This window comes from Harmonia axyridis, chromosome 3, assembly GCF_914767665.1.
Source record: "Harmonia axyridis chromosome 3, icHarAxyr1.1, whole genome shotgun sequence".
NCBI classification, from domain to species: Eukaryota; Metazoa; Arthropoda; class Insecta; order Coleoptera; family Coccinellidae; genus Harmonia; species Harmonia axyridis.
This window is the reverse complement of record NC_059503.1, coordinates 31,887,645-31,988,923: the sequence shown is the minus strand read 5'-3', so window position 1 is coordinate 31,988,923 and position 101,279 is coordinate 31,887,645. Positions and strand designations below refer to the sequence as shown.

Below are 101,279 nucleotides of genomic sequence, written 5' to 3'. Positions count from 1 at the left end.
AGCAAATGGAAACTGAATTCGAAATTTTTCAATTAATTTTATCTATTTCAAACTCTCTCTGCAAACTCCACCGTAGTACCGACGAAAGTGCGGAGGTTTTTGAATATATTAGTCTAAGATCCCGATATAAAACGACCTTCACCGAGATGCTTATTTGATAAGACGTATTTTATATTTAATTTAACATGTCAATAAATATATCACATATGGGTTGCCTAACAAATTTTAGTCCAGAGTAGGTTTAATTAATAATTAAAAAAAATTTTTTTTTCGAACATTGCACCGGTTTGCTTATTAGATAAATTCCATACCAATCGAAAGTATGAAGCCCATAGAATGTGCAAACGTTAGGTTACCTATTTTTTTCCGGTCACAACTCTCGGGTTGCCAGTTATAAACAGGTCAATCTATACTAGCATTTTGCAACGGTCTGACTATTTAATCAAAATCAATAAAATTAAAGATTATTTCATTATGAACACAGTGGTATAGGGTTGCCTGCGAAAAATCAGTCCAGAATCCCGGTTGTCTAATTTTAAAAAGTTAAATATTGCTGCGAGAGAGGACACAGCATAGCAGCTGTTTGAAGTCCGTCCAGTGAAAGAAAGAGAGTGCGCATGCTATTTGTTCTTGGAAATGAATAGGATAGCGATAGACTCGTATACAGTGTTACCAGATTTAGTAGAAATCTACTTTTTTAGTAGATTTTTCGCATTTTCATGGAGTTTTTAGTAGGAAGAAATCCTTTGGTAGATTTTAGTAGATTTTGGTAGTTTTAAAAAATATAACCGAGACGATTGGGAATATGAAAATTCGGATGTCTAGACTGTTTCTATGAATCAATTCATTGTTCATTCTCATTGAGGTTCTACGTTCTACGTGTTTCTAGAAGAACGTACCTACTTAAACATAATAAAATCATAAAACTTCTGTCGGCTGAGAATAAATACGAAGAATGATAGAATATCCGAAGGGTGCCTCATTGAAAACAGATGGTGTGTAAACTTCCGTTGAAAATATACCATTATCTCACATTTGGCAATTTTATTGATTTTGATTAAAAAGTCAGACCGTTGCAAAATGCTAGTATAGATTCACCTGTTTATACCTGGCAACCCGAGAGTTGTGACCGGAAAAAATAGGCAACCTAACGTTTGCACATTTTATGGGCTTCATACTTTCGATTGGTATAGAATTTATAATAAGCAAACCGGTGCAATGTTCGAAAAAATTTTTTTTTGATTATTAATTAAACCTACTCTGGACTAAAATTTGTTAGGCAACCCATAATGATATATTTATTGACATGTTAAATTAAATATAAAATACGTTTTATCAAATAAGCATCTCGGTGAAGGTCGTTTTATATCGGGATCCTATACTATATGTAAAGAATTAATGAAGATGGAGAATATTGGATCACCGGTGAAAGAAACCGTAAGGATTTTGGAACGATCAATACATTTTCCATTTGTATTTTTCTGGATCCCCGTTTCAATGGTTACGCTTTCAAAAATAACGATGCTGTAGAAAGGGTGAAAAAAATTTCATATTTGCTTTAAGTGAAATTATCGAAAAAAAGATGCAAGTACAGGTAAAGAGGACAATAATCGGCCCCATTATGTAACTTGAATAGAAATGAACGAATCGGATCGTAATCTGAAAAATCGAAATGGTTCACTTCTATCGCGTCCAAATTTGGTATTTTGTATCCAATTCTTCTTCTATCGCCAAATGTAATTCGTGATTGATATCCGTACTAATTTAACTTGAGTTATATTATAGAATAAGAATTCGAAACAATTCCAGTGCATTTCTATTCGATCCATACCATCTCTATTCGATTCATACCATCTCTATTCGATCCATACCATCTCTATTCGATTCATACCATCTCTATTCGATTTGAAGTTACAGAATAGAGCTGATTCTTTCAACTTCCGCATCCGTGACTTGAAAGGAAAGGTACTGAAATACCAAAACGGAAAAAATTTTCCGTATGGAAGACAGTTGATGATGTTATCAATGGCGAGGGCAAAAAAAGTTAGAAAAACTGTCAGCTCTGGAGCAATTGTATAGAGTTTCAAAGATATTCAGAGGATGATACCTTGGATAGGCATAAAGATCCTCTGCTTTGGTGGCGAGAAAATCAATTTATTTACCCTCACTTGAGTGCCTTGGTGAAGCAAACATGTTGTGCAGTTGCAACAACGTCTGTGCCTTGCGAGAGTTTATTCTCCAAGTCTGGCAACATTTTGACAGGTGCAAAAAAGTTCCATCAGCTGCTGTTTTCAAATTACAATAGTAAATTATTGTAGTAATTTAAATTTGTTTCTGTAATTTTATTATGTGGTATATAATTAAATAATTTATATTTTAGATTTGTATTTCAGGTGATATTTTCTTTATATAAAGCATGTAATAATTTTTGTTTTCGAATGTTATAACCAATTCTGTTCCGGTAATTTTTTTGAGATTTTTCTGTTCATATATTCCAAACATGAAACATTCTTTGTGATATTATCTATTTATTTTTTCATTCATATACATATATTTTTTTGTTTCAAGCCAATGTTTCAAAATTATACGTATTTCACCTATTTTTGATCTTTTGTGATTGTGTTCCTGACTTTTACTCTCATAAGAACAATAAAATTATCAATAGAAATTTCAACAGAAAACGAACACAAAAAAATATATTTTGAAATTATTTATATCCGAAAAAATGTTTAATTAACGTCCAAATGTATACGGACGCGACATCCCCTAGGAACCCCGAGTGAAATACTTGGGAGTCAGCTTGGACAAGAATCTCTCATTTAACCAGCACCCGGACTACGCCCTCCAAAAGGGTAAAATAGAGCAAGCCAAATTGTCTCCGCTGCTCTCTCGTCGCAGCAGCATATCCATTCAAAACAAGCTTATCTTGTACAAGACCACTGTCCGTCCCAGTGTAACTTATTTTTCAAAGTGTTGGGCCTTCACACACTGCGCGTCGAAATTCAGTAAGTTACAAGTTTTCCAAAATAAATTTATCAGGACCGCCTTCAATTCGCCCTGGTTTGTTCGCAATACCCAACTCCATCGCGAGGCGAACCTACCGCCGTTGAAGAAATTTCTTCATGAAATCGCCCTCAAAACTCTTGGGAATTCGATAAAACAACAGATCAGTCAAAGATCGTTTTAAGGATGAAATCGTTAAAAAATGGCCTCATTTGAAGAAAAAAAAGGTGATGTTTCATCAAGACAATGCGACGTGTCACGAATCAACTAAAACTCTTGGGAAGTCGATAAAACACCCCAACAGATCAGTCAAAGATCGTTTTAAGGATGAAATCGTTAAAAAATGGCCCCATTTGAAGAAAAAAAGCTGATGTTTCATCAAGACAATGCGACGTGTCACGAATCAACTAAAACTCTTGGGAAGTCGATAAAACACCCCAACAGATCAGTCAAAGATTCTCTGGATTACGACGAATCTTCCACCAGATACAAGCGTCCAAAGCTTGTTTTTCAAATTGAGTCTTTCGAAGACCGTAAGTGAATGGTGCACTGTATCACTTAATCTCCCCCCATGAATCCTCTCTAAAACTGGCTCGAAAGGTGACAGGCAATCCCAATTCCAGCCATATAACCCACTCAGCATGACCATTTCAACCTGTACAAAAGGATAAAAGAGATAACTGCAATAAAGCATAATTCAACATACGGAAAATCGACTCACTATTCGCCGATTCGTAGACAATTTGAAAGTGGTACCGAATAGTAATTACGGTTAAGTACTTGGTACTGGTACTTATATTGTGTTAAAAAAATTACTCTCAAATTTGCCTGCATTAATTCTTCTTGGATTTATGTCAATATTAGACCAATTGAAAAGTCCCCGGTCTGATGCACAGATGGCGGTGATAGTATTAAATCCACATGATTTTTAGTTAGTACCAACCTTCAAACGATACGTGTCGAAATTTTACAGCAGTCCAACCATTAGTTTGTGAAATATTTCGTTGTGAGTGTTGCTACTTTTGTTATTTGAAAAAATAATGGAAAAAACCAATTTCGTGTGCTGATAAAATATTGCTCTTTGAAGGGAAAAAGTACAGTTGAAGCAGAATCTTGACTTGAGGAAGAGTTTCCGGGTCTGCACCAGGAAAATCAACATCCATTGATTGGTATGCCAAGTTTAAACGTGGTGAAACCGAAGACTTCGAACGCAGTGGACGTCCAAAAGAGGCTGTCACCGACGAAAAAATCAAAAATGTTCACAAAATAATTTTGAATGACCGTAAAGTGAAGTTGACCGAGATAGCAGACATTGTGAAGATATCATCTGAACGTGTACATCATATCATTCCCGAATATTTGTATATGAGAAAGCTGTGTGCAAAATGGGTGCCGCGCGAGATAACAATCGATCAAAAGCATCAATGTATTAATGATTGTGAGCAGTGTTTGAAGCTGTTTAAGTCCAATAAACATGAATTTTTGCGTCGATATGTGACAATGGATGAAACATGGCTCCATCATTTCACTCCGGACTCCAATCGACATTATTATATAGCGTTATTGGATCGTTGAAATCGTTAAAAAAAAAGGCCCCATTTGAAGGAAAAAATGTGATGTTTCATCGAGACAATGCGACGTGTCACGAATCAACTAAAACAATGGCAAAATTGCATGAATTGGGCTTCGAATTGCTTCTGCATCCACCGTATTTGCCAGATCTGGCCCCCAGCGACTTTTTTCTGTTCTCAGACCTCAAAAGAATGCTCGCTGGAAAGAAATTTAGCGCCAATAAAAAAGTAATCGCCGAAACTGAGTCCTATTTTGAAACGAAAGACAAATCGTACTACAAAAATGGTATCGAAAAGTTGGAAGATCGCTAAAATCGTTGTATCGTCCTATATTGAATAATATATCGTCCTATATTGAATAATAAAATTGAATTTTGCCAATTTTGGCCTGTTATGTATTCATAAATGAACACCGATTTTGAAAAAACAATTTAACAATTTGTGAACGTTGAAACTTGTATCTTTCCATGATTAAAGTAAAAGGCATAACCTACTAAATTCAAATGACGCAAGAAACGTCAAAAAATAATACACAGTGTTTCAATTGTATCATTTCTATTTAAAAACTGTTATATCTTCGGTTATGCAAATTTGAGGAAATGAAGCTAATGATTAGACATTTCGGATTGACACTACTTTATTGCCTTACATTAAACAAAATGTAATCAGTGAACACACCAGTATCAACGCTAATATCAATCGTACTATGAATTATGATTTTATATTTATACCATAAACATCAACAAGTTACAAGATCTAACCTCTTCTTAACCTTGAACTACTTATGTCTACTGTCATTTTTTGTTAACAAGGTACATATAAAAGATAAAAAAATTTATCATTTGAGCTAAACTGAACTATATATATGCAAAGATCACATTCACTCAAGTAAATTATTGTATAATACTGAAATTAGTACTACTTTCATAAAAAAAACTCTTATGGTTATAGAAAAGTATTTATATAAGAAAATTAGTTCAATGATAAGAAACTTTATAAAATTCCATTTATTATGACGTATGACATTGCATTATATCTTCTCTGAATCTCTGTGTACTTTCATTAGTTAAAGTTATTGTTGGTTATAATTTGGAATCATGTCGGAAAACAATGATAATGATAAATCAATTTTAGATTGTTCTAAAAATGGGTTGGGTGAGAAAATTACCAGTCCTCCACAAAGTAAAAGGTGAGTTGTTAAACTGATAGATTTTTTGAATGAAGTATCTTTTTGTGGTTGTTGTCAGTTCATGATTCATATTGGGTTTTCATTTTGTATTTCCGGTGAAATATGGAACGATTGGTAAATCTATAACGCTATACATCTTGCCGGTTTGCTGGACCCTTTTGGGTGAGCGAAACGAAATCTGAATTGGTATCAGTTTCATTAAGTTGATCAGGATCGGTTTTTAAAATGTTCATTTTCATAGTTACCCTTCTTGCAAATATACATAGAAGTAATTTATTTTTACAATTTAAAGGCTATATCCTCTATACATTCCAAATTTTGAATAACATGATTACTTTCAGTTCCAAAAGAAAAAACAAATCAAAAAAACAAGAGAATCACAAAGCAGAAAATAATCTGGATGAGAATGGAATACAAGAGGATGTTAAAATGAATAAGAAGGACACTAATAAAATTAAGAAAGAAGTAAAAGCTGAAGATTTGAAGAATCTAACTGGAAATGATAATACAATCTCTATCAAGGACTTGAGAGCTGCTATGGAAGCTCTCACGATGGCACAGAAACCTGCTAAAACCACTGAAGAGGCTTTGACAAAACAATTTCAGTTTTGGAAAACGCAGCCTGTACCACAACTAGGTGAGATTTTTATTTTCCATTCATATTTTCCTTGAAAATATCATTTAAATTAGACATTCCTTCTAAAGATATACATTACTCTCCTTTTTTAGATGAAGAAGTCACTGTAAGTGAAGCTATTGAATCAGATAAGGACCCTTCTGAAATAAGGAAAGAACCATATAGTTTACCAGATGGTTTCCAATGGGATACATTGAATCTTCAGGATCCTCTAGTATTAAAGGAACTTTATAATTTATTAAATGAGAATTATGTGGAAGATGATGATGCCATGTTCAGATTCGATTACCAGCCAGAATTTTTACAATGGTAGGTGGTTATAATTCTCTCCATCTTATTTCTCTTTTGAAATAGACATAGATATAATTTACATTCATTTTTTTCAATAGTTTGGAATCATTCAATGAAAAAATATCTCTCCTGAATCTGCAAACTTTTTTCAAATGAATTGAGGTAATCTGAACAAAATAATGAACATATAGTGTGAAATGAGCAGTTTTTGAGTGTTTATTCTCCAAAGAGAGCCTGGATCCTACTAAGTTATTATCGATTGATATGTTAATAGTCAATTGATAATAAATTAGTAGCATCCATGCTCAGATTGTCCTATCATACAAAATTGAATAAATATATTCTTATACAAATATATACAGTTTTGTGTTCTCAAAGGATTCAATTGGTGCATGAATTAACAAGCGCTCTAAAGTTCCTGACTTAACGGTACTGCTTTCATCATTTCCTATTGAGGAACCTATAAAATGCATTATTAAATGAAAGAGTATTTTGATTAATTTTGATGAAAAGTATTTGCAAATTTTTTTTTGTTTAGTGGAATAGTAAGAATGGATAAATTCTATTATAAAGAATGGCTTGTTCTCAATATATTGCTACGTAATGTTTTCATCTGAATTTCAGGGCACTTCAACCCCCTGGTTGGAAAAAAGAGTGGTTATGTGGTGTTAGGGTAGTAAAGAGTGGCAGACTGGTTGGATTCATTTCTGCAGTACCAGCAACGCTGCATATCAAAGAATCGTAAGTTGAAGAGTGAAGACATCTGGTCGATATATAATATTAAGAATACCTTGTGATGTTTTTGCAGTGCAAAGCCAATGGTGGAAATAAATTTCCTTTGTGTACACAAGAAGCTGCGATCAAAACGTGTAGCGCCTGTGCTAATTCGTGAAATCACTAGAAGAGTCCATCTTCAAGGCCTCTTTCAAGCAGTCTACACTGCAGGAATAATTCTGCCTAAACCAGTTACTTCATGTCGTTACTGGCACCGATCACTCAATCCCAAGAAGCTGATTGATGTAAAGTTTTCCCATCTTTCACGCAACATGACCCTGCAGAGGACTCTAAAACTGTACAAGCTGCCTGATACACCAAGAACTCCTGGTTTCAGAAAGATGACCAAAAAAGATCTTGTTCCAGCTCATAAATTGCTTAGTGAGGTGAGAAAATGAAAAGACAGATTTTACAAAACAAAATTTTACTTCAAATTAGTTTATTATAAAAACTATCTAATGCCTACCAATAATATTATGTGGTTTCTATCAAGAGTAATTCAATAGTCTAAAAAAAATCCTTTTGTAATATCGTAAAAGTTCAAAAATCATGCGTAATCCTACAAACTTTGATTTTATTAATTTTCCATTGTTATTCAGCTCTTTGGGGAATGCAATGACTAAGTAATATCTTGACACACACAATAATGGTTCAAGGCAAAATTTCGTCAAAGAGGCTTTGTATAAACCACATTTTTCCTTTTTTCACACCTCGATTTCTCAAATTCACCTTAGAGGGTCTAGTGGATTACATAAAGGTGTATGTGAAAAGTCATCCCCACCAGATAGTTGGTTGAGAAGACAAGCTTTTCAATAGATTATTAATGTGTCTGATTCAAAAATAATTAGACTAGTAAAGTAAAACAATTACTAGATCTAGTACATAAGTGATGGATCGAAACAAAATCAGTAATAATCGATTTCAGTACTTTGTCTAATGTTAATATTGAATTAAATCAAAATAAATGCTATCCTAGCAAAATCTTGCCGTGAAATTAAACAAAGTTATTTCCAAAAAATATCTGCCTGAAAGTGAAACGATAAAAAAAGTTATCCAATACCCTACAGCAATAAATATCCTTTATTTGATTCAATTTACCAAACTACTGCTATAGAATTTAAGTTATATGATTGATTGTATTTGACTCAACTATTAAATTTCTTCATGTTGTAGTATCTAAGAAAATTCAGCTTGGCTCCTGAATTCTCCCTAGAAGAATTCACCCATTTCTTCTTACCACGCCCCAACATCGTTGACAGCTTTGTGGTAGAAAGAGAAGGAAAAATCACAGACTTTGTGAGTTACTACACCCTACCATCCACTATTATGCACCATGCAGTTCACAAGTTCTTGAAAGCGGCTTACTCCTTCTACAATGTGTCCACTGTAACTCCTTGGGTAGAACTGATGAATGACGCTCTCATTTCTGCAAAATCCCTTGGCTTCGATGTCTTCAATGCCTTGGACTTAATGGACAACAAGGAGTTTCTTGAGCCCCTCAAGTTTGGTATAGGTGATGGCAACTTACAGTACTATTTGTATAATTGGAAATGCCCGAACCTGAAACCTCAAGAGTTGGGACTGGTTTTGCACTGAGAGTTTGGTGATGATACCCTGCGTGGTATCAAAGATACTCCATTTTAAGTGAATTCAAATTCGAATGTTTTTCGAAGTATAATTTTGAGTTTATATAATTAGTGTAAAGAATTTTGAGTGCAATTGAGCGTTTAAAACATGATATTAAGAGATAAAAATAAGAAAGAACAAAGATTGGGTAATATAATATATGCACTTTGTTCTTTGTTAGACACATTTTTGACATCAGGTTTGATTCATGTAATAAAATGGAAATAAAATAACTGGAATTTGTTTATTTATTCAGTCCCAGAAAGAATATTCATTTAATTCATTTTAAAGGGAAAAAAGAGAATAGAATATGCAGCTATTATGATACTTCGAATATTTTTTAATGCTACATCCCAAGCAATACAAAGAATCTACTGAATAAATGGGTTGGGATTTAAATGTTTTTCAATGCATTGGATGAAAGATGAACTCAATACTAAGTAATGCCACCTCCAGCCCAATTGGTTTGGCGTGATCTGAATAAGAGCCCGTTCACATGACGAGCGGTCTACGCGCGTTTGAATGAGCGGTGGATAATTGGATACCGTTCACATGGAACGCGGTTGCCAAGCGGTTAACGCTCGTTGCCGTAACGGCCCGTATTCAGTTTGAATTCTACATTTTGGTTTGAATCTGGATTCAGTATCAGATTTAGGTGAGAATTAAACGTTTTTAAGTTTTGATAGGTAATTATAGATCGAATAGTTTCTATTATTTATTCATCAATTAAAACTGATCCTACTTAAATCATCTTCGTTTTGCCGATGACATCGTCCTAATAAGTAGCAACATGCAGGAATTGAGCGAGATGTTAAAACAACTTATTGATGCTCTGAAAAAAGTCGTTTTGAAAATTAATGTTTCGAAGACCAAACTTATCAACAACACCACAGAACACATAAACATTGACGGCACAAAACTTGAAAATGTAGAAGAATATATATATTTAAGACACTCAATAAGAATCGGCAAAGAAAATCAAACAGCAGAGATAAAAAGAAGAATCAGGCTAACTTGGATGGCTTTTGGAAAGATGAAATATATATTCAGGAATAACGACATCCCAATAAACCTTAAAAGGAAAGTTTTCGATGCTTGCATATTACCGGTAGCGACATATGGCCTGGAAACTATGGCAATAACTAAGAAGACCGCAAACCAGCTGAGGGTGATGCAGAGAGCGATGGAAAGAACTATGCTCAATGTCAGTCTTAGAGACAGAAAAAGGAATGAAGAAATCCGACAAAGAACTAGAGTCGTAGATATTATAGCGCGTGTTGCAGAATTGAAGTGGCAGTGGGCAGGACACGTGGCTCGACAGGAAAAAAAAAGTAAATTAAATTCAACACAAACATCAGCTAGAATACAGTTGTTTAAAGTTTTTCAATAGACTGCCTAATGAAATCAAAGAAATAAATAATTATAAATCATTTAAGAATATAATATTTAATTTATTGTTGAATAATTATAATTAGAACCATTTACTTAGTATAGTAGATTTCTGCTGTTAAGTGGTAGGTGAATGTTATTTTGATACTATTTCTCTTCATTTGTATTTGTTCTACGCGTATCTCATGATTTCTAAATAAAATCATTTTTATGTGGTCACATAATAAATATTTTTTCTTCATTAGCATCTCCTTCACAGGATATGATGACGAGTTCTTTCCAAGCCCGTCTCCTTGAGTTTTTATCTGAATATACACTACTTGTCATGTCGCATATTACAGGAAAATTCTCAATTTCATCTTTGAATAATTTAGGAGCGTCCGGTTCCATTTTGAAATATTTCTGACCGAACGGATCGAAGGAAAATACGTAAATACGTCTCTGGCATCTATCAGCTCGTGCAAGCGCGGTCATCTGAACTGTTAAATTAGAAAGCTATGATCTCAAACCGCGAGCCAACGCGCGGTTACTACGGGCAAGCTCTAGAACCGCGCTCTACGCGCGGTCCATAAAAACGCGCGGAGGCATGTGTACGCTTCGAAGAAAATTCATGTATGTACTTGTAAATGCGCGGTTTCAAACCGCTCGTCATGTGAACGGTCTCTTAACCTGTGTATATAAATTCTGCTCTTCAATTGACATTTTGAAATTGTTACTGATCTGTCAGGAAATTATTAAGGGTTCATATTCTTCTTTAAAACTAGACTCAGAAATATTCTATTGGGTTTAAGCCCTCACTAGTTGTAGGTTAATTCAAAACTTGGAACTCAATTTCCTCAAGGTAACCGTATACTATCATAGGAATGTGCATTGAGGTGAATTATATCCCAATAAATGGAATATTTGGTAGGGTGTTCTCGTAAAATACCCCTTATTTTCCTTTCGGCAATAAATGATCATCTAGCTTTCCGATCCCTGCGATAGATATCTCCAAAATTAACCTTATATTGCATCACTAGGCTGTAATATGTCTATCTGAGGTGTAAAAACCAAATCTCGATTGATCCTTAACAAACAGAGGAGCAACATTTTTTCTGGAGACATTCATCATTTTATCTCAGTGATATGAGTTTCTACCTGGGAGGTCCAGATTCACTAACCTTTTTACTAGACTGGATGGCTGATATTTTTTATCTCGATTTTTGAGAAAATACCGATAGAATACATCAAGTACATGTATTAAGCATTTTAAGTTAGAGGTGATCTCTTGAGATTGATCGGTCAGGGCTTCTTATCTGGTCAAGTGCAAGTAAGCACTTTCCCTTTCACAGCAGCAGCAGGGTTCCACAGGGATATGATTTAGGCCCCTGCTTTTCATTACATATTTAAGCGACTTATACCATGGGATTGAGACTAACAGTGCATCGTTTGCAGATTATAGTAACTTTACTGCAACCCACTATAACACCATAAAGATCTGTTAAAAGACTCAAATGGAAAAGACAGCCAAAATAATTAAAAATATTGCTATTTCCTACAACACGCAAGGTTCGAAACTGTTTGTAATGACAAACAGTTTCAACAGAAGGACTTTGGAAACACGATCACTTGAGATCTGTGAGAGAACTCGAATCTCCAACATTACAAAAAAGGCCAATACTAAGATATATCTTATTTGAAGCAGTTTTGAAAATCACTCGATAAAAATGATGCTCAAACTGCATAAATCATATGTACGACCAAAGCTTGAGTATGTATAGGAGTTCTTTTTATATAAATGATATTGAACAACTTGAACGCACCGCCGAATTACTTAACTTCCACCTGAATTGAAAAATTTATTTTAAGAAACCAGGATATATCGGTTAAATCTCACCACATTGAAGAACCTCTTTCATTCAAAACTCTTCTTATACAAAACACAAAACCTTAAAAAGAAATTAATAATTTTTTATCTTTCAATATCTATTTTGTTGGTTATTGGTAAACATCATGGTACTTCATAATTTACCAGTTAGTTTTTGTTAAAACATGAGAAATTTCTTCAACAATTTATTAATCAATTCTTACAAAAAAATAATAATTATTATTTCAATAATTCAAGAGATATTCTCTATTCACTTTGGACTCTATATTTGTTTTACATTTTTCACACAATATATGGGTTGAATAAATAATTTGTCTGTCTAAAGCCATTTCCAAATCATTCCATAACATTTTCAAGATTTTAACACAATGGAGCACCTAGAACAAATAAGAATTCTTAATTCTAGTTGTTGGTCAAGATCTACATCAATAGAAAACACATTCCCCGATTTGACCACATGAAATTCTCCAATTTATAACTGATACTTTGATCTACTCACCGAATTGAAATTGTATTCGTTCTTTTTATCATTTAGAATAACCACCATTTTCTCAACCTCTTCAACAAAATCACAATGTGATTTGATAACTGAATCAAGATCATTCGATTTCTCAAAATCCAACTCGAACTGTTTCAAACATTTCATCAGACAGAAACAAAGAATGTAGTTGTGTATAAAATTCAACAATTGTAGCAATCTAAATCTAAGTACATATAATTTCCTCATGATAGTCTTCACACGATTACTACAATTTTTGGAAACGCCTCCAAAAATATCTGAAATAATTATATACTCAATATACAGATATTGAAGATTTGAGTAAAATAACAAGGAAAATAATACATTTACACATAAATGCCAAAACATATGAATTTTACATATTCTTATGTATTTTTCAACCACCTATGGTAACTTATTAAAAGACATAACATCGACTGAGTACAAATCAATGTAAAAACTGAAACAACACTTAAAAAGTGCTAGGGATGAAATTGATTCTCTTTCCAAGGATCGTACAGGATTAACTGAATATACAGGGTGTTCTGATTTGTTTCCGACAAATTGAAACGGGTGATAGATCACATCATTTTAAGCAAAAAAGTTCCTATGAACATGGGTCCGGAAATACTTCGTTTCCGAGATACAGGGTGTTAAAGTTGAAAAAATAATTCGCGTTTTCTTAAATATCTTTCGACTGATTCCAAATAATTGCATGAAAGTTGGTACATAGGGTTTTTTGAGGTGAGAAATTCAAATTTGTGGTCGATTTGGTTGTATTTTCTAGAGGGCGCCACTGGCAATCATTTCGTCTCCTTTAAACCATAGCAACTTTTCTGTGCTACCCTGTACGTCATTCTGGACTGAAAAAATGGATTCCCCTGACTTTTCTTGTTAAAAAAGGTATAACTCATTTAAGTTGCTAGGGGCAACCGTTTCAGAGAAAAACGCATTTAAAGCCAAATCCATATTTTTGTAATCTCTAAAACATGTAGAAACAAATTTGTAATAATTTTAAATTAAATATTTTTTAGAAGTAACAATTTAGAACAAAACAAAATAACATAATAATTTTTAAAGAAGGTGTTCGAAATGTCCACCGTTCTGTTGAATGCACAAATGACATCTTCGAACGATTGATTGTTTTACATTCAACAATTGTTGCGGCAATAGATTTAAAATGGCTATACACAATGACAGATTTGAAGTGTGTTAGGTTCAGATGTCATTAATTATAATTATAGTTAACTAAGTTAATAGCTTATCAACAAATACAGGAAAATGGTATTGGTTACCAAAGGCCCGAACGAAGCATACAAAGAAGAAATCATCTACAGAGAAATTGGATTTTACAGACCTTCAAAGAAAATAAAAACTCAGTATTCGTAAAGCATCCCAACAACGCAATATTCCAGGAAACAGAATATTCAGAACACTTAAAAACAACAATTACATAGCATACCGGCCACTTCTACTTATTAGTGGGCAATAGAAAATCCGCATGCATTCCGCCTTAGAAATTTTCAAAATGAATTTAAATTTAATATTTGAATAGGAATAATTTCATGAAAGGATTTCGAAGCAGTCAAAACATATTAAAAAAAACGCGAACTTTAACACCCTGTATCTCGGAAACGAAGCATTTCCGGACCCATGTTCATAGGAACTTTTTTGCTTAAAATGATGTGATCTATCACCCGTTTCAGTTTGTCGGAAACAAATCAGAACACCCTGTACATATAACTCACAGCAGAGAAGCCCTGTTAGCGCGTGTTTCACTTTTGGTTCAGTTAATGCTAGTGCAAAATGTCACACAAGGAGAAGATAATCAGGTACCTACTTTGGATACCTGATCACTCTGGGATTCTCGGTAACGAAATGGTAGAAGTGACGCAACTCCATTTATTGGATCAGAGCTTTCTGCAGTTTCTGCGCCAGCCATCAGTCGATGGTAATTAAGGAATGAGAAGAAAAGAGAAAGCTTGTGTTGTTGCAAACTATCAGTGGACAAAGGCAGGCCAAGTTATTCCTCTCCAATTTGTAGGGCTGGACTAGAAAGGTCCTTTCACTCAGTACACATACTTTTTCTCTCATCCAACGCAGAATGTATTGCTCTTTAACTTTTGTATGGCCAACTTTATTGATAAATGGCATAGTTTAGATGATATTACCGAAAACTAACTTTTTCATATACAGGGTGACCACGGGAAGTATTTACATTTTTGATGCGACTGTACTCGGCCTTGGCAAATTAGGGGGGTTGGGCGGGCGGTCATTTACCTCCTTAGCAGTGGCCATTTAGGTATTCCAGTCGCAATGGAGCCGTGGACAGTTCAACATCGCGTGTTTCCGTACGATTCTTATGTAAGAAACAATGATTCAGTGGTAGCGGCTCAGCGTGATTTTCGCATTCATTTTAACGTAGGACGGCGTGGAGCTGTACCTACCCGACCAACGATTACGGACCACAGGCAACATTATGGCGAAAAAACCACCAGGCGCTACACGAACAGTGAGGACTCCAGAGAACATTGAAAGAGTGAGAACAGCAATGATTACGAGTCCTGGTCGTTCAGCTCGACGGCACGATTTTTTTTTTGTGGGGACATTTGAAGGAGAAAGTTTTTCAACGCAAACCTCGTAATTTGGAAGATTTGAAGGAGGCAATTCGTGAAGAGGTGGCACTAATCACCGAGGAGACACTACAGCTAGTATGGCAGAGCTTCCTCAACAGAATTGAAAACTCCATCAGAGAAGACGGCCGTCACCTTCCTGACATTATTTTTGCAAGTTAAATTGAATGGCATATCCTAACAAACATGTCAGAAAAGTAAATAAATTTTTTGTTTAAAAAATCAACACCGTTTTGCTGTTTTCAAAATGTAAATACTTCCCGTGGTCACCCTGTATATGGAAAAATGTTCCAATTTGCAATAGTATGGAAATGTGTGGATCAATAAATGTTTGTTAGTCGCATTAAGCACATCAAAACTTTTATGATGATATATTTTCGATATTGTGATTCTCAAGGAGATTTAAGCATTAAACCACAAAATTACCTATTTCGGAGGTATATTTTTACATTTTGCAAAACTTGGGATAATCAAATTGGGATATAAATGAAGAGCTAAAGAGCAATCCCTTTGTAGTTCTTAAATCTCGGGCCAACAAGCACATAAGTGATTCAGTGAGTTTTTACTCATGTTAGCAAACCCAAGAAATTTGTCCTCCTCAAAGGTACAGTTTACATCTTTTGGCATTACTATGTGAATACATCGTTTTCTTGTTATTTGACTAGTATTTGGCTGAATAATTCCCGAATGATGTCGATAAAACCTCCAGATTCATAAAAATTATCACCTTTAAGGGCGAGTCCATTCAAGGTATGCAAGGCCCATTTCAGCTTGATGAGGAAATGAAATATTGAATTATATACTTTTATCTCTTCCTCAGCTACAACCACACTTAGAGGCCATTTCAACGACACCATTATGTTCAAATGGTTGCAAATATCCAATGGGTCTTCACACAGTTCACTTGATGATTGTAATGTAACTTCGCAATTAGATGATATCAAAGGATACTTTTCAGATATCAAGTCTTTTAGATTCGATGATAGCCTCATGTATCGCCAAGGATTTTTGGAAAGATATTCCATCTAAAAAGAGGTTAACTCATAGTTATAAAGTGTAGTTGGGAGTTAGAATCTTTTATACAGAATAATGGTAAATTTATATAAGGAAAAGCAACATACTGAAAAAGAAATTTAAATTTTTGTACATAATAAAATTGTCACCTCTTTGAAGAACTGCTGAAAAAATGGAAAAATAGAGCCGTCACTGAATAGAAACAGGGCTCTCAAAAACTCAAACAGCTTATCAAGATGATGATCCTCTACAAGTGTATTCTTCACCATCAAGCCACATACACTGTATCTTTCTTTTAGTATATCCAAAAAAATCTTTTCTATTGTATTTCTCAAAGGGAAAAGTCCCTTGGTTATTTTACTTATTCTGCAAAATTCAAATTCAAAACTGCGAAAATATTTCAATATTTGAGCCTTGCCTTTCAAATAGAGTCATGATCTTTGGTTTACATTCAACATTCTCTTTATTGACGAAAAAGAAGTCTTTAAAAGCTTTCATTAAAAAACCATTATTTGTATCAACTAGATTTTCAAGTTTGTCCATGTCTGTAACTGTTTTACATTTATTGGCGCTGATTATTGGATGTTTCAGTGTCAACATCCTTGGACCTTGGGTTTCATCATTTCCTGATAGATTCTTCAGAATATCATTGTCTTTGTATTTGAAGAACTTACAAAGTTCTATCAGGAATCTTCTTATCAATTCTTGATGGAGGGTCTCTGAAAATTTTAAGGATAAACTATATTTTAACTCAGAAGTAAAATATAAAAGGAATATACCTGTATACCTGTTGTAAAAATCAAATTTTCTCAAATGAAACAAAAGTCTGATATTGTTAGCGATATGCAACACCTTACTACAGATTATTTTGATTATGCCATCTTTCTTGAATTCTTCATTTATTGGTTCATTTATCTCATATATAATTCTGGCACTAAGGAAATAGTAAGCAAGTAAGGTTTCAGTTGAAGAATAAAGTGAATATTTTACTTACCTCAGCAAGGGACTAGTTCTATATTCCAATGTTTGGGTGGAACTAGTTCTAAAATGAAAAACTGATAATGATTATAATTGCTTCATCATATCTGTAGTAGATTTTTCAGGAAAATGAAATAATGTGATAATAATGAACACCTTTCGTATTAATGAAATACCTCTATTCGTACAATTGAAATAGTGATTTATCAAATACACAAAACTCGCTTTTTTTCACTTTTAAAACAACAACAAACGTCAGTTAATTTTCATTATCTCGATACAGATTAAACTATGTATATCAGTTTCAAATGTTGACAAGTATCTTTCGAAGCTAGGTACTAACAAGAAAAAAAGTGATATGGCACTTGTGGTGCCAGCTGTGCGCTAGGCCCGTGTTATGTAATATATATGTGGAAAATATTTCCGAGTGTGCACGATGTCCATTACTGATGCAGGTGATTCAGACATTATCAAATCATTGCCCACCGGAGAAGGAGGAGCTCAGTAATACCTAAGTTGTACAGTTAATTAAATAAATTCAGTGAGGAATAAATCTCAAATATTTAATTTATAATTTTCAGTGTTATTATTTTATTCAGATGACCTTAACTATCATTAATGCATAACAAACTACACTGATCAACATTTGCTAGGGATCACTTATGAACTCTTCATTTGTATTTTTTTCAAGTTATCTCGTGAATATCTGTACATTATATGTTCTCTAAGGAAAAAGTAAGATGTTTTGAGTTGATTATATCAAAGTCTTCCTCACTTCATCGGCTCTTGTTCACAAAATCGATTATTATCTGTAGGCTGTTACAGGTGGAGTGAAAAGCAATGTGGTATTTGTTATTAAATCTGTTTTTTTCTCTCGTTCAAACACATAAGGTGACAATAATTGAAGAAATGAGAACAATATCAGCTTATCAGTCATGCAGAGAAGACGTTTGGCTCCTGTGCAACTGGACCAAATCATACGGTGGATACAGGAAGGTTTGTCCCAGCGAGAAGTGTCCCGGCGGTTGAATGTTTCGCAAAGTGTCGTGAGTCGGGCTTGGAATAGGTTCATCCAAAACGACTCAGTAGCTTATGTTCATGGGGGAGGTCGGCAGCGCAGTACAACAGCTGCCCAAGATCGTCTTTTGATCCTCAATGCTAGGAGAAATCCCACTTACCCGGCGTCGCGGCTCAATAGATCACTGAGAGTTGCAACAGGAGTTCTAATTTCGAACCAGACTGTAAGACGACGACTACATGTTCGTGGTTTGAGAGCACGTAGGAGGGTACAACATCCCCGTTTGAATATGGAACACCGGGTTCATCGACGGCAATGGGCTGAGGAGCACCGCAATTGGACACTTGAAGATTGGAGCCGATGTTTTTTTACGGATGAGTCTAGATTTCGTTTGGTCAACTCCGATGGACGTATTCTTGCTTGGAGGGAAAGAGGTCGAAGGTATGCAGAACAGTTTATGGTACCCACAACAGCTTTTGGCGGAGTTTCTATATGTGTATGGGGAGGCATTTGTTTGAACCAACGCACAGAGTTGGTTGTTCTGCAGAACACCACCATGACCAGCTAGAGATATCACAATATGATTATTGAACCCATAATTGTTCCGTTTGCGGCTGTGGGCCGTGGGCGAGAATTTCATTCTAATTGACGATAATGCCCGTCCACACCGTAGTCGTCTGGTTAATGAAGCGCTAGAAACTCATGCTATTGATAGGATGGACTGGCCAGCTCGCTCTCCAGACATGAATTGCATCGAACATGTCTGGTCTGAGATGTCTAGACAATTGTCAACCTTAGAACAACCGATCAATAACCTGGAGGACCTTTCTAACGCTTTACGGGATATTTGGACGAATTTGCCCCAAAATTTTATAAATCGTTTGATCGAAAGTATGCCTCGTAGGGTAGAATGCTTGAGACGAGCTCGTGGGGGACCAACTAGGTACTAGCTTAACCGAAACTTCAGCCTTCTTGTGGTTTCATCATAACATTTTTATGTTATTCAAACACAGAATTTTGAGTGTTCCTAATAAAGTCTTTTTTTCCAACTTTTCATTTTTTCATTTTTTTCTCAAGTGAACCATATTATCAACTGAAAATACTCTGATATCTGACTAAATTTATAATCTTGGAGCGAATATTTCAAAAATAAATTAAGAACAAGTAAGTGATCCTTATCAATTGTTGAGCAGTGTATATTCACTTACTGTATCAAAATAAATTCTCCATCGCTATCAAAAAAATCATTCTTACACAACCATGAGTCGATAAGAGTGAAATACTTATAGAGACTCTCTAGATACATGGTTAGTTTAATATCATTTTCCAACTTTGATGAAGACTGTCTCAGACTAGAATGCAAGTTGCAGAGCAAGCTTGTGGAGTAATACAGAGCTGAATGCAATTCCATTGGTAGTATTATTTGATCATGTAGACTTTTCAAGGTTACAAGTGGTTTGAATATTGGAGATAGTTCATTTGCAAGTTTTAGTAGAGTGTAAGTTTCATCTAAAAATATTAATTTCAAGATAATATGCAAATATCACTGTTCAGTTTGCAACTTGTTTGAGCATGTTTTCAACTGTTTACCTTGTTTCCTAACAATATCTTCTATGTCAATTAATTTCTTATAAATAGGGTCAAGAATATTTTTCCTAATGGCTACACCATAACAAACATATGTTTGGCATGAATCTTTTGTGGAACTTATGAAGTTTCTGAAGAATTCAAGGAGTTCTATATATTCCAGAAATTGTTTGAGAAATGAGTTGAAGGTAACCTAGAAGAGAGATAATTAAGAATGATAAAATAAACTTTTAATTACACTTACATTTCGCGCACTACCTATAGATATATTATTTCTAATGTTCAATTCATTTCCTTTGAAGTAAAATACAAAGGAATTATGTGTTCCAAACATTTGCCATAATACTTCTCTTATAACCTTGTATTCAGAAATAAAACTTATTTTATCTAATCCAAGGAGTCCATGTGTTTCTTTTTCCAAATATTCCTCCCTTAAAATTTTTGAAGGAAAAATAAGTGAATACTACACTATATAATGCATATTAATTGAATATAGTATTGAAAAGTTGAACAGAAAGAAGAATATTTGTTCACTGTTTTGTATATGAAGATTTTGTTGTCTAGTATCAATTTAGATTTTTTTCCCAGAAGCCAGTTTAGTTTGCTGAATCTAAGATCAACTTGTTTCCATGTTTTAATAGGTATTGTTTCGAATTTAGTTTTTCGTCTAGATATAGGTCCATTGATAACATTTGCTGCATAGATTCATTATTGATTTTGATGCAGTATACTCCCCTTTTCTCATTGTGAATGTTACCTGGGTTGATTTGGGCTCATCAACCTTCATGTTCCATTGTTCAAACCATTTTTGTTGATTTTTTCTAAGGCTTCTCAAATGGCCAGTCTTGGAAAATACCCTTTCTGAAGGTACAGATGTCTCAGGAATAGGTATTTCAGGGCTAACTCATTCAATTCTGATCGAGCTGAATTTTTTTCATCCAAAACTCAATGAGGTCTTTATCTCTTTTTAGCATAGGTATTTCTGAGTATTGCTTCAATTAAACAATACTCGAATAGGTGAAACAGGTTTGTTCCTCAGAGGATTTTTAAATGTAATAATTCCAAATTTTCATCTTTTTTCTGGATTATCTTTTAGTGTAATTGGTTGAGATGAAACAATTTTATCTGAATTGGTTTTTTTTTTACAAGCGAAAATCAATTCTATAGAAACCCATTCCTCTATGCAGCATATCCATTCACAAGCATCAAATAACAATCAGGCGACTCTGTATAAGTTAGCTTTTGTACCCACCATCAAACATGTGAATTTGAAGCATGAAATTTTCAAAGCTAAAAATTTTTGCTCTTACTTCTAGTATCCCCTTTGTTCTCATCATTCGCTGCGATTTCACAAAGAGTATCATATATTTCTCTCCATTGATACCTTAGCAGAGTCATAGCGTTAATTATTCTTTCCCATCTAGTGGTACTACGACCTTTAAGAGTTAGTGGAAAATTGTTTTCAATACCCCCACCATTTAGTTGAACTTGAGAAAAATACGAAAAGTTCTTGAACAATAGAGGAAAAATTTGATTCTTCACCAGACTTACAAGCTGCATCGTTAATTACTAAATTCCACGAATTACAAAAACAAGGAACGAAGAAAGCTTCCTGGTTTTCATTAAGAATAATAATAATACTTGACGTGCCTGCTTTTGCAGAAAAGTCAAATCCAATAAAACAAAATGTATGTCTATATCTCTATTTACTTTATGTTTTTTACGCTGTAGATACTTTGATTTATTCCTGGATTTCTTCGACGCCGATGAACAATGCGTAAGTAATATATCTGATTTTCACATTTACAAGACGATCGATGAAAGATTACCTAACACAAGATACAGAGGGCGGTGGTTCATGCAAAGCTTCGAAAACTGATTGGGAATAAAAACATGTGTTCCACAGAAAACATTTGGCATTTTACAGAAACTAGTTCTGAATGCAAAATGGTAGGAATTTTCCATGTCTTGAATGTGTAAACAACTTCCACATAATTCGAAAGCAAAGATACAGTTTTTTTTGTCTTTGTGAAATACATTTCATCCTTTTTAATTAGGGTAATAGGCAATGCTGTTTATATTGGTTGGGTTGCCAAGTGTTATTTATTAAACAGGCGACTTAGTAAAGACGGTTTGGAAATTTCTATTGCAGGGAATATTGATAAACGCAGAGGACCGGACCAACCTCATGTTGTTTTTAAGAATCGAGTCTATATTTTATTTAGAAATATGAAAAGCCGGCCACAAACGGGTCTAATTTGCCGCCCCTCGAAAAGAGGCGCCTGAAACAGTTGCTTCACTGTTTTACCCCTAACGCCCACCCTGGTTAGAGCAGTGTGAGGGCATTCAGTCCAATTCAATTAAATACCCACTACTACTTCAGTTGATAGAGTGCAACTTCTCTAAAGATCACTCAACCCAAATATCCTTTTCCATAATTTGACAGTATATTTGTTACAATTCCTCTTCAAAATGTTATAGATTTTTCTGAATATTATGTCTCCTCACCACAAAATTCCTATGTTAGCTTCTTCTCTTTTACTAGCTGGTTTTTCTGTGTAATACTCATTATTATACCAGGTATGCTGTATAGTAGACATAAGCTCTTGATTTACATCATAATTCATTCTTAATACACCATTAGAAGTTGATTCTAAAATGGGTTCAAATTCTACAATTTGAGCCTCGCTGAGATCTTCTTCTGGAGTTTCAAACTCACTTGAAACCTCCTAAAACGAAAGATTGAAAACTAATTGTAATAAAAGCTGGAATAAATTTATTAACTCACACTTGAGTCATCAAATTGCTCTGGAGTATATAATTCTATACCTTCAAGAAGATATTCTCCCCAATTCATAACTTCTTTTTCATCTTCTTCTTGAACGATGCAGTAATCTTCTGGATTTTCCATGAATTTAGTTGTTGGACTTTCAGACATGTACAAGAGAAATCGAAGAGTGTTCAGAGCTGAATGAAGGTCCTGTTTAGATATCTTACTCATGTACTTATTATATATTTTCCTTAAATATTCGGCTTGTGGTGCAAAACCATGGAATTCATACTTTTCAGCCATTTTTTCTATTGCTAAATCCATTTCTCTTTTGTTCACAAAAGACATAGTGTCTCCTCTTTTCAGTCTTGAAATCATGTGCTTTTCTTTGGTATTTATTATTTCAAGATTATCCTAAAATTTTCTAATTTATACAAGGACAAAACACTGTAACCATCAAAAATGAGATTTTTATATTCAGACTTGCCTTGCCCCCTAAAATATGTCCTATCAAATTCCTTACTTCTTTATTTATTGCTGTATTCATTTTAGCTAATGATCAATAATCTAAAAATCCAATAAAATGTAATCAACCTGATTGTTTTTTATTTAAATGTTTCAATAAATAGATCAAAATTTGAACTGCCTGATCATAGAAAAGAACTTGATTTAGTAGATCTACCAGCACATCAGTGGCGTAACAATTAGTGAGTATACACAACTGTTTTTGAGCGCTCGTCACCAGAACAGAATGCTGCAGGCTGTAGCATTTCGTCACAATGTCTATAATTTTAAAATTTTAACCAGATATGTACTCAAAAGGTATTCAACTAAATGATGACTAACCTAACCTAACCCGATATGATGACGAATCCGTTGTAAAATTCAGTTCTAAGTTCATTTAGGAGTAACATTCGACTAGGGCATCACATCTCATACATACCTATAACCTAAGTCTTCAGTTATGAGGTATCCAAGGGCGCAATAGTCCTGAGAATCAACAAGCGCTCAAAAGCTCCTGACGTCGCGTCGAGCCGGTGCTTTCCTTGATTTTTTTTCTATAAAAAATTGAGGAAAGCACCGGCTCGACGTCATCTTACCGATGATTCCATCAGTACTCCTGGATTGGAACATCGCAATCCTCTGAGATTGGACACCTTTGAAATTGGCTGCGCATGCCTTGCCAAATTATGATATAATGAAAATACTTTTCAAGAATATAATGAATAACTACAATATTAATACATGTGTTTCACAATATTGAACAAATTTTGTTCGTAATCGAAAATATTAATTGATTAATATTACGGAGTTACGAATAAATGTTGCCTCTTGTGATTGTGTTGTAGGATGAAAAGATTATCATGAATATTTTAATTTTGAAATTCTTCATACCGAGCGTGAATATTAATAATACGAATGATCAATATCAATATTTTAAACTCAAAATAGCACAATAACCTAATAATGTGAATCAATTTATTATTATTTAAATAATCATTATGCTGCTGTTGAGCTCATCCATGTCGACGCCTATGTGAAACTAAATGAACTACGACGACAACAATTCTTGAATTGTCTGTTGTCACTGTAGTTCAAATGGTAATGAGAATGCGTTGTTAAGAAGACAAATAGTAACGAGATTACGTTAAAAACTTCAACAGGTGTTTGTGTGTTGTTTTTGTTGAATTTTTTAATGAATGAGTGGAATATTGTGAATTCAAACACTGCCTTTCAACTGCCATAATGATGCTACTTTTCATATAAAAACTTACATTCGGTTCGAAGTGGTACAAACGACATATAGTTTTCTTGAAAATTTTGAGGTTGGAATCAATTTTTCGTTGATTCTCCATTTCTCTTGTTTTTCACGTCAATTGGAATAAATTTGGACTTCTTGTATATCAAAGTATGAAGAATATATCCAGGCAAGAGAGGGCCAAATCTGGAAGTTTTGTAAGTAGTGGGAAATGTAAATTGTTATCTTTTGCAAAGGAAGTTGCTTCAGAGAAGGTTCTCCTTAAATGATTAGATTTGAGTGCATCAAGACGTGATGAATATATTTTGTAAACAAAAGTTTTCACTTATAATGGAATGAGTTTATTCATAAAAAATATTTTGGGATGTACTCATTCTAAATAAATTTCATTCATGCTAAAATTCATCATGAGTAAAGTTTAATTGACTTTGAGGAATATTTAACAATTATGATTGAAGTATTATCGAATAATTTTGGTTCTAGCCATTTATTGTCTTTAAATATACGTAAAGTCAGGGTAGGTGATATTGATTTAATACATTTTTGTTATCGTTAGGAAAACATTTTGATATTATATTTCATTCACGTACCTTTGAAATCGTGCGAGAAAAATTCAGACTTAAAAGGTTGACAAAATTGAAGAAATCTTTGATTCAATATTTGATCTGATTGTCGTCCGGAATACCTCAACGTGGACCGGTGTTACTTCTATTTTATCTCGCAATGTTAGCCCTTGAGGTCGAGTAGAAGCTCCGCCGCTGATTTCCTTATTATCGTTTACCTAATCCGCCCAAGGAATTGATATCCTCGCCAAGTCGACAATCGACTCTAATTTTTCCGCGTCGGGTCTCTTTATCTGGCTCATTTTACAAGTTCTTTATCTTATCGGAATATTCGTCATGTATTATTGAGTTCCAATTTCAATTCCAGGTGAAGCGATACCTTCTAAACTAGTAGTCCGATTTAACTGCTGCAAAGATCGACTCATAATCATTCGGAAAAATCCAACGGTTGAAATTTTCGCCAAGTGACCACTGTGTTTTTGGACATTCTGAAACATGGATTTCAAACGTGGGAAAACAGAAAGACGCACCAGGAGACTGACGAAGACTAGTGTGAGTCTCACGTTGCGTTGTGTTTTGTAATTGTCTATTTTGTGTTATATGAACTTTGAACGGCGTTAAAGGGTTCTAGTTATGACAGGTGTGTCATTGGATTACTTCAGATTTTTTAATGACACAGTTTGAGACCGTAAAAGAATCAAAACAGTGGAAAGGGTTGGGTTTAGATGAAAGGTTCTCCACTCTAAAGTGCGGTTCTTGATATATAAGGTGTTATATCAAATGAAGCGGAATTGATAATTTGAAAAGTTCGCTCAAAATTGTGGAAATATTTGGACTGAAAGTATGTAGGTATTTGGACAATCCACTATACTCACGTGGTGTTGAGTGGCAACTGTTAGTCAGTATACAATGATCCATTTTGTCAGTTTATCTCAAGTTTGTTTTATTATTTTAAAATGCATAACGATAGCAATATTTTTAAATTTTGCATTTCCATATGGAATTTCTTGAGTTCTAATGAGGCTTATGATGAATCAAGTTGATCTCAAACGAGTGATGCAGTACCTATATTGAAAAGCGGCCGAGATTGGTTTTCGTCTGAACTCAAGGCTGAAAGAAAGCAGAATTTATGTGTTTCATGAATCAATCGTTACCATTTTGAACGAATGTCACTCAAATAGTGGCGTTGTAAAGGTAGGAATGTTGAAAATAGTCAATTCCGACCACACTTTCAAACGTATTGTATTTTGTGATGACTCAATGCTTACGAGCACTTAACAAATTTCAGAATAACGTCTTCCAAGTAAACCAAAACCCAAGGCCGTGACTAGAAACATTTTTCGAGAGGGGTTTGTGGGTTGTCAGTAGCTAGCAGAGCCATTTCAGAATTTTAGATTTTTGATTACCAAGAGGAATATTTTGAAAATTATAACGAAGCCAGTTGCAGCCTTGGGAAAGGACCAATAGTGTCCGAAACGTTGGCAAAGTTGTAAATGATTTAACATCAAGATACACTTCAATTTATTCCAAATTCCTGTTATCATTTATTGAATATGTATATCAATTGCGTTAGCGTACATTGAAAATTAAGTAATGTGAATGTGAGCATCCCAAGCTTTCATTTATAGTCGTAAAAGTTTTCATTTTTTATTATTAATTTTTTGTCATTCTGAACAAATTGTTTTCCAATTATCAATTGAGAACGTTTTCAATTCAACAAAAAGAATAGTTTTCGATAACATTCTGATTCGAAAGAATTTGGCGAAGTTCTCTGAAATTTATGGAATTTTACCATTCATGGAGTTTCTCATAACTTTAAGAACACAGATTGATTTTGAAAAAATGTAAATCAAGGAATTTGGCAAGGAATTGGTTCAACGTGAGCCTGAAATGAGGCTAAAATTATGGCGCAATCAGAGTTTTCATGTTCATTCGATTAGCTTTTGGTTTTGCCAGTTTTGGGTGAATCTAGAAGAACCCATGATAACTCGTTAAACTGAAGAACAAAAAATTTCGTAATGAGTTAATGAATTAGCCTGAATAGAGTTTAAAATTACTGTGAAAGCAAAGTTTCATTATGGTTGGCTTTTGCTAGCTTAAGTAGGGGAAAGCTAGAAGAACCCTGGATTTTTTTTAAAAACGTAAATCCAGAAATTTGGCACTGGGTTCAAACGTAGCCTAAGCTAGTTAAACCCGCGATTTCTCCCACAATCAAGAGGTAAGATTTTTCCAATATGGAAATGAATTAGCCTTAAATTATGCCCAGAAAAAGATCGAAAATTCCCAAGTGGTTCTGCTTGTTTTACGGGGGTGAGTCATGATGCAAGACAGTGAAACTCATCACTTGTCTGCGATGATAAATGAATTTTCTCCCCATTTGCCGAACGTATTTATTTATTTAGCGTATGCCACCCTATTTCAACAATTCAATACACGCCAATGTTATCGCGCTTCAAAATATGCTGGATGTTATAAAAAATCATCCTGAACATATGTCATTGCTATTTGTGGAGGTGTTAGTATAGAATCGTATCTCATCCATCTGAAAAAGCAGTTGATAGTTCCAATAACCAGTCAAATACAAATATGTAGATTATTACGAGAAGTCCTGTAGAAATTGAACAGGATAATTTCCTCATAGCAAATTCTGTCATTTGCAAATCGATCATGTCTGAGAAATGATGATATATCGCTCTATAGATAGTGCAATAAAGATGCCTAAAATATGCACATCTCCTGTTTTACAAATTTTACTAGACGACATTCAAAAATTCTTACTGACTGGTCATGGAAAAATACAAGTTCTTCGTCTAATTTTTATAAGAGAACCTACTAGTATATCCCCCAAATTGCAGAAATCAAACTTTCTTGAAGAATGTATTATCGAGAATGTAGTGAAAGACCCCAGCATAAATACCTTAACAATTCCCTTATTTTTGGGTAATATCCTCCAATCTAGCAACGATCTATGTAGATCACGTTTTGAACGAATGCTTCTCGAGCAGTTGTGGAAATTTTTTTCATTTATAATGTAGTCGTTCGTGAATGGTCAGAAAATTTGTAGCTATTCTTATAGCTGCTTTCTCAACACTTTGATCAACTGACTCATTGATTGTAATTTGAATTCAATGGTAGATCCACTAAATAACTAGAATTGAACACAAAATTCATAAAAAGCATTTACCTGGCACTTGAATCTATTGAGCGCTCGTTCGTTGATGCTTCTGTTTCTTATTGTGCTCTCAAATACTACAGAACTATAGACTGATTTTTAAGAATGGAACGCCTCAATTATCTCGGAAATGGATCGCACAATTTTTATAGAATTTGGTGTAGTATTCATATTGTTGTCAGATCTCTTCTTTTTCCGGAATAATAATGAACTTCCTTATTTCAAATGGATCACCCTGTACATTTTTTGCTTCTTTAAATCTTTAAGGAATATTGAAAATTTTGCATGTACCCTATACCTAAATTCAATGACTCCGAAGTTATAGCTACATTTAAATAACTTCGCCTAATTTGAAACAATGTAGATGCCATGACTTCTACAATAACGTCAATAACAACTTTGAAATTTCAATAAATGAATATTGCATAGTTTTAAAAATCGTATGGCTTGTATTGGTATCGAAGTAAACGGACAACATTTTGCGAATCTGCTGTAATCGACTTCATTGTATGTTAAAATCTATAAAAATCGTGCGATTCATTCCCCAGATGAATGAGTCCTTTCAAACTTAAAGCTCTGTTTATAAAAAGGTTATTTTCTTTGTTGATTAATTTTATTTAGTATTAATAAGAAAAAGAAATAAGAATAAGACACTTGACTATACGTTCCACAATATAATTATAAATGTGAATATTTCTTTTCTTTATTAATAAACGAGAAATCAATTTCGATTATTTCATTTAAATTAGTTGTTCTGATGATACGATCCTTTCAAATTTCGTCCTATATTCGGATCAGTTGTTTTTGGAATAATGGACTTTTTTCCTATATTCTGCTGCTTACATTTTTTCTAGTTCTAATGACGGGATCAATACGGAGCTTGAAATTATTATTTTGTGTTCAATTGCAAAATCTAAACTCTGTCGTATCTGAAATCAGGAAAATATTGAAATGATATTGTATACTTTTCGAAGAAAATTATTATTGGTTAATACCTCAGAGTAATGAACATAGATAGAGGGAGCATATGTCATTTTCAGTAAGCAAATTTTGTCCCTAACATGAACTATCAAATCAGAACGCATTTCTTTCTCAGAAATTCAGAAAAAAAACTTCAAGCGCGCCAAAAGACGTGAAATAACCGATGTCAGTAGAAGAGCAAAAGTTGTCAAACCTAGGATTTCAGCAGGTAGATACAGAAAATAATAAATATTCTGCTTATTATAAATTCCAAAATTAGGAAAAATATCGGATTCCAAATATTCAAATTGGCATATTCAATCGGGAATCACTCAAATAAATATAATTCGTTCAATATAATATACATTCATAACGATATAGTAAAATTGTGGATTTGAAAATATATCACAATCCGACAACGTAATCTAACCATGTTGGAGACATGTAAAAATTTGGTATACTTCCTCTATCTATGTTTATTACTCTATGGTTAATACGATACGAATTATTTTTGAAACCTTCTTTAATAATTTCATTCATTTTTCTCGATTTAAATGGTAAATTGGAACTTTAGTGTTTACTATGAGGAGATATTATTTTATAGTGATCACATAAGTACCTATGACAGATTGGTCCGAATAAAACTGAACCGATGTTTTCGAAAACATCGATGATACTCGTCATTTTTACACCGCTTATCATTATTCAATCCAAACGACTCATAATTGCCATCAATTAGATCCGTCACGTTATCTAAAGTACCGTACTTTTCTAAATTCGTAAAGGAAAACGCGACCAATTAAAATAATGAGATCATCAGCAGCAGGAAAGATCATCGTTTGTTTGTTTTCGTAAAAATATATGCAAGACAAAAAAATGACTGCTACATAGACCTTCTGTCTGCAGATGCTGTTACAGTGACATCATCTCGCTATTCTCTCATTCACTTTTAATGTTGAGGTCGGTCCCTGGATCTATAAACCGGAATTTATGTGGAATTCTTAGCTGATTGTTGATGATGGTTTTCTTGTCCATATAAAGCCGGTCAGAAAATGATCTAGTGTTTCAATGTCTTATTAGTCATTCGACGAACTATGAGGTCGTGAGGCTCATTTCAACTGTTTCGTTACTTGCTTATGGATATACAGGATGGTCTTAGTTATTCACGGTTGATTTACTCTGGAAAATTGATTTAACTTCTTCATGAATATTTTTCAATATTTTCAGTATATTTTTTTATTTATTCGAAATCATCATTATTTATTGAAGATAGTCATACAAATAGGTGTTCCAATCCATAAACAGTACAAGTGAAACAGATATCCAACTTACAATAATTTCAAATCAACCATAGTGCAAAATCAAAAAAAATTATTACATATACATACAGGACTCACTGCGATAGCCTATCAGACGTTTATGGAAAACTAATCATAATTTTGTGCTGAAAATTTGCATGTTGGGGTTTGAAACAATGATCTTTCCCCCTAAAATATTTTCAGATTTCTACAACTTCCGGTTATACCGGAAACAGAGTACTACTTCCTTATTTAAAATGGCACACCCAGTACATTAATGCATCATTAGATAGCTTTTTGATGAAAATTTCAGCATATATATGCCATACCTTGGGTACAAACTCAATGGTTCATGAGTTATTGGGATTCTTATAGAAAAAATGGTGGCGACGAGCACTCACTTGAATATTAACAAAGTTTTTTTCGAAAAACTTTTATCATTTTTGATTCTGCAAATACGTAGTATTATAAACCTCTTCGCAGTTTGGACGAAAAATAGTAATCAGAAAAGCTATCTAATGATGCGATACTATACTGGGTGCGCCATTTGAAATAAGGAAGTATTATTCTGTTTCCGGTATAACCGGAAGTTGTAGGGATTTGAAAATATTTGAGGGAGAAATATCATTGTCTCAAACCCCAACATGCAAATTTTCAGCACAAAATTGTGATCAGTTTTCCATAAACTCCTAATAGGCCATAGCGGTGAATCACTCTGTAGATATTACATAATGAAAAAACACTCATACTAACTTGTGACAGCTTTTATTCAATTTTTTTTTAATCGAGAAAGGGACATACAAAAGAGATCAGTATCACTGATTTTTGAGTCAAACGTAGCCAAAAATCTACAAATATGCGAATTCTGAGTAAAAACAACGGAAAGATACAGGCAGTTCCAAATTCGATACTCACTGAATGCATCTTGTGAATTATAAGACAGAGAAAAAATTTTCAAGGATCCCGATCTCATTTTTGGAAATAATAATATATCAGAAAGCCGATCATAAGATATCTTGATTAGTTCTCGAGTAACAGGGTGTTCTTAAAAATTACTGTTTCAAATAATTCGCAATATCTTGGTTTCTGTTCGAGATATTCCACAAATTTTGAAACGGTTTTTCAGTAATTTTTATGGTTGATATGATACTCATAACCGATCATAGAAATAAATTAACGTTTTAGTGGAGATTTGGTGTTTTTTAACGCAGATTTTTAGCCGCAGATCTGTCGATCGTTTTAAAGATATTGAGTTTTTCGACTCAAGTTTTTTTGATGGGACACCTAATTGAGATTTTGCATGTACATATAAATCAGATATAATGGCCCATATTCAAAGAGGATAAAATCGAATTCTTATTCAAGCGTGCGTTTTTTTATGTTTTTCCGTTTCCTCAATAAAATTTCTTAAGCAAGCGCAAATGTGATTTCCAAGGGCATCCAATGTATTTTTTAATAAAAGTATCATTTGAATCTTCCATCTGAAGGAGTCCTAGCAAGTTCAATATTACTGAAGCAATATTGGTAGATGGAGGTAATATTGCAATACTTACTTTGTTAGAATATGCGATAAACGGAAACTCTGGCAACGCCAAATTATAAATCGAATGAACAACGAAAGCGAAAAGAGCTTAAAATTAACACCTGTACGTAACGATTATTTCGTTTCAATGAAGATATCTATCGTTCAAGCGTTCAATTGATTTGAACTGTTATTCACTAGAGAAAACGATAGTAGGTCCTCTGACAGTGAAATATGATAAAAACTCGACCAGCTTTTGATCGCAGTTATTGGAGTGTAAAGATGGACACACACCGTTCAGATTTAAATTTTTTTTTTGAAATTTTTTTTTTATAGTACATAATTACCTTGCTGTAAAAAAAATTATATTTACCCTAATCATTCTTTAATCTCGTTAATTTTTACTGGTTTATAATATCGACATTAATTTATTATGCATCAGGTGACCCAAATTCGTTGTCTAGTGAGGGGATCTCAGAATCCCTGTTTTCAAGCTTTAAGAGAAAATTGGATAATGGCCTGAAATGAAAATTTCATTTATTATTGAATATATAAATATGAAACAAAAACATTCTACATCATTTGTAAATTTTGGGCTAAGAAAATTTTTCAAATTTTGACGAAATCGACAGCACTCAGTGCATAAGCTTGAATTATTTTGGATTGTACAGGTTGGGTAATCTTATCCCTTTGAAATAGTATTCGTGAAGAGTATGCTGCCAGTCCCAATACAAAACATGAAATGCGAAGCATTTTGAAAAAAAAAATTTTAGGCACATCATGTCTTGACAAAAAGGCTATATAGGCTATACAAAAAAAGGCGAAAAAAATTAAAGCATGCCATTTGAAAAAATGGACTCATTGACATTTTTCAAAGATCATTTTTAAAAAATTGCAGAGACTTCCGGATTACCTGTAGAGTAATCCGTAAATTTGCAGAAGACTTAAGAACTTTTCGGGAATTTAATGAAAAATAAATCGTACAATTAAATCGAATGATTTTCAAGATATGATCTTTAGTTTAAACCATGATAACAATGAAATTTTTTGAAAAAAGTGGCTTACGCCATAAAGTACCCCAGATAAATTATGACAAACGCGTCCAAATGCAAATTTTCATCGATCAAATATGCAGTTTAGTAACTAATAGGACAAACCTTTTCGAACGGCCATATTTAAGGAATCCCTAGACAAATTTTGGTCATTAACGAACTTAACCGCGGTTGAGAATGCTGAAAATTTTAAGTTTATAGTTTGGGACCCTTTCCGGTTTAAAATTCGAAAATTACAGGCATCGCGACAAAATGGTAGAGTGATCTGTTCATGGAACAAGCGTTTAAAAAAATATCGTATCGGATAAGGTTGTCGAAATCTACTGCAAAAGATATTGTAAAATGAATCAATTGAGCCTAACGAACGATGCAGGAAAAAGTCTTAAAAAAAAAATAGATGAAACGAGATCTATTAGTCTATGAGATTGTATAGCTGCGTCTTCAGTATTGAAACCGATCGTGATGTATGCCCCCCTTTACCGTCAATACCTAGCATACTTTCGTGGTAATTCAACGTCACCAAGACGAGATAGGACGATGATGTAAGATGTTGAGAGTAAGTCACACACAGATCTCATCGGCTATTTCAGTCGTGCATAAGTGTCCCGCCTGCCATTTTCGACCTTGGGGATCACCCCCACCCCCAACAAGTGTCCAAACAAAAATCAACAACCTGTCAGTTCGGTTGTTAACGGTATAGCACGTGCAAGAAAATAATAGATGTGCTGGTTTTATAAGTATCGATGAACGTTTGTTTTCGTCGACTTGGGTATTTTGAAAAAGAAAAATATTATGGAAGTTTGTGCATGAACTTTGGAGTAAAGTGTGTAATCTGTGCATTTCGATCTGTTTATGCTGAATATTCCGATTGTATTGAAGAATGTATGGATATGTATGTATTTTTTCAAATCCCACTTAGGCATTTCAAAGAAAGGACAGAAATATTTCCTTTTTTCGGCTATTTTTACAAGATTAAAAGGATAAATGGAAACGAATTTATTCGACAGTGAAATGCTATCAATCACTTTGTCCGAGAGCGAAAAATTCAAGAAATGCACTGGCAGAATTTAGGAGCTACTGTGTCCTTGTCAATCTGCCCATTCACACTCAAAATCTACTGAATTAAATGCTTCTTGATTTTTATGATTCATCACCACCATCTCCTTAACTATCGGATGAAGAGAAGTGATTTTTCCACGAAATTCGCTTAGATATATTTGCTTCGATATACTCAAGTATACTATGTTCGAAACACAAAAGACCTGTCACCTGAATGTTATTGTTCAAATATTAGTATTGTTTTTTGTTGACCTTCATGCCCTTTATGTGGAAAGCTGATCAGAAGACTCTGGTCAACGCTGGTTCACAAGAAATAGGGTATTTAAATTAGATATAAAATAGTATAAATAAAAACAAATGTAATATTATCATGATTTTTGAACCAGAAAACACGTTGAATAGTTTTTTCACTATTTGCAACTGAAAAGACTATTGTTCAATGTTGTTTTTTAATTTTTATGGGCAATTATGGTTTTTACTTATGAGTTAAAAGACTAGACGGAAAATGGAACTTTATTCAATTTAAAATAATACTTTGGTTTTTTTATGATTTTTTTTTGGCTTCGACTGCTAAGGTCATTAGCTATTACAGAAAAACAGGTAGAACCATAAAAGGCAAACAGAACAATATCAATATAAATGAAATCATAGTATAGATAAAATCATAAGATGTATAGATGAAACCGGGGCAACTATTATTAAAATAACTAACGTGATAGAATATAAACATATATAAACAAAAATATGTATAAAATACCGATAAATAGTAATATACATAACTAAAGAATAAAAAATAAATAAATAGACAAATAATAAACAAACAAATGGACACAAGAAATAAATTAATATGGAAAAATTACGCGAAACTTAGTATGTACAAGATTCAATATAGTTCAATACTCATTTTGGGGATAAGTGAATTAAATTCTTTTCAATGAATATATTTGTTCAAGAAATTTTAGTACCTACCCTTCCTTCAACAACACCTTGTTTATAAAACTATTATTAAACTTGTTCTGAAAAATTACTTTGAAACTACGTTTTCTTTTTAAAATTGTATGAAGAAATTTGTAGCAAAACTTGATGAAAGAAGGACATTTTATTGAAATGTATCGAGGACCAGGCACTTTTGAATGTATGAAAAATGGTTACCGGTTAATTTCATGTGTTAGCAGTATCTTTTATGGACCTTTATGCACTTAATAAAAAAAGTTGATCAAAATACTCTGCTGGCTCCCAAATTTTTGATTTTTTCAAAAAAGCTCATTATTTTTTAAAAATCGTTTAAAGTTTCATTTTTCTCTAGGCAATTCTCTTTTCCTTGTCATTTCAGAAATATCATGGTTCTCATAAACAAGTAAGACAGATATTTGATCAGTAATGACCAAGTTACCCTTTTTTTCTGCTCGCCCGTCTTGTTGAAAATAAACTTTGTCCATATCAATATCTTCCAATTCCGGCCATAAAAAATCATCAATTATAGCTAGCTAGCGCAATATCAACGAGGTATCGACAAACCTCATCATTACGGGCTACAGTACTAATATTCTCAGTTGTTCTCGGGCGACGCACATGGTTTCGATTATTTACATCACTAACCAGTCTCAATATTGCCGGCCAAGAAGGTTCCCCCACAACGACCCAAAAGTCCTTTAGTTCAGCGAACTGTGACTGCAAAATTTTGACCATTTTTGTAGCGAATTTTAACAATTTCAGTGTTGTTGAAGGGTGTATAGTTCCATTTTTAGTAATGACATAGTTTCAATTATCAATTGTCAACAGATTACAGCTTCAAAAGTGACAGCTGCCCAGATAGTGGGCATGAAACCCCTTATTGGAAAACCCTACATAATTTGTTAATTTTTTATTTATAGTAGAGTTCATGCTGTAACCTTTGAGGAATCCCACGTGTCTCTTGATTTCTTTATTTCATTTATGCACCATCATTAGCTTCAGTCGTCGGCAGAATTGAAAAATTTTAAATAAATTAATGATTTTGGTCTTTCACTTTCAACAGATCGCTCCATATGAACCATAAAATAAAGACGGATGTCTGATTACCGGCGTGAACTTGGCAGCCACTTTTCAGCAGCCGAATTCATTCCTGCAGCCAAACGACCAGTGGCGTCGGTAGAAATTGAAACTAACGAATCGATCTGTTTTTGGGGTGCAACGCAAGAATTTGATTTTTGTGTAAACTTGAACGACTTCAATCAAGTAATTATGACATTTCAATTCACAAAATAATATTATAGATGAACGTGAATCATGCTGATCAATAAAACGACGAGGTACATACAAGTATTTTCACGAATGAAACATTGAAAAATGTTTAGCCAAGTTAATATTTGGTATACTTACTTTTCAATAGCCACATAATAACATATCCGAAGCACATTGATTTGTAGGCCGTCTAAGGGGTAGTTTACACTTGTTAATTTTTCGAAATATCCGAAGCACATTGATTTACAGGCCGTCTAAGTGGTAGTTTACACTTATGAATTTTTCAAAATTCTTAGGAATGACCCTGTCAAAAATGTTTAGCCGAGTTGATATTTGGTATAGTTACTCTTGAATAGCTACAGAATAACATATCCGAAGCGCATTGATTTGCAGGCCGTCTAAGGGGTAGTTTACACTTGTGAATTTTTCGAAATTTCCACGAATGACCCTGTCAAAAATGATAAGCTGAGTTGATATTTGGTATAGTTACTCTTAAATAGCTACAGAATAACATATCCGAAGCACATTGATTTGCAGGCCGTGTAAGGGGTAGTTTACGCTTGTGAATTTTTCGAAATTTTTGGGAATCGCCCTGTCAAAAATGTTTAGGCAAGTTCATATTTGGTATAGTTAGTTACTCTTAAATTGCTAGAGAATAACATATCTGAAGCACATTGATTTGGAGGACGTCTAAAGGGTATCAGGCCGTCTAAAGGGTATTTTACACTTGTGAATTATTCGAAATTTCACGAATAACCCTGTTAAAAATTTTTAGCCATGATAATATTTGGTTGTGATACCTTTATGTTAATCTCATATGGAATATAGATTCAAGTTACATAAACCCAAAAAAGACTTTCAAAGTTGTACAACAATGAGCCACAATAGCCCGCAATTATGCGGTGGGAAGACTGTCCACAATCCACGAATGCAAACTACCCCTTAGACGGCCTGCAATTCAATGTTTCATTCGTGAAAATACTTGTATGTACCTCGTCGTTTCATTGATCAGCATGATTCAAGTTCATCTATAATATTATTTTGTGGATTGAAATGTCATAATTACTTGATTGAAGTCGTTCAAGTGTACTCAAAAATCAAATTCTTGCGTTGCACCCCAAAAACAGATCGATTCGTTAGTTTCAATTTCTACCGACGCCACTGGTCGTTTGGCTGCTGGAATGAATTCGGCTGCTGAAAAGTGGCTGCCAAGTTCACGCCGGTATCAGATTACAGCTTCATAAGTGACAGCTGCCCAGATAGCGGGCATGAAACCCCTTGGAAAACCCTACATAATTAGTTAATTTTTTATTTATATCAGAGTCTATTGATTTCAGATTCCTTTGAGGAATACCACGTGTCTCTTGATTTCTTTATTTCATTAATGCACTATTATTTGCTTCATTCGTCGGAAGAATGGCAAAATTCAAAATGAATTAATGATGTTGGTTTTTGAAAAGAACGCTCCATATGAACTAAAAAATAAAAACAGATTTCTGATCAATTTCTTTTTGAGCACGTATTGCAGTTTGAGGACAAGGTACGGAAAATGTTCGGCACGTTTTATTGCAAGTGAATATTTATGATGTCTTTCCGGTGTTGGTGGAAGAATATTAAAAAAATCATTAGGGATTTTTGAGCAGACTGGCTTTGTCTGTTTCAATTTATATTATGATTGTATATTTTTAGTTTTATTACACACAAGTTGTTGAAGGCAATGAACAAGACTGATCGGCTATAGTCCGTTCAATTTAACTATAAGACGGAGCAATATAAACAAAGTAAATCGTATGCTTTGCGCATAGAGCAACTGTTATTGGTCCAACGGTCATAAATTCTGTCTCTTCTTCGTCTCTAACAGACGGCCTGGATCGTATTCGTAACGGAATGTGGATATCAATTTTAAATTCCATTTCACAGAAGAATAAGAAAAAAAATAAGTCTATTGGTGCTGAGGAATGCTGGAAAACTCGTCGTGGAGAAGGTTGTGCAAATATCTATTCTACGATTATATGAGATTCGAGGTGTAGTGAAAAGAAATTCATTATTTTTACATAAAAACCAGGCTTTAATTACCATAGTTAGAATCCGATTTAAGTCCAATATGCGTCATTTTGTTCGATAACTTATTGTAATTTCGAAGGTGATATCATTATGCCTCTTCCATGTAAGCTCTCGTCCTTCGCAAAAAATGGAGACATTAGATTTTCACAAGCCTCTGTTGAAGCGAATTATTCACGAGCAAAATTCGTTGAAATGGTTGAACAATAAAATCCAGACTATAAGGTGGATGCATAAGAACCTCCCAACCAAGCTCCCGGAGCTTCTGGCGAATCACTATAATAATAATAATAATAATAAACATTTTATTCATCAAAAATCATCACATTCAAATACAATAAAATTGGGAAACGTCAAAAGAAAAACCAAAATACAAATTAAATAAATCAATTCAATCCTGAGAGGAACTCTGTAATGTTATAAGGTTCTTGATGAAGCAATAACCTGTAGATCTCTTTCCGAAACAATTTGAAGTCACCTATTTCTCTTATGTGTACTGGTAGTGAATTAAATAGATTAATACACATATATGTTGGAGATTTTTCAGTGGATACCAGATAATGCCGGGGATAAAATAAAAAATTATGTCTTGTGTTGTGGCAACTTGTCTTGTTGAACTTCCTGAAATATTGCGGTTGCTTAAATATGAATTGTAAACACTTGTAGATGTACAAAGCTGGTAAAGTGAGAATGTTATTTTCTCTGAAGATGCCTCGACAAGTTTCTCGAAATTTCAAGTTGAAAATACACCTCATGGCGAGTTTTTGAATTCGGAACACACAATTAGCTTCTTGACTACTGCCCCAGATCAACAGTCCATAACTCATGAGAGCCTGAAAGTTTGAGTAATAAATTGTTTTCAAAAAATCTACTTTAAATTCAGACTTGAGGACACGCAAGGTATATAAAACTTTATTTAGTGATTTGCAAAGTTGTTGAATATGTTCAAACCAATTAAGATGTTGATCCACAGTAACTCCCAAAAATTTGGTACAATATTTTAGTTGTATCTCTTCGTCCAAAAATTGTAAGCTCTCAGGTACCTCAGTTTTACGAAGCTTATGTGAGAAAAGTATGAACTCAGTTTTCTCGGTATTCAATTTCAAATTGTGTGACTCACACCAAAGGCTCATTGATGTAGCAGCTGTATCAAGAATGTTTTGAAGGTCCCTATGACCTGTCGCACGAAGAAGGATGTTAGTATCATCGGCGTAATTCACGAAATTCTCCCTGATCGATGGCATGATGTTTGGCATTTCGTTAGTATAGATCAAAAACAGTATGGGTCCGAGGTGGCTGCCTTGGGGAACACCCTCAATGATCTTAGATATTTTCGACATATATTCTTGACCTTCGACTATTATTGAAACATATTGAGCACGTTCATATAAATAGCTTCTGAAAAGCTGCAATTGGGTTCCTCTGATGCCATATGTTTCAAGTTTTTCGATCAGAAGAACGTGGTTAACCGAGTCAAAGGCCTTCGAGAAGTCCAAGAAGAAACCCAAAAGCATGTCATTATCCTCCAAACCCTCGTATATCATCTGCATCAGTGTATAGAGAGCCGTTTCCGTACTCTTCCCCTCTGTAAATCCATGCTGTTGTTCACTGAATATTTTGAACTTCTTGAAAAAACTTAAAAGTCGATTACACATAATCTTCTCAAAGATCTTCGCAAAATTGTTTAACAAACTGATTGGTCGATAGTTGGTAATATCAGATGGATCATTTTTTTTATATATTGGTTTTATAACCGCGATCTTTAACATTTTTGGGAAAATTCCGTATTTGAAGCTGTTATCAATGATGTGAACTAATGGCTTGATTATGAAATTGATAGATTGTTTTATCACCTTCATTGGAATTTCGTCTTGACCACAACACTTTTTATTGGCTAATCTCTTAACCACCTGAAGAACCTCCTCTTCAGTTACATCGAACATATAGAAAGACTTCTCGATTCGCATACTTTTATTGGAAACTGGAGATGACACAATGGGCTGAGGTATTTGTGAGCCCCTAAAATGAATATTAAAATCATTCACCACCGTCTGAGGGGAACCTATCACTCCTAATCTCGATTTTTTGGCTTGTTTTCCAGTTCTTTCTCTTATTATATTCCAAATATCTCTTTAGATTTGTTATCGGAATGGATATATCTGGTATAGTAATACTCCTGTTGATGTGTGTGGCCTGGCACTGTCCTAATGGAACACAATTCCTTTCCTGTTGGCCAAAGCTAGCCGCTCCTAGGCGATTGCTTCCTTCAGACGCAGACGGTTCAATTGTTGACATTACAGTTCAGAGTTAACAGTTGTGCCGTAGAGGAGCAGCTTGAAGTAGATAATTCCCTGCTAATCTCACTTAACACACAGCAAAACCTTTCTGGCCTTTAATCCTAGCTTGGCTGCCGTTTCCACCAGCTCACCGCCTTTCTATCACGACCGTTTTCGCTTGACGTTGTCGTAAGTGATCCACTTTTCATCGGCAGTCATCAACTGCTTCAAAAATGGGTCAATTTTATTGCGATTCAGCAGCGATTCGCAGATGGAAATTCGGTCATGACGTCATCGCGCTTCTTCTTGAGACCAGCCTTATGCAAATGGTTCCAAACGTTTTTTTTTTGTGCAATCTTTAGTTCAAGGCTAATCGAAACAGTGCTAACATGACGGTCGGACTCGACAATGTCCAGGATTTTATCGACATTTTCGACAATTTGCCTTCTAGTGTGTGGTGACATCGAAATTACGTGAACGGAATCGATGAAACCAAAATTGCCTGTTATTGGCTATTACAGTATCAGGGCCATAAACACTATTATCATTTCCAGCCGATTGGCTTGAATTTTCGCCTTTATCCAAGAAAAACTGAATAATATAGGGTATTTTCTCTTTGCTAGTGTCTATTTTCGACTCACGCTCAAACTAAACTCACTCAACTGATCACAAAACTGTCACAAAAGTTTTTGTAGTACGAAATATCATCTTTTTAACGCCATCTAACGCCGATCGGACTTATAAAATGTAAGATACACATAACTAAAGTCATCTATTGGAAAAATAATGGAGTTCCTTTCACTACACCTAATATTTTAAAAATAAAAAACGGAAATACTAAGTGTATGGATTATATGAGTTATCCTCAATTTGACCATAGACGGAGAGTATCTCTTCTTATTCGAAGATACTCCTATTTATGCGCGAACTTGTTTATATTGTTCCGTCTTATGTTTGAACAAACTATGGTGATAGTACAGTTACTTTCAAAATAAGAAAGACAATAGAGAAGTGTAGAGTTGTGAAGTGAAGGAATAGTTAAAGATAGTGCCAAAGGGACCCGTAGATCTTTTGCGCCCAGGACCTGAAATGACAAATGGCACTGACAAAAAGCGACAATCCTTTTTAACGCTGTTTCCAAATGATCTTTTTTTTTATACTTCTTTTTTCTTCTTTAACTTATCCTTTATTGAAAATTTTATTGTTTGGTTAAATAGATTCACATTTTTTAGATTAGCAAAGAGTTTTCAAAAAAACTTAACTCTACTTCATTCAGGAAATAATGATGGGTTATTACCGATATATGTCTAATGCTAAGATGTTAACTATAATAATATTTCTTAGGTTTAGCAGATGGTTTGTTGTCGTGTTCAATGAAATAAAAGTAATCCTAAGCACTCGCAAAAATCATAACATCGTTAATCATTTCTCATAACCCACTATTAACCGACTTCAATATGTTTTTTGCAGCTGGAATCATGGTTCAAGGGTGGCAGCAACAAAAATTCGACGTCGGGTAGCAGACCCACTTCTCTGGCTGTTTCCAGTCTGACCTCGGATCAGGATTGCGGAGAGCCTGATGAATCTATACGGGAGTACGAGAAATTGATCAACAGCATGAGCGAAAAGGAGGTGAACGCTAAGTTTGAGGAGATGCTGGTAAGGAGAACATACAGAAAGAAAATTTGAGCTTTATTTCGTGTTGATGCACTTCATCTTAATTTTTTAAGTTGCAAGTAAGATATCTAAAATAATGTGTTGCACTGATTCTTCTATAGGTTGCGCTTTTTGATAAAATTGCCATATTTTTGTGAAAACGACAGCCAAAATGTCTATATCTCCTAAGAAGGCGCTAAATAATGAAATATTCATATTTCCATGGAAATGACATCGGTATATGATGTGAACAACGTAGGAAACAATGCAAAAACCTAGGGAGTACCGGCGAGTTACCTAAAATCCAACTTTTTCAAGAATTATTGGCCGCACCAGTATTTCTAGACACTTAATTCTGAGCTTAATAGTTTGGTGGAATTCCGTGTATTTTCGCTGTTTGTCTTTGTCACCTTTTGTGTTCATTTATCTTATAGAGCGTGTACCAAAAAGTAACGCAACAACATAATTCTTGTATATATCGGGTGTACCAAATTCGTTGTCAAGTGAAGGGATCTTTGAATCCCTTTGAGCTGAAAAAAAAATGAATGGCACATTTGCGGGCTCAATTTTTGAGAGAATTAATTTGCTGAAAACAGCAACAACATAAATTCAACAGTTTTCATGCTATAAGAGAAAATTGGAAAATGGCGGGAAATGAAAAGTTATCATAACTCCTTTATTATTGATGCTTTTAACATGAAACAAGAACATCCTGCAGACACCTTAGAATCCATTCGTGTAATAATTTATTTTTTATTTTTCGATTTTTCCTTTGGTCAAAATCAATTCGAAAATGTTGAAATGTTGAAAAATCTAACGGTGTTAAATCCGGAGACCTTGGAGGCTACCGAATATATTAATTATCTGAAGTTCACAGTTTATTATATATAGGCACTTGGTTGAATTGTCGTGCGAAATTGAAATTTTTGATGATTTTTATAGTGTGATAGGGAATTTGTATATCATGTTATACAGAGTGGCCACTTTTTCAATGGGATTGTATTGGTAACTTTTAAACCATAAGAGTCAGAAGGTCGGTCAAATGGAGAAAAAGTTGCATTCATAGCAGCATTTTCTAGCAGTTCAAACAAATCGAGATTATCAGGGCCGGTTATTGAGATATCATAAGAAAAGTAAATTATGTCATTTTAATTTCTCTTTTTTTCCCACTTTATTTCAAATATTATCAAAAAATGTTACTGGCATTTTTTAGTCGACAGTAAACTATCCTCAATTTGACGTAGTCAGATTTCGTATCCAACGTTCCGTACTCTCTGGGTCACCCTCAGCCTAATTTTTTTCAATACGGACCTGCATATTTTATGACACTTTTCGGAATAACTTTTAATGCTGAATTCAATGATATATCATACAATGTCATTCAAAGTTGGTTTTCAGGTGATTTTAACCCTTATCTAAATTTCTTTGTGTCGGATCTGTATTACATTTACCTTTAGTGTAATTAGAAACATGCAATACATTTCGATAAGAAAATCAACTTACTCATCTAAAACTGGGAACTCAACAGAATCAAAGCAAGAGACAAGTAATAATTATTTACAAATTTCAAGAAATGATAAACCTAATTAATAATAATTTAACGAAACTATCATTTAATGAAATACTAATTAAATGATTATTTGAAAGTAAATGAAGTAAGTGTTCGAAATGTCCACCACTCAGCGGTTGTGGAACCCATACTTCTTATACATTTGTTTATTTCGTCTCTTTGATTACCTTCCAATACATTCTCAATCTGCTCGCGGAGAATCTCTATTGTCGGGTTCGTAGAATAATAAATTTTATTTTTGAGATATCCTCACAAATAAAAATCCAGATTTCTGGCAGACCATGCTACTGGACCTCTTGTTCCAATCCATCAATCCATGAATCGGGAAAAGTTCGATATAGAGTCTGTGACTATTCTTGAGTTGTGTGGACTAGGGCTGGGACTTTTTCGCCTTTTTGTATTCGAATATTCATCCATAAATTTAGTCGATTATTCGAATAATTCATTCAAACAACTATTCATGCTTGATTATTCATGACTTAGTAGTCATGAATATTCAACTATTCGTTGATTATTCAATGATTATTCAATGATTATTCAGTGATTATTCAATGATTATTCAGTGATTATTCACTCAATATTCAGTGATTGAACTCATGTTTTAATGAACCAATAAAATCCGAGCGTTTTGATGAGTGAATATACCTTTTGCGACGTGGTATAATCGTTTTGGTGTTTTGCCTCTTGCCATATACGCTCTATTAGTGTGACGTCACACACCACCATTTTTGGTTCTCGTGTTTGGAATCCAAACAAATAAATTGTCATTCAAATTAGTACGGTCTCGTTGAAGGAATTGGCTTATTTTCATAAATAAGAGTATTTGAGGAACGATTTCAGTATTAACTGATAGACCGAAGGAACGAGGTTAATACCAGTAACTTTGAATCCTGTATCATTCCCCAGATTTTGTAAAAAGCCGTGTTTATTAGTTGAACCTCAAGTTCGAACTCACGACATTGATCTCGTTTCTTTTGTCTATCAATTAATAGTAAAATCGTTCCTCAAATAATCTTATTTATCAAAATTAGCCAATTTCTTCAACGACAACGTACTAATTTGAATGACAATTTGTTTGTTTGGATTCCGAACACTGACAGGAGTTTATTTATAATTTTAATTCAATTGTATCTATAAATTTCAATATTATGTAATTTCCAGTAATTTTAATATTAATAAAACGATTTGTCCGTAGTGAATCACAAAACCTTGTTTTAATCATTCCTGAATAGTGAGTCAAGTGATCATTCAAACTTTCATTCGTAACTTCATAAATATCCAACTACTCACTGAATAGAAAACTATTCACTGAATAATCAGTGAATACTCAACTATTCACTGATTATTCATGAATAGAAAAGTAGTCATTGATTATTCAACTATTCAGTGAATACTCGACTATTCACTGATTATTCATGAATAGAAAAGTAGTCATTGATTATTCAACTATTCAGTGAATATTCATGATTATTCGAATAATGCAAAATGCAATTATTCGAATAATTATTCAATGATTATTCGAATATTCAAATCATTCATTCAAGATTCCCAGCCCTAGTGTGGACCACATCCGTCTTGTTGAAACCATGGACTATTACGCCGATAACGTATTGTAATACAGATCACCCCCAAAGAAATTTGGATAAGGGTCAAAATCACCTAAAAACCAACTTTGAATGACATTGTATGATATGTCGTTGAATTCAGCGTTAAAAGTTATTTCTAAAAGTGTCATAAAATATGCAGGTCCGTATTGATGATTTATTATGTCACTACACCCTTACGAGGGTTAGATTAAGAGAGAGATTGATGAAAATGAGGATGAGGGTAGCCCAGAACGTACGAAACTTTGGATACGAAATCTGATTACGTCAAATTGAGGATAATTTACTGTCGAATAAAGAACTCTTGTGAATTTTTTTGATAATATTCGAAATAAAGTGGGAAAAAAAGAAAAATCAGAATGACAGAATTTACTTTTCTTATGATATCTCAATAACCGGCCCTGATAATCTCCATTTGTTTGAACTGCTTGATAATGCGTCTATGAATGCAACTTTTTCACCATTTGACCGACCTTCTAACTCTTATGGTCTAAAAGTTACCAATACAATCCCATTAAAAAAGTGGCCACTCTGTATCATTTTGAAAAGGAAAAAATGAGTGATTTTATTTGTTATAGAAATTGTTATGTTTCACATTTGAAAAACACAAGTTTGTATTATAACTTCAAAACTGATGGAAATAAAAAATAAATTTTGCACCAATGGATTCTACTAAAAAAAAGTGCCTGTATGTAGTTTTTGTTTCATGTTAATAGCACAAATAATGAATGTTATGAGAATATTTAATTTCGCGCCATTTTCCAATTGTCTCTTATAGCTTGAAAACAGTTGAATTGATGAGTATGCTATTTTCACCAAATTAATTCTCTCGGAAATCGAGCCCAAAAAAGTGCCATTCATTTTTTCTAGCTTAGAGGGATTCTGAGATTCTCTCACTAGACAGCGAAATGTGGACACCCTTTACATGAAATAATTATGGAAAATCCACTCATCCGCATATTTTTATTTTCAAAAAGAAGTTATCCTATACATATGCATTTTTCAATTTGATATTTCTCAGCCGCACTCTCTACCCCCTCACAACTTTTTTTTTCAAATGGGAATGTATGGATTGAGATATATCAAAAGGAGGGCTATTCCATTCAGAGGTTTGACTGAAAGGAAAATAGTTATGCCGTTTTGGTAATTATATGTTTTTGTTCTTGAGTTATCGTGTTAACAGCCAGACGGACACCCGTTATCGAATTTGAGCTTAGATTTGTCATCAATGAGTCTAACCTTATCGTTTAAGACCATTCCCGTCTCAAAATTCGAAAATTACAAAAATTGTTACGAAATGATAGAGTTCGGGGAACGGCCGCTGTGTAGTGAGATAAGAAGCAAATAATTTCTTTTCTTATACAGGGTGTCCGAGAAAATGTAGGAAATCTCTCGGATTCTGATAAAACATAAAAAATAAGATGACAAGTTCCTACAATTTTTTCCTAGCGGCCCTCCCTACATTTTCAACACCCTGTATGATAAGGAGTAGAAAAAAACAAATTTGGATAGCTTGAACATTAACTTTTTTGTTTCTTGGATAATTTTGGTATTACACTTTGTTGCCGACGAAAAAAAATTGAATTTAAGGTTCTTTTTGATAGAAGTAAAAAAAAATAATTCCTTTGTTATTTTGTTTTTCGAAATCGTTTCATTTTATCGACGATAAACAAGAGTACGTTTTTTTAGCTTAATGTTCAAGCTATCCAAATTTGTTTTTTTTTCTACTACTTATCATATAGATTGTTGAAAATGTGAGCATCTAAATGTTTTTCACCATAATTTGACCCCCCCCTTTAACTTTGTTACTAAAAGAGGTACAAAAAAATGTTTTCTACGAAAGTTTCACGGAATCGACTAGTGTTTCTTAAAATGATTTTACAAAACGAAATATATACAGAGTGGGCAACATATTGATTGCAACTTCATTTTTTCAAATGGAACACCCTGTATATTTTTCTATATTTAACTAGCTCTTTTCCCCTGATTTCGAATATATAACATATGTTTGGCCTATCTATCTTATTCTGAGTACCACAGAGTTTCAAATTTCAAGAACCACCTGGCATGCTCAGTAATTTGTTTTCAAGTGTTAGGCTGCGATAACTCAAAATGCCCTTTTTTGAGTTATCTCGTTGGCAACGATATGACATATAGTCAAATTGCTAACGAGTTTACTCATAAAAGGGCATTTTGAGTTATCGCAGCCTACCACTTGAAAACTGATTACTGAGCTTGCCAGGTGGTTCTTGAAATTTGAAACTCTGTGGTACTCAGAATAAGAGAGATAGGCCAAATATATGTTATATATTCGAAATCAGGGGAAAAGAGCTAGTTAAATATAGAAAAATATACAGGGTGTTCCATTTGAAAAAATGAAGTTGCAATCAATATGTTGCCCACTCTGTATATATTTCGTTTTGTGAAATCATTTCAAAAAACACTAGTCGATATTATGAAACTTTTGAAGAAAACATTTTTTTGTACCTCTTTTAGTAACAAAGTTAAAGGGGGGGTCAAATTATGGTGAAAAACCCGGTACAACCTTGTCCGCCCCTGGTAAACTAAAAGAGCTAATTTAAATTTAAGGGAAGTATTTTAAGAGCTTCTTACTACTATTATTACTATTCATCATATCAAATATTCTTTAAATTATATCAAGTAGTTTGAAATGTATTCCAGTAAAATGGATTTCCAGTGACGTCATTTAGGAGGCCGTATCTCCGTAGGGAGGGACGATAGGAAAAAAATGATGGGAACTTGTCATCTTATTGTTTTATGTTTTATCTGAATCCGAGTGATTTCCCACATTTTCCCAGACACCCTGTATAAGCACATGGATCAATGAAAGATGTGATAAAAAGGGACGAGGAAATCTTGGGGCACACGCTTGGGTTAATAGAGAACTGTTTATTATGTCCTATGAGAAAAAAATGTCAGAACGTACGATCAGAAACCTCTGGTCTGGACTAATATGAACTTTAACATCAACTCTCAAATTCATAGGCAACAAAAAAAAACTCAGCTCTCATCTTCAATGTGAAGTGTAAAACCACAATAAACAAAACCAACAATAAACTATCGGATATAATACATTTTTAGAAGTCTATCTAAAATACATCAATAGTAACAGAATCTAATATAGTTATTAATCTTTCACTTATGCTTATTATTCGTTTTTTGATGAAGCCTGATCATTCCCAAATATTTAAATCATAAACGATTGTTGAGCTGGATATACTTATGTGATGATTCTTTCCAAAATCCTCGAAAACTTTTGATATTTATAATGGTATAATTCGATTTTGTAGAATATTTCAAACTTAATGTTTTTCTTGACAACCTGGAAGATTGATTGAATCGATATGTCAGAATTTATATGGATGGTTAAAAATTGGACAGTTTCCATATCATTCAACCCAGTAATTTGACATTATTCCAAAACTCATCCGAAAATAATAAACGTTCCTAGAAAGCAATAAAAAGATGATGATCTAAAAAGATTCGTTGGATCTCATGTGCGATGTTCAGTTTTTCAAAATGTTCGTAACATCGTTTATTGGCGATGAACTTCCATTTTGTAAGCACCGACTAAAACCAACACCAAACTTGTAAAATTAAGACAAATCTTAATGACAGAACAAATAATATAAAAGGCTTATCATTATGTGGCGCCTTCATCCCGATCTAATCATGTCTTCGATCTCGGATACCTTTCTTATGTTAGGGGTTTGCTTCATATTTTTCAGAATATCATTAGTAGAGATTTTGAAGTTTTTAAATGTTCGGTTCATTCCTTTGCTATCAGATATGAATTTTTGTGTTACTTTTTGGACTTTGTAGTATTAAAGTTTATTGGACATTTATGATAGTGAATATTGTGACCTTTACACTTTTTGGATGAAACAGTTTTTTGAGGAACAACTCACTTCTCGATCCCTGAAGATGGCTATGATAGTAATAGCCGGAAGCTTGGATTCATGAAATAGAGTTTTTGATTGATCTTACCACCTTTTAAACACTTTGTAAATCGATATTAGAGACATTATCATATAGGATGGATTTCTACGAAGACGTGTTTGAAACACTTTTATCCATTTTTCTGGGTTATACCCCCTTAGATGGAGGAACTTGATTTCTTTTTTTACGCCTTTGTTGGTCGAGTTAGCTATGTTCTCGCTCCCACAGCAGCGCTGGAGGTCATACTGGACTTGCCTCCCTTACATTCACATGTGAGGAAATGTAGCCTGCTGGAAGCAATAAGAATTTCCCTTAATGAAAAGCTCCTTCCTGGAAACTGGGTTGGACATATGAGGATATTGAATCAATTAGATTCAAACCTCTTGGCAAAACCATCGGATGTTATGCCAACCACTTTCAATTATGAAACGCCCTTTGAAACGGTTATAAATGACCGTCCTAGTGCAATAAGTTTCGTAAACCGTTTGGACGAAAAGTCATCCATATGGTTCACCGATGGATCAAAATCAGGGAGAGGTACTGGCATTGGGATATATGGACCTAAACTGAGGATCTCTAAAGCCCTGGGAAGTGAGCCCTCGATTCTACAGACTGAGATACTGGCTGTTTATATATGCGCTCAGGAGTGTCTGAAAATGAACCTCAAGGGGGCGCATATCTACATCACCACGGAAAGCCAAATCACGCTGATATCCCTGGAATCGTGTTGCCAGGGGTCTCTGCTGACTTGGGAGTGCCGTAACACCATAAAGCAACTGGCCAGATGCAATAAAGTGACTCTACTATGGGTACCAGGGCACTGTGGGGTTGAAGGAAATGAAAAAGCTGATGAACTTGCAAAAAGTGCATAAAGGTTAACACCGGTTGGACCTGAGCCTTTCTGTGGGATAGGAATAGACCAATATAAAGCTGCGGTCCAGCTATGGGAGTTGAACAGCAGGACAATCCACTGGACTGACACTCCTAGACTTGTTCAGGCATTCAGAAATTCGTGAAGATTTCACCTACCTACGCCAAAAAGATCTTGAAGCTGTCACGAGCCGAGCTTCGGGTGATGGTGGGACTGCTGACGGGGCACAGTCGGTACAAACATCATTTGTACCGTATGGGAAAGTCAGCAGATGAGATTTGCAGGCTCTGTGGATCAGAAGCAGAAACAGCCGAACACATGGTATGCAAGTTTCCGGAGCTGGCTGGCTTAAGAACCATCCATATGGGTAAGCCGGTCCTGGATACCAGAGAGGTAACGGCCAAGGCCCCTAAGGAGGTTGTCAGTTTTATTAACGTCATTGACGACCTCCTTGGGTTTCCATGAATGAGTAGAGTAGAGAACAAATGATCTACATGGTCGCAGTTCCCGGAAGGCTTACCGAAAAACGACCCCAGTTCAAATAATAATAATAGCTATGTTCTCCCTCTTCTTTTAGCTCTAATTTCGGACGATTCATTTTTGATGGGTTTTCTGGCTCATAGTTTGATTGGTGTGGTTCGCAAACTTTTCCAACAGTTTCTTGTCTGATTTGTTTTGTAACGGTGTCTATTTTAAGATCTTGTCTGAGGTCGCTGTTTCGGATGAACCAAGGAGCGTCTGTGATCTTGCTAAGAGTTTTCCCCTGGATTATTTCAAGGAAAGCGTTGGTGAGATCGACGAAACACACGAATGCAGGTTGTCATAATCTATGAATTTTTCGATGATCTATCTGACTATAAAGATAGATTGGTCGATATGTTCTTCTTGAAACTCCATTGTTCCTTCGATATGGTCACATCATCAATTAGCGTTGATTTTAGGATTTTCGCGATAAGTTTAATAGTTGAGCTTAATAGCGACTGTTGTTATCTGGATGGTTTCCTATTGTCAAACTTGAATAGTGTATGGTATACAATATAATGATATTAGTTTTCCTTTTCCATAAATATTTCACCTTGATAAGGCGAGACCAAAGAAATCACTGCACATTTTTATGGGTATATTTGGTGATGCATGTACTTACTAGTCTTTATACCTCATCTTGTTGAATATTAGTTGAAGTTGGTGTAATAATTTCTTGTTTGAACATTTGATTTTTAAATCTGTTCTTTGCCTTTGCAGAGTGACATGAACCTGAACGATGACAAGAAAAAGCCGCTTCGAAGTATGGACCTCAAGCAGAAAAAGAAGATGCTTCTGATGAAATGCAAAGGCTCCATGCAGGGTCCCGATCACAAGTTCGACAAGCCGCAGGAATACCATGCCTACCTCGACCAATACTCGAAATCCGAGTACCAGTCGCTCGGTAAGTTGCTCAACTGTGTTGAGTCGCTCAGGATATCGCTGACCAACAACACTCTGGGATGGGTCAACGACTTCGGCTCCGAGGGTCTCAACAAGATACTCAAGGTGCTGGAGATAGCACTGAAAAAGTGAGTACTATAACAACAAATACAAGAATTAACTTATTAGGCCAATTGAAAAGTCCCCGGTCTGATGCACAAATGGCGGTGCTAGTATTAAATCCATATGATCTTTAGTTAGTACCAACCTTCAAACGATAAATGTCAAAATTTGACAGCAGTCCGACCATTAGTTTGTGATATATTGTGTTGTGAGTGTAGCTACTTTCGTTATTTGAAAAAAGATAAAAAAAATGAATTTTGTGTACTGTTAAAATATTGCTTTTTGAAGGAAAAAAATACAGTTGAAGCAAAATCTTGGCTTGATGAAGAGTTTCCGGGGTCTGCACTAGGAAAATCAACCATCATTGATTGGTTAGTTAAGTTTAAACGTGGTGAAACCGAAGACGGCGAACGCAGTCTACGACCAAAAGAGGCTGTTACCGACGAAAAAATTGAAAAAGTTTACAAAATAATTTCGAATGACCGTAAAGTGAAGTTGATCGAAATAGCAGGCATTGTGAAGATATCATCTGAACGTGTACATCATATCATTCACGAATTATTGTACATGAGAAAGCTGTGCGCAAAGTGGGTGCCGCTCAAGCTCACAATCGATCAAAAGATACAACGTGTTAATGATTCGGAGCAGTGTTTGAAGCTGTTTAAGTGCAATAAACCTGAATTTTTGCATCGATATGTGATAATGGATGAAATATGGCTTCATCATTTCACTCCGGAGTCCAATCGACAGTCAGCTGAGTGGACTGCACACGATGAACCTAATCCAAAGCGAGGAAAAACACAACAGTCAGCTGGCAAGGTTATGGCTTCAGTATTCTGGGATGCGCGGCTATAACATTCATAGATTACCTCCAAAAGGACCAGACCATCAACAGCGATCATTATATAACGTTATTGGATCGTTTAAAGGTGCTGTTCCATCAAGACAATGCGGGTCGTGTCACAAATCAATGAAAACAATGGCAAAATTGCATGAATTGGACCTCAAATTGCTTCTACATTCACCGTATTCGCCAGATCTGGCCCCCAGCGACTTTTTTCTGTTCTCAGACCTCAAAAGAAGGCTCGCTGGAAAGAAATTCAGCGTCCATGAAGAAGTAATCGAGAGGCCTATTTTGAAGCGAAAGACATATCGTACTACAAAAATGATCTCGAAAAGTTGGAAAATCGCTATAATCACTGTATCGCCCTCGGAGGCAACTAAGTTGAATCATAAAATTGAATTTTACAAAAAAAAATATATTTTACTATGGTAGACCGGGGACTTGTCAATTGGCCTGTTAGGTTAGGAAAGTTGGAAACCATCCTATGAATATTGTTTCCCTAGAAAATTAGCATCTTGCTTCCGAGTATATCGAAGGTAGTGGAAGCGTTGTGATCATTTTTCGGATGAAAAAATGTTTGGTCTCGGATTCAAAGATTTCCGCTCTCCTGACCAACTTTAGTTTTGTGTTTGTCGGTCTGTGTGTACGCACATCCTTGAAACAGCTTCAAATTCTACAATTCTTATGGGTATTAAGTTTGGGCTGTAGGTGTTTTCATTTCAAAATTAGCTTTTCCATCTAAAAGATAAGCATTGAGCATGAGCAAATGTGAATTGACCGGGAATTCCATATGTCATGTTGAGTGAGCTAGTGGTATTGAACCATTTTTACTCAATTACAGACTGACAATAAAACCATTGTATCTACATTAATGAATATATAATAATTTTAGAATTCTCCTAAATGAATATACTGAATGAAACCCACATTGGTAGATCAGTTGATGTATCGAAAAAAGTAGAGCTGATAGAGAAAAACGGATTCCATGTACAGATTTAGCGTCCCAAATATAGTTGAAATCAACTCTAAAATCCCAGTCACCAAAAAAAAAATTTGTGTTGCCCTGTGTAATTGATAATAATGTTACTGTACCGAAAATAACGTAGGTACTGTAGAATTCTGACTTTTTAGAATAGTAGAACGATGAAGCAGTTTTAGTTTTTCCTTTCAGAAAACAGATAAATGAATTTATGTCGATCCATACTATACGAGATCATTATAAAACATTCTATTTCTCACTAACTTTTATTGAAATAGTGGGTTCGTTTGATGCTAACGAAATTGTTATACGGCCTCCCTATCGCCTTATCTCTGATTCTAACGGTAAGTTAATCATTTCATGTAGAGTAGATATGATTGCACGCATTGCTGACATGAGTATGACGGGTTCGAATGGACAGTACATGTGAATGCGCCTTGCGACAGTTGATACGTAAAATGAGCAGTATTAAGTTATGTTTTAATTGTGATGTTCTTTTGCTAAATTTGTACTGAATGCCAAACTGACATCTAATATAAATGTGCTTCTATCAGTATCTATGTAATAGTATATTGTATATTACTCACAGTCACAATCTATCACATTAATAATCTGGTTTGATAATAATTATTACTTGCATTGATTTTCATTATGATATTACAAATTATTTGTATTTGAGGTATCAACTGTGTAACTAGAGCCCTCTATGTGAGTCAGATATAAACTCATGCCATGTGTCAGCTTGCAACATTATAATATATTCATTAAAAATTTCATATGTAAATATTTCTTTTGGCTCCCTGTATCTTTAATAAGGGTGGCGTAACTAAATTTTTTTACTGAAATTCAGCATGAACATTCGAATGATTATTTTATAGGTACAAACTAAATTACTGTTGTTATTACGAAAATATTGGCTATATTTTTTCAATATACTGCTCGAATTGATGATTACGTAATACTACTCAGGGCCGCCGCGACTACCGACAAACCGGACATTTTGTCGGGGCGCCAAATTGTAGGGGCGCAAGGTCAGTAGTAGTAAAATAATAAAATTTCTAAAAACCAATGTTTTTTAAAACAAAAAGGCGCTCACAACTAGAGTTATGAAATACAAATATATACTGAAATACAAGAACTACGTCGTCTTTTTACTATAAACTTATAGATCGCCGTACTTTGAAACAATTCACGACGTTTTTTGATGAAATCGGCAAAACGTCCTTTGATAAATTTGACAAGGTGATTTTGAGTTACGATTTTATATGAAATTGAAAAGATGCCTGAGAGGAATAAAAGAGGCTCCTTCAAAGAAAATTCAGATAACTAAGACAAAGCAGGGCGGCGTAATTTTATTTTGCCAGGGCGCCAACATGTCTGGCGGCGGCCCTGTTACTACTATGTATAACTATTTACTCCCACTGACATTAAAACAATTATATATCCTGTCTGTGTTTGTGTTATTATTTTAATATTTCTAACAGTTTTCAAGTACCGACTATTGTCATTCAAAGGAGGTTTATTTTCACTTCAAAGGAGGATTATTTTCGTAAATACTCAAATACGTGACAAACCCTCAATTATCTCAAGGAGTCTGAAAATTGTTTGAATATTTCGCTGACTGCCCACTGTAAACGAACAGCTTAAAATACATCATTTTTGGTTTTTGCATAAATCATTTCGACAAGTGTATTTCGAAACCTGACTAAAATATACTTAACCTTGATAACTGTAGTATGGATTGTAAACCATTCTAGAAGGCCCATATTTTAACATTCTCCTCCCCTGTTCCGCAAACTCTAATCTTAATCGTTATATTGGAGGTGTTTATTGTGGTTTTGTCTTTGATCTAATATATTGTTCATTGGCGTAGATAGCGACTGAGAATCTCGCAGTGGTTACACTTATTAAGGCACTGCATATTTTCGAGGGAACAGAGCTCTATATCATTTCGTCACCATATCCGGATTGACAACAACCATTTTCCACAGAAATCCTCCACAGCCCACATATTGTCCAGAAGTGAAGAAGCTTCTTAGAGACAATTCTATCCAAGACCTTGGATACTGAGGAATTAAGTCTCATGAATCGATAAATATTGCGCGAGAGATTATCTCCCTTTTTAATATAGGTGTAATCGAAGCCCTTAAGCAATGCTTAACACCAACACCATAGGGTTTGATGATGTTATAAAACACCTGAAAAATGGAATGGGTATTGATGACATAAGGGTAAAAAAAATATAAATTGAAAGGTCTTTCATAATCGGTCCTCTTGACCATGGATAAAGGTGAATTTCCTCACGCGTTTGAAATCGCGTTAATTAAACCGATATTATAAAATTGAGACACACAATTAGCGACGAATTATTGTTCATTCAATGATTTCTGTGCTCGGCAGAGTGTTTGAGAATATTCTGAAATAGAGGATGGATGACTTTATTTTCATCGGATGGACCCAGATGTAATAAGTCAACAGAGGATGCCATGGCTCTCCCGATTAGTAAGATATATTAAGCCTTGGATAATGGCATTCAAGCTACATGTATATTTATAGATTTAAAAAACACCTTCCAGACTGTGTTCGATATATTGTAGATTAAAGCATTTCGTGGGAAAGCATATGAATTAATGAAAAATTATCTAGAAAGTAGGGAGCATGTTGTGGATGGCACCATGAGTACGAGAAGGTCGTAGTCTCTGGTGTCCCCCAGGGAAATGTTTTGGGGTCCTTTTTTTATTTATATTAATACAGCTCAACTCGTGCATGTGGTGAAGTCTGCCGAAGTTCAATATTATCAACATTGTGGGGACATATCATAAGGTGTCCATAGGAAGGGCTGTGTGAGAAGTCACCTTCAGATTTTTATTAATTATGGAATAATAGTATGGGGAGGAGTTGGAAAAGTTTACCTGAATAAATTAGAAACATTACAAGAACGCTTCATCGAATTAATAATTGGCAGACAAATGACGTATTACAGATAAACTTAAAAGAGTGTTCATTCTTGGATTTAAAATAGCTGATTGCGGTTCAGTTGTTGCATCAATTCAGTAACAAGAATCTTTCTTTACATGGTTATGAAACAAGGTCAGGCTCAAGAGACTATATGTATAGTATGTACTTAAAATGAGAAAATCAATAGAACAACGATCCTTACTTTTTTCGGGACAGGGAACATCTAATTTATAACCGGCTATTCTCAAAAATATAATGACTAAGGATGTTTTAAAGACAATATTAAAGAACGGATTCGGTCAAAATCTAGAGACCTTTTGAATAGTCAGTGAGCTAAGACTGTTTTTCTTCTTTCCAGAATATTTGTATTTTGTAAAAAATTAAATTTATCATTCTCTTACAGCTTTTATGAGACATTTCTTGTATTGACCATTTTTTAATTATATGTGATGGGATCGCTGGAGGGATTAAATAGCTCGCTAGATTTCGCCTCAGCAGTGTTATTGTGATCTGTTTAATAAACATTATATTATTATTGAATGGATATCAACTCCTTCGTGATTTATATATCGGAAAAGCATATCTATTCTCCGTTTTTCCTTCGCAGCAACGACACTAAACTACAATGGGAATGCCTCCGTTGTACAGAAAAATATATGAACAACACCATAGGACTGAAATCTTTCCTCAACAACACAAAGGGGCACAACATTGTAGCAAGATGTCTCAACCACGAGAAACCTCAAGTTATGATCCAGGCACTTAGGGTAAGTTAATTGCACCGAAGAATTCAATCCGAGATTCTTTTTTGAATCGAGTTAAATCTTCCATTTCTGTTGCACCGCATATTAAATTCACTACTATCGGATTAAACTAATCCCCCAAAATAGATGGATTATTTGCCGCTCAAAATATAATTATAATTCTTATTTTATAACTAACTAGCTGCTTGCCCCGGCTGCGCACGTTTTGTTAGGCAACCCAAAATACATCTTTCAAACTGTCAAATTATACTCGGTGAGTGTTTTCTCCTTCGAAGGAAAAAGGAATGTTTTTTTTCTTTTCGAAAATATTCTGTTGTATAAACCTTCTCATAACAGTCATAACAGTAATGAACACAACAAAAAAAGAATTATCCAATTTGGTGCACTCGTTTGAACATAATATTCACGTTTTTACATAATATCCATAGGATATAGATAAATATATTGCTCTATTGTCCAATGGACTTGAAGTTCTAATTTTTTTTTTAAAGTTCTCAGTCATTTTCATTTTCAATTTAAAAGCAATCACCACAATTATCACAGGTTATTTTAAGGTTATGTCGCAGTATACAGATATACTATGTATATTAGATCTTATTTTTCACATGAATGCTAACAAGCAAGTTATAATCGGGTATTCACTAATTTTCCATTTGAAAGGCTCGGTTCACACAGAATAAAATTAATCCCAAAATAATATTTAACCTGGTATTAGTAAGCAAGTAACACGGCTGTTAGATCTGAAAAAAATGTCTTTGCGGTTGGGCTTGAAGTCAGACATTTGACAGAGGTTTTAAACTATTAACTGACAGTTCAGCTTTTTAACCAATGGACCAGACGACGACTGCATAAGCGGAATATTAAGATTGTAACCAACAACTTTTTGAATGTTTTTGTGCTTCGTTAATCCTCAGTAATTATGAACGAAATAATCTCAAAGTGGTTCTGTTCAAGATACAAAAAAGTGTCATTTTTTTCACAGATATTGGCGCCTTTGTGTTTGGTACCAGGTACAGATGGGATGAACACTGGACTGGAGAAGACCCTGAGTGCAGTAACGAAGGTGGCTGAAGATAAGAAGATCGAAAGATTTGCACCTATAGTAAACGGTATAACAAAATCGAACAATGCCGACTTGCAAGTAAGTCTTTATAATAACTATATCGTTTCTGTCTGAGAGTGCCCTGAAATTATGCGCAAAAATAATATTTTATTTTTCAAATAATTCTGCGTAATATTATGTTAAGTGATCGAGTTGTTCAGATGAGTCACCATTATATCAGACTCTGTTCTGTCAGAAAATCAGATTTCGTTTCGGTGGAAAATCGGTTTCGAAAATATGATAAATATGTAATCATCCAAATTAAATTCTATTTCTATAGTTGTTTCTATTTCTTCTTTTTTTAATTAAATTTGAATAAATTCTTATTCGAACATCCGATATATGAGAGTTTTATGTCATCAACAAACCACATTTAATATTTTCTTAGTGACCTATTTCATAAATCGTAATTGTATCGAGTGTCCCAAATTCGTTGTCTAGTGAGGGGTCTCAGAACCCCTTTGAGCTAGAAACAAATGAATGGCACATTTTCGGGCTTGACTAATGAAAGGATTGAGTTGGTGAAAACAGCAACCTCATAGATTCAACTGTTTTCAAGCTATAAGGGAAAATTGGAAAATGGCATGAAATGACAAGTTCTCATAACTTTTTAATATTGGTGTTCATGTTTCACCAATATAAAAAAGTTATGAGAACTTGTCATTTCATGCCATTTTCCAATTTCCAATTGGTTTTGTGTCCAGCATGTAATATAGTTCAGAAGTTATTCGCAAACAAAAAACACTAGTTTGTTAGATACATTTTAGTACCCGCTACATAACGTGAAAAGGTTTTTATGATCTGTTATAGAAATCCGATAGATAGATAAACATCGACAATCACAAAACACCTTGTATAGTGATAAAACCAGGTTTTTATTACCAATGAGAAATATTTCTTTCAAACAACAAAATCTAATCATTCGTCTAACTAAATTTAATTGATGAACATTAAGGATAGATACATTTTTATATCTTCCACGCCACTGTCCTTATCGACTTTGGATATGATACTTAATGACTGTTTACGCACAATTGGCCGCTGAAGGGACTTTGAAAGTGGGGGTTAATTTCACTTTTCTCTAAAATCGTATTTAGTCTTCTAGTCAACACAAGAAGAGGTAGTGGGCATCGTTTAAATTACGCGTTTTTTTTTAATATTTGTTGTTATTTCGTGGAGAAAACTGAATTAACTTTGCTTTGAACTGATGTGTGATTTTTTTATTTGTTGTTATTTTGCGAAGGAATCCGAATCAATACTTCGAACTGAGGTGTAATTTTTGGATATTGTGGAATGTGAATGAGTTACTTAATTCAAATTTGTGTTCGAGTTCGTCATCGGTTATTTGTTTTTGAGTTTTTTTCAATATGAGGATAAAAAATTTATTGAAGAAACACCAGAATGTATTCATGAAGCATGTGGTAAGTAGATTCATATTTATTCCTGAATATCATTTTATCCTATTAGTACTATTTACTTTTCATGTTGTTATATTTCATTTTATACAGATAGAAGCAGTCTTATTTTCATTTCATACATTGGTTACTTTGTATATTAAAATCTTTCTTCAAAATCTAGTGGCAATTCCCATTTCTTCATATTCATTTTTCTCCTTCAGAAATGATGTATGTTTTTTATTTATTCTTTGTATTCTTTTCTTGTTGAAAAGCATTTGATTATCCTTTGTCGGGAATGTTCATTCATTCTAATTTCAATAACATGTTTTCGTTAGTAGTTTTTCAGTATCATGTTATTTTCTTCATTGTTCTTCATTCTTTCACTTGCTTTTCGCAGAATATCATAAGAGTACTGTTGGATTTCTTGTTTTTGAAAGAAACGGCGTTATTATGTTGACACAAAAATTCAATCTTTAATAACTTACTAAAGTAAAAAAGGTGTCGCACTTTTTTTTTACATATTTTTGCGTATTGTTCGCGTAATATTTTTTGTTATAATTGCAACTTAGCTTACCAATTTTTTTAATCGTTGTAAACATAACCTCAATATGCAACTAACAAAAGATCCAAGGTACACTTCGGTTCTGCCTAATATTGTTATTAGTAGCAACAGTTATAATACTCGCCTTAACTTTATATTCCAAATATTCCTCCTCGAATGTTGAAAATCTCCCTCATAGAAAGAAATACTTTTCAGGTACATGCACAAAAATTTGCTGTGAAGGCCCTAGATATTCTGCATATAGACTGCGGTCTGTTGACTATTATAAAGGAAACTAGAAAAGACATAGGAGAACTCACTAGTGGGCACAACATGGATAATGGCAAAGAGTTGATATTATATAAATCAACTCCTTATGATAACATCGTCAATTGGTTGGACGTTTTGGCTGTCAAAATTAAAACCCAAAAAGTCAGCAGCGAATATAAGGTAGAATCAGTCGATCCAAGTATAAAGAGACAAAATAAAATTTTTCATATTCAATAACATCAAATAGAAAAATATAAAGGTTGAATAAATTACAAAACTCATTAAACAGCTTGAAGGATTTATTAAAGGGCTAGAATTATTCTTATAAAATATTCTCAAAGAACCCTGCAATAAACTTCAAGGCTATACAACCCCCCTCGTGAATCTAATTTAAAACATTTCTCTATTCTAAAAAAAAGGCCCCGATTCGAGGACTTTGCATGAATTTTGAATGAATCCACTGCATTAATAATTTCTCGGTCTGTAGTACGTCAATGATATTAGAGAAAAGCTCTGTCCGAAGTCAGGTTAGGTCATGTACTTGATAAACAGAAATATTTTTGAGTTTGACTCATCTGTTTACTATTATATTTCTATCTGATGTTGTTATGATAATGGATAGTGTTTCAACTTGAATGTTACTTAGTATTCAATCTCTGTAGTTGAAGTTACATAAATAAATATTATATACAGTTTTTATTACACTAATATTAGTTATTATCTACTTTGTTATAATATGATAATAACTTACTTTAACTTCTACTATAATCTTTGATATTCAAAGGTTTAAAATTATAAACAATTTCCAATGGTTTCATGTGGAATTTTGGAATAACCACAAAAATGGGAAATATATGCTTTCATGTTTATATTAGTTCTCTAATCATGTGGGCTGTGGCTGATGCGTTTATTCTGCCATATCTTGTAGAACAAAATCGGATTCAACATATTTCATGGTTAAATTTTATTATTATTTGTGGAAGAATATCAATGCCTTCTGCACTTATAAATAATTATAAGTATTATTGCATTATAAGTATTTGATAAGTAATTTGACTATAATTTACTTTAGTACCTATTTGCAATTCATATTATAATATAAAAAATAATTGTCCCATCCTTATATACTTAAATGATAAATATTAAAAAGAATATCGTTACTTAAACGGTACCCTGGTGGTTAATTTACTAATTATTTGTGAAATCATTCCACAAGACGAAAATATTATGTGGTCATGGAAAATTATGTACCGGGTTTTTCACCATAATTTGAATCCCCTTCAACTTTGTTACTGAAAGAGGTACAAAAAAATGTTTTCTACAAAAGTTTCACGAAATCGACTATTGTTTGATATCTCAAAATGAAATTTATACAGAGTGGGCAACATATTGGTTGCAACTTCATTTTTTCAAATGGAACACCCTGTAAATTTTTCTATATTTGACTAGCTCTTTTTCCTCTGATTTCGAATATATAACATATGTTTGGCCTATCTCTCTTATTCTGAGTACCACAGAGTTTCAAATTTTAAGAACCACCTGGCAAGCTAAGAAATCCGTTTTCAATTCAATTCAAAATGCCTTTTTTTGAGTTATCTCGTGAGCAACGATATATAACATTCGTTTGTCATATTCATATTCATCGAATATTCACTACACAGAAGCGGAAAAATTTGAAATATTTATGTGAAGAACAATAAAAATAAGAAAGCTACAAAGAGAGAATATAATATATTCTTTCCATATTATGGAAATGCATCCCAATCATCCAATTCTAATTTATAGTGAAAAACGTATGTTATATCGTTGCTTACGAGATAACTCAAAAAAAGGCATTTTGTATTATCGCAGCCTTCCACTTGAAAATTGATTTATTAGCTTGCCAGGTGGTTCTTAAAATTTGAAACTCGGTGGTTCTCACAATAAAAGAGTTAGACCAAACATATGTTATATATTCGAAGTCAGGGGAAAAAGAGCTAGTCAAATATAGAAAAATATACAGGGTGTTCCATTTGAAAAAATGAAGTTGCAACCAATATGTTGCCCACTCTGTATAAATTTCATTTTGTGATATCAAACAATAGTCGATTTCGTGAAACTTTTTTAGAAAACATTTTTTTGTACCTCTTTCAGTAACAAAGTTGAAGGGGATTCAAACTATATGTTGCTCACCCGGTATATATTTCATTTTGTGAAATCATCTTAAAAAACACTAGTCGATTTCGTGAAAATTTTGTAGAAAACATTTTTTGTACCTCTTTTAGTAACAAAGTTAAAGGAGGGGGGGTCAAATAATGTTGAAAAACCCGGTACTTATATACTTCATGAAGAACTCATAAAATGATAGTTTAGATTGTAGATTTTTCACTTGAATATTTAATATGGGTAGTGATATGCTATGAAAATGTAATTCATCTCTTTTTTGGACCAATTTTCTTGCATCGATTTTACCCTTTCGATGTATGCCATTATAATATTGAATACAGGCATCAAATAATAGAGTAAGGCAATTTGTTGTGTCGTCCATTAATAATACCCATCTGTGTATTTTTCAAATCCCTTCCTAACTCCGAAACCATCTTAATTTTGATCATCAATGATCTTGACCAAGACCCTGAAAATTTCAAGTTCCTATTACATTCCGTTCAAGAGTTATCGTGTACAAGGGGGACAGACAGACAGAGTTTGATTTAACTCCGAATTCTTCATCAGTGAGTCGAGCACAATCGTTTGAGACCACTCTTGGCTCGAGATTCGAAATTTACCGACTGTTTTCCTGAAATAAGCGCTCAAAAATATAGAGGCATATGCCATTCGATAACTGAATGAAATGAAATTAATCACAATATCCCTGAATTGAGACTTGATCCATATTCGCCATGTGAGAGTAGAAGGAAAAATAATCATACATATTATTTGTCATCCTATTTTTACTTAGATATACCAATTAGTCGAGGTGTGGAAGTTGTTGAAGTATTTATTTTTGAATACTTACCTTTTATGAATTATGAGTGGAGTTATTATTTGCAATTTTACTTCTGTGTTGGTATACACAAAAATTTCCGAAATATCAAAGGTTAAAGGTTCATAAGTCAAAAACCGCCTATCCCAAAATCTCTCAATATTCAGTACGCTCAATAGTTTTAAATTATTCTCAAATTTGTAATGTTTGAGGCCTAGCAGAAGTTCAGAGTGTAGTAATCAGCATCTGATCACTTCAGGTTTTGTGACCTTTGCAATACGATGAAAATTGGGCATTTTCAGACATCGAAAATTTTCCTATTTTCATATTTCGAGAAACTAAAGATATATTATTTTTGCAGAGCATGTGTTTTCAATTCATTAATGCGATGTTATCACAAACCGATGACTTTGAATTTCGCATGCACCTTAGGAACGAAATCGTCAGGAATGGACTGTATGACTACTTGGGTAAGTTCCACTTATTTTGCTTTACTTCATCTTCAATGATAATATATTAGGTATATAAGAGAAATACCTGAAAAATATACACGGTGACCTATCTTGAAAGTTTCACTGAAATAACTCCTAAGAAGGAGCCTGTATCAAAATATGTTTCGAATGAAAGTTTTTTAGTCTTCAGGGTGACATAGAATGCAGACATTCAATGTGATCTTGAAGTTTGATTGCAAGGTCAAGTAGATTTTTCTTTGAATAATTTCATTCTTCGTAAAAACTAGCTCTTTCTCTTTTGTTTTTTCGTTAAAATGAATTGTGGGGTTATGAAGTGTTTTATGCTTAGAATGGTGAAATTAATGAAAATCGTATACCCTAAAACAAATTGAAACATATTTGAAAAAATGGGTACTCATAGAGAGAACAGAGAAAAATAAATAATAAATCAAAAAAGAATTTTTCAATTCAAAGATGCAAACAAAAATTGAATTATATAGCACATTACACCAAATTAAATATTCAAAAGTGTCCCCATGATGCAGTTCTATCCTTTTTTCAAAGCTTCTGACGATTGATAAAAGTATTATTCAACCTTTTTGAGAAATTGAATTTGTATAGGCTGCATCCATAAGTAACTATAAAAAAGAAAGAAACGATAATACCAAAACAAAACTAAATCAGATAATAGCTTAACTGAATTACTCATTTCTGCTATAAAAGTATCTCTCAACTAGGAGTGATTTCACATGTTTTCTGAAACTGCTGTATTCCAACATTTTCAGCCTAATCATTCATCAACAAGAATAGGGAGGAATAAAAGAATAAGAAAAAAATAATACTAGAGAAATTTATCTGGAATTACGCACAATCTAAAATTCACAATTATCTACTAATGCATCTGTTTGAAGTGGTATCAATTCCAAAATTCGGCATATGGAGGAGTTATTTCAGTGAATAGTTATTTCACTAAGCATGAAATTTTTTGCATGTAGTATTGTCACCGTTAATATTTAAAGAAACAGCGTAGTTTCCGGAAAATGTTCCTTCTTGACCACTTCTGATTTAATTTTGTCAATTCATTGAAAACAGTTTCCGTTTTTCAAGATTTAACTATTCTAGCCGACCTAAAGAACGAGACGAATCCTCTTGTAAAGACGCAGTTCGACATATTCGAGGCTGAGAAAGAAGCAGATGCCGACGAGCTCCACGAGCGTTTCGACAAAAACAGACTGGACATGGACGACATACAAGATTGCTTCGAGGTGCTCAAAAATACAACACTGGAGACTCCAGCCGAGCCTTACTTTCTCAGCATCCTACAGCATTTGTTATTCGTCAAGGATGACGTACATATTAGGTGAGTGAAGGGTTGTATTCTTCGTATAAAATTTAAACTATTACAATATGCACACATCGGAAAATTCTAAGGATATTCTTTGAGATAGAATCAATAAGGAGGAATTAAGGCGAGAAATAAGTGAAAAACAGAAAATTATCAAAAATGTTTTATTCATAGCTCATTATCGTCAACTCATAAACAGAATTATAACCAACTAACCCTATCAATATCATGAAATCGGTATGTGGATATGACCACCTCATAGACTAATCATATAATAAAATTTTTCTATGTTGTCTTGGATTTAGTGGGTACAGTCGGTTCTTAAAAGCTCACTAAATGAAAAAGTTTTGTGAATGTTGTTCACACGAACATTTATTTTCTTTGAAAAATGTTTTCATACAACATAATCAAACGGATTCAGTTCTGGAGATAGCGCTTGCCATGGCAATACTGCATTATCTTTGTTCTTTATCTATTTTCGAAAGTATTCAGTATAGAGTTTTGAGAATATACAATTATGTGAGACAAATGCGGAAGGTATGACTTTTCGCAAAGCTATTGAATATTTTTTCTCTGATAATGCACAGTCCTGCTGTACAACTATCGAGCCTTGAAGTTGTTTCTTTCGGAAATTATTGTTTACTGTCGGCCGTTTCATTTCATGTATTCTTTCAGAAAAGTCTTCAGTGATAATGAAAGGTTTTCAGTATTGTAGTTTTTTTGCAATATATTATAGTTTTCTAAACATAAATCTGAAAACTTTCTGACCTGTCTTAGTTTTCGAAATAAGTGTCCCTACAATTTCTATATCAACAATCTTCAAAGAATACTCAATTAATCTCCAAAGGACATGAGATGAAGTCATAAATTACTCGATTATATCCTCATTTAAACTTTTTTTTTTTTTGAACAATTTCCTTGGGGAAACGAAAAAGCATCTGAAAATGCATTATTGCACTTTGAAGGTTCGATTTTTCCCCATTTTGATATAAGACGTCATATATTGGCACCAAAACATTCTGCGATGAAATTTGTATTAATTCGTTCTTCTTACTAAAAAGTAACACATTTCTTAGAAATAAATGAAAAAGCTTCTTGCCATGTACGCGATACTTCACAAAAATTTCTTACTTTTTAAGTATGCAAGTATCTACTTGCATCTTGGATTAATTCGACCCTCCGTGTAAATAAATAAAAAAATATTAAGAATAAATCGTTCAATAAGACAGTTCTTCAAATATACAGGGTGTTTCCTAAACATGCGGCAAAAATTCAGGGGGTTGTTCCTTGGACTATTTTAAGCATGTTTTGTCCTTGGATGATTTTTGAAAAACCTCTTTGTTTCGAAGATACAGGGCGAACAACATTTTTCATATTTTTAAAATTAATAATAGTTTAAATAAAAATGCGTACCGCACTGTGTTTACTAAGTAGGTACAATTTATTTTTAAATTTGTTTAACAACATTCCAATTACTAAAAACGGCCAGTTTTTTGACTAAAAATTGATAAGTGCAGATGGTAAAGGAATACAGATTAAACACGGTTTTCATTTTAATTCGTTTTGTGATGTATTAGCAATTTTTAGTCAAAAAACTGGCCGTTTTTAGTAATTGGAATGTTGTTAAACAAATTTAAAAATAAATTGTACCTACTTAGTAAACACAGTGCGGTACGCATTTTTATTTAAACTATTATTAATTTTAAAAATATGAAACATGTTGTTCGCCCTGTATCTTCGAAACAAAGAGGTTTTTCAAAAATCATCCAAGGACAAAACATGCTTAAAATAGTCCAAGGAACAACCCCCTGAATTTTTGCCGCATGTTTAGGAAACACCCTGTATATTGTTAATTGGTTAATCAGATGAGAAAAACCTATTTATTTTTTTTTTCGCGTGAAAGCTACAGACAGTAGCTACCTACTTTTCGATAACTCACATAATAAATGAACTTATATGAAACAGAATTTCAGTTACATCAAAGATATCGAAATCGTATAATTTTTTTTTTTAGTAAATCTAATGATTCGATCCTCATGAAATTTTGCATGAACATTCCTTTCACAATTTTGCAGCTGATTTCTAAATTTCAGACATTTGAGCAAAATGATAGCCCGCACCTACCCTGGAACAAAAATCTAGTCATAGTACCATTGACTCATAATATTGGAAAAACGGAATCAGAGAAAATTTTGAAGTATGAAAACCTGGCAATTGAACTAAACAACATGTGACATCTATCGTAAGTCACTATCATACCACCTGCTTAAAAGGAGTACTATCCAAAACATTCAAGAAATATATTACAAATACACCAAAACACCGCGGGCTGTCACTATGTGAGGTAATTTCTGAAAACGTGAGAGGAATTGAATTGTTTTTTTCATTTAATCAAAAAAATAATACCAGAGAAAGCCGAGAACTGAATATAAATAATTATAAAGTTCTCTTTTTTCCATAATTATTTTTTTACGATTTGATTGAAATATATACCTACTATTGTATAGAAAAAAAAAACAAGAGTTCTAATTTGGTTCACCCTCTACATTGATACCTAGATTTTTCCGATGTGTAATATGTATAGCGGTTCCTTGTGTCATTCGAATAATTTGTATTCATTTCAGGCCCGCCTATTTTAAGATAATCGAAGAATGTGTGTCACAACTAGTACTACACAAGTCTGGTCTAGATCCAGACTTCACGAAAAAACACTTCGATTTGGATCTACAGCCACTTCTTGACGAACTAAAAGGTGAGTTCAGGCGATAATTTAACTGGGGTTATCAAAGACTATTAACTAGGTTGCTTAATTAACGCGATGACATTCTTAAACGTTTACAATAAAAGGTATGGAGTCGATAGACTAGCGGGTTCTAATGGAACTCTGCGAGTACCATCCTGTCAATCTTTTAAAAAATAGCTTTACAATCTGTTTTATCGATCATTAGTAGTCTACGATAACTCCTATTGTAAAATCCTTGTTATAACTTCCAACAATATATCGTTTCTTATTTTCTTTCTTCAGAGAGACCCATAGAGAACGACAATGCCAAAGTTGAGGAGATGAAGAAACAGCTGGAAGAGGCGCTGGCCGCTAAGTCCGAAGCCGAAGCTAAACTTGATCTACTGATTGGCAAAGGGGAGGGTGCGGCAGAAAGCGGTAAACTCGATCCCGCGAAAGTGGCGAACATCGGCAAGGTGCTAGGGCCCCCACCACCCCCAATGCCAGGAATGGGTGGTCCTCCCGCCCCACCACCTCCTCCTATGCCGGGTATGATGGGAGGGGGCGGACCTCCTCCCCCACCTATGCCTGGAATGGGCGGACCGCCTCCACCTCCAATGCCAGGTAAATTTTCAAATTTAGTGTTTATTTTGTGGTCATATTATAGGGAATGTGAAATGTAAGTTCTAAGCAAATTTGAGTTGTCATTTATGTTAATTTCATCTTGAGTGACTCAGTATCTACACATGTTTGTATGTTGACAGGAATGGGAGGACCTCCTCCTCCTCCAATGCCCGTAATGGGACCTCCCCCTCCCAAAATGCCCGGCATTGGTATTCCACCACCCATACCACCTCCTGGTATGTTGGCACCACTAGGAAGTGCTCCAGGAACATACACTCTTCCGCATGGTCTCAAACCAAAGAAAAAATGGGAAACAAGTGGACCGCTCAAGAAAGCAAACTGGAAAACGGTATGAAAGGATTAACATTGATATTATTGCGTATTTTTTTAATTTCATCGAAAATTTTACGGTTTTCAAAAATTCTCCAAATGGGATTGTATTCATACTGAATTGTACTTCATTTCCACAGATTACGCCACAAAAAATGACGAAAAAAGCATTCTGGTTGAAAGTTGAAGAAGAATCATTGGCATCTTCAAATATCTTAGATGAGTTGGCCCAAAAATTTTCATCAAAACCAGCAAAACAGTCAGCAGATGTGGCAGATAAGTAAGTTTCAACAATTCACTGCTACATACAAAATTATCAGACAATATTGTAATCAAATATTTTCATTTAAAAGCAATTATTACAAATAATTGAACAGTATAGTCAACCTTTCCGCACTTCTTATTGTTGCATCATCAGGGCTCTGAGAAGAGATGTGTATCAGAAAAATAATAATTTGAAAATAATTATGATTAACCCGAATTCGAATGAGAGGTCATTCTTAACTACGTAACTATAAGGTGTGGGACTATGCTGTGAAAAATATTGTGTTCAGTATCATCTTAGCAATGGTGTTTTAAATTCCATAATCATTCCATAATTATTCCATAATTGATCAATACAAAGTACCTACTATAGGGCTGATTTCTGAATTAATTTTTAACAAGTTTTTATGTACTGTTGAAATTGCAGGGGCTATAGTACTGGCACACTGAAGAAAGTAAAACAACTGAAAGTCTTAGATAGTAAAGTAGCACAAAATATCAGTATTCTTCTTGGTGGCTCCCTTAAGCATATGGCATATGATGAGATCAAAAGATGCTTGCTCAAATGCGATGATGAAATTTTAACAGCAAATGTGATTGAGCAACTCATACAGGTAATGATATAAACTTTTTATTATTGTCGATGTTAATGATTTTTTTTCAAGGCTAATAGTTCAATATATTTTCAGTACTTACCTCCTGCGGACCAACTTAATAAACTTCAACAGTTCAAAGATTCATACAAAGACCTTACAGAAGCCGAACAGTTTTGTCTCAAGATCTCTGAAATTAAGCGCTTGCTTCCTAGATTGAAGTCGCTTAGTTTTAAACATCACTATCAAGAGATGGTGCAAGATGCTAAACCTGTAAGTTGATCTTTATTCTTTATTCAATATCAATGGAAAAGATAATTCTCAAAAGTAATTTGGTATTCAATTTCTCCTAGTCGAATTCAACCATTAATGGACTCGTTTTTGGACCTTCATATCACATTTTATAGGTTTTGTTAAATAAACTCGCTGGCTTGGTGCAAGACTATCCAAGTCCAATTCTTGTTGAAATTGAAATATTCAGGGAAAACAATCGAAGACAATGGTTTTCACAGTAAAATAACCTTAAATCCGTATTTCTCATTCCAAGTCCGTCAAGCGAAAAAAATTCAAACTATCCTAACTTTAACCCAATCTTTTCTACAGTAGTGAAAATATTTTTTGTTAGGATTGCATGCATTTTAAAATTTTCCGAATATATGAACTTGACCAAAATAAAAGGAGTATGAACCTTTGACGGCGATTATCTCGACTTCTTGCGAAATCGATAGTCTTGCACCAAGCCAGCGATCTTATGTGCATGTAGACAATACGTCACAGCTTTAAATCAGAGCAATCCATTTTTTAGTTTGGTTTTTGTTTTTGGTATTCATATTTTTTAAATTATTTGGGAGTCTGTTAAAAAGTTTTATTGGAGTTACGAGTAGGTATATGACTACTTTTACCACTGACACTCTTTTTCCCTTTAGGTAATTGCGTAATACTACTACTTAAGTATTACTAGTCAAGGTTAAAAACATAGGCCTAAGAGTATCATAATTATAATGCAATACTTCTAGTTCATATAACTGCATAGTGCTCAAGGGGTGTTTATTCACTATGGAGTTATTTTTGTCGATTATTCTTTGTTGACCGCTGACCTCACATGAGAAAGGCACTTAGGAGGAGGAGGATTCTAAGGTTCTTTTTTTGTATATTTCTATTAAATTTAGACCAGAGGAATATGCCCATTCACAAGTAATTATTCCATAAGTAATGATACCAACTGTTAAATTGTTCTAGATAATTGAAAATTCTTATTCCTGGCCTGTTTATAAAATAAAAAATCAAGTATTTGGTGTCATCAGTAAAATATTCCATCTGTTTATCCCATATCATAGTTTGATCAAATGTACAACTATTCACTTTTCGATCTTCTATTTTCCAATTGCAGTACAAAGTCAAGGGGTACACTATCTGAGTAGTTTTCAAAAGTCATATAGGTAGTTTTTTCCAAAGCTGAGGATAACCTATTCAGTACAGCAGATATCAAGCTCCAATTTATATTCATTTTACTTTCAACATCATTTCATGTATTATCCTTGACAATTATTGCTGTATCTTCTGCATATGATATTATATTATTCTTCAATATGTGTCGCTAACAGAAAAGGTCCAAGAAGCACTGGAGAACATCTGTATTAATTATCATATTTTCGCTACAACTTCTCCAACTCTAATTCTGTAAGTTATTGTATACCACTAGCACTCTAGCACTTCATGCTTGGGATATTCACTTATTTTTTGTTTGCAAGACTGACCCCAAAGTTTTTAGTATTATTACATTTTTGATCTTGCTGTCTTTCATGCAACAATTTGGCGTCTTATGATTAGTTTGTTTATTCATATTGTTCAGACTCTTACTTGTACTTTTAGTTGTAGGGGCACTGTTCATAAAGTTTCTGTATATTTCCTATTAATAATTCTTCAGCAGAGTTTGAGTCAAGCACTCATTCCCATTAATTCTTAGTGCTAGTCTTTGTAGTTTATGTGATCTATTGAAGTGATTTTTTCATCGAAATTACTTTGTTTGAATTTTTTAATGGTAAGAAACATGGGTAATGGTCAGTAATTGTTTCTATAACTTAAGAGTCCGTTCACGCGGCGCAAATTCAGGCGTTTTCTTAACTAATTCGGTCTTGATTTTCTCAGAAACGGTAAACGCTATCGAGATGATTCAAAACAATATTGGAAGGTCTTTATCCCTTGTATGATCGTTAGGTAATAATTTCACTTAAAGTTGCAAATTAATTGTATTATTGACGTAGAAAGAACGATTTTCAATACCAATTTTAATTAATTTATTGTCGCTTCAGTTGACCTAAATTCGAAAATCTAATACAAAATGGTCATAGCCTAATTTTTCTTCTTTCCAATGATACCAATAAGAAATATATTACATCATAGTTACTCAAAATTCTATGTGACGTTGTAAATCTGTTTCAAGTGCCAGAATTGTGAACTAAAAATCGTTGCTCCTCCCTGGGGGGCGTGGCTTGTAGCTATCAGGACCGTCTTTTAGGAAATATATTCTTGAAAACCTGAATTATTTGTTAAGAACAAAAAAAAATTTTGTCGCTTAAATCTGCAAGTTCCTATTCCAGCATTGGTTATCTTTAAAGCCATATGTCTAATTTTCATGTTACTTTCTCGAATGAAAAAATGTATTCCTCATGGAAGGTTTCGGATTGGATGCAATAGTCAATTAATTACTTCGGACCGAAGGTTCGTAAGTTTGAGAAAAAGTAGATATCTGTTATTGAAAAAATCGATTCGGATGTAATGATGGCTGGCAAATTACCTTGTTTTTAACATATTTCATATAATACAAAATTTGGGTAGTTCAGAACCTATCTAAGATTCGGTATTGTGCTACTGCTTGAGAATAATACTTTAAAAGTTAACAAGAAGTGATTTCGTGTAAATTTATTAGAGTTATTTCAAGATTTCATTGTCACATCAGATAAACATCAGTTGTAAATAAAGGTTATTCGGTACTCTTTTGTGTACCGTATTATTTCATTGCTGGACTATTTGACAGTTTCTAGGTAGGTTCAGCATTGCATAGGTACCTGAAAGAAGGCATTTAGGACTAAAAATTTAAAATGGTCTATTTTTGTACCTATACGTATATTTCTACTTACTCATTGATTTTATGTAGAAATGAAGAATATACCCGACATTGAAATAACCATTTTCAAACTGAAATTCCTAGAATGGTATTCTCAATTTCCGGTTGAGGTATTACTAGAAGTTTTCATATCTATTTGTCCTGTGCAGTTCTCCTTATAATTTTGTTTATGTGTATTGAATTGAACCTTTTATGCAGGGAAATATCTTTGGATACATTCCGAATTGTTTATATTCAGCAATTTCTCTAAAAGAACATTCCAGTCACTCCGTTATTTTTGAATAAAATTTATCTAATATGCGTTTGGTGAAGGAAATAAAAATAAGGTTTCAGTAAAATTAGTTTTCGTACGCATTCTGTGTAGAATTTCGGAATGATATGAATGTCCCTTGTTTTTCATTTTCACTGTATAAAGAAAGACAATTTTTCACAATTATTTCAAAATAAAAGAGTACACAATGAAGTATGTAACACCAACAGTGCATACACGCTATGAAAATTGAAATTCATCTTCGACAGCCATAGAAGCTGAAGGATTTTGTTCCAGTTTACCTATGTACAAATTGATACAGCAAAATGATTGCCGATGGGGACAGTAGTTGTTACAAAAAAAAAATTCTTGATACTACTCTTGTTATAAGAAGCTCAATTTTTCTGTGTTCATCAACAGTTGAAACCATAGAAATATTGAGACTCTTAGATGGTACAAAACCTTATTATTTTATGGAAAAAGGTATTTGACCATTTTCCATTATTTATATTGATACGATACCATACGATGTTAGATATTTTTGAAATCAGGAAAGATTGAGCTTTCAAAAAATAGCATAGAAATCTAGTGTTCCCATTTGAAAAAACATAAATTTGGGTCATAGTTTCATAATTAAAAACCCTTTTGAAAAGACGAGCAGGCCACTGGATTTTACGTAAAGAAGTGCCTCTATGTTGTTTTTATTTCAGAGCTCTATCATCAGTATTCGCGGAGATATCAATGTTTTCCGATATCGCCATTTTTCAAATTTTCGCCTATAACTCGAAAACAAAAGAAGTTAGCCAAAAATGATTACCTACTACTCTTGTTAGTTTCCCAGAAAAAGAGAAATAGAATGGGGTATCAGATTTTGTCTTTATCCTCTGGTTCAAAAGTTGAAGTGCTAAAACATCGTAATTTGCCCACCTTGTATAGTTCAGAAAATAGAATGTACCAATCATTTACTGAGGTACTACTGTAACGAATTACGAGAACTCTCGAAAGCACGTAGTGTTCTAGAGCCGGTGAAGAATGTGATAAACTACAGTTCTCTGCAGGGTCAGATAATTATTGAGAAAATTGTGAAAAACCATACATAGATGAGGGAACATTCCAATAATATAGGGATGAATTCTTGAGGGGTTTAATCAAAGCAGAAGAAGCTTATAATGAAATTGAGCTGAAAACACAGCTTCAAACTGATTCTGCTGATTGGCATCAGTAGAGGAGGAAATTGTTGACGGCTTCAATATTTGGGAAAATATGTAAAATGCCTCCTGGGACAAGTTGTTGCTCAACAGTTGAAAGCATTTTATAAAAACATTTTTCTGCAAAAGCTATAGATTCGGGAAAAATAATGAAGATCGTGCGAAGCGTCTATTAGAGAACGAATTGTGCTCGAAGATCACAAACAGTGGAATTTTTATTAATAAAAAATGGCCTTTTCTAGGTGCCTCTTCAGATGGCGTTGTTGAAAAAAATAATCATTCAATTGAAATCAAATGCCTGTTTTCAGCAAGAAATAATATGATGAAGGACGCTATTGAAAGGAAACAAATCACATATTTGGAAAAAATGATGATAAGAAATATCGATTAAAACAAAGTCATAATTATTATTTTCAAGTTCAGGGAATTAAATATAGCTGAAAGAGAAAAATGCCTTTGTCGTATGGACTTTGAAGGACTTTTTATTTATCGAAGTCAACATCGATGAAGAGTTTTTCGAAGAAATATTTCATTAGGAATCCCCAATACAAACTAGATCTTCAGGATAAGCAAAATTGAAGAAAAAAAAAAGGCAATTTGAAATATATCATTTTGAACCAAGCTGATTTTTTTTATTATTATAACAAAGTACTATTCCTCAAAACTGTAGATATTTATGAAATGAGTTCATCAACATTCTCAATGAAATTTTGGATTAGATATTTCAAAATTCACGCCATTTAATTCATAAGGATTTTTACAATTCAAGAAATGAGGATAATGGCATATCAAAGCGTATTTGGATTCTCAATTCGATATCAAGTAATTATGGAAAGTAGAGAGTCTTTTTCGAAACCTAAAAAAGAGTTCGTATTTCTCAACTCTTAGCTCTTATTATAAAGAAACTGTCTTTACAACCATAATCATAGGTGACCATTTGACAATCATTTCATTTCATCAAAATGTCAAAAATGCGGCCGCAAATTCCGACACGCACTAGTAGAACACGAGAAAGAAACGAGATCATCCCAATGCGTTACAAATTCATTCTCTCTGGGCTGAGGGCCTAATACGTTCACGATATTTTTACCACGATCGTCGACGCCCACCCGCTCTTGCCCCTTTACGTTGCGACCCCTCTGATTCCCAAGCAGTGTGGTGTAAACAGACTCTTAATGAAAATATTACCTATGCATGATCCACTTAAAAAATTATCCATTACAAATATATTAAATATATGCCACTTTTCAATTGCAGTTTTTTTTTCAGGATATTGTAGCAGCAACAGCAGCTTGCGAAGAAGTGAAGAAAAGTAAAAAGTTCCATAAGATACTTGAATTAATTTTGTTATTAGGAAATTACATGAACACTGGAAGTCGAAATGCACAAGCGTTTGGTTTCGAAATGGGTTTCTTGACAAAAGTATGTTAATATCACGTTTTATCTTGTGAATAATTTTAAATGAGTAGGAAATTAAATCAAGCTACAACATTTTTTAAAACATCTCAGAGTTATATTCTGAAATTATGTATTCATGATCTAATATAATATTAATTTTCAGTTAAATGGTACAAAGGACGTCCATAATAAGTCAACTTTGCTACACTTCATTGTTGAAACAGTAGAAAAGAATTTTCCAGAACTACTCAACTTTCCAGATGAGATGCCACACATTGATAAGTAAGTAAAATAAATTATATTCACACATAAAAATACTAGTATATCGAACATATTACATAAAAAAACAATTATTAGAATAATGAAAGTATAAGTTAACTATCTTAATAATACTTCTCTTCTTTACTTACAAGTAATCTTCAATAACTGCTGCTTACCAGTTCTACAATATTGTTTCAACAATGATGAAAAAATTACTTCAAGATTAATATATAAAATATTTATCTTACAGAGCTAGTCGTGTCTCAATGGAAACCATTCAAAAAACCTTAAAACAGATGGATAGCAACATAAGGAACCTACAGACTGACGTTAATAACAACAGGGTACCACAAAGCGACGATGACAAATTTTTAGAGGTCATGGAAGCTTTTGCCCAAACGGCCAGAGAACAGTGTGATGTTATGCAAAACATGTTTAAAAAAGTTGAAAATCTCTATCAGGATCTATCGGAATACTATGTATTTGATAATCAGAAATATACATTGGAGGAGTTTTTCACTGACTTGAAGACCTTCAAAGATAATTTTGTGGTAAGTGCTTTCTTCAGATTTAAAATGGTAGAAACATTAATTTTTTATGTTGGTTTCAGGAAGCAAGGAAGGAGAATGAAAAGGAAAGAGAGCTTATTGAGAAAAGGGAGAAGGCTAGGTTAGCGAAAGAGAAGGCAGACAGAGAGAAGAAAGAAAGAGAGGCAAGAAATAAAGCTCTCATAGATATGAATCCAACAGAAACACAAGAGAGTGTGATGGACAGGTGAGCATTTTCACAATCTCAAAATTAGTAATTTTTCATTTGATTTCAATTTTTCCTTATATTTGTTCATGTTAACTGTATTGTCAAATTTCTCACTCTGTTGATTTTCCCGATGGATTAGAAAAAATAATAAGACGATAGTTATTGAAAAACTAAAGTTAAACCTTCTCTGAAATAATTTTAGGAATTTAAGTAGATCAACTTGATTCACTTTGGTCTCTTGGATAAGGTATAACATCTCCCGTTTTACTTCTTGATTTTCATTAAAAATTGGGAGGCGTGAACAAGCATTTAAGGAGAAACTCCTTTCATTTTATTATTAAAAAAAGATCTATTAAATTTAAATCACATAAACTAAATAGTGAAGTAGTACTATTAATTTATTCATTCTACCTCCTACCATATTCAAGATTACATTGTCCATTTAAATTTACTTAATTTTCTTCCAGCTTACTTGAAGCTTTACAAACAGGTAGTGCATTTAGCAGAGAACAGAAGAGAAAAAGAGCACATCGACCAGCTGGTGGTAAGTTATTTTTTCAATTATCACTCAATAAGAAAAAATTTAATTTTTGGAACTTCTCATTTACCATAATTTTCGTGATGTTTTGCAAATGTTTCATTAATTAAAATTTTTGGACTATATTCATCAAATATACAATGAGAATCGGAGAGTTATAGAAATATTTCTAGTTAATTTGAAAATTACTTTTGAATTGGCTCCCAATATTCAAGTTTTATGATAACCGATATATTCTAATTATCAATTTCGACTCATTGAATTGAATGAATTGATGACATCTTATTTTTTATAAGGTTTCCTTATGGATAGTGTAGTGGTGAGTTTAAATGTAACTAATTTCACCTGCATGTCTGAGTAAAAAAGTTGAAGTCTTAACATTAAAATGTTTCCATTTCTACCAACTTAAAATTTTTCGCATGGTTGCAAATTCAACATGAGAATAAAACATAAAACTGGATAGTGATTTAAAATAGCATAACTCTTCAAAAAATGTATTTAATAAAATGATTATTTGACTTTTTCGGACGAGTATCGTTATTCATGGCCATAATCACTAATATCCAATATGCAAAATAAAATGGCAGTTATTATATTTTCACTTTTTTATTCTGTAAATTATAATTGTCATTTTATTTTCGATTCAAAATTTCTATCAAATGAAGACGGAATCAATCCAAAACTAGGTCAACAACCAGCAAAAGGACATCCAAGCATTTAGGTATTAAAGAAATGAAAAATACGAGTTTAAATGTTTTTTTGCATAAAAACGGCGTCCCATAAGAAAAAAAAAACATGAGACATTTTTCACCACAAATGGCACAAATTGAATGAAAAATTCAAAAATAGTTTTCAGTTTGAATAACTCAGTCGAGCGCCAATTTATATTTTGAGAAGAGTTTATTATTCGTATGCACGACAATAGCGGACATAAAATTTTTAACTGCATGATAATAAATGGCTTGATAACTAACTATGAAACCCACCAAATTAAATTGGGATATGTGGATCTGTTTCAAAGCATTAATTGAATAGTCAGTTTTCAAGAACAAAAACAAACTGTCATTACTTTTTCATGCAGAATCATACCCTGAAGTTTGTCGCACTTACATCCTCTATACTATACTAATCACTTCAACACATTTTGTTAGTCAGAAAATAAGTGATGTCTTGGATTATTGTCGCTAAAACGTTAATTGACAAATCCAGCTCTTTTGAAAGGCAATATATAATCTGCTCCATTAAAAGCGTCAAGCTGGTTCCAATATCGAATATCGAAGGTTTAAATAACAAAAAAAAACACAAACTATAATAATGTGCGAAAGTATGTATTTGATTTGCTATAGTCCAAGTTACTTCAAGCATAAGTAACTCTTTTTGTTGATTGAGGCTTTTTCTGAATTTATCGCTTTTTAGTATATAGTATAGATGTTCAATGTTGCTTGTTAATAAAGAGAATAGAAATATGGTCTTTTCGAATTTTAGATGAAAGCTTGGTTTATGTATGAGCCTTTCCTATCAGATTTCAAACGAAACCCAAAGTTACCATTTATCATAAGTTTCACACGATGTCTAAGGTCACAATACACAATTTTTTGCAGAGAACTCGTCAACGGTCACTTATTTATTAACATTGTTATCGAAAAATGAAAAACTTGGAGATATGATATTGGTATTGATTATAGTAAAAGTGACCGTTAGCAAGTTGTTCGCTAAAAACCGTTTATCGTGACATTGGTTATAATAAATATTATTGGGATTTAGTTTACAACAACAAAGGAAGGTCTTTGTCTGATTCCGGTTTTCTTCTAAGTTCGATTTACGGACTCTGCATTGATGTTGCTGAAATGTTGTTAAACAATGGTGTTATATATTCGGTTTTTTTTTTACAGCTGAAAGAAGGGCGCAACTTGTGAGGTCAAGATCAAGGACGGGTTTGATTACAGGGAGAGAATTAACAAGGTAAATTTGCTAAGATATCCATGAAATTGTTTCATCTTTGATTCATAAGTGATTGATTTATTCTTGATTTACATTGTTTTTTTTTTTCTTTACAGCGAAATAATGACATGATAGCTGTAAATACTAGAAGTGTGATGCATTTGTAAATAAGACTTATATATATATATATCGTCTACGTGTCATTTCATTTACTTGAAATAGTGATATGATGGTGATTCGCATAATATATTTTCAGAAGGAGCAATATGAAGAAATTTGTTCATTCTTATAATGTAAAGAATTTATTCTTTGGCGATAAGTTGAAAGATCTGAATTGTATTTTTAATGTTTGATACAGTGATATAATTTCTGTTGAAAAACTTGTGATTGTATAAACTTGCAGAAAAGATTTAATATTTTTAATATCTAATAAATTATTATCTGTTAATTGAGTTTTATTTGAATTTAATTTTTAAGTTAGAGTTGAACCTATTTTCGAGTATCATATTCACAAATAAGTATGAAAGAAATTTCAGTTTACTGGTGTATACTATATACTTCACAATGTGTAGTGTTCATGCACTAGTTCTAGGGAGCAGGGTGCTTTCAAGTTCAATTTTAATTGTTGAGTTTATAATTTGTATTTATTCATGGAGAAATATATTACCAAAAAATCTGTGAAACTATCTGAAGGAATATGAAACCTGAGCAAACTAGTAAATTTAATGTAATGCTCTCGAAATAAGACTTGTTTTCTACTCAAAAAACAATTGATTAACTTATGATTACTATCAAATCAGTTCAAATTACTGAAAAATTGAATATTTTGGTTTGAGTTTCTCATCTGTTATAGTATTTTCATGAAGCAGAAATAAATTGATTGGCTAGTACTGTTGATTTATATTTTTTATTTCAAAAGATCTTAAAATAAACTTATTATTTTAACATTTATCGCAAAGTACCGGTAGATCAATCCCCAAAGACTAATGGTTTCATTTACAGCTCTTCATCTGGCATTGATTTTTAAAAAACAAATGCATTCTTGACCGTTGATATTTATCACGAATGTTCAATGCTAGAAATATTCTAAGCGCATAGAGGCATGATAAATCTACAACAGGAAATAAATTTATCTATAAAATAGAAAATGTAACTTTTATACTAAACTTACATAATACAATGATAATGAGATACGGTTTGTACTTCAAATTATTTTAATATTGGATAGAACGTTAAAGAAATAGCTATCATCAGTCTCATCATCAAAAATACATTGTTTCATTTGTTTCCATTATCCAGCGATATTCCTCGCTTCGCGTACTTTGATTCGAAGTACAAACCTTTTGTCATTATTATTGTCACATACTCAAGTACACGGTCAAAATTTTTAAGAAATAACATAATACTACTTGGAAATGAATATGCGTAGAAAAACTAGAGATAGTTATAATCTATGAAATATGTCAACTTAAAGTGTAGTTATACTTGAGAAAAAAAAGAAAGTCCGATTTTTTTAAAGTGTTACGATAAACTATGTTGAACAAAAGAATCAGATGATCAATGTACACCTGACGGAAATCCTGAATTTCTCTGTACACATCCACATTGGCAGAGCAAAATCATAATTTGATGTGGGTAAGATACGTTTTGTGAGCCCTTCGGGTGACGCAAGAAAAGTTTTCATAAAAAACAGATCAAAACTGTTCTTTTTATTATTTTTTCTACATTCATGCAAAAAGCAAAACTTTATTGAACTATATTCAGTGGAAAAAGAAGTTCTTTATTGCACTAGTGCAATAAAGTTTTTATTGCACTCATCTGTCATTCTACTTCAACGTGCTGATGGAAATCGTCGACAGTAGCGGAGGGATCCGTAGAGGAATCACATGCAAACAAACTCAGTGTTGCAAAACAAATATTTCAGCCTGAAGGAAATAACGATGTACAGTTACCAAGTACTAGTACGTTTACAGCAGTAACAAATCAAGAAGTGGATTTAAAAAGTACTTCACTACGAAATATTCATATTGAAAATTGCACCAATTGTTCATTCACTTTCAACATTGAGGGTAAAAATAAAGTTTGAGTTAAATTGTTCGTAACGTATTAGTTCCTGTTTCAATACAAATCGATATTAATAATAAAGTATTCAAATTGCGCTTTTCATTTTCCTACACCTAGTGCCGCACCTCAATAAATCATTTTTTGCTTTTTGCATGAACGTAGAAAAAAATGTTGTATGCAACTCGTGCAAAAATTGTTTATTGCACTCGACCTAACTCGGCCTAACGGCCTCGTCGGACAAGACGTCGAGTGCAATAAACATTCACTTTTTGCATAAATAACTATAAAACCATCAGTTAAAAAAGTAAGTCTCTGCTTCAATAGAAAAGACTGCCAACGCTGAAATTCTTTCCTGATTCATTATATAGGGTGCCCCGGGAAGAATAAGACAAACGGATACCACGAATGAAGGTTATCATGGTGGACTCGTATCAAAAGATTTCAATCGATTGAGTGCTTTTTTTTTGGGATATACATCTTATGAGTGAAATTTCACAGTTCAATAATTCTTTAAATGATAGACCAAATAATTTCAAATTTTGAAGATTGCCACCCTTGTTGATTCAATATTTATATATTTAATTTCTAAAATCGGGTGAATCAGATCCGGACTAGGACAATTTCAGACTTTCCTCATTTTCGTGAATATTGGATCACACCGTACGTGAATATTATTTTTTTTTTTGGTTTTCGTAACCACAAAAATTAATTCGTAATGAAAATTCTGAGTCTCTGCTTGGCATGGTCATATAGGGTGACATTCCGTTATGAGTGAAATTTTTTTAGTTCAATAAGTCTTCAACTAATCCACAGAATAATTCCAATTTTTGAAATTTTGTCCCCTTTAGTATCACCTTCCTTCAATATTTCTGAAATCGAATAAATCAGATCCGGACTAGGAAAATTTTAGACTTTTTCTATTTTCGTGAATATTGATGGACCACCCTCTACGTTAATATCATGATATTTTTCGGTCTCGTAACCACAAAAAATTGATTCATAAGGAAAATTTTAAAACTCTGCTTGGCACCGTCATACATGGTGACCAAAAAACATTTCTTTATGAAAGAAATTTCATACTTCAAGACATCTTCAGTTTATCTGTAGAATTATTTCGAAAATCATAGTTCAATATAAAAGTGTCGAAAAATTTTTTTCGAATTTTGTAGTTCGCCATTCACTAGGAATGGAATCAAAATTTCCCATTATTTTCACGTTTGGGCTCAGGATAATTCAAAATCAGTGATTCACAAAAATTCCCAAGTTAGATTCTCGATAAATGTTTGGTGTGGTATCTACAACAATCGTTTGATTTGAACTAATATTTTAGAAAAAAGGTAGACAGGAGAAATTTATGAAAATTTCCAGAAGCATAATTTTGTTTATCAGAATAAATTCCAATGAAAACATTTCGGTTGCAACATGATGAAATGTATGCGCACTAACCAAAAAAAGTGCGCGAATATTTGACGGAGACTTTTGAAAACAGATGGATTGGCAGAGGTGGAAATGTGGCTTGGCTTCCTTGATCCCTTTATCTACCACCCTTGGATTATTTATTTTGGGAAGGTCTATGCGGCACAGAATAACATTAGGGAAAAACTGCTACAAAGAATTATTGATGAAAGCGAAATCTGTGGAACAACTATATCAACGCCCAGCAAACACAAATACGTATCATAGACATAACATATATATTACAACGATCTATGTTACATAACAATGTAACATACATGCGCCTTTCTAGTACCGCTCAACGACCGCTCTATGTCCGCCTTCCGTTACATAACATGTAACAAAATTGCCATGTATCATGTACAGATCATGTAACATACATGATACATCGCTGGTATATTACATCTGTAATATTTATGGTACATCCTTTATGTATCATATACGTAGCTGTTACATTTACGTACCTTTCATATAACATTCAGATATCTGTTATGTTACTTTTATATATCATGTTTGTAGCTGATATATATCTCTAATATATCTCACACAGAACTGAGATATTGTTTTATATTGCATGGAGAATTTTTTACTGCGATTTTATGTAATATAAATATATACAGGCTGGCTCAGTTTTTTGTAGAATAACAGTTGTGAGAGTTTTCAGTTTTTAAGATGAAAACATAATATGAATATGGGTCGTAATTTCATCATAAGGAAGTTATATAGAGGTTGTTCAAGTTACCAGATTTATCAATAAAATCTTTAATTTTGAACAACCTGATGTCAATAACCTCCTTATGTTTTTGTGAATTTATTGACCTATAAAGTGACTATGACGCTTTCATCCTAAAAGTGAATACACCAAGTTACTCTACAAGAACTGGGCCAACCTGTATATGGTTATATTACATAATATATACTCAGTAAAAAGTTCACCATGCAATATAAAAAAAATTATCCGTTCTATGTGATATAACCAAAAGAAATATATCTGCTACAAACAAGAGACATAAGAAAAATGTAATAGTTATCTGAATGTTTATATTACATATAGGTACTCAGAAGTAAATTCTCTATGCAATTCAAAAACAATACATACCTGTACAATTCTTTCTGGAGGAAAAACTAATCAAACTACAAATAAAAAATCTAAATATGCTGACACCACACAAATTATGTTTTAGTGAATTTGTTGGAATTTTTTTCAATACCTTCCAAACAAAAATATAACAAATGATACACAATACCAATTGAAACTAAAACTGCTGGTATCTAGCCAACATCAATTAATAAGAGATATATCACTTATAAATTACATGAAAAGAGATACTTATGAATTAAGGTGCATTCCAAAAATATATATTTAAACTCCATCTTTCATTTTTTGCTAGAAAGATATTTTTTAGTCAACAATATTATTATTTTGAACCTAGAAAATTCAACAAAAACCAGATTCCTACGTTTGGTATGCACCACATTTGAAATATTACAAATAATTTATGAATAGTAAAACAGGATTCAATAATTTAACAATTGGGTGTTTGTTAAATGAAAGATCATAGAATTATTGAAAATTTTTAATGTAATCAAAGTACCTACATCAACCAAAACTTATTTTTGTCCCTTGATCCTCAATGTGGCCAGCCTTATCCACTCGGCTGATATCTATCTTCTCAAAGTCTGCACATTGGATAAAAGATTGAGATGCAAAACCTAAACATATTAGAATGTTATTAAAAAATGGTATTTACAATTAAAATTCTCAGTAACGAGGTTTCCTGACTGGATAAATAACAAATTTCTTACATAATATAAAGTTATGAAAGTTTTGAATACATGAGTAAACTTCAGGAGGTGATTCCTCACTCTGAAACAGCAAAATTATTTATATCATACTAAAACATTTGATTAAACTTATCAGAATCTATTTCTCAAAAAGCATCCTTATGTGATCTGACATTGGTCATTAATAATGATGGAAGAAAAGTGTATTGTGCATATATGAAATCTAGATGTTTTAATTTCACGAATAGCAGAGAATAACATAGGTATATACATCACAAACATAAATAAAATATAGCAGAAAAATAGTCTAAGTAGTAAAAACTAGCGCACTATTTCAGATAGGTACTTCTTATTTAGATGATAAAACAATTGTGGTATTACTTCAGAACTATATACACCCAAATGCAAATTACCATAAAAAGGAAAAATATCAAAATGCATATAATTTGAATGAAGAAGACAGAAACCATGCACACATTCCATTAACGATCCACAAAAACATGCAGCAAATATACCTATGCTATTAACAGGCATGCAAGTACAAAAGCAAAATGAAAGGCACATACAACAGCATTTATATATCTAAATGTAGTTACGTTGTCGAAGTATACTTATATTCACTTACCTCACATATTTTCACTATGAAACTAATCTGGAATTGGTGAAAAATCATCGAATGTTGAATATTATTATTACAGTTTTTCACTTCTTATCTCACATATTTCTACGATGAAAGTAATCCGGAATCGATGAAAAATCAAAGAATATTGAATATTATTATTATTATAGTTCATCACTTCTAACTAACAATCAAAAGTTAGAAAATGCATATCACTTTTCACTGCACTAGTCCTGGCAAAAATCTCTAAACAGTTCAACTTTAATAAAGGTTATGTATTATAAGAGTACTTGTATAGATCTGAGTAATATATCATGAATATGCTATATTTACATAGCTTTTACATAATATTAGCAATGTAAAATATATATTGCGAATGTTACATATATGATATGTAACTATATTACACACTAGTAGATATCAGAGTACCTAATATTGTTTTTAGGGATGCTGGAAGATGTATCATATAGGGTAGATGCACTGGTTCTCGACCAGTTAACAGAAACATCGATTTCGAGCACGATTTTTTCACACATAAACTTATCAAATTTTAATGGTGTTGGTGTTCATCGATTCTTTGGCGAGTTTTAAATGATTTGTCATATAATTTTAAGCGTTCTTTCCGCATTTAACCTTTAAAATGTGAAAACTTATAGAAAATCTCAATAACCTCGGTTCTCGACCACGCCGCAGAGTTCTCGACCATTTTTGTGTTAGTTTTCGACCAATAAGAATAGTGGCCGCTCCACTTAAAAATTTTATAAAAAACTTTAGAGCGAGATGAGTGATTAGTTTTTACTTACGTACCGTACCATCGACATCACTACCTATCACTCAGATGGGTTTCAGATGAGGTAATCAAGTAAGAAACACTCGGAACGTAAAAAAAAATTATTTTGCAAAAGTTTCCACTTTCTATAAATATTTCAAAATAACAACTCATACAACATTATTTGGTTATTTTGCTCCTAATATCTATTTAGAAACTAATGAGTAAATAAAATATAAAAAACCAACCACCAGTGGTCGAGAATTAAGTACAATCAAATTGGTTCTCGACCGCGAATAAATAAAGGGTAGAAATAAGTGTTTCAACGTTAATTCGGTGGTCGCAAACTAATATTCACAAAGTAGATATATGAATGAATCAAGGTATCGAAAAAAACGAAAATGATTCAACAGAAATATATCAGTTGAAATGAACAATTATTGAAGTAACATATTGGTTCTCGACCACTTTGGTCGAGAAATAAAAGATACAAATTTTCCAATACCAGTTCGCGACCGCCGAATATTAAACGAAAAAATATACATTTATTTGCTTTTTGATTGAAATACACTCGAAAATATATCTTATAGTTGATATGGAACAAAATATACACACATAATTCATTTGAAATAAGAAATAATTACTATTTTCTGGTCATATATCACAAAGCACTTTTCTAAGAGAGGACGAGAAAGAACCCTTTTCTATGATAGACGATTATAAACTAATTTTTAGCGCGAAAACTCTGACCTATACCACTACTATGCAAACTATCTTGGAAAGGTAGAATGGTCGAGAACACGTACCGCGAAAATATTTTGCACTACATGATATATTTTTATTATTATTTCATCTCAATCTCAAATCACGGAATGGTCGAGAACCAGTGCCGGTCGGCTAACCAGTGCATTTACCCTACGTAACTTCAGTAATATAACAATGTTACATATATGATATATGAATAAGTCAAATAATTTCATGGATATATGAAATGTTATGTATCAGATACATTAGTTTTGAGATGTATCAGGTATATACCTCATTTCTTAGGGATGTTATGTAACGGGAAGGCGCATATAACAACATGGTTTGCTGGGCGTGCTCAAAAATGTATTGAAATGGAAGATCTTCTGGTGCATCCATGTCATCTCTAAGTTATTTCCGAATGCAATTTGAAATAAAACTTTATAAAATCTTATATCTAAATTCGAATTTCGTAGAAATTAGTAAGAAACATAGTAATAATCAGATACTGCTCTTGTTATAGAAAGCTCTATTTTTCTGCGCTCATTAGCAGTTGAAACCATAGAAAATTGCGACTTTTAGGTGAAAAAAATGTTTTAGATCATTTTCTATTATTTATATTGATACAAACCATACGATGTTATATATTTTTGAAATCAGGAAAAATTAAGCTATCAAAAAATGACACAGAAATTTGTTTTCCTATTCGAAAAAACATAACTTTGGGTCATAGCTTCATAATTAAAAACTCTGTTAAAAAGACGCCACAATTTTCGCTTATAATTCGAAAACAGAAGAAGGTGGTCAAAAATGAATAATACTCTCGTTATAGTTTCTCAGAAAAAGAGAAAGAGAATGGGGTATCAGATTTTGTCTATCTCTTCTTGTTCAAAAGTTGTAGTGTTAAGACATCGAAGTTTGCCCACCCTGCAGATATATGACAATATTTTGACAACTTATGAAATGTTTTATTCCCATTGAGAATAATCATTTTGATGTCTAGGCAAGAAAGTCCTTACTTTGCTGACTGATATGTGTTTGCCAAATTCATATTTGCTGTCAATGTCAATCGGAGAGAAAATCATAAGAGATACGTAATAATGGATATCCAGTAAAAACTTCATGAATTGAAATAATACATAATTTATTCAATATAAATAATTTTTACAATTATATATGATTCAATGAAGCAAATATTACTACATAAATGGGTTTTACAAGTTTATGAAATTACAATGATGAAAATATTGATGAAAAAAACTATATACAATCATTTGTATGGACAATTTATCAAGAGAACATATATACAAATTCTACAATAAAATTCTTAAAACTTTAGTTGACATGGCATCATTATCTGGAAAAAAAATTAATAACTTTAAATCATTTATGAAAGAAGATCTCAATTTTAGTTTATAATTAAAAGATCTCTCATAAGGGAAACAATATATATTATATGCATATCTACAAAAATCGCCATGCATTTTAGACTGTCAGCACGAAACTATTAGGCTTAAGATTCATCTATATATATCCATATATATCATTATATTTGATAAGAATATCATTGTTACGTTATAGTTACATTTCCGAGAATCTTTTTCAAATTTGATTTTTTGCCTTCTAAATTAATGAATCATGCTACCGAAATAGGAGTTCAAGGTGGTATAGCAACTGATTTTACACAAAATTAAATTGAAATGGCTTATTATATATATTTATTATTTTTATTTTCCATATTTTTCTTTCGGAATCCCTTAGTCTGAAATCTCTCGAAGGATTATAGTTGATATAAAAAAAACTTATCATGATTTTGTAGAATTTGTTCTAATGCCATTTCGTCACCGTTAATAGAATACTATTTATTGTTAATTATTTATGATTCCTTACCTGTTCCTTTCTCTATCTAAAGTGAGATCAGTCCTTGATTTTGTCCTTGCAAGCTTGGACGTTTTTTGAACTGGAAGAAAGGGTGTGTTATTAATTTTAGTCTCTCTTTTTTTTTTTTTGAGATTTGTTTTATTTCATGATCATGAGCTTTACTCCGTTCATCGGCAAAATTCCAAGGCAACTATTTAGGGGACATTTCGGGTGCTTAATTTATTGTTAATGGTATAATTTGCTTTTTATTGCTCATTATTTATATATGTACATCTCCTGCAAGGGATGCCATGTGTCTCTTGTGGATTTCTTTATTTTTTGGTATGGCATATCATTTGCTGCTGATATAAATATGTAGGGGATCTATATCGTTTATAAAGCTTTTAAAAAGGCGGTGGATAAATATTAAATAGTTATTAGAGATTTTTGGGCCGAATGGCCCAAATAATGAATGGTCTGTATAAATAATGTTTCTGATTTATTTTTCATTTCATTGAAATTTTTCCACTTCTTTCTGATTTTTCATTATATCTTTTGAAATTTTCATTAACAAATTCATTAAATAATACCTACCAATTTCTGATGCGTGAGGAGTTAATATTTGAATGTTCTTTTCATTATTATTACATCTTTTTTTCAGATTGTTGTTTTTATTCTCAATTCTTTTTTATAAAAATACTGTTGACGTTGCTATGGTATTTTGCCAGTATGAAACACTAGAGTGAAAATTCTATTTTGTCACTTAATTTTCAAATTAAAAATCAAAAAGTGATACTTACTTATTGATCTGTGTTGTCTCTTTCTTTTCTGTTTGCTGAACTCACCTGTAGTTCTCAATGCTTCAAGTAAACTGAAAAGAGAATTATGGTGTATTTTAGTTTAAGGTTAATCGATTTCAACCAATTATAAATGCTTATTTTCAATTATTAACATATTCTGCATATATTATGTGCATCGCTTTAATTTTTGTTTTTTCACGTAGATTCATAATCTTTACAAAGAAAATATTGTTACTGTTTAAAACAATCGATTTCACGCGTTTATAAGATTTAGATTTTAGAGATTATTTTTGATCAATCTATATCAGTTAGGTAAGTATTGAGAGAAAAGTTTGTATTTTATTTTAAAAACGGACAGAAATTTCCGTTAGACCAATATTTCAGCCAAAAAGTTCACATGCCCAAACCCTCTCATGGCTATTTTCAGAGTTGTATTTGATTTGGTTTTTCGGAAATCCTCTACATTTCGTTAATGACCCTGTATGAAAGCTATTATTAGATTACACGTATTGTACTAACCTGTTCATATCGTCTTCTTGAACTTCCATAGCAGTTAATCCTTTCAATTTATCTTCTTGTAATCCATTTTTTCCTTGTGCATTTTCTCTCCTCAACCGAGCAATTTCTCTATTTTCCTCGATTTCGCGTTTTTTATAGAAATAATTTTTCGTTTCCTGGAAAATATTTCATCAAAATAATCGTTGAAACATTGATTTGTTGAAATTTTTAAATAAAAAAATTATAATGTATTCATGTTTTGAAATAACGAATATTAAAATAGGACAAACTGCATTTGTCGCTCTCTGAAGCCAAAAATGAATAGAATGAAATTTAATGAAAAATCAAAAATTGTATTACAGATTAATATGAGGTTTGAATACCCTCCATAGAATTACATATGTTAACTTACAATAAAATCATCTTTAAAAATCTTCAAGTCTATGAATAAGTTTTTCAGGTCGTATTTCTTTTTGTCAAAGACATAAAACTCCGCTAGGATGTCATTCTGATTTTCTGCTTCCTCAAATAATTGTTGCAGGATGATATGTTCTTTTTTGGCTTCCTCGATAACATCTTTCATCACTACAGTAAACATGTCTTCTTCATTTTGCGGTTGCATGTTATTGTTTATCTCAGTTTGTATGGTACCAATGCTACCGTTTAACTGTTTCAGAGATTTATTTATGGTATCCAATGAGACTCGACTTGCTCTGAAAATTATGAATTTTTTTAGTTATTGCACTTAAAGAATATCTCCTTCAACATATTTATAATGAATTTTGAAATGGATTCACTACTTCTACTGTATATTTGTATGATACATATATTTATAATGCTTGTACTAATTATTCTTATTAAGATTTTTATATTTTATCGTAGTTTCTATAAATTTTCAAATGGTTATTGAAATTGATTTCTAATTATGTTCTTTATTAGTATAATATACTTAATTTTTAAATACTCACTCATCAATATGGGGCATTTCTTCATAGTAGTTTATCAGATGTTGATGAGAGTGATCGATCGTTTTGATAAGCGAATGTAGAAGATTTTCTGGATCAGAAGTATGCTTAAGGAATTTCATCTGAAAATACAAAGATAGTTATTTCAAACTTCTTGTTGAATACTAAACACTTCTCAGTTTGTGAGTTTTTCTTCACAAATGTCAGTACAAAATAATAACAGCAATGCCTTACCTTCGGTAGAAAATTAATTTCAAAACCAAACGCTCGTTCATTCCGGCTACCACTATTCATGTAGTTTCCTAATAGCAATATCAGTTCTAGAATTTCTGCTAATTTCGTACTATTTTTTACCTCGTTAGAAGCATCTATAACTGCTTGAATACTCTAAAAAATATTAAAATTGTTAGATCGAAACTAAACAAAAATATTTGTCAATAAATTCGGAAGGATATAATAATACCATTCTGAATTCTATCAGTTTTGAACTTGTTTTTCAACTCTTTACTTACAGGTTTTATGTCACATTTGATCTCATGGTAGAAGTGAATAAATTGCAAAGATTTCAACCTGGGCAGTGGCCTCTCTATCTCTGATAGTTTCAAACAGAATTGTTCCGCCTCTATTAATTCTTCATAAGAGTCCTTGAATTCTTTGAGCTTTTCCATTTGTTCTGCACTGGGTAAAAACTAAAAAACATAATGAAAATATGAAGAAGGAAAAAGCATAAAATAGAACTTATTTTACCGTATTCCAATAAAAAATAAAAAAAAAAGATGAAGTACTGACTTGGCGATAGGAGTTTTCCATTAGTGACAACAAATTTAACCCAAAATGAAGCAGCTATAAAAAGTTTAAGGACAGAAAGGCGCCTGGGGCAGATAAAATGAATAATAAACTTCTCAAATATGGCGGAATGGAACTAGTGAAGGAGCTGACAAATCTCTTCGAGGTAACAACGCCAAAGGGAAAAATACCTCAATCTTGGAAATTGAGCATCACTACTACTCAACTCATTTATAGGATAGTGCGTTAATTTGTTCAAAGATATTGTATTTCAGTGTGTAACTCAACTATACATCATTGAGAACCAAAAGACGATCCACAGCATTTCTACAAATCCACTGATCAATTTTTTTGAGGCTCGCATATAAATCGTCAATTCTGGGATCGCTGCAAGCCGTTCTATAGTGCGTAACAGGCCAATTGAAGTCCCCGGTCTACCGTACATTCATTTTTTTTTTGGCAAAATTCGATTTTATTATTCAACATAGTCGAGGGTGATACAGGGATTTATAGCGATCTTCCATCTTTTCGATACTATTTTTGTAGTACGATTTGTCTTTCGCTTCAAAATAGACCTCAGTTTCGGCGATTACTTCTTCATTGGCGCTGAATTTCTTTCCAGCGAGCATTCTTTTGAGGTCTGAGAACAGAAAAAAGTCGCTGGGGGCCAGATCTGGCGAATAAGGTGGATGCAGAAGCAAATCGAAGCTCAATTCAGCCTTTATTTTCATTGATTTTTGACATGGCACATTATCTTGATGAAACAGCACCTTTTTTTCTTCAAATGGGGACGATTTTTAACGATTTCATCCTTTAAACGATCCAATAACGCTATATAATAATCGCTGTTGATGGTCTGGTCCTTTCGGAGGTAATCAATGAATATTATACCTTGCGTATACCATAATACTGATGCCATAACCTTGCCAGCTGACTGTTGTGTTTTTACTCGCTTTGGATTCGGTTCATCGCGTGCAGTCCACTCAGTTAACTGTCAATTGGACTCCGGAGTGAAATGATGGAGCCATATTTCATCCATTGTCAAATATTGACGCAAAAATTCAGGTTTATTGCACTCAAACAGCTATAAACACTACTCAGAATAATGAACACGTTGTTGCTTTTGATCGATTGTGAGCTCGCGCGGTACCTATTTTGCACACAGCTTTCTCATGAACAAATATTCGTGAATTATATGATGTACATGTTTAGATGATATCTTCACAATGTCTGCTATCTCGATCAACTTCACTTTACGATCATTCAAAATTATTTTGTGAACTTTTTTGATTTTTTCGCCGGTGACAGCCTGTTTTTGGCGTCTACTGCGTTCGCCGTCTTTGGTGCTCATTTCACCACTTTTAAAGTTAGCAATGATGGTTGATTTTCCTGGTGAAGACCCAGAAACTCTTCATCAAGCTAAGATTTTGCTTCAACTGTTTTTTTCCCTTCAAAACGCAATATTTTATCAACATTATTTGTTTCCATCTTTTTTCAAATAACAAAAGTTGCTAACCTCACAACGCAATCTCTCACAAACTAATTGTCGGACTGCTGTTAAATTTTGACACGTAGGTACCTATCATTTGAAAGTTGGTACTAACTAAAAATCATATGGATTTAATACTAGCACCGCCTTCTGTATATCAGACCGGGGGCTTTTCAATTGGCCTAATATATCCTACAATTATCCGGATTACTAAAGACCGGACTATATTTCCAGTACATCAATTAAATTTAAATAATGAAGAATCAGTTTCGGTACCTCAAAATAAATTGAATTTTCAGTAATAAACTAGAAAAACAATACTGAGGGTAAGTCTCGCGGTGAGTATTCTATTGAAAATCGAAAGCTTGAAACATATCTATTATTAGTAATTATTATTATATTTCTACATAAAATATGATTCTAATTCAATTTCTTATTCTATTCGAAATAAACTAGGTATAAAAAAGTAACAGATTCGGAATTCTGGCACTCACCTGTATAAGCTGATCCACGATTGTTCCAGTAAGAACCTTATCATCGCATCGCAGTATGAAGTTCTTAATTTCATCGTAATCAATGTGCTTCAGTGAACCTCTTAGAAGTATACTAAGATTCTGCGCTGTTCTCGGTTCTAATATCCTTACTTTTTTCATCCTCTTCAATGTTCCAGTACTATCAAACCGAAAAATAAGAGAATTAGTAAGAATTGTATTTATATTCTTTATATCATGATTAGGTCTTGCAAGATGCGATAAGTGATAATTCATTTGTATAAATTGATATTGGAACCTACTATTAGATATTGCCACGATAAAAGGGTACCAGTAGGTATAAATTTTGGTGGAGAAGAATTTAATCAAAAACTTGAAGTTCATTGAATAATCAAGAAAGTGTGTCTCAATAACAATGCAAAATTCAATAAGGCATGACCGCTGAGATCCCTTGTCCTCGAGAGCAATATGTTCGATGAGAAATGAAATCTCTGCAATTCATTGTTATTGAGAACATGTGTAGAATCAAAATATTCAGAAAAAAATATCCAGAGTTTTTTCGAAAACTATAATAGCTATTCCCATTAACTTCGATTTAAAATTGGTTGGCATTAAAACGTAAACTCTAGGAATTTTAATAGGAAGTGATTTTTTGCCTTGAATGACTCCAAAGGTCAATTTTTTGAAATAATGAAAACACTATTATATTCGCCGCATTTTATTCTATTGTCTTTCAAGGAAAAACTGTAATTCCTCTATATCAGATATCAAAATGCGCACCAAGGAGTCACATCCAAAAATGCAACAGATTTCAAAGCTTCTAATCATATTGATACTCCTTTTAATCTTGAAATGAATAAACCACTTTCACAAGATTTAATTTAAAATTGGTTACTGATAAATGCCGTTTTCATATTAAAGTCGGCAAATTTTTGCATAAAAAATTTGTTTTTTGCTGAAAGCAGACTTTTTATCAGGATACCAGAATGAACATAAAGAAATTCCAATAAAAATGCTACTCACTTATTCTCTTCATTTTCTGGTTTCGGCTTAGTAACCGGGGAAAACTTTTCATCCAACTCTCTCAATATTTCGTCATTGGCAAACTTCTCCTCTTCCACATTGATCCAAAACGACTTCTCGGTCATTTTTTGAGGAGGGATCTGAAAAATAACACCATATCGGTAAAACTCCATGTTTACACATATGAAGTATTTCGAGTTCACGGTAAGCATAGTATTCTACTGAAGTTGTATCAACCACAATCTAATCCACAGAATCTTTACAACCCTTTAAAGACAATGTTATCATTTTCTGAAAGTGAAATTTTAAACGCTTGTAACAATTCTGTAGATTACAGTGTGGTTACTTCAATTTCAGTAGTATACACATACGAAGGAAATAAAAGAACGTACTGTTATCCAATTCGCCTTTTTCAGCGGTACTGGTGTATTCCACTTTTTCTTTGGTTTAAGACCATGCGGAATGTTTTGACTCTCATTTGGCCAGCTTGGTGGTAAAGGCACTGCTGAAGCCATTCCTGGAGCCAAAGGTGGAATGCCATCCATAGGGGGAGGTACTAGTATGGGAAGCGGAGGTGGTGAAGGTATGCTTGATGATTCCTCCATTGGAGGTGCAGGAGGTACTGAGTTGTCATTCGCGTCCTCCAATGGTCTCTCATTTTTTTTCTCCAACACTTTTTCGCTACTTGCTGATTTCAATGTGTTGAGTTTAGCCTCTATTTCCGCTTTAGCTTGTAGAGCCTCTCCCAGTTGTCTTTGGAGCTCTTTAACTCTGGCACTATCTTCCTGATTAGATTTCTCTGAAATAAAGTAGGGGAAAAATTGAGTTACAATAATGAAGAGGAGAGATTATAAAGAGTGTAGTGACTTCATAAAGCAAAATTAATCAGAACAGATTCAATTCATATCCGTGTTTGATGAAAGGATCTGTGTCAAATTCCAGAGAACAAATCCTAAACCATTGAAACCAATTATTTATATTTCGAGTTCAAGTTATTTGAAGAAATAAGCTTGACCTGGTGTATTCTGAACTATTTCTGTATTAATGAGAATAAGGGCCTGTTTTACCATTTGCTACTGAAGTTCCCAATATGCAGTGGCGTAACTGCAGTTGACTCATTGGGGGGGTTATGGGTAGTGGCATGAAGTGAAGTGATAAGGTGATAAGCGGGGGGGGGGGTTGATATCGTTTCCATTCGAAGATTTGTGTGAAAAACTCTTAAAAAAATTATTTATTTCATCATACAGGCACAATATATACTATACTATTGAATACTACACTTAATAAACAATGAAATACGTCTGGGAATTAAAAAAAGATTGAAATATTCTAAAATATAAATGTATATGTGAAAATTGCTATCACGCTTCTCTATACAATCATTCAAGAAAGTCTAAATTCAAGACGGCGAGGTCTAGAAGGAAGGTCATACTTCCTTAAGTATGTTCAATCTTCTAAGAGATGAGAAGGGCCTTTCACTGGTTGATGTCGATACAGGAAGAGTGGTAAGAATTTTCAGGAGGGTGTTGATAGTGGGGAAAACATCCTGATGGCAGGCAGTGTAATAATTTATTGCCTTCCTTGAGCTAATTTTCAAATCTTTCACCCTCTCGTACCACAATGGCAGCGATGTCACCAAATTGAATATCTTCCAGATAGAAATTCAGGAGCTTTTTAAAACTTTCTTCCTGTGTTCTGGTGACTTCAGCATTACTGGTAGAGGTCGGTATAAGACACTGAAAACTTTTCAGTACGTCTTAATGTTCTCAGAAAGCGACTATTTAATTCACTTAAAAAGTGATCTAGAAATGGCAAAAATAGGGATATCTTAAAGTATGATTGAGGATTGTGATTGTCGGTTTCAATGTTGCACCTAAGAGTTTGTCGTCCAGTTCTTCTTAGGGTTTTTATTGAGGTACTGAGTAATTCAGCCATAGTATCTGATGCGTTAAATATGGTTGCTAATTTTTCTTCAGCATTGGTTCTGATTTTTTCTAGCGTCCCTTTCAGATTAGTCACCATGTTCATAGCATTCAAAAGATCGATATGTTCATGCTGCAAAAATCGAGCAAGGGGTAAACTTAAGGAAAATACTCTAGCCATCACTTGCAAACTGATTATAAAGGATGAACTCTGAAGTGCACATAAAAGCTGCGATGCCATCGACGCTGATTTTACATCCTTCCACTGTGAAACTTCTTCAAGAGCCACCTGGACAGCAGGTAACATTTCTTGAAGTAGTAATATTGAATCATGGCGCTCAACCCACCTAGTTGGACAGAGTTGTTTTAGACGAGTAGATTTGGCTTCAGGGAACAATTGCTCTTGTAATAACCTCCATTCTTTTTGGGGTGTTAAAACACAAACATAGTTTTGTTGCAGTCCCACAGCAATTTCTGATCTCAGAAATTGAACATGATGCACTTATAGCAAGGTTTAAGCTATGGGATACACAATGGGCATATATTGCAGTCGGATGCTCTTCCATGACATATGCCTGTGCTCCGTTGAATTTTCCACTCATTGCAGCGGCCCCATCATATCCTTGCCCCCTCATATACTTTGTATCAATTCCAAACTCGCGTAATGATTTCAAAATGACTGTCGCAAGGTTTTTACCAGTTGAATCAGAAACAGGTACAAACTGAAGGAATTCTTCTTTAATATCATTGTTGTATAGATATCTAACGCCGATTGATGCTTGTTCTTGTGTTGAGATGTCTGTCGTTTCATCTGCAAGAACAGTAAAACATTTCGCGGAATTGACCATCTCAACCAATTTCTTCAACATTATATCGTTAATAGCCAAAATAATTAGTACAATTTAAAAATATTTTTCTTCTCACAATGATACTTCTGTAATTCCACAATAACAACTTTCAAAAAGCATAATCTTCCAAGTTATTTTTTTATTGTTCTGCCAAAAAATTTCGTTCCTTCTGATCATTGGGGGTTACGTCCCCAATAACCCCCCCCTCGTTACGCCCATGCCAATATGTAGCCATAACCCGTCTATTTTTATACGTAGAATTGACTTAAGAAATAAAAATTGTGGGTTGTAATTTAAAAAACTTGAGTTTTGATGAATTTGAGTTGTCCAAGTTTATGATCTCATAAACACCCTGTTCATTTTTGGTCCAAACCGCGAACAGTGTTAAAGTACAACGTATTGGCAGAATAAAAAAAGGGGTTTTCTTGAAAAAAATTCTGCTAAAATATTTGAAAAAAATTAAGTCCTCGTCGCAACCATTCTTTACATGAGTATCTCATTAACTTAAGAACTATATCCAAGTTATGTCAAATTGCTGAATTTGTCAGCAAATAAGCTCTATCTTATCATGCAATAAATACGATTTGAAATAAGAAAGTGGTAGACTGTTTTCGGTATAACCAGATGTTGCAGAGATCTGAAAATATTTAAGGCAGAAAGATCATTGTCTCAACCTCAATATGCAATTTTTAGCACAAAATTATGGTTAGTAAACGTCTAAGGCTAATATAGGTGAATCACCCTATATGTTCTCAATTTCCTGATTATGTGTCTCCAAGTTTCCGAAATATTTGTTTTTCTCAATTTGAATTCCTCATTTTTGTAATTTCAAATTAAAGTTATTAAGCTTCTGAATAAGGAGGAATAATGTCATATAGCAACCAATTATTGTACCCAATTTTATTCATATACTTCCGATAATTTTCGTAAGTAATTGCACAAGTGCATCAAAATTACCGATAATTTTGCATGACAGCGTGTTGTCATAAAAACTGCATGAGTTCATTTTCATTTTTGGAGAAAGAGCCCGACACCGAAGGTGGAGGGCTCTTTCTCCAAAAATGAAAATGACCGAATGCAGTTTTTCAAAGAAAACACGCTGGAATGCGAAATTATCCGGTCATTTTGATGCACGAGTGTAATTCGGGGGAATATTTCCCTCCTTTCAAAAATTCTATGTATCTGGAGAACAATTATCGAAAATTACAGCGATAATTGCATTGTAGGAAGCGAAACTGCACTGCGATAATTGTTCTGTTCATAGATGCATAGTTTCTATGCATCTTACGCAGTTCGTATCTATGGCAATTCTATTCTACATCAGTTTGACAAGTAATGTAACAGTTTATTCGGGAAATATTCCCTTGAATTACACTCGTGCATCAAAATGACCGGATAATTTCGCATTCCAGCGTGTTTTCTTTGAAAAACTGCATTCGGTCATTTTCATTTTTGGAGAAAGAGCCCTCCACCTTTGGTGTCGGGCTCTTTCTCCAAAAATGAAAATGAACTCATGCAGTTTTTATGACAACACGCTGTCATGCAAAATTATCGGTAATTTTGATGCACTTGTGCAATTACTTACGAATATTTCCCTCCTGTCAAAAATTCTATGTATTTGAAGAACAATTATCGAAAATTACAGCGAATATTTCCCTCCTGTCAAAAATTCTATGTATCTGGAGAACAATTATCGAAAATTACAGCGATAATTGCATTGTAGGAAGCGAAACTGCACTGCGATAATTGTTCTGTTCATAGATGCTTAGTTTCTATGCATCTTACACAGTTCGAATCTATGAAAATTCCATTCTAAATCAGTTTGACAGGTAATGTAACAGTTTATTCGGGAAATATTCCCCCGAATTACACTCGTGCATCAAAATTACCGGATAATTTCGCATTCCAGCGTGTTTTCTTTGAAAAACTGCATTCGGTCATTTTCATTTTTGGAGAAAGAGCCCTCCACCTTCGGTGTCGGGCTCTTTCTCCAAAAATGAAAATGAACTCATGCAGTTTTTATGACAACACGCTGTCATGCAAAATTATCGGTAATTTTGATGCACTTGTGCAATTACTTACGATAATTGCATTGTAGGAAGCGAAACTGCACTGCGATAATTGTCCTGTTCATAGATGCATAGTTTCTATGCATCTTACACAGTTCGAATCTATGGCAATTCCATTCTAAATCAGTTTGACAAGTAATGTAACAGTTTATTCGGGAAATATTCGAGGAAAGCGCTAGATTGCGAATAGACGAATTTTTCAGTAGATTTTTGGATTATACCTACACATGTAAAAAGTTAAATATGCAAATTTCAGAGGGGATTGAATTCTTTTCCCGAAAGATTCGAAAGGTTTATCATTGAAAATAATAATCTTTCAAGGGAAAGAAAGAGTATTTAGTGTTTTGTAATACAGGGTACAGACTGCAACGTATATTGGGAAAAGATTCTTACCTTTCAGTTTTTGGATTAAGTCAAGATCGAGCCCAGAGTTCTTCAGTAATTCGATCATCCTCGAATGGGTAGGCCTGTGAAATAAAGAATTGTTGGAATATGGTAGGACAATTTTTAAAGAAAACAGTGGCGGCTTGCGCAGTGGAAACCCAAAACACCGACGAAAAAATCAGAAAAGGTCACAAAATAATTTTGAATGACCGTAAAGTGAAGTTGATCGAGATATCAGCAATTTTCAAGATATCATCTGAACGTGTCCATCATATAATTCATGAGTATTTGTACATGAGAAAGCTGTGTGCAAAATGGGTGCCATGCGAGCTCACAATCGATCAAAAGCAACAACGTGTTAATGATTCTGAGCAATGTTTGAAACTGTTTAAATGCAATAAACCTGAATTTTGAGTGTACTGCACACGATGAACCGAATCCAAAGCGGGTAAAAACACAACAGTCAGCTGGCAAGGTTATGGCATTAGTATTCTGGGATGCGCAAGGTATAATATTTATTGAATACTTCCAAAAGGGCCAGTCCATCAACAGCGATTATTATATAGCATTATTGGATCGTTTAAAGGATGAAATCGTTAAAAAACTGCCCCGTTCGAAGAAAAAATGAGGCTTTTTATCGAGACAATGCGCCGTGTCATAAATTAATGAAAACAATTGCAAATTGCATGAATTGGACTTCGAATTGCTTCTGCATTCACCGTATTCGTCAGATCTGCCCCATGCGACTTTTTTCTATTCTCAGACCTCAAAAGAATGCTCGCTGAAAAGAAATTTAGTGCCAATGACGAAGTAATCGCTGACTCGGAGGCCTATTTTGAAGCGTAAGACAAATTGTACTACAAAAATTGTATCGCTGTATCGCCCTCGAAGGCAACTATGTTGAATAATAAAATCGAATTTTGCCAAAAAATTGTGTGTTACTATGGTAGACCGGAGATTTTCCAATTGGTTTGTAAGTAAGTAATGCGTGCAGTTCAATTCAACAGGTTAAAGTTTTTTCTCAACCGTTTTATGATTTTCATCAATTGAGTCTTAGTAATAAAAAAAATTATAATGTTATTATATGTAACAGACAAAGTAAA

General features: G+C 33.4%; 4 protein-coding genes across 10 annotated transcripts in view; 2 read left to right on the top strand and 2 right to left on the bottom strand.

Annotated features, from left to right (window-relative positions):
• The first annotated feature begins 5,428 nt into the window (after nucleotides 1-5,428).
• On the top strand, nucleotides 5,429-9,324 carry LOC123675871 (glycylpeptide N-tetradecanoyltransferase). Its single transcript, XM_045611411.1, has 6 exons — nucleotides 5,429-5,763; nucleotides 6,105-6,400; nucleotides 6,493-6,709; nucleotides 7,316-7,432; nucleotides 7,500-7,851; nucleotides 8,639-9,324. The coding sequence occupies exons 1-6, from the start codon at nucleotides 5,672-5,674 to the stop codon at nucleotides 9,059-9,061; spliced, it is 1,497 nt and encodes a 498-aa protein (XP_045467367.1). The 5' UTR covers nucleotides 5,429-5,671; the 3' UTR covers nucleotides 9,062-9,324.
• A 3,195-nt stretch (nucleotides 9,325-12,519) lies between these two features.
• Nucleotides 12,520-23,490, bottom strand: LOC123677022 (gamma-tubulin complex component 5-like). Its single transcript, XM_045613427.1, has 13 exons — nucleotides 23,334-23,490; nucleotides 22,865-23,260; nucleotides 22,585-22,805; nucleotides 20,321-20,507; nucleotides 20,080-20,269; nucleotides 19,698-19,998; nucleotides 17,488-17,535; nucleotides 17,273-17,427; nucleotides 16,912-17,212; nucleotides 16,643-16,859; nucleotides 16,207-16,504; nucleotides 12,847-13,124; nucleotides 12,520-12,724 (listed from the first exon to the last, which is right to left on the bottom strand). Exons 1-13 carry the CDS (start codon nucleotides 23,391-23,393, stop codon nucleotides 12,572-12,574), a joined length of 2,805 nt encoding a protein of 934 aa, XP_045469383.1. The 5' UTR covers nucleotides 23,394-23,490; the 3' UTR covers nucleotides 12,520-12,571.
• A 991-nt stretch (nucleotides 23,491-24,481) lies between these two features.
• On the top strand, nucleotides 24,482-80,053 carry LOC123677020 (protein diaphanous). 7 transcript variants are annotated; one of them, XM_045613420.1, is made up of 21 exons: nucleotides 24,482-24,802; nucleotides 25,536-25,720; nucleotides 42,262-42,450; nucleotides 51,695-52,005; nucleotides 57,368-57,527; nucleotides 58,507-58,665; nucleotides 64,158-64,266; nucleotides 65,356-65,608; nucleotides 68,218-68,345; nucleotides 68,619-68,939; nucleotides 69,080-69,288; nucleotides 69,410-69,549; nucleotides 69,961-70,147; nucleotides 70,223-70,399; nucleotides 75,981-76,133; nucleotides 76,273-76,391; nucleotides 76,621-76,921; nucleotides 76,981-77,144; nucleotides 77,594-77,670; nucleotides 79,557-79,626; nucleotides 79,722-80,053. In XM_045613420.1, the coding sequence occupies exons 2-21, from the start codon at nucleotides 25,664-25,666 to the stop codon at nucleotides 79,735-79,737; spliced, it is 3,300 nt and encodes a 1,099-aa protein (XP_045469376.1). In that variant the 5' UTR covers nucleotides 24,482-24,802; nucleotides 25,536-25,663; the 3' UTR covers nucleotides 79,738-80,053. The 7 variants fall into 7 exon arrangements, with proteins under 7 accessions (XP_045469376.1, XP_045469377.1, XP_045469378.1 ...); XM_045613422.1 differs by having other exon boundaries at nucleotides 24,483-24,802; nucleotides 65,371-65,608; XM_045613421.1 differs by lacking the exon at nucleotides 25,536-25,720.
• An 8,115-nt stretch (nucleotides 80,054-88,168) lies between these two features.
• Nucleotides 88,169-101,279, bottom strand: part of LOC123674931 (protein diaphanous-like) — a 23,339-nt gene continuing 10,228 nt past the window's right edge. Inside the window, exons 5-16 of the mRNA XM_045610103.1 lie at nucleotides 100,186-100,259; nucleotides 95,346-95,752; nucleotides 94,954-95,093; nucleotides 93,934-94,111; nucleotides 91,677-91,853; nucleotides 91,399-91,551; nucleotides 91,168-91,286; nucleotides 90,612-90,912; nucleotides 90,221-90,375; nucleotides 89,702-89,772; nucleotides 88,932-89,001; nucleotides 88,169-88,398 (exon numbers count right to left, since the gene is read on the bottom strand). Coding sequence (XP_045466059.1) covers nucleotides 88,395-88,398; nucleotides 88,932-89,001; nucleotides 89,702-89,772; nucleotides 90,221-90,375; nucleotides 90,612-90,912; nucleotides 91,168-91,286; nucleotides 91,399-91,551; nucleotides 91,677-91,853; nucleotides 93,934-94,111; nucleotides 94,954-95,093; nucleotides 95,346-95,752; nucleotides 100,186-100,259 — 1,849 coding nt within the window. The 3' untranslated portion in view covers nucleotides 88,169-88,394. The remainder of the gene's footprint in view (nucleotides 88,399-88,931; nucleotides 89,002-89,701; nucleotides 89,773-90,220; nucleotides 90,376-90,611; nucleotides 90,913-91,167; nucleotides 91,287-91,398; nucleotides 91,552-91,676; nucleotides 91,854-93,933; nucleotides 94,112-94,953; nucleotides 95,094-95,345; nucleotides 95,753-100,185; nucleotides 100,260-101,279) is intronic.

What these genes read in the sequence shown, in the direction of transcription:
- LOC123675871 (XM_045611411.1), top strand. Translation starts at nt 5,672, where the DNA reads ATGTCGGAAAACAATGATAATGATAAATCAATTTTAGATTGTTCTAAA. An exon ending in AGTCCTCCACAAAGTAAAAG is followed by an intron (nt 5,764 to 6,104) that starts GTGAGTTGTTAA and finishes GATTACTTTCAG; the next exon opens with TTCCAAAAGAAAAAACAAAT. An exon ending in CTCATAAATTGCTTAGTGAG is followed by an intron (nt 7,852 to 8,638) that starts GTGAGAAAATGA and finishes TTCATGTTGTAG; the next exon opens with TATCTAAGAAAATTCAGCTT.
- LOC123677022 (XM_045613427.1), bottom strand. Translation starts at nt 23,393, where the DNA reads ATGAATACAGCAATAAATAAAGAAGTAAGGAATTTGATAGGACATATT. An exon ending in AGCAATTTGATGACTCAAGT is followed by an intron (nt 22,806 to 22,864) that starts GTGAGTTAATAA and finishes CTTTCGTTTTAG; the next exon opens with GAGGTTTCAAGTGAGTTTGA. An exon ending in GCTAACATAGGAATTTTGTG is followed by an intron (nt 20,508 to 22,584) that starts GTGAGGAGACAT and finishes AAAAATTTTAAG; the next exon opens with GGAGGAATATTTGGAAAAAG.
- LOC123677020 (XM_045613420.1), top strand. Translation starts at nt 25,664, where the DNA reads ATGGATTTCAAACGTGGGAAAACAGAAAGACGCACCAGGAGACTGACG. An exon ending in CGAACAATGCCGACTTGCAA is followed by an intron (nt 58,666 to 64,157) that starts GTAAGTCTTTAT and finishes TTATTTTTGCAG; the next exon opens with AGCATGTGTTTTCAATTCAT. An exon ending in AAGGATGACGTACATATTAG is followed by an intron (nt 65,609 to 68,217) that starts GTGAGTGAAGGG and finishes TATTCATTTCAG; the next exon opens with GCCCGCCTATTTTAAGATAA.